The sequence below is a fragment of the Equus asinus genome, unplaced genomic scaffold (genome assembly GCF_041296235.1).
Source record: "Equus asinus isolate D_3611 breed Donkey unplaced genomic scaffold, EquAss-T2T_v2 contig_1, whole genome shotgun sequence".
Classification (NCBI taxonomy): Eukaryota; Metazoa; Chordata; class Mammalia; order Perissodactyla; family Equidae; genus Equus; species Equus asinus.
Genome location: NW_027224738.1, coordinates 1112598 through 1255994, shown reverse-complemented (window position 1 = coordinate 1255994; position 143397 = coordinate 1112598). Strand labels below are relative to the sequence as shown.

Here is a 143397-nt window from a genome sequence, read left to right as displayed (position 1 = left end):
CTATGGAAAACAGTATGGAGATTCCTCAAAAAATTAAAAATAGAACTACCATACAATCCAGCCATCCCACTACTGGGTATTTATCCAAAGAGCTTGAAGTCAGCAATCCCAAAAGTCCTATGCACCCCAATGTTTATTGCAGCACTATTTACAATAGCCAAGATGTGGAAGCAACCTAAGTGCCCAGCAACAGATGAATGGATAAAGAAGATGTGGTACATATATACAATGGAATACTACTCAGCTGTAAAACAGAACAAAATCATTCCATTTGCAATAACATGGATGGACCTTGAGGGAATTATGTTAAGTGAAATAAGCCAGCAAGAGAAGGATAATCTGTGTATGACCCCACTCATATGAGGAATTTAAAATTATGGACTAAGAACAGTTTAGCGGATACCAGGGGAAAGGTGGGGTGGGGGGTGGGCACAAAGGGTGAAGTGGTGCACCTACAACACGACTGACAAACATTAATGTACAACTGAAATTTCACAAGATTGTAACCTATCATTAACTCCATAAAAAAGTGTTAAATGTATATCTTTTTTTACTTATCAAATACTTAAGGGAAAAAAAGACTACCCATTGTAGGACAACTTACTCTGAAGTAGACACTCTCACATATGGACAGTGGTAATAAAAGGATTTAGAAAACAACTTGGCAATAAGCCTTTGATCTCTTGAGTAATTCTGCTTCTTTTTATCTATACAAAGAAAATAATTCTTAATAAATAACTTTACTCACAAAAGATACTGATCTATGAGTTATTTACAACAGCGAAAACACTGTAAATAATTAAAATGTATAATAATGGCTAAATAAACAGGTATGCATAAAAGTCATACAATATCATACCATCCATTAAAAATAATTCAAAAAAGTTCAATTATAATATGGAAAATAGTTCACACTACAATGCTAACCAAAAATAGCAGGCTATAAGTTGTAGACAAAATATGATCACAACTATGTTTAAAAGCACATGAGGTAAGCCCTGTGGGATAGTGGTTAAGTTCACGTGCTCCACTTTAGCGGCCCGGGGTTCATGGGTTCAGATCCCAGTCTCAGACCTACACACCACTTATCAAGCCATGCTGTGGCAGTGTTCCACATACAAAATAGAGGAAGACTGGCACAGACGTTAGCTCAGCAACAATCTTCCTCAAGCAAAAAGAAGAAGATAAGCAACAGATGTTAACTCAGGGCCAATCTTCCTCAACAAAAAAAAATACAATAGGGGGCCAGCCTGGTGGCATAGTGTCGTTAAGTTGGCAGCAGCCTGGGGTTCACAGGTTCAGATCCTGAGCACAGACCTAGCACCACTGTCAAACCACGCTGTGGCGGCATCTCACATAAAATAGATGAAGATTGACACAGATGTTAGCTCAGCAACAATCTTCCTCAAGCAAAAAGAGGAAGATTGGCAACAGATGTTAGCTAGGGCCAATCTTGCTCACACACACCAAAAAAAAAAGGAAATAAAATAAAATAAAATAAAACTATTACAGTAAAATACTGTCAGAAATATTAATAGTAGGTGTTATCTAGATGATAATATTATAGGTGATCTTTTTCTACCTTTTCATATTATAAATTTATCGCTTTTATGCTGTAAAAGTTCTGTTTTCTTTTTTAATTCATGTAATTTTCTTTTATAGTTCATAAATGAAGATTGGAGATGTATGAGGTAAACTAAACTTAAAAGTTGAAAAATTAATTTTCCTAAGATTTTGCAAGGTAATCCACTCCCATTCAAGAAATTACTCATATGTGCATGTGTTTTTAGTTTTAAAATTATAGTATCTATTTACAATGCATTATAAAATATACAGCTCATTTATTTGTTAGTATCCATAATAACTTCAGTTATAAATCAAACAGTATTTGATAGTTAGCTTTTCACACCTCCTTTATTTACAAGTTTACTCCTTGCTTTAGTGTTAGAAATCTTATGTCCTTATTCAAGTAAAATTATAAGAAATTCTATCAAAATCTTCCAAGTATTAATTACATAAGCATATAAAATAAAGTCTAATTGTCTATAAACTTTTTATGCCTTGATTTTAGTCGCAAATGTGATACAGGCCCATACAGGTTTCCACTACGCTGCTGAATACTTAACCACTGCTTCCGGTTGTTAGGGTAAATGGTGGAATTTTTCTCAGTGGGTCCACGTGTCTTGGGTTTCCTTACAAAAACTTACCAAATTTTAACATGTGCATTTTATGCACACTGACCTGATTTAAACCGCATGAGAACTTTATTACAGGAACCTGAGGCTCAGAAAGGCACTTATTTGCTGAATGCAATAAGGGAGTTAAATAATTTGCACTTACAGCTACTAAGTGGAAAATTAGGAATTCTATCTCCAACCAAAGCCTACGCTATACTGCACCCCTTAGGGGAACTCCAGGCACAGTGACAAATATAATTTAATGAATAGAAAAAGTAGTTACCCTAAAAGATAATCCTCAAAAAACTCAAAATCTGAAGTACAGTTTCTACTGAATGTGTATCGCTTTTGCACCATTGTAAAGTCAAAAAATCGTTAAGTTGAACCACCATTAAGTTGGGAACCGTCTGTACTTAAAAGGACTATGGACAAACTAAGACGTCCATGAAAGTGCTTTCAGTTACTAGAGCATACTTTTCCAAAGTTTTTCATCTTTGTTCATTGCTATCTTTATTGTTTTATATACGCTCATTGATTTAATTTACTTTTTTAATAAGACACTTTATGGACACATGAAATTACCCGAGTTCTCTGGCTTTACTGCTCATGCTTAAGCCACTGTGCTTACCACACTATTTTCACTTGGACATAGCAGCAACTAAAGATAAATCACTAACAATAAGAAAAGTAAATCATTTTAAAATCAATTCCTAAAACTTCCAACTAAAACTGGAACCGATCCTCACAAAGACCAAGACTTGACAGGCGTTACAAAAGTATTTCAAGCAAAGGACAGTACGAAAACTAAAGCCACAGACAGCTATGGCATTTCACATAGGACCATTTAAAAAAAAAACAAAAAACACTAACCAGTCAGCTACAGCCCATAAGGAGCTTATAAGTCCTCACTCCTATGCTCACAACAAGAAAAAAGATAAAGGAAACTGTAAATCAATAACATCTTAGAAAACTGAGGTCACAGGGCAAATCACCACTGAAAACACTGGAGACAGGCAGATACAGAGAATCACAGCTTATCTGGAGTGGGAACACTTCAACAGTAACTGACAAACTGTAGGAGACCAATTATGGATCAGCCTGAGAGTTAAAATATCTTGGGGTCCCAGTTTTGGGGGGGGCCCCACACTTTCCTGGGTTTTACGTCCAGGAACCCTAGGAGGTTTTCAGGTTTTCACAATGAAGATCTGAGGAAAATCCTCTTCTGCTTTGAGCAGGAGAAGGGGAAAGTAACCATACTGAAATATGCCCAGAACATTCTCTTCTTAACAAAGTCACACCCTGAAGATAAAGTACTTTAGCAGAGCATCATCTACCTGGAGGAAGAGCAATTAGGCAACCTCAGCCTCCACCAGCCTTCTTGTCTCACCGAAGCTGGGGGAGGGAGGGAGGGCTAAAAGACACTTTTGAAGGTCACAGTCCAGGGACTCAGGACCACTAGAAAAAAATGAGATTTAATCGTAAGATTACAGAACACTTTCCCTCCCCAACTGCTTATCACCCCATCAACAGGGATCCACCATAACAACAGTGAATTACAAGTGAGAATACAGCAAGATAACAGACTCTGTTTAAGAAGGAGTTTTTACTTAGGGAAATCCAAAGAAAACAGGAAGAAAAAAATTAAAACAAGGAAACTAGAAGAAAATGAAGCCTCTGTCACCTACGGGTACAGCAAATATTAAACACAACCCAGTTCCTAGTGAGATTAACATAAAAGCTCACACTAAAAGCCTGATTACCTCAGTTCCTATCACCAGAAATATCATATTTGGCTTTCAAAAAAAATTGCAAGTCATGCTAAAAGGCAAGAAAAAACACAATCTTAAGAGACAAAGACTGCATTAGAACCAGACTCAGATAAGACACAGGTTTTTGGAATTATAAGACAGGGGAATTAAAAATAACTGTGACTAGTATGATAAGGTCTCCAATAAAAAAAAGCAGGTAACGTGCAAGAATAGATGGGTAATATAAGCAGAGAGATGGAAACTCTATTAAATAAAACAAAAGGAAATGCTATAAATCTAAAACACTGTAAAAGAAATAAAGATGCTTTTGATGGGCTCATCAATAGACTGGACACAGGCAAGGAAAGAATCAATGAGCTCGAAGAGGAAAGAACCAGTCAGGTTGATGATACGTCAACAGAAATTTTCCAAACTGAAATGTAAAAGAGAAAAGAGAGAAAAAAAAGAAAACAGAAAAACTAGTAACTATAGGACAATTACAAAAGTTGTAACATACACATAATGGAATAAGAAAGAGAGAGAAAAGAGCAGAAGAAATGTTTGAAATAATGGTGGGTGGAAAATCTTCCAGAATTAATGATAGATACCACAGACGCAGGAAGCACAGAGAATATCAAGCAAGATAAATACCAAATATCTACACCGAGCTATATCATATGCAAACAGGAAAAAAAACAAAGACAGAGAAGAATTTTAAGAAGGCAGAAGAAAGACACCTTATCTAAAGAGAAACAAGGATAAGCATTCCATCTGACATGTGGTCAGAAACCATGCAAGCAGGAGGAGCACGGAATAAAATATTTAAAGTGTTTAAAGGAAATAAAAAAACCACCAAGCAAGAACAATGTATCCAGCAAAATGATCCTTTGAAAGCGAAAGAAAAATAAAGGCTTTCTCAAACAAATGAAAACTTAAAGAATCTGTTGCCAGGAGACTTGCCTTGCAAGAAATGTTAAAAGAAGTTTTTCAAAGAGAAAGAAAATTATATAGGTCAGAAACACACATCTGATAAAGAAAGGAAGAGCATTAGAGAAGGAATAAATGAAGGGAAAATAACATCTTTTATGTTTCTTATTCTTAACTTACCTAATAGCAAAAATGTATCGGGTGAGTGTGATCCCCTTACAGATAAGAGGAAGAATTGGGAACGCTCTATTATCAGGTACCTACACTATTTGTGAATGGTATGGTTTTATTTGAAAGTAGACTCAGACTAGTTATAAATGTATATTGCAAACTGTAAGACAACCAATAAAAATTGTTTTAAAGAAGTATAATTTATAAGTTAAAAGAGGAAAGAAAATGAAATCATATAAAATGTTTAAAACCAAAGGCAAAATGGGGAAGATAAAAAGAAAAAAGAAAACAAAGAACAAGTGCAATGAATAAACAACAGCTACAAACATGGCAGATATTAATCCAAATATATAAAAATTAACTTTAAATGTAAATGATCTAAATACATCAACTAAGAGTCAGAGTGTGTCAGAGTGTCAGTGTGGATACAATCAGGTGTCAGAATGAATTAAAAAACAAGACTCAATTATATGTTCTCTACAAGAAACCCACTTGAAACATAACAATATTGGGGCTGGCCAGCAGTTAAGTTCGCATGTTCCGTTTTGGTGGCCCAGGGTTCGCCAGTTTGGATCCCAGGTGCAGACACGGCACCGCTTGGCAAGCCATGCTGTGGTAGGCGTCCCACATATAAAGTAGAGGAAGATGGGCATGGATGTTAGCTCAGGGCCAGTCTTCCTCAGCAAAAAGAGGAGGATTGGCAGCAGTTACCTCAGAGCTAATCTTCCTCAATAAATAAATAAATGAATAAATAAGTAAATAAAAATAAACATAACCATAGTGATTTTAAGTAAAGGGATGATGGGGGAAATGGGGACTTGTTGTTTAATGGGTATAAAGTTTCAGTTTTGCAAGAAGAGAAAGTCCTGAAGATTGGTTGCACAACAATGTAAATGTACTTAACACTATTGAAATGTACATTTAAAGGTTAAAATGGGGGCCAGCCCAGGTGGCCCAGTGGTTAAGTTTGGCACGCTCCACTTCGGCAGCCCGGGTTCAGTTACCAGGCACAGACCTCTGTGGTCACGCTGTGGTGGTGGCGCACATACAAAAAGAGGAAGATTGGCAACAGATGTTGCCAGGGTGAATCTACTTCAACAACAACAACAACAACAACAAAAGGTTAAAATGGTAAATATTATGTTATGTATGGGTAGTTCACCACAATATTTTTTTAAAAAGTAAAGGGATGTATATTCAAGTCCTTTGCCATTTTTTAATTGAGTTGTTTGTCTTTTTGTCACTGAGTTGTAAGAGTTTTTTATATATTCTAGATAGTAAACCCTTATCAGATATATGATTTGCAAATATTTTTTCCCATTCTGTAGATTATCTTTACACTCTCTTAACAGTGCCCTTTGATGTGAAAAAAGGTTTTAATTTTAAGGAAATCCAAACTATTTTTTCTTTTGTTGTTTGTGTTTTGTGCATCTTATTTAAGACACCACTGGCAAATCCAAGGTCATGAAGATTAGCCCCTATGATTTCTCCTGAGAGTTTTATAGTTTTAGGTCTTTAATTTAGGTATTTGATCCATTGTGAGTTGTGGTATAAAGTATAAGGTAAGGATCCAATCTTCATTCTTTTGCATGTGGATATCCAGTTGACCCAGCACCATTCACTGAAGAGACTATCAAGAAAGGTATACAGTTTTTGTCAGGGATGATAAAAGAGCTCTGAGTATAGATGGTGGTGATTGTTACATACTGTGAATGCATTTAATGTCACTGAATTGCACATTTACAAATGGCTAAAATTATAAATATTGTGTTAGATATATTTTACCACAATAAAAATAAATGTGAGATACTACTTCACATCCACTAGAATGGGTATAATAAAAAAAGATGGACAATAGGATGTGTTGGTAAGGATGTGGAAAAATTGGAACCATGATACAATGCTGATATGAATGTCAAATAGTATCGTCACTTTGAAAAACAGTTCTGAAAGTTCCTCAAAAAGATAAACAGAGTTACCACATGACCCAGCAATTCCACTCCTAAGTATATACCAAAGAGAAGAGAAAATATATGCCCAGACAAAAATTTATACACACTCATAATTCGATTCATAATAACCAAAAAGTAGAAACAAACCAAATATCTGTCAAATGATGAATGGGATATTATTCAACAATAAAAAGAAATGAAGTTTTAAGTCATGCTACAACGTGGATGTACCTTGAAAACATTATGTTAAAATGAATGTAGCTGGTCACAAAAGAACACATGTTGTATGATTCCTTTTATATAAAATATTCAGAATACACAAATACATAGAGATAGAAAGTAAAAGAGTGGTTGTTAGGATCCAGGGTAGAAGTTGTGAGGGGCAATGAGGCATGCCCACTAATTGGTATGGGGATTCTTGTTGGAGTGATAAATATTGTGGTGACTATACTAAAACCACTGAAATGTACTCTTTAAATGGGTAAACTGTGTGGAATGTGATTTATTTTAATAAAGCTGTTATTTTAAAAAAATGACGCACATTAACTGAATTGCTGATAGATCTTTTGACAGTAATTGCACTGGAATTTTGTCCTTTAATACAATTTCTAGCCCAAAGAAGAACGAGGGAGGAAAAACCTAACTCAAACTAAAAGATTTAACATGATCTGAAAATATTATTTGAATCCTGAGCTTTAAAAGGAATAAATAGGAAGTAATCAATCTGTAATTGCTTGAATTTTTTGCTTCAGCAGAGATTATAAAATTATGGAATGGAAATAGAAATTAAAATAATCTGTTATAAATATACATATTTTTTAACTTATCTGTCAAGACAATTATTTTGTTGCCTTTTGAGGCCAAGCAGTAGTGAACATTGATTGACTATATTAAAAATGAGCAGAAGCAGCACAAGTTCCTTCCACCAAGGATCTCACCCTAGGATATCAACTCTTTAATGAAGCTCTGCTTTCTGAAAAATTCCACATTCAGTATTAAGAAAAAAACCAAGTGTCCACACTTTATGTTCATCAAGGGCACAAGGTTTTTACAATGTGATTTTACAATTTCTGTTCTCTATAATAAGATTTTTTGGCCTTCAACTCTACTTGAATCTTATTATTGTATTACTTTCTATTTAACATTAATTGCTTAATATTAATTTTGTACTGGGACACAGAAAGGACCAAAGTACCAGACAGTCTGGCAGGAAGCTTGTGCCACAAATAAGGGAAGTCAAATGGTATCTTCCCTTTTTAATTCTTCAGAGATCTCTCTAGAGATCCTCTAAAAGGCCTAGACTTTTTAAACCCACGTGCTTCTCTTGACCCTTGAGAAATATTAACATCTTAAACTTCAAAAATTTCTGGGCATATAACAAACTTTTGTTCCTTTTCAAAAAGAAAAAAAAGGAGGGGAAGAGAAAATACTGAAACAAGAAATAAACAAGACTGGTGTCTATTCTACATCATCTCAAAAAATCATTCAGGCCTCCCAGCCATCTAAGGATATAAAAATTAAGTATATGAGACAACAGGTCACACCAGCATGGGTAACACAGAATAGTCATCTTAGAAGATTAATTTTATTTTTCTAAAGACAGCGTCCAAAGTTTACCACAACCAACATGGCATTACTGAAACGTAAGACCTTCTCTTTGAGTCCTCACACAAGATACATTAAAAGGTAGTCCTTCATAAATAAGTATCCTGCATACAAAGAGCCACGGAAAAATCTCTTGAATACCACTGAAGATTTCTCTAAAAACAAAAAGGAGGCGATCCTTTTTTTCACAAAACCTTGGATCTAACTCATTTGAGTAAAAACTCAGAATAGCGGTTCTACATTTTGTAGAAGCCATCTTAAGACTGTGCAGAAGTAAACGGAAGAATTCATAAGGAGTTGATCAGAAGCAAACTAATTCTGTACGCCGTGCCTAACCATTAAAGTTACATGAAGATTAGCATAAAGAGAGGACTCAACTAAGAAGAAACAAGAGAAAATCAGTAAGTTCTGCAATTCTGATAGATGAGGAGTAGAATACAACCCAACAAACCTGTCCAACATCAGCTCTAATCCTCCTACCTCAAGACAACTAGAGTTCCTAGTCTGTGTGTACTCATTCTGATAGTTGAGCATCTTGCCCTGTACGTAAAACCTAATTCTCGTCTTACCACCCAAAACTACAACTCATTCCTTGTCACTCTGGTTAAACTTCCTCATTCATTTCTTTTCAGCTGATGGCACCGATCTCAGAAAACTAAAATTAATACCACTCCCAGAATGCAAATAGCCTATCTTCTTTAACTATTAAATGGTTTTCTTATAATTCCATTATGATTAATAAAAGAGATTCAGAAATGGCCAAAGATCCTGAGTTTCGAATTTTCCAGTCTGGTTTAACACATGAAAAAGTCATATGGGTCTGTTTTAGCAGGCTGATGCCTCAGGGGAAAGATGAGTCATAATCTAGGAGTAACAATATAATAAGGAAACAAGACTAATAGATATAACTTTCTAATGGTTGATGCTTTTTTGAAAATCCTTTAAAGTAACCGTGTAGCATTAAAATTACAAAGCAAAGGCAATTCAGGTCACCTTCACAAATATCTGTTGCCTGGAAAACTTCCATTTAAACTCTTCCCGAATTGATAAGGGTTTTAAACCCAGTTAACCAGTCAGATTTCACGTCTTATTCATGAGGAGTTAGATTCACTTAGTCATTTTACAATATTTACCAAATGCTGAATCTATTCTGGACACTTGGTATTGGAATAAAAAATATATTAAGACCTCACCTCAAGGAACTCACAATCTAATAGTGAAAAAAGGCTGTTAAGTAGCCCAGGAGTAATCTAGGGAAGAAAGGGGGGTCCGTCCCTATAACTATGAATTACCTAATGCTTTTTAAATCTTTGACTACACCTAATTTTTATACAGCTTCCTTTAGGGTTAAAACTCTTTACCTTATTTCCAACAACTGCTAACCTCCATTTTAAGAACCAAAATTTGCTAGAGGGTCAGGAATTTCCTGAAAGAATACCTTGGAAAAGCAAACACTGAACCACAAATGTTTCCTGTATTAAAAGAGAAAGGTGTAATGGTTTAACATAAAGTCAAGGGAAAACGTAGATCACTTGAAGGTGGTAAATATTTGCAAAGCTTAGATTTACCATTCCATTCAAGGCAAATCTACCCAAATTCAATACATTCTATTCACTTTAACACAAAAAGTAAACAAGTATTACTGCCTTTATTTTCTACAAAAGCATGCTAAATTCTTTCAAAAAAGGAAACCTTTAGGAGGTTTTTAACAGGATGAAGTTTATTTTAGCTCAAAGGGAATGAATTTAGATTTAAGTAAGTTAAAAGACAAACTACCCTCAAATGAAGCAGAAATACAATTTTACTTCTACTCATTGTAACAAAATCTATTTTCCTCTAGAACTTGATTCAGAGTGAATTTATATCCCTATATATTGTCATACAAAGAGTACTTAAACCCAGTTTAAATAAAAGCCTTATTTCTCTTTTGGTAAAGAAGAAAGTGGAGAAAACCAAAATCTAGATTTCCTGAGAGAAAACAAAAGTCACGTTCCTATTCTATAGCTAAATATTTAGTGTCATAACTAAGCCCATCCACAAGCTACTATGGTAACCATTTAATTTGTGGACTACTACTCAATTTTGAGAGAGTGCTAAAAAGCAAATCTCTCCAGATAAAAACAAAGCTTATTTCCCTAATCAATAAACACTGAATCAGATAAAATCTGCAACACAAGTGGCTAACTAAACAGAGTTTTGAAAAATATTAATTAAGCTCTGAAATAATATTAAGTTTTTTACACAAGCAATAAAACCATCATGCCAGAGGCAAAAGATATATAAACACATTAGATCATCTTCGAAAAAACAGTGTTTAGCTCATCTTTAGAATGTAGTGAACTCGATACTCCAGGTGATAGACACCTGAGAAGGAAGGTATGAAAAATCAGAATCAACTTATATGGTAACTTCCATACTTTGGGATATGTACATCACAGCTATTCATAGCTCTTTTCATAGAATTCATACCTAATCAATTCTCTCTCCAACTATTAAGTAAATCCACTCCAAAAAATAGAAAAGGAGCAAAAAAGGAAAGTCAAGGGGCTGGCCCCGTGGCCTAATGGTTAAGTTCACGGGCTCTGCTTTGGTGGCCCAGGGTTTTACTGGTTCGAATCTTGGGCACAGACATGGCACACTGCTCATCAAGCCATGCTGAGGCGGCATCCCACATGCCACGACTAGAAGGACCCACGAGTAAAAATACACAACTATGTACCAGGGAGCTTTGGGGAGAAAAAGGAAAAATAAAATCTTAAGAAAAAGAAAAGGGGGGGTGGCCCATTGGCACAGCAGTTGAGTGTGCACATTCTGCTTCAGAGGCCTGGGGTTCACCGATTCGGATCCCAGGTGTAGACATGGCACTGTTTGGCAAGACATGCTGTGGTAGACGTCCCACATACAAAGTAGAGGAAGATGGGCACGGATGTTAGCTCAGGGCTAATCTTCCTCAAAAAAAAGAAAAGAAAGCTAGTCAATTTTGTTAAGAGCTTACACTATGCTAAACATCTTATAAAGATTTTCATTTAGGTGTTATTGTTTCCATTGCACAGATGAAAAACCAACTTTCCAAAGTCACCCAAAGTTACAAAGCAAGAGAATTGGATTTGAACCCAAATCTATCGCTATATCATGTAATTCCAAATGAAAGCAAGTTGAGAGTAGAGCTCAAACTATTTGAATTGTATTCCAAAGGATTGGAGATTAATCGATTTTCCTCTACTTCCTTTCCCCGAGAAGAGAAAATACCAAATGCAAATAGACCTCTTACTTAAGTTAAATGACAATCCCTCAATAATTTATGAGATATTCTTTGAAATATTCCTCTAATAATGGAAAAACAACCGGTAAACAATAATATAGCTTGGTTCCATTTGCATCTTAAGGAAAGCCTGATATTTAATAAAAGAAAAGCACTAATTCGTCTTTGAAAATGAAAACAATTACAGCTCATTTACTCACTTATCTTTTCTATAACAATAGTCCAGGTGTGGAAGTTTTAGCATATGGTTACTAAGGACTCTCCTCCACATCCTTCTTCCCTGATGATAAATCCACTACTGAAAGTAAAATATAAAGAAAAGTGTGAAGTACAAAATAGAATGTCATCTAAAATCCCACCATCCAGAGATAATCGTAGGGGAAAATGTTAACACACATTTGGTTTTAACAAAACTGAATGGTTACTCTACTGGTTTGTAACCTTTCCTGTCCATTAATATACTGTAAATATTTTCCTGCATCATTAAATATTCTTCTAAAACATAATTTTTAGTGGCAGCATAGTATTCCATCATGTAAAGATGCCATAAGATTTTTTTCCAGCTAACAGCACTTAAAGAGGGATATGCTTTCATTGTAAGAATTGCAGCTGCATACTAATAGGATATATAGCACAGCTGGTAAATTTTAAAATCAATTTTTATTTATTCAGATCATAAGTACCACAAAAAAAAGGGCTACGTGTATTAACTATTACAAAAGATTCGCTGAGAAAAATATGGTGACACTTATTTTATCTTCACTTAAAGAATTACCAATGCTTGTCTGCGCTGTTAAAAACTTCAGTGTTAAGTTATAGGTGTCTACAAAAACACACTGGCCACAATAAAGAACTGCAGAACAAGAAAATTCTCAAACTGCCAGTGGAAGTGTAAATTAATAAAGTCATTATGGAGAGCAATTTGGCAATTCTAATAAGAAACAAAGGAGTGACATCAGCATCATGGCAGAGTGAGGTCTTGCCTTACACTCTCCCCCCCTAAGATACAATGAAAAGGACACTCATAAACCAACAGAGGAAACTGACACAATACAAGAGATGTCTGAGAGATCCACACAGCCATATGTCTGAAGATGAAGGTGCTGGACCACACAGGAGGCAGCGGAAGGAGGTAAGGGGATCTCCTGTCCCCCCTCGAACGGCAGCAATCTAGAGCATAACACCATGCATGGCTCTGAGAGAAGAGAGGGGGAAAGGGCAGCCCTCCAGGGGAACGCATTCAATCTCAGAGTTGTCTCCCAGCCTGTGGCAACACTCCACACAGAGGAGGCTTAGCAATCACGGGGGCGTCTTCCCCAAGCTGAGCAGCCCAGAAGGGCAGAGAGTGAGTACAGAGCAGGAGCACCCCCAGGATCACGCAGCAAAAGAAAGCAGCCTTCCCCTGCCTGGCACATCAGCTCATCCAGAGCAAGGGACTCTCACCAGAGCGCCTGCACACCTATGTGTGTAAAGCAGCGGTGGCCAGTGGGCAAATGCAGATGGGCCCTGTCAGCACAACTTCCAAAGGACAAGCACACCTGCCAGGGATTGCAGTGGGCTCAGAATACACAGGTTCTGCCCGGCCCTCCCGTGGTGGGAAGAGGCAGCTGTGACTAGATACTACCACTATGCAACAGCACAAATCCACCCCATCAAATAGTATGAAGAGATATATTAACACTACAGACCAGAAAGTAAATGACCCAGAAATGAATCCTGAAGCCACAGAAAATTACAATCTAACTGACGGACAATTCAAAATAACTATCACAAAAAAACTCAATGAGATATAGAAAAAAAAAATCAGAAATGCTGGCAATGAAAAACACAATGAATAAGATAAAGAAAAATTTGGAGTCTTTAAACAGAGGTGATATTATGGAGGACAAAATTAGCAATTTAGAAGAAAGAAATATGCAAATGCTTCAGAAGGATGAGGAGATAGAAGTAAGACTACAAACAAATGAAAAAATATCCAACTCAATTACAAAATGTAACATAAGGATAATCGGTATTCCAGAGGGAGAAAGGAGCAGAGAGCTTGTTCAAAGAAATAATAGCTGAGAACTTCCCAAAGCCAGGGAAGGAGCTGGAATTACAAGTAAATGAAGTCAATAGAACTCTTAATTACATCAACATAAAAAGACCTTCTCCAAGGCATGTATTAGTAAAACTGGCAAAAATCAAAGACCAAAAGTATTAAGGGCAGCAAGGCAGAAGAAAATAACCTACAACAGAACCCCTATCAGGCTTTCAGATTTCTCAGCAGAAACCTTAGAGGCTAGGAGAGAGCAGAATGATATATTCAAAATTCTGAAAGACAAAAACTTTCAGCCGAGAATACTCTACCCAGCAAAAATATCCTTCAGATATGCTGGAGAAATAAAAACTTTTCCAGATGAATAAAAGCTAAAGGAGTTCACTGCCACAAAACCTCCCATAAAAGAAATGATCACGAAGGCCCTCATACCTCAAAAAAAAAGGGTTAACCAAGCCTTGAGCGAGGAGATAGACAAAAACAGAATATTACAACTCTCTATCACAACAGGTTAGCAAACAATTATAACGTTAAAGAAAAAGGGAAGGAAAACATCAAAAATAACTATAATCACTTCATTTTAACCAAAACTCACAAAACGGATTAAGTTGTGACAACAATAACTCAGGGAAGAAGGAAGAGATGGAACCTGCTCAGACTAAGAAAATAAGAGGCTATCAGAAAATGGACTATTTCATCTACAAGATCTTTTATACAAACCTCACGATAACTACTGAACAAAAACTCAGAACAGAGACACAAATGATAAATAAAGACAAAACTGAGAAAACCCTCATAGAGAGTCGCCAAACTTAATTCACAGTCAGAAATACACCAGATTGAGAAACAAGGGAAATACAGAACAACCAGAAAACAAGTGATAAAATGGCAGCATTAAGCCCTCATATGTCAATAATCATTATAAATGCAAGTGGAGTGAATTCTCCAATCAAAAAACACAGAGTGGCTGGATGGATTAAAAAAACAAGACCCAACAATATGCTGCCTCCAGGAAACATCTCAGCTCTAAACACAAATACGGGCTTAGAAGGGATGGAAGACAATGCTCCAAGTTAAGGGAAAACAAAAGAAAGCAGGTCTTGCCATACCTGTATCAGACAAAGTAGACTTCAAGATAAAAAAGGCAATGAGAGACAACACAGGCAGTATATAATAATAAAAGGGACACTACACCAAGAGGATATAACACTTTTAAGTATATGCACCTAACACAGGAGCACCAAAGTACACAAAGTAACTACTGACTGACCTAAACAGAGATATTAACAGCAAAACAATAATAGTAGGGGCCCTTAACACCCCACTTACATCAATGGATAGATCATACAGAAAGTCACCAAGGAAACATGGGATATAAATGAAAAACTAGAGCAGAGGGACTTAACAGATATGTATAGAACATTCCATCCAAAAACTGCAGAATACACATTGTTCCCAAGTACACGTGGAACATTCTCAAAGACGGACCATATGTTGGGAAACAAGGCAAGCCTCAAGAACTTAAGACTGAAATCATATCAAGCATCTTTTTCAACTGTATTCTATGAAACTAGAAGTCAACTACAAGAAAAAAGCTGGGCAAGTCATGAATATGTGGACACTAAACAACATGCTACTGAACAACCAATGGATCACTGAAGAAATCAAAGGAAAAATCAAAAAATATCTGGAGACAAATGAAAATGAAAACACATCATACAAAGTCATATGGGATGCAGCAAAAGAGGTCCTGAGAGGGAAATTCACAGCAATCCAGGTCCACCATGGAAACAAGAAAAATCTCCAATAAGCAATCTTAAACTATGCCTAACAGAGAAAATGAAGAACAAAATCCAAAGTCAGCAGAAAGAAGAAAATAATAAAAACTAAGTTCAGAAAAAAATGAAACAAATCAAATAAACAGTAGAAAAGATCAATGAAACTAACAGCTGGTTCTTTGAGAAGATAAGCAAAATTCACAAACCCTTAGCCAGACTCACTAAGGAAAAAAGGAAAAAGGCTCAAGTAAATATAATTAGAAATGAAAGAAGAGAAATTACAACGAATACCACAGAAATGCAAAGGATTATAAGAGAAGACTGTGAAAAACAGTATGTCAACAAATGGGACAATCTAGAAGAAATGGATAAATTCTTAGACTCATACAACCTCCCAAAACTAAGTCAAGAAGAAACAGAGGATCTGAATAGACCAATCACAAGCAAAGAGACTAAAACAGTAATCAAAAGCCTCCCAGAAAACAAAAGTCCAGGACCAAATGGCTGCTCTGGAGAATTCTAGGAAACATTCAAAGAAGAGTCAGTGCCTATCCTTCTCAAACTTTTCCAAAAAATTCAAGAAGATGGAACACTTCCTAACACGTTCTACAAGGCCACTGTCACCCTGATCCCAAAGCCAGATGAGGAAAACACAAAGAAGGAAAATTAGAGGCCAGTATCACTGATGAACATACATGCAAAAGTCCTCGACAAAACAGTGGCAACCTGAATGCAGCAATACATTAAAAGCATCATACACCATGATCAAATGGGATTTATACAGGGATGCACGGATGCTTCAGCATCTGCGAATCAATCAATGTGATAAACCACATTAACAACATGAGGAATAAAAACTATATGATCATCTCAACAGACACAGAGAAAGCATTTGACAAGATCCAACAGCCATTTATGATAAAAACTCTCAACAAAATGGGTACAGAAGTAAAGTGCCTCAACATAATAAAGGCCATATATGACAAACTGACAGCCAACATCATACTCAACAAGGAAAAACTGAAAACCATCCCTCTAAGACAAACAGGAAGAAGACAATCTCCACTAATATTCAATGCAGTAGTGGATATTTTGGCAAGAGCAATTAAGCAAGAAAAAGAAATAAAAGCAATCCAAGCTGGCAATGAAGAAGTGAAACTCTCAGTGTTTACAGATGACATGATTTTATATATAGAAAATCCTAAAGAATCCACTGGAAAACTACTAGAAATAATGAAGAACTACAGCAAAGCTGCAGGGTACAAAATCAACTTATAAAAATCAGTTGCATTTCTATACTCTAATAATGAACTAACAGAAAGAGAACTCAAGAATACAATCCCATTTACAAGTGCAACAAAAAGAATAAAATATCTAGGAATAAATTTGACCAAGGAGGTAAGACCTATACAATGAAAATTATAAGACATTATTGAAAGAAATCAATAATGACATTATAAAACGGAAAAATATTCCAGGCATATGGATTGGGAAGATAAACATAGTTAAAATGTCCATACTACCTAAAGAAATCTACAGATCCAATGTAATCCCAATCAGAATCCCAATGATATTCTTCAGGGAAAGAGAACTAAGAAGGCTAAAATTCATATGGGGCAACCAAAGACCCCAAACAGTGAAACCAATCCTGAGAAAAAAGAATGAAGCTGGAGGCATCACAATCCCTGACTTCAAAATATACTACAAAGCTATGGTAATCAAAACAGCATGGTACTGGTACACAAACAGACACATAGATCAATGGAACAGAACTGAAAGCCAGAAAGAAAACCACACATCTATGGACAGCTAATCCTCGACAAAGGAGCTAAGAACATACGATGGAGAAAGCAAAGTCTCTTCAATAAATGGTGCTGGGGAAACTGGGCAGCTACATGCACAAGAATGAAAGTAGACCATTATCTTTCTCGCCATACACAAAAATCAACTCAAAAGAGATTAAAGACCTGCAGATAAGACGTGAAACTATAAAACTCCTAGATGAAAATATAGGCAGTATACTCTTTGACATCGGTCTTAGCAGTACCTTTTCAAATACCATGTCTACTCTTGCAAGGGAAACAACAGAAAAAATAAGCAAATGGGACTTCATCAGATTAAGGAGCTTCTGCAAGGCCAAGGAAACCAAGAACATAACAAAAAGACAACCCACCCACCAACTGGGAGAAAATATTTGCAAGTCATATATCCAACAAGGGGTTAATCTCCATACTATATAAAGAACTCATACAATTCAACAACAAAAAAACAAACAACCCAATCAAAAAATGGGCAGAGGAATGTGAGGACACAGGGAAAGGTGGCTGTCCACAAGGTAAGAAGAGAGGTCTCACCAGAAACCAATTCTGGTGGCACCTTCATCTCTGACTTACAGCCTCCTTATGAGAAAATAAACTTCTGCTGTTTGAGCCACCCAAAAAAAAAAAAAAGGGCAGAGGATATGAACAGACATTTCTCCAAAGCAGATGGCCAACAGGCACACGAAAAGATGTTCAACATCACTAATCATCAGGAGAATGCAAATCAAAACTACACTAAGTATCACCTTACACCTGTCAGAATGGCTATAATCACCAAGACAAAAAAGAACAAATGTTGGAGAGGGTGTGGAGAAAAGGGAACCCTCATACACTGCTGGTGGGAATGCAAATTGGTGCAGTCACTATGGAAAACAGCATGGAGATTTCTCAAGAAATTAAAAATAAAACTACCATATGATCCAGCTATGCCACTGCTGGGTATTTATCCAAAGAACTTGAAATCAACAATTTAAATAGACCCATGAACCCCTATGTTCTTTGCAGCATTATTCACAATAGTCAAGATGTGGAAGCAACTCAAGTGCCCATCGACTGATGATTGAATAAAGATGATGTGGTAGTTATATACAATGAAATACTACTCAGCCATAACAAAAGACAAAACCTTCCCATTTGCAACAACATGGATGGAACTTGAGGATATTATGTTAAGATAAATAAGCCAGACAGAAAAAGATGAACACCGTATGATTTCACTCATGTGGAAGATAAATACATGGACAGAGAACAGATTAGTGGTTACCTAAGGGTAGGAGGTTCGGGGGTGGGGATAAGGGCTAAAGGGGCACATATATATGGTGAGTGACAAATAATAATGTACAACTGGAATTTCACAATGTTATAAACTATTATGACCTAAGTAAAATTGATCTCCTGAAGAAACGCTAGCATATGTTCAAAGGAGACATGATGAAGAGTGTTTATGGAACCACATTTAATAGCACCAAATTAGAAAAAGATTCAAAAATCCACCAAGGGTAGATAAATTACAGTTTACTCATACAACTTAATACTAAACAGGAATGAAAAGTGAGCAATCTAGATTAGTGTTGTCCAAAAGAAATGTAATGTAAGCCACAAACATGAGCCACAAATATAATGTAAAATTTTCTAGAAGCCAAGTTAAGGAAATTGAAAAGGCAGGTGAAATTAATTTTAATATCTTATTTAACCCAATATATCCAAATTATCACTTCAATATACAATATAAAGGAATTCGTAATGAGATTTTACATAATTTTTTCATTTTGTCTTAACCCATTGTGCAAATACATTTCCAGCACATCTCAATTCACACTAGCTACATTTCAAATACTCAATAGCCAGAGATAGTGGCTATTGTTTTGGATAGTGCTGATCTGAGGCTACTTCATACTCCCCAAAACAACACTAAACAAAAAAGCAAGCTGTAAAATAATATGTACTGTAGGGTGCAACTTAAACTTAGGAAACCAAAAGAATTCTAAATAATGTTTATGACTACGTAAAAACGTGTCCATTATATGTTCATATATGTAGACAATATTTTAAAATCCATGAGACCTCATGTCTACCTGTAATGTTTTACTTCTCTAAAAGAAATCTGAAGCAAATGTGACATAAGATTTCATAAGGCTGGGTAGTAGGTGGAAAGGTATTTATATTGTGTTCTTGTCTGGAATATTTCACAATTAAATAAATTCAGAGTGTGCATGTTCTAGAACTCTCATTACCTCTACCTTACAATAACTTAAGTCTGAAAATATGCTAACGAAGTATTTAGAATATAAACAACTTACTTCACTTTGTTCTACAGAGAATAAAAGTAGCCTTCTTTCCTTCATGTAAGTTTTAAGGGAAACGAAAACTTCAAAAAACAAAATAAAGATAAGAATTGATACATTTGCCTTACTTATTTACTCAATAAGCATTTACTACATGGCTATCATTAGCATTCAAGAAGCTCATGGTGTGGAGAACAGCTTTTTCTGTCACAAGTTACACAGTCATGTGGAGATCAAAGTATATTTAGGCACTTTACAGAATACCAAGATCCAAGAAAAAGAGCTACACACCAAAACAGCGACTTTTGGCCCTCAAAATAATCGTTAAATGGAAAAATTTAAAGGAGATTCCTAAAATAGCATATTAGTTTGCTGTATCACCCTGGGACACACAAGGACTTCCTAGAATAGTGTTTTTTAAAAGACCAGTGAAAACACACATGCAAAACCCTCATTATTCATTCTATTTAGTGTTGGCTAAATATGAATTACTGGGACATAAGCTAAATACTCTAAGAAAGGTTCCCAGTGTATGAAAGCAAAGTTCAAAATGAGAAGCACTGAAACCACAGAGAATGAGTTGTCACAACTCAGAACTTCAGATATAAACCATCATTCACAACAACAAATTTTATGCAGAACAAGAAATCTGATAAAATCTAGTTGAAAAGGCAACTTTAAAAATTGAACTTCAATTATCCTGATCTCTTCAATTTACTTTGAAATGAATAAGAAAACAAGATGGATTGTTACATCAATGGAGAGTTGGATAGATAGATAAATATGTGATGAAATAAGTACAGTAAAATACTAAAGGTAGACTCCAGTAAGTATATGTAAAATTTTTTCAATCTAGCTGTAAGTTTGAAAATTTTTCATAATAAAATGTTGAAATATTTATACTTCAATAATATGAGAGTAGGGGCTGGCCCCATGGCCGAGTGGTTAAGTTTGCGCGCTCCACTGCAGGCAGCCCAGTGTTTCGTTGGTTCGAATCCTGGGCACAGACATGGCACTGCTCATCAGACCACGCTGAGGCAGCATCCCACATGCCACAACTAGAAGGACTCACAACGAAGAACGTACAACTCTGTACTGGGGGGCTTTGGGAAGAAAAAGGAAAAAAATAAAAAATCTTTAAAAAAATAACATGAAGAGTATAATAAACTCTAAACTACAATTATGATGGACGCCAAACACCAAAGATACTACCACTTAAAGGAAATCAAGAATGCTACCTGTTTCTTGTATTGGCACCAAAAGAAAATAAAAAAAAATCAACTTGTCTTTTTGCAAATAGTTCATTTTAGGCAAACCCTCTACAGCACAGTTTTTTTAAAAAACAAAAAAATTCAATATAATAATATGATGTCTGGAATTTGTTTCAAAATAATCCAGTGAGGGGGGACCTGGGTGGGTATATATGAAATTCAACTAACCATGAGATGGTAATTGTTGAAGCTTGGTGACAGGTACTTGGCAGGGTTCTATTTTCTTCTTTTTGAATACACTTGTGATTTTCCAGAATAAGAAAGTTAAATATATAAAGAATATTATTTTAACACCTAGCTCAGTGTTCTATACCCTAGAATAAGTGGCCTATAAACAGTAGGTACTCAAATTTGTATAGATAAGCATTTATATAAGTAAGGAAATCTAGAATTTAAACTCACACACTTCTGATTATATTCAGTTAAACATGGATTAATGCTTATTTGTGAATTCATGACATAAAAACATACAAGTCATTCATTTCAAGCGTCCCCTGCCCTTACACCTCACTGGGTGTTCCTAGAGAAGATTCAACCGCCATAGGTAACATTTACTGGGTTAAGCACTGTTCTAAGTGCTTAACACGCATTATCTCAGGTAATCCTCAGAACTACCCTATAAGATAGGTACTATTATTATCTCCATTGTACGGATGAGAAAACTGAGGCACAGGGAGGTTAGGTAACTTGCCCGAAGTCACAATGTAAATAAATTGTGGAGCCAGAATCTAAATGTAGTTGATAACTCCCAAATCATACCTTAGCCAGATCTGAATTACAAAGTACTTAAGAAGTAGAGGTTTGCTTTCATTTAATATAGCAAGTAAAAAATGGGGAGAGATTTTTAAAGTACTCAGGAAAAAAAGAAAAAAAAGAAAGTACTCAGGAAAAACAATTCTTAGCAATGTTTTAATTAGATGGGGGCTTTAAACAAGTGAGTCCAATGTCCTGAATTTACAGCAAATCAAACACAGCTATAATTAAACATATTCTACTTGATTACATAAAAATTCCACAAATACATATGACACTAGAAAGAAACAGCTCTCTAGAGCCACAGGATAGTATGGACGTCACGACTGTATCCCCTAGTAAATAAACAGCCATTTAATAAGTATTTGCTGAATAAGCTGAATGGTTAAAACAATCCTTATCTTATTTGTATGGTTGGATGTTTTTTACTTTGCAGATAAAATAAGCTGTTTCAACTATTTATAGTATTAAAGGTGTAACTAATCCTGGCTCCCCATTAAACGATAATCTTGTAGAAAGATACTGATCCTTGTTTTTATGGACAATTAAGTTCTAAATCTTCTGGGTACCTCCATATTTCTTGATCTATTATTATAGTGTGCATTTAGGAAAGTAGTAAGAGAGTTACCAGGACTTGACATGAGTTCCATAAATCTGATCCAAGCTTCTGGACTTTCCCCACTCTGATCAAAGAATGTAAGGGAAGGGTAACTGTTCTTTGGCCAACTTCTAACTTATTCCACATTTTTCACCATAATAAAATCACATAGGTAATAAAGAAATGGAATTCCAAGTTCTAATATAAGACATACGATGGAAAGGTCAAATAAGGAATATTTTTTCACAGCAGAAAGATTAGTTTAAATTACTCAAATTTTATAGAAGACTAGAATTGGTTTACTCTCACTTTTTTTCTCCTATTCCAGACTTCCTCCTGCTATAGGTAGGCATCAAGACCTTTCTACCTAGCAAATGGAATTTATTCTGACCTCTAAAGGTCATACTGTTAAACTGGTTGTGGAACTTAAAACAGAGTCAAAACTATGGAGCATGCAAATCCAAAGTAGAAACTGTACATCAGAACAAAGAACACATACAAACTACTTTGAGATTAGAAAAGGAAACTTTTCTGATCGAAAACAACTATGTCACTAATTGCACACTCCTAGAAAGTTCCCTTAGCTTCTGAGTTATGTTGTAGTGATTTCAGTAAATAATCACCTTATCTTAATTTAAATAGTAAGGAAACAACTCTGAAGCATATGAACAAAAACACAAGGAATCAAGAAGATTCTAAATAATCCACTGCCACAACAATAGAATTGTAGCTAATTTACTTCCTTGAGACTGTAGCAATGACACAAAACTGTAAAAATTACTTTAAGACATAACAAGTGTCCTTTGGTTTCTTGAACAAGAGTTCTGACATGACTTACAGAAAAATATTCTACATTCTTCATTGTTATAAAATACATACAAAAAATCCTAATGGGCTATTAAAAGCATAGTACTGCACCAAGAACCCTGATCTGGGAGTCAAATAATCTTGGTTCTAGTCCTAATTACTACTTAGAGTTATGACCTTAAGCAAACTGCAACCTCAGTAGAGCTCAATTTCCTCACTTGTAAAATGAGAGAACTTTACTAGATGACTGTTAAGATAACGTCCCAGCTATTAAATTTGCTTCTGAAAGGGATCATCAATCCAACTTTATATTTGACTTTCCAAGTGGTTAAGTTCACACACTCGCTTTGGCAGCATGGGTTTCCCCAGTTTGGATCCTGGGTGTAGACCTACACACTGCTCATCAAGCCACATTGTGGCAGCATCCCACATAACATAGAGGAAGGTTGGAACAGATGTTAGCTCAGCAACAATCTTCCTCAAGCAAAAGGAGGAAGATTGGCAACAGATGTCAGCTCAGGGCCAATCTTCCTCACACAAATAAAAAAGAAAGAAAGAAAGAATTGAGACCTAGGGACACACAAGTAATAGAAGACCCAGAACTAAGTTACAGAAAGCATGGTATTACTCCAGTGCTTTTTCAATATTTCATTCTATTAAAAACACTACCCATAACCTGATAATACCTTGACTTACTTTATATCACCCAAAGTTTCAAAGTTATTTCATTCCTTCACCAACTATTTAAGTCTAAGTGTAAATCAAGCTAGCTATCATCGCTGAACGGGAGCTGTGTCATATAATAAATCTACTTTGCCCATCATTCCACTGTTTATCATTGTTAACTAATTATCTTTTCAAAAGCAAGAGACTCAATAATCCTCACAGAGATCTGGCCCAAGAGTAAAGACAGACTTCCTCCCCCTACCATGTTTCCTAATTTTTAGAAAAGCACATGCAACAAATAACAAAGATTTATTATCTATCGTTACACAAATAAATGTTGGCTTTAACAATAACTTTGATGAAACAAATTTATGAATAAAAGGAAATGTTTTGAACTCCTCACTCTTTTATAACTGGATCACAACTAGGCCACACTACTCAAAACTAAGGAAATATGAACAATACCCTTGCTTCCTTAGAAGGATATCATTAAATATGTCTAGCGTCCACATGGAGGAAAAATCCTGTCCTCAGGTACTTTTCTTGAAAAACAGAAATACAGTAAATAAGAGGAAATAAATGTATCTACGCATATGGTCTTAGCCAGTTCTTAGAAAGCAAAAGACTAGCCATACCATTACAAGATTCAAAACCATGAAAATTTCACTTCTAAAATCGTTATTACATAAAAACTTGCAGAGCTCTCTTTTAGAGAAAGGAATAGCAAATTCAAATACAACACTAGAAATAAAACAAAAGTTAGAAAAATCCACTTAAATTATTAAAGATAAAGCAAACAGGAGCCAGACCGGTGGTGCAGCAGTTACGTTTGCACGTTCCTCTTTGGGGGCCCGGGGTTCACGGGCTCAGATCCTGGCTGCAGACATGGCACCGCTTGTCAAGCCATGCTGTGGCAGGCGTCCCACATATAAAGTAGAGGAAGAAGGGCACGGATGTGAGCTCAGGGCCAGTCTTCCTCAGCAAAAAGAGGACGACTGGCAGCAGATGTTAGCTCAGGGCTAATCTTCCTCAAAAAAAAAAAGGTAAAACAGTATAAACAGTATATTCTTAGACATGACTATGAACATGTTAAAAGAACATTTCCAGTCACATAAAAATTATTTCTGATTTTCACAGAATGCTATTCCCCATCCCTGCCAACTATAATCTGTTATGGTGAAAGACCTAAGCCAAGCCAAGTTATATTTGTAAGTTTCAAGACCGTAACAATTTAAATAAAAAGGAAAACAAGCCAAGAAAAATACCCCCAGAAATATGATGAAAAACTAACATCTATATTCTATTAAGATATCAAATACATTTTAAAAAATTTTGTCATCAAAGGAATAGACAAGGACATCAAGGACAAAGAATAGAACAATTCTCACAAAAGATGCAATTAGTAAAATGTGTTGAACTACCTTTAACCTCTTTATAGCAAGGTACCATTTTACACCCAACAACTGAAAATATAATGCCCAATGAAGGTACAGTGAAATGGGTACTCTCACACATTATGCTAACAGTGTAAATAAGTATAAACCCTTTAGAAAGCAATTGGTAAATTACAGAAGAATCATAAACGTCAGAACCTTTGATTCACTAATCCCTCTCTTAGGAATATAAACTAAAGAAATAACCTTTTAAAACGCCTTATAAGAATGAATGAAGCCATTGTCACAGAGAATAATAGAGTAAATTACGCTATAGCTAAATGGATTAAAAACAACTGAAAGAAACAGAAATCAGAACAGAAATTAACAGAGGATAGAGAGAGCAGGAACGGGGAATTACTGTTTAATGGATACACAGGTTCTCTTTGGGATGATGAAAAAGTTCTGCAAATAGACTGTGGCGATGGTTACACAATACTATGAATTTACTTAAAGACACTGAACTGTACACTTAAAAATGGTTAAAATGGTAAATTTTATGCTACGTATATTTTTACCACAATAAAAAAGATGGAAAAAATAACTACGTAAACTACATTTTTAAGTGAAAATACTGATTCTCAAATTTAATCAAAACTATTTCTAACTATGTGAACATTATACACGCACATGTCCAAGGAATTTTAAAGCACCACGGGAGCTGGAGCAAAACACCGCTGGAGGACAGCAGCTCTCTCCGGGGGCAATTTTGCCCCCAGGGTACATGTGACAATGTCTGGAGACTATTTTGGAGATCACAACAGCGGATGGGGTCATCACTGGCATATAGTGGGGAAGGGGCGAAGGATACTGCTAAACATCTTACGACGCACCCAAGAGTGCCCCCACGACAAACAATCATCTGGCCCAATACATCAACAGTGATCCTGCTGAGAAATCCTGCTTTAACAAGATTTTTGGAGAGTTCTCTTTTATTTAATGTGTCTATATTGTTTTTAACGACTGCAGGGTAAATAAAAATTCATTAAAGGCTCAGCAGTTGGGTCTCTTTTTCTTTCCCCTACAAATCTCCCCCACAATCCGTATTTTTTATTCTAGAGAAAGGTCGGGAACCAAAGGTCAAAAATGGGAAAAGCAGCAAATTGTTACACATGGGTTATTTTTCTGCAAACTGTTCTTAAACAAATTACAAGAAATAGAACAAATCTGGAATTGGCAGGCTTTTAACACAATTTCCATAGACCTATCCATATGTTGGCTTTGTATTATTTTCTATTATATTTTTTCTATGATTTTTCTTATTAAGATTATGATAGATTACAACCTTGTGAGATTTCAGTTGTACATTATCGTTAGTAATGATGTGAGTACACCACTTCACCCTGTGTGCCCTCCCCCCACCCCCCCTTTTCCCTGGTAACCACCGATCAGTTTTCCTTGTCTATATGTTAACTTCCACCTATAAGTGGGGTCATATAGAGTTCGTCTTTCTCTGTCTGGCTTATTTTGCTTACCATAATACCCTCAAGGTCCATCCATGTTGATGCGAATGGAACAATTTGGTCCTTTTTTATGGCTGAGTAGTATTCCATTGTGTATATATACCATATCTTCTTTATCCAGTCGTCAGTTTCTGGGCATTTAGGTTGGTTCCATGTCTTGGCTATTGTAAATAATGCTGCGATGAACATAGGGGTGCATGGGATTCTTAGGATTGCTGATCCAAAACCACAAAAAGTGACAAATGTTGGAGAGGTTGTGGAGAAAAGGGAACCCTCATACACTGTTGGTGAGAATGCAAACTAGTGCAGCCACTATGGAAAACAGTATGGAGATTTCTCAAAAAGTTAAAAATAGAAATACCCTATGACCCAGCTATGCCACTACTGGGTATCTATCCTAAGAACCTGAAATCAGCAATCCCAAGAATCCCATGCACCCCTATTTTCTATTATATTTTATGACTCCACATTCTCATTTGTTTCATCATAGCAATTTATTTTCAAATTTGAGACCTATTACTGTTTTACACCATCGTTTCTCCACGATAAAATAACTTTTAAAAATGTTGTTCTTCAAATGCATCTTTGTAAATGCCAGTAAGCGTAAAATAAATGAAATCAATCACCACATTTTTTAAAAGTCATAGTAATAAATTAATGCTAAAACTAGTAAGTGAAAGTTTATTAAGGAATAAGATATTTACACAGTCTCAGTATCTCCCCACAAATTATTTAGTGGTTAAAAATGGGGAATAATTAACTTTACATAGAAAAATCTGGTGGATACCACTTTAACCAAGCGATCGAAATTATCATCACTAGTCTTGGGATCAATTGACATCATGTGTCTCCTATCAAGATGCACTAAAAAGAACACAGTATCACTTCTGTTGTATTTCTACCAAAAATGCATAACCTTAATCTAATCATAAGGAGGTATCACACAGACCCAAACTGAGGGACCTTATAAAAACATAACTGGCCTGTGCTCCTCAAAAATATCAAAGTTAAGAAAGACAATGAGAGGCAGAAGAACTGTTCCAAATTAAAAGACATCAGGGCAAGTGGAAACTCTGAATATGGATTTTGCATTAGATAAGAGTATTATACATATTTAAAGTTTCTGATTTGTTATTTGCATAAAAGAATATTCTTGTCCTTCCAAAATACTGAAGAATTCAGGGGAAAGGGAGCATGATGTCTGCAACTCACTCTCAAATGGTTCAGAAAAAAAATGAATATAAGAAGAGAAAATGCAACTAATTAAGTAGTTGGGACAAAATGTTAACAATGGAACTCTAGATAAAGGGTAAACAGGAGTTCTTTGTACTAGTCTTGTAATGCTTACGTAAGTGTGAAATAATATCACAATAAAAGTCACCAGGTTCCATGATGAACAAAACTGGAAGAGTAATTAAACAATGGGGAAAAATTATCATTAAAAACGATTTCTATTCCACTTCCTTTTCATTTTTATTTTCATTTATTGACTTAGACCATTGTCCCTTCCCTAACCAAGACTTTTAACAATTCAAACATAGTATCACTTGGTACATTAGGTAAGTAAGTGTCTCAACAACTTAAGGTAAAAAATTCGTTATTTGAAAACAAGATCCTTCTTTTAAAAGAAGGCGGCAAGTGTCTGGAGCCCCCAAACATAAGAAGCTCTATACCAAATGCACAGGAAATATCAACGCCATTATAAACAACTGAGGACACTTGCCCCAGTGGACTCTGATTTCAAGAGCAGCAGTGCCCTCAGGTGGCAAGAACTTATCATTCTCAAGGGAAATCAAAGTTGCAGGGAAAACAAGTATCTCACCATCTCAGGGCAGCAAAGTAATATCGCTACTGTACAGTTCTGACATACTGAGTAAACAAAGCAGAACAAAATAAAACCCTCAAAATAGCCTTTGCTATTTTCCAAGTCACATTTCCTCAAGGAAGCTTTATAACAATGGGGTCCTAATTGATTTCACTGTCCCCTGGACCAAAATTATGTAATTACTTATAAAATATTGTCAGTTGTGATTCCCATGTACCACTGTACTTCCAGTTCAATCAAATGACAGCAAGAACCACATGCTATATTTCTATATCCCTTACTTTGCTGAAAATTTAATAGATGCTCAAAAAATAATTTTGCTAGTTGATTTTTTCATGGTTCTGAATATATTCTTCTATGAAAGATGAGCAGATTATTTATAAAATAGATAATCATAAATTGTTGCTTTAATTTCCATACATTGTAACACATGATAAACTATGAATAGACAGACTTTTTTCATACTGAAACATGATTAGGAAGAATCATAAAAATACATAAGAAGGCTCTAGGATTTTTCTATCAATGCCACAGTATAAACGTTAACACCACACAAGAAAAGTGGAACATCAGACTCTATCTACTTAGTCCTGCGTAAGCCTCAACTGTCCTCATCTCTACTGTCATGCCTGAAAAGGGAGAGTGAGCACAAGCACTAGCTGCTCCACATGGGGCTGCTCCAGCTCCAGTCTCTCATCCTTCAAGCATGGTTCAGCAAGTTTGGTACTACTCTATCAAGTTCAATTAAGCCATTCTCTTTGTGCTGTATATAAAGCAACAGAGTGAAACTTCTTTTGCTGGGATTAATTGTCCTAATAAGAAATGCTGCGCTTGGGAGGTAGAAAGAACTTGCCAGAATGTTGTGCCAACAAATGGGGAACATTCGCATTTCAATAAACTGAGTACTCAGTTTTTGGCAGATATACTTTGCCTTAAAGACACTCCTGGAAAACAGTTTTTAATTTTATTTTATAAGTCTTAGTGGAACATCAGTGACAAGTCCACTGGTGTGAGCCTGTCCCCAGCCTTAGGTAGATCAACAGCGTTGGATTGGTAGCAGTTGTCTTGAGTATCCTTAAGTGCCTTTAGGCCCCAAGCACATGTCAACTTCTATGGCTGTTTTACTTGCTGAATCTTACTTGTAACAAAAATTCTGTCCAAAATCCAGCTTTATTTCCTAAGGAATATATTAGGGTTCACAAAGAATAATTTGGCCATATTATCAAATTTCTTTTAATAAAAGACATAGAAAACTTTCTGTGAGGAGAATGAAATTAAAAAGTTATGAATTACCCAGCAACATTAAAGAGAATGTCAACTCTCTCAATTTCATTGGCAAACTCATCAATTTGTTTTTTTTTTTTGTGACATCCAGGACTCGAGTCTGAATACCTGAAACATAAAACAAGGGAAACTATTTACTTATACCCATAAAAAATGTTTAGTCTTGTAGATGTAGCTGCTTTGAAGTACAAAGATTACAGTATCTGTCCATTTTGCCTTCATAGGATTGTTGACCATTGGTAGGGTCTTAAGAATCTTAAGAATCTCATTAATAAAAATCTTAAAATCCTCCCCATCCTGAACTCCCAATAACACACCTCTCTTTCCCTCCCTTTCTCTTCACTCTCTAAATTGAATACTAAAGGCCTTTTCTGAGAAAAGACTTTACAGTGAAGTATGAATGATCTATATTAGATGCTTCTCAGTGAGCCAGCAGTAATAACAGAGCGCAGGCTTGCTCTTTCCCCAGAGGTGAGTCACTGCCCCAGGAACACTGAATCCTATCTGAGTGAGGGGTAGGGAAGGGCAGGGCAGTGAGACAGGAGACTGTTTCCATTTGTGCACTTTACCTTCATGTCAATTCCATTATTTATTGGAAACAACTTTGTCAGTCAAGGGTATAATCACTTATTTCTGCACTAAATTGCAAGGAGAAGAAATGAGGGGCCAGGAGAAGGGATGAAACACTTGAAAGCTAGACATGAGAGATCCAGCATTGGATCTCAGAGACACACTGTAATAGTTACTAAAAAACCCCAAACATTCTCTAATAAAAGAAAGTCACTATTTTAATGTTTTTAAAAAAAATATGGTTTATTATTCTTTTATAGATATAGAAAGAAAAGATTATAAACATAGAAAAGGAGAGAAAGGGGAGAAAGTTTTGGGAGGACTTTCTTCCCTTAGTACTTTTTCAATACTTTTTCAGTACAACAGCGTTTTTCTGACTTGGAGTTAAAATTCCCTATTATTAAAATTAAATAATTTTCCAATAATAAATAAACAATCCAATAATTAAAATAGCATAGTCTAATTCCGTTCATGAATTCAATGTGCTAATTTGCATTTGATTATATAACCTGTTCTATTTTGCTGGAAGAATTAACTTTCAAATGAGCTGTCTGTTCTGATTTCTTTCAGAGGAACTCTAGTTGAAGTCCTTTGATGCTGGAGTTGAGTTCAGTGTGGTGCAGTAAGGGGTGATACACAGCGAAATAATTTGCATAATCTCTTAGGGTTTCTGATCATATGTGACTTTAGGGCTGAGCTGTCTCCAATATGGTAGCCACCAGGCACATGTGGCTACTAAGCACTTGAAATGCAGCTAGTCAGAACTGAAATGCGCTGTAAGTGTACAACACACGTGAATTTAAAAGATTTAGTATGAAAAAAGAATGTAAAATATTCCATAAATTTTTTTTATATTGAGTATGTTAAAATGGTATTTTAGATATATTTAGTTAAATAAAATACATTACTAAAATTAATTTTCATCTGTTTCTTTTTACTTTTTAAATGTAGCCACAGGAAATTTAAATCACACACGTGGTTCACATCATTTTCCTACTGGACAGCACTGTGCTGAGTAGGGCACAGAAGTGAAAGTTGTCATTAAAAGTTAACGCAACAACTGTTAAATTTCACATACAACTTTGTAATTAGGTACTGAATCCTTCAACATGCTGGATAAAAAAAATTTTAAGTATACAACTTTTATATATTTAAGTATACAGATTTTTGTCTGTAGGTTCACAGAATATAGATTTGATATCAAAGAATCAGGCTCTAAGAAGAAGGCCGGTGGAGCTGACCAGCCAAGTAATTTTCTTTCAGCAGACGAGTACTGTTTTTTATAATACCTTATGGACTCTGAATCCCAAGTTCAAGCTGCTGAGTTGCTTACCCGGGTACTTTTCCAGTTCTTGAAGTTTGGACTCATTGATATCTGTGGCTATGACTTGGGCACCTTCTCTTGCAAAAGCCTGGAAGACAACACACAAATGAATCCTTTGTTTACTTGGTTAAGCTGCTCTCATGAATAGAAAATCCTTTAGCCTTTTCTCCCTTTATCTTATTTTCATTGTTTTCCTTATACATGGGTGGAATTTCAAACTATCTAGTCTCACTTAGCACTTCCCATTGTTATTTTTATCATTAATTAGTACAACATGACATACATTGTGCTTGTCATCTGACTTTGTCCCTTTTAGTAACATCAAATACAATCGTGTTTTTAAAAAACTAGGATTCTGTTATTAACACCTCTCAAAATACTACTATTCTGTGATTTGACAGCCTTTATTCCATTTCTGAGCAGGTGACTAAACCCCAAATAATGAGAAAAATGGGTTATTTCAACACTTTTCCTCCTAAGAGTATACTAGTGTTTTCACAAATATCAAACTAATCCTACCGTTACAGTTAAGCTGCATTATTAGCTCAAGTGAGGACTATAATGTGCAAGAAGCTGCTATAAATTACAAGGTAAAGGTAACCTGATAGTCTTAGAACTCTGGAGTCCTATGTCTGAACTGAGGTGATTTCAGAGGGCTATGTACTCCTTTAGGCCCGCTGTAACAAATTTATTACAGTGCAGAGAAACTGAGGCAAAGAAATAAGTTCTCAGCGTCAAAAGTTATGAGACATCACATAATAAATATGTGAGGTAAGCCTTGCTTCATCTGCCTGGGATCAAGAGTAGCAACTTTTATTTTTGTAACTTAAGACAACAGAAGCACAAAAGCCAATAAAAAAAAGAAGTAGAGCAGAATTAAACAGCCATGGGATCTGTCCACGTGATTCAACACCTCCAAAGGCAGGAAGCAAACAGAGATAGTAACTTACTATGGCAGTGGCCCGGCCGATCCCCTGAGCAGCAGCTGTCAGGACGATGACCTTCCCATCAAGTCGACCCATAACGGAACCTGCGGTTTAATCTACAGACACGTGTATTTAATGGCATGCACTGTAGACATGGTCCTATGCAGTAACATCTAGAATGAATGGTTCAATGTACTCCTTTAAGAACCTGAAGATGGCACCTCAGCACAAATATTCCCACCATGAGAATTCTCCAAGAGCGCCCACTCTAGATACCTAGCTTTGTACATCAAAACCATTTGGCACAGCCCACTCAACTGATACTCAGTAAGAGACAGACATTGGACTTGACCCACCTTTCGGTTTTTTGAGAACCCAATGCTGATCCAGAAGGGGTGGAGTCCTCCCCTCCCCATCCTCCCCGCTGTGCCCGCACGCACTTCTATGCCACTGGGCATGTCCTTCCTGCTTTCTGTCCTGTAAACTTCCGTTGGGTTTGCACCATCAATCATTTCTAGTTTGTTTATTTATATTCTTATTTTTGCAGGGGAAGATTCGCCCTAAGCTAACATTGAACCAGGAGGCTGAAGTGGAGTGCACCAAACTTTAACCACTAAGCCATCAGGGCTGGCTCTCATCTGTGGTTTTTCCTTGTCCCTTGGAAAGATTTCACCATCGGCCTCAGAAAGTCACTGAACAAAAGAACCGGAAAATCAAATCATGTCCAATACCCCCATTTTACAGATGAGGAAACTGATGTGGCCTGGTCCAGGTGAGAGAGACAGACGAAACGCAGGCCTCCCCATAACGCTGCCGATCCTCTTCTCAAGCTTAAGCCGGCGGGAGTTAACGCTTTAACAGCCACAGTCAGTCACTTCTGACAGGCAGGACTGAGACACAGTGACCGGGGGAAAGGTGGCGTGCATCAGGTCTGATCAGTGCCGACTGCAGGGCGCGCGGAACGGCTAGTGCTGAGGTCGGGGTGGCGAGGAGTCAAACGATGATCAAATGAGGTGGTCTTCAAGGAGCCAGGCTCTCTCCCCCATCCTGCTGTTCTCAACGTGTGCCTCTGACCTCGCGCCAAGTCACAACATGGCTGCTATGTCCCAAGGCACCATATCCGCATCCGCGTCAAAAAACACCAAGGGAAGGAGCAAAAGCCAAAGGTCTTTCTACCCAAGAAGGAAGGCCTGCTCAGAACCCCGGCCCACGTTTCACCCGCCAGCCCTAGCAGCCGCGGGGGCCGGCGTGTGGGGGCGCCGTCTTCCCCCCTCAGGATGGGAAAGGCAGGGAAGCGAGCTGGGAGGGCGTTGAGCGAACGCACTCAAGCAGCACGCGCGCACACACACCGCGCCCGAGAAGGCGCAGGCGGCTTCTCCAGCCTGGGCCCCGAAGCCCTTTCCTCCCGAGCCCCACTCCGTCCTCCTCAGCCACGCGCGGCTCCGCCCGCCGGGGGCGCTCACGCGGGCAGGCATCAGGCAAGCGGGGGCGGGAGGGCCGGGGGCGGGGGGGGGCGTCAGGAAGGCGTCGGCGGACGCGCCGGGGGGGGGTGTCAGGCAGGCGGGGGCGGGCGCGCCAGGGGGGCGGGGCGGGGGGCGTCAGGCAGGCGGGGGCGGGCGCGCCGGGGGAGGCGGGGCGCGGGGCGAAGGCCCGAGGTGCAGCTGGGTCCCGCGCGCTCCTTCCCGCGTCCCAGCCGGCGTCGCACCCGGGCCTCCCACCAGCCGGCCCAGCGGGCCTCGTGTCGCCCGGACGCCTGCCGTCCAGCCCTCGGCCGCCCGGGGCCCGCGGCGTCCACGCGCGGACAGGCGGCGGGCGTTCCAGGGGGTGCCCCGCCGTCCCCGCCCCTGCCCGGGCGCTCGCTCCCTCTGCTCCCAGCGCTGCCCCGAGCTGCCGGCGCCCGACTCCGGGACCAGCTCGCCGCTGCCAGAGGCGCTCCGACCGCGGCCGCCCTCGCCAGCCACCAAGAAGCCCAGCCACTCTGAGGCAACGAAATTTTCACTGGTTTTCCCCCTTCTTACACGAGAGGTTCATACTCACTTTAAACTTGGGGAGAGTTGAGATATTTTCAGTATGTACTTTAGGAATGAGAGACTCCAGGAACCTTTACCCACCCCCAGTCCTGAGCGTGCGGATCAAACGCTGTGACTTGAGACCGTGCGCCCCGCGGCTCTGGGCGCCGGGCTCCGGGCGGCCTCCCCGCCTTTCTGGGCCCGGAGTTTGGAGCCGAAGGTTTACTGTTAGGTCAACTGCACTGCCACGCTAAAACAGAGTTTTTGGGAAAATGAGTTGCAAACATAGACTGAAATGGTAAAATCCAATATGAAAAGCAAACTTGATGGCTTTCTTACTGTAAACACTGGAATCAAAGTGTTAATTTTTCATTATCAGAGACAGAGCATTTTCAGGAATTCTGTCTTCGTGAGCCCGGAAGAAAAATGTTCACTTAAAACACTGAAAAATCCTCTCTTCTTTGGTTATTTTGAAAAACTTAAGATACCAGACTTCCAAATGCATCCTTATCCTGATCTAACTGCTAAGATTTCCTGAAATAAGTAACGTGCAGAGCAAAGCAACATCTAAAAATTAAACATCTCCTTTTCCCAGTCCATTTAAAGTTTCATTGAAAAAATACCAGGAAATCTTACTTTAGAGTAGCAGCAGGTGGATGGCGTCCTCCAGGTCACTGCGCGAGCGGCAAACGGAGACCGACCTTCGTGCAGACAAGTCAGGCGCTTAATGATGAATGCTGGGATGTGTAGTTCAGGTTTCTTCCGAGTTTGCTGGTTCTGTTTCCTTGAGTTTTTAAGGATTCGCACATTGGTATACTCAATGTGTGTACGTGCTGCCGTCTAGTGGAGCTCAGGTCGAACTGCTAACTCCGAGTAAACGGTGAAAAGCGGAAAAAGCCCCCGCAGCATGCTCAGGACTGGAAACCACTCCCTTGGCTTTGACCCCTCTCAGTCCCTGTCGTTTGTGTCTACTACGTGCCGTTCTGCGGTGTTCAAGATGGAATGAGGCAGAAGTCGCACGTGGAAGACGGCAGAGCCGCGAAACAGAAGGAGCCCAGGTCACTGAAGATACTAGAGCCTTCTCTCCTGGCCCTTGACATGATTGCTGAGAGGGCAGCACACGTTCTCTCGCGTTGAAGGTATGGTTGTGGTTCTCTTGTGACGTCTCTTCTAACACTAATACACGCTTAGTGGCGGAATGCAGGCGTCCTGACTGCACTGGCGGTGGCGTCAGGGAGCAGGTTGAGCCTCAGTGGGAGTGTGGAGGCTTCAAGGAAAGAACATGCTGGGTAAGAGCAAAAAGCCAAGTCTGGCTGAAGAGAACAGATACACAAGAAGGAAAAGAAAGGACTGGGTCACGTGAGCCCTCTACACTAGGCTTCGTAACTCCAACTTTCTCAGGCAGGTAACTGAGCAGAGTGAGTGTGTAGGTTGTTTGTGCACGTGCTGTTTAAGTGGCTTCACTCAGCACCCACCCAACTCACTTTCACCTGCCTCCTACACTGTAAGGGTGATAAATAAATGACAAGCAGTAGGCTATATTGGAGGATATGAGGAAGCCATTTGGTTTGAAACTAATTTGACCTGACCTTGTTTTTCCAGAAAGGTCTGTTGAGCATGCATTGTACATCTGCTTTAAACGCTTACAATGTACCAAAGATAAGAACAATGCCCTTAAAGATAAGGAGGTAGCTTCCTCCCACATCGGCATCTCCTTTAATATGCATCTCTCCCTAAACTAAGGATTAATTATGGACCTGCTGTGCTCACCGTGTGACCACCCACCTTGTGACCACTGACCTCTGACCTGCTGGGCCAGCAAAGCATCTTGCGATAATTGTAAAAGGGATATTCCTGCCATATATGATGGATGCTCTTTGTTCCAAGACTGTGTATAACCACTCGGTACACCCCACTTCTTTGGTGCCCTTCCTTCCTTGGGGGAGGAAGGCCCCAGGCTAGTCCTCAGACCTGACTCATAATAAATTCACCCCAATTTTGATTTATAGATTGATGTGGATTATTTGTGTCAAGGGGCTGAAAACAAAACTCTCAAATTGCCAGCTTCCTTTGCTGCTAGGGTTGGCCAATGAAATGTGGGCTGGAGTTTCTGAGGAGGCCTTTCTTCTTGGATAGAAAGGCCTTTGGCTTTTGCTCCTTCCTTTTTTGGGGGGGGCGGTCCTGGAACGTGGATATGATGCCTTGGGACCTAGCAGCCATTTTGTGACTTGGTCTGAGGTCAGAGGCACACACTAAGGACAATAGGGAAGAAAAGGAACCTAGTTCCTTGAAGACAGGCTTAAGACAAAATCCCTAAACTAACTCCTCTGGACTTCTTATGTGAGAAAAATAAACTTTAGTCACTTTTCAGGTTTTTCGTTCTTGGAGCTAAGTGTATCCGTAACAGTCACAGTGGTTAAGAACAGACTGTGGAGTCAGAAAGATGCAGGTAAGTCCCACATCTTTCCCTCACCAGCTAAGTGAGTAAGTTACACAGCTGACCAAACCTGTTTCACGTCTGTAAAATGAAGGTAGGCATAGCACCTACCTCAGGGATGTTGTGAGGAGGAAGGACTTGGCATGTACAATATTTGTTACATTTGTACTTAAAAATGTGAATGATTATTAGAAATTCAATTATAATGGATGGTAAAAATTACCCTTAAAGATTTTTTAAAACCCTGCCCTAGTTTCTGCTTGTGTTCACATAAGGTCTTTGGTAAAACTGTCTCTCATTGCCCCACTGTAGCTTCTAACACTGGGTCTAATGACTGTAATCACACGCAGCTGTGCTCCTTGTGTTCCTAACAACATCTTTCCTTTCTTTTTTTTATGCTTTTTTTTTGGTGAGGAAGACTGGCCCTGAGTTAACATGTTACCAATCTTCCTCTTTTTTTTTTTTCTCCCCAAAGCTCCAGTACATAGGTGTATATCTTAGTTGTAGGTCATTCTAGCTCTTCTATGTGAGACACTGCTACAGCATGGCTTGATGAGCGGTGGTAGGTCCACGCTCAGGATCTGAACCAGTGAACCCCACGCCACCAAAGCAGAACATGCGAACTTAACCACTTGGCCATGGGGCCAGCGCCAATACCTTTCCTTTGACTTTTGAGGATTTTGGAATAGACTTTTTATGAATATGAGAGTTCCCTAATCAAGGCCAACTCAGGTACCTCTTTCTCGATGCAGCTGTCTTCAGCCTCCCTTTATTCACAGATCTTCAACAATTATGCTTACTCTACGACCGCCTAAGTCACATGGTATTGCAGATATTTGCTTACCCCTCTGTATAGTCAGTGGACTAAATTTGTTTAAGGTTAGGGACCATATCTTTTTCACCCTTACATTGTGATCAGCTCATATTAAAAGTATGAGTTATTTGTTTTCCAGCTACAACATGAGTCCCACAAAGGCAGTGCCTTTCGGTGCCTAGACCAGTGATCAGCACACAGTAGAAGGTAGTTAAATATTTGAGTATGAATGGCAGGCTCTCAATAAGTTTCCTGAACATGATTCTGCTAGGCTCTCAAGAAAATGTTTCCTATGAACAATACTGTATTTTGTCTTCTCTGGTCCTGACTTGACTTTTCAGATTTTAGTGTTGTCTGACCATCTTATTGCTTTTTAACATTCTCGCAAGTTTCCATTGCTAACTTTCATCATTGTTCCTTCACAATCTTTCATCATGACACTGAAACTCAGGTCATAAGAGTTAAGCAACATTCTGAGGGAGACATCAGCAAGACGGAGGAATACAAAGTCCCGGCTCTTTTTCCCTGACAGAGACACTGTCGTAACAGCAATACATGGACCAAAGTATCTTTGTGAGAACTTCAGAAGCCAGGTAAGAAGTTGCAGTCCCCTGGGTAAGGGCAAAGCTAACAACTTCCACCCTGAAACTAGGCAGAAGAGCCCTTTCATTTTCCCTGCGACCACCTCTCCCCCAAGCCAGCACAGCTCACCCCTGCTTACAGCTCCTCCATCGTGAGGAGCAGGGGAAAGAAAAGAGAGGAAAATTCAGTCACAGTTCCGTCTTTTTGGAGAGCTGCCTGAAGGACTGGTTTCTGTCTCACTTGACCCGAACTGCTGATGGAACTGGCATGGTCTGGCACCAGACAGAGCCTAGCGTGGCTCAGCACCATCAGGAGTAGGTGCCCAACTCGAAGCTTCATCCTCGGGAGGGAGGGAGGGAGGAGAGCAGAGCGTGTGTCTTATGTGCCAGCGTTTTGGAGGGCTGCCATTGGGACTGGTTTCTATCTCACCTGATTTGGGGTGCTGATGGGAGCTGACGTAATTTGGATGCCTGGGGGCCAATGAGAACAAAGGAGAGTGGGGTGGCTTCCTGCTGCAGCACCAAAGAAGCTGCAGTACTACAGACAGATATTAGAGGGAGCAAGAGATTATGAGCTCCTGAAAAAGAAACTGGCAAACCTCTCTAATTGGCAAATCACATACACAAGCCTAGAGAGTCACATCTGCCCAAAAGCTTTCAGAGGGCCCACAGTCTATAACTGGGCTGACTGATGAAGGTCTTCCCCTGTATGAAGCAGCCCACAAAGACTGGAAGAGGTGGCTATTTTTCAAATGCATAAAAGTCAGCAAAAAAATCAAAAGGCACACAAAGAAACAGAGAAACACGATGCAATCAAAGAAACAAACTAAATCTCCAGAAACCCACTCCAAAGAAATGGTGACCTATGAACAAATACCTGACAAACACTTGAAAATAATAGTTTTAAGGAAGCTCAATGATCTACAAGAGAACACCAATAGACAGCTAAATGAAATCAGGAAAATGATGCACAAACAAAATGAGAATATTAAAGAGATGGAAACTATAAAAAAGGACCAAACAGAAATTCTGGAGCTGAAGAATACAAATAACTAAAATGAAAAATTCACAGAGGGGTTCAATAGCAGACTTGATCAAGCAGAAGAATCAATAAGTTGAAACCAGGTCATATGAAATTACTCAGTTAGAGAAGAAAAAAGAAAAAAGAATAAAGAAAAGTGAAGAGAGCCTAAGGTACTTATGGGACATCAGCAAGTGGACCAATATATGCATCATGGAACTTCCAGAAGGAAAGAGAAAGGGACAAAAGATTTATTTGAGGAAATAATGGCCAAAAACTTCCCAAATCTGAGGAATGAAAGATATCCAAATTCAAGAGTTAAGCAACATTCTACTAGACTAGATATCTGAAGACTGATCTTATATATATATATAATTTCTATTGAGTTCATAAGAGTTGACATCATTGTGAAATTTCAGTTGTACATTGTTTCTTGTCTGTCACCACGTAAGTGTTCTCCTTCACCCCCTATGCCCACCCCTCACCCCCCTTCCCCTGGTAACCACTGAACTGTTTTCTTTGTCCATGTGTTTGTTTATATTCCACATGTGAGTGAAATCATCTGGTGTTTGTCTTTTTCAGTCTTACTTCCCTTAGCATAATTCCCTCCAGGTCCTTCCATGTTGTTGCAAATGGGATGGATCCGTCTTCTTTTAATGGCTGAGTAGTATTCCATTGTATATATACCGCATCATCTTTATCCAATCATTGGTCAATGGGCACTTGGGTTGCTTCCAGGTCTTGGCTATTGTGGATAGTGCTGCTATCAACACAGGGGTGCATATGTTCTTTGGATTATTGATTGCAAGTTGTTTAGGTAGATACCCAGTAATGGAATAACTGGATATGGTATTTCTATTTTTAGTTTTCTGAGGAACCTCCATCTTGTTTTCCATAGTGGCTATACCAGTTTGCAGTCCCACCAGCAGTGTATGAGGGTTCCCTTTTCTCCACACCCTCTCCAACTTTTGTTATTTTTAGTCTTAGTGATTATAGCCATTTAAACAGGTGTAAGGTGGTATCTTAGTGTAGTTTTGATTTGCATTTCCCTGATGATTAGTGATGTTGAACATCTTTTCATGTGTTTCTTGGCCATCTGTATATCTTCTTTGGAAAAATGTTCATATCCCCTGCTCATTTTTTGATTGTGCTGTCTTTTTGTTGTTCAGTTGTGTGAATTCCTTATATATTATGGAGATTAACTCCTTGTCAGATATATGATTTGCAAATATTTTCTCCCACTTGGTGGGCTGTCTTTTTGTTTTGATCCTAGTTTCTTTTGCCTTGCAGAAGCTCTTTAGTCTGATGAAGTCCCACTTATTTTTTTCTTCTGTTTCCCTTGTCTGAGAAGACCTGGTATTCAAAAAGATCCTTTTAAGTTTGATGTCAGTGAGTCTACTACCTATATTTTCTTCTAGGAGTTTTATGGTTTCAGGACTTATCTTCAAGTCTTTGATCCATTTTATTTTTGTGTATGGCATGAGATAATGGTGTACTTTCATTCTTTTGCATCTGGCTGTCCAGTTTTCCCAACACCATTTGTTGAAAATACTTTCCTTTCTCCATTGTATGTTCCCAGCTCCTTTGTCAAAGATTAGCTGTCCATAGATGTGTGGTTTTCCTTCTGGGCTTTCAGTTCTGTTCCACTGATCTGTGTGTCTGTTTTTGTACCAGTACCATGTCATTTTGATCACTATGGCTTTGTAGTACACTTTGAAGTCAGGGATGGTGGTACCTCCAGCTTTGTTCTTTTTTCTCAGGATTGCTTTAGCAATTTGGCGTCTTTGGTTGCCCCATACGAATTTTAGGATTCTCTGTTCTGTTTCCATGAAGAATGTCATTGGGATTCTGATTGGGATTGCATTACATCTGTAGATTGCTTTGGGTAGTATGGACATTTTAACCGTGTTTATTCTTCCAATCCATGTGCGTGGAATCTCTTTCCATCTCTTTATGTCATCATCTATTTTTAAGACTGATTATATTTTTAATGGCCTTAAAGTCGTTTTATTACCCAGGTGAACATACCTACTACTTTGCAATACTCTTATTCAGTGGAGGAGTGAACATCGTAGAGAATCAACCTGCAGCTCTGTAATCATGTCTGGTTTGGGTGCAGAGGAGAAACCAAACTCCCAAGGGACAGGCCTGAGGGACAGCGTTATAGGAAGGCACAGTTTCACTTCACCCTAGTGAACCTGTGACAGTGTGTTAAGGTAAGGGAAATAACCAATTCATAGACTTTAACAGTGATGGCTATGATACAATTAATAATCTCTCCCTTTGAATAAGTCTTCTTACCAAAGAGCCAAGAATGCCTTGAAATCACTAACTCTGTTCTAAACCTTATGCAACTTGCTGTTTTATATGGTTTTTCAAAGTCATATGATATAAAAGTACTATCAGATACTCTCTAAAACCACAGTTCTTAACCTCTTATAGAGTAACAGACCTCTCAGAGAGTATGTTATAAGAAAGTAGGGACCCTAGTATCCTAGAAAACTGAATCCACACACAAAAGATAAAATTTCAGAGGTTTTACAGATTGTGTGAAGCCCATCCATAGATGCTTTATGTGTTGCGGGGAGCCCAGGTTTAGGAATTTTGTTAATTAAATGATGCTTTAATTTATGTATTATCTAAGTCACATGTGGATTACGAGATTAATGAAAATGTATACATTTTATGTATACACGGAAAGACTGGAAATTTCCTTCAATAACTTTATTCTTCACAAAATATATAAATAAATAAAACAATTCAACTTCTAAAGTATTACCACATTCAGGAAGAAGGCAGTCTATCACCATTCTAAATGACTGGAATGCCTCAATTTCTAATGGCAAAGTGCAAACTGAATTGAAATTAAGTTGGACTGTGACATCATTGCCAGGGATAGAAAAATAAAGTAACAAATACAGTCATTTCTAAATAAGGAACACTAGGCCCCTAGAAAAGTGACAGCAGAGTTTACTGAGTCTTGCACTCGGGCACAGCTTGTCCTGAGGAGGCGTGCCAAGGGCCTGGCTGAGGATCCACACTCTCTGCTCCAGCAGTTTGTTCTTCTGAGAAAAAAATGGAAAGCAAAAGTCATCTTATTAAAAAACACGTTTGGTTGCAACACAACATACAGCTTATATACAGTTTACCTTACAGCTGAGGTAATGTTTTCAAATTGATAACCCATTATGTTCTCCTGCTGTTCTTTAACATCTTTCAACGGCTTCCTCTAGCATGCTCCCAGGATGAAGTAAAAATTCCTCTCCACAACCCACAAAGTCCTGCGCATCTGGCTCTTCTCTCTCTGGCTTCACCAACTTCACCCAGAGGAACCTGTGTGCACTGCGCTCTGGCCACACGTGGTTTTCCAACCCTTCCCCTGGTTACGGTCTCTCCCAGCTGGGCCGACCCTGTTCCCTCTGCCTGAATCGCCTTCCCCTCCCCTCTTTGTTAAGCTAACTCACCTTAACCTGTTAGATCTCAGTCCCCTTCTTCAAAGAAGACTTCCTTATGTTCCTAAAACAACCTATTAAAAACTCATAGGCTTTTGAACTCTAGAACTGTACCTCCTTTTTTGACTACTTGATCACCGTCTATACCCACTAGACTGTGAACTCCAGGAAGGCAGGGGCCATATCTGGTTTGGTTATCAATGTACCATCCGGGTGCAATATGTGACACATAGGTGGAGACCAAAAATTTCTGTTCATTGAATGAATAAGTAAATGATATAAGTCTATGATCTGGCTTGTGTAAAATGAATATAATGCTACTGGAAATACTGGCCCATTGAATTGATAAGAAGGTCTTTTGCAGTAAAAGTAGTTATGTTTGTAGGATGGTGTCTCTCTGTGTCCTCGAGAGCTGCTTGTCTATCTGAGGGAAAAGTTGAAGGTTCAGGAGGCAGAATAAGACTTCCCTCGGGGTAAAAAGTGATTTCACTTCAGTGCTGTGCTTTGGAGAAACTTCTCACAGAGACAGCAAATGACATCTCTGCAGTGCAGCTTCTCCATGACATCTTCTCTTGTCTAAACTTGCCCTTTGGGGCCACAGGTGACAAATGAGTTCCAACCGTTATCCCCGATCCCCAAGTAACCAGTATATTTACCCACCTGGGCGGAGGCCTAGACTTGAGTTATCAAAATAGCGAACTGGGTGAGGTGCTGGGAAAGACTTTGATCGGCCATCAAAAAACCAAGATTTTGGTGAGTCCTTTGGCACAGGATCTTGTAAATTCTGTTCCTTGCATTGAGAAGGCGTATGCTGTCTCTCTTGAGAAGCTGGTCCGGTCACTTTAGGAGACTTTGGAGAATTCTCACAAGTCACTTCTTTGTGAGCTTCTCTTTTAAGAGTTCTCTCCTTCCACATTTTGACCTCATTGGAAAGATGATGATTATTGCTTAAATGTGGGGAAAAATAAAAGAGACTGTAAGACTGCTCAATTCCAGAAATATATTCATATTTACATAAAATTTTTTTTCTTAATTGTGGTAAAATATATGTGACATATAATTTACCATTTTATCATATTTACATTTTAATTTCAAGCTAATGCTTCCTAGGTTTGGATTATTTCCACAGTTCAGAAAATGAAATCAGGTCAATATAAATTGAAAAATTGTACTAAATCTCCGTGATCACAGAATCTTGAAAAGTATGATATTAGGTTTCAAATGAATCAGTGATGTCGTCCAGCATGGTTTATCTACTGATACTCTGTGGCAATAATTTGATAAGTTAGTCTTCTGGATGGATGAATCTTTAATGTACCTTTGTTATTTTAAAAGATATATTACACTGTGCTTTTCTGGATTACTTATAGTGTTGCTTCCCACAGGAAATGCTGCCTGCATTTATTCACTCCTTCAGAGAAGCCTGGGAAGCAATCCTAGGCCCTGCTCTCCTTTCTTTGATCAGTCAGCCAAGTGTGTTGATACAACCTCACACTTTTGGGTTCCCCCCCATTCTGCTCTAGCAGCTAGAGACGCCGTATGAGCTCATTAGGCCCCAGCTTAAAATCCTCCAGTGGTGGTAATCCTCCCGTTACATTTAGGAGACCACCCCAGCTGCCTCAGAATGACCTGCAATGTGTAATCTGGACCAGTGGCCTCTGGCATCGCATCTTGCACTTACTCTGCCTCATTCTGTATGCTCTGGCCACACTGCATGTCTTTCTGTTCCACTTTCCTCTTTGACTCAAAGCCTGTGCACATGCTGTTCCCTCAGCCTAGAAGGCTTAGCCATCTCTCCTGTCATCAAGCCTAACTGCTACTCATTTTCAGATCTACTCTTACATATTAGTTTCTTGATCACCGCCCCTCCCCACATCTAGATAAGGTCTGATCCCTCTGTTGGACCCTTTCATAATGTCCTGTTTGCTTTTTTTGTTGTTTAATAGCCTCACACAGAACAGTAGCTATTTGCATATTTATTTAATGCCTATTTTTCTTCTATTGCATCATTAGTAAAGATTAGCACAAGATTCTAATCTTTGGTAGAAGCCAATTAATCAAATTTTTTACAACTGTTTATAAAGGTTAATGGGCTACAATAATGGACCTCAGGGATTCTCCTTTGAGTAAAGCCTCACTGACTTGGGCATATTTGTGGCATATTTAAGCTCCCCTCAAAGATCTTGGTTTACTTTTTGGTTCTTGGCTTAGTTAAAAACAGGCTTAGCTAAAATCAGTTGATGGGCCAGCCCTGTGGCCTAGTGGTTAAGTTCCGGGCACTCCACTTTGGCAGCCTGGGTTTGGTTCTCGAGTGTGGACCCACATCACTCTGTTAGTGGCCATGCTGTGCTGGCAGCCCACATACTAAAAATAGAGGAAGATTGGCATGTTAGCTCAGGGCGAATCTTCCTCAGGAAAAAAAAAAGGTCAGTTGATGGATAGCAAACCTCTGGAATGGTGCTACCATATTCTCATTCCTTTTAAAAAAGACACATTACATGAGCTCTAAAAATTACTTCCCCTATATGTGTGAGGGGTTGCCCACTGCAAAAAATATATATGCATGTGTAGGCATCATCCTCTCCCACACGTACCACCATAAGCATAATTCCTGTATCAGGTAAGCAGATCTTACCTTAACATTTCATTCCTTTGCTTTGTTAACTGTTCATTTTGCTGCTTTAACTTAGAAATTTCCTTTTCTAGCCGTATATATTCACTTTTCAAAATAAGAGCTCTTGTGCTTTGTACAATGCCGCTGCCACCCCCACAGGTTAAGGGTTTCCTTGAAGGCTGAGAATCAGTATGTTCTGATATCACTGTGGGAGGCAAACACACAGACAGGTGATAATTTTAATTATCTCCAAAGTTCACAATAAAGGAAACATTAGTAAGTTCAATAAATCACTATAAAAAACAAAACATCTCAGCACCATCTCCCTGAACGTCACCCTTGACTTCCTCCTCTTCCCTCACCTCCTATGCCAATTCCATCATGGATTCTAAGTATCTGTGGAACCCCTGCTTCTCTCCACCCACTACCTCCACCACCACCACCTGCTAGGATCACTCACGGTGACGGCAGCAGTCGGAGCTGCCCTTCACTGTCTACTCTCGACGCCAGTGGGGTCCCCTGGAGGGCTGCTTCCACCACACAGCGTGTGTGGGGTCCACCCCAAGGCAGTCAATGTGCTCCCAATACTCAACACGTATTTGTTAACTAAATAAACCTTAGACTGCTATTAAAGAATATACTATTCAGTATTTTACACCATATGTGTACAAGTAATGTAAAGAACTGTTTTGTAAATTTTAGGTAAAATTGCATAAAAGTGTGAGGTGCTTAGAAAGTGGAATGATCCACTGGGTCACTGACTGTTTACAAGGGAGGGGCAAGATGAGTGTGGGGAAGACACTCAATGTCCATTTCCTTTTGAATTATTCTGAATTCAGGTATAACACGTACCTGAAAGTCACAAATTAGAAGGAATCATCCTGACCCTTCTCTAACAACAAAAGTTCTATTTTTACCCCTTGAAGTTTTCCAGGTAGGAGCTGCAATTATCCTGCAATGGACACTAGGGCAGTTCAAACTAAACAAGCACCAGACAATGCGTGGACAATAATACACACAAACATCATCTTGCATTTGCCTGACATTTAGAATTTTCAGTGTGCTTTCACACACAACTTTTAGCCTGATCCTTACAAGTCTATATCCAATCTAGAAGGTCAGGCGTTCTCCTCATGATTTCACAGGCTGTTAAGTGAGGGCAGTCAGCTTAGAGAACTGTTCGTGACGTTATTTCGATGCTGGACCCACTACACAAAGCTGCCCCAAGTACTGTTCAGCATTCTCTCTTTTCAAATGAAACATAAGAGACAGAAATATGGGAAAAGATACAGTTTGAGGAATGTATATGCAGAAATTTGATGATTAGATTTGAAAACTGTATCTAAGATAAGTTTCAAAGAGTTTGCCAGTAAGCATCAAGTCTGTATTTTCAGTACCAACAACAAGTAGGATAATATTTACTGTATACTGACTATGTTTTTACAGTGCACATGGTTAAAATCTATTAAGATATGCTTGTGTTTTATTGGGAAGGGTACGTCTACCTTGACAGGTAAGTCATTCTTGTATACTACTGAAGGTATCTTCACTGATATGTAAAGATCTGATAGCGCACAGGTTACATTCATAGTTTTTAAGAATCTATAATGGATAAATAGTTGAGATTACAGGAAACTTAAGGAGGTATCACAGGATAAATATGATCTCAATGAATTCATTTTAAAAATAGTTCTTTATAAATTAGTGATTAACAGGTTTATTCTTGACTGTCATATATATAGTAGCAGTCTTCAAAATGTGTAAGTATACTGAGAAGTAAGATGGAAAAAGATCTGGAAATATCAGCATTTTCTACTTACTTGAAGTATCTTGGGCCTGCTGATTTCGTCTAAGATTTTCTCTCAATAGCCTTATAACTTCTTTTTGATGTTCTACAGTGGCTTTTGTACAAGTAATTCTATTAAGAATAACAACAGAAATATGTAAAAGGCCAGCAACTAATTTTTAATGGAAGAATAAACAGAACTGCTGTCAAGAATTTTCTGATAAGATACATCACATTGATATGATATGCATAAGCAGCAGTAGGTAAGCCCTCACGATACCCCCTGGTATCATGCACTTTATAGCCATAAATAACACCATCAAATTGGAAGTGTTCTGTTTGGCTGCAGGGGCAATTTTTTTTTAACATTGAGAAACCAATTCTTTTAAAATTTCTGAAAGCCCAATAGGTATCATTAACTGGATATTGAGCAAAATTACATTCAGGGGCACCATAAAACAAATAATTGGGTTGTTATCATGAGGTCCTAGAAACCTCTTGAAGGTACAACAATTACCAAAGCGTAAAACCAAAAGCACCTTCTGTATACACTGTAAGGAAAGCACACTCGACTGCAGCTCTGATCTGAGGTGACACAGTCAGAGGTCACAGTCTGCTCATTGCACCCAGGAGAAAAAGACATTCTGTTAATTATTTGCTTGAGTGTTAATTGGCAATGCTAAATTATGAGACTTTCTGCCTTTCTTAGAGACTGAAAGTATCTGCTGATTCTATTCTATATAAAATTGCTTTGCATTTATTTAAAAAAATTTTTTTCTTTTGAGGAAGATTAGCTAGCCCTGAGCTAACATCTGCCACCAATCCTCTTTTTGCTGAGGAGGACTGGCCCTGAGCTAACATCGGTGCCCATCTTCCTCTACTTTATATGTGGGATGCCTACCACAGCATGGCTTGACAGGTGATGTGTAGGTCCACACCTAGGATGGTGAACCCTGGGCCACCGAAGCGGAATGTGCAAACTTAACCACCGTGCCACTGGGCTGGCCACTAAAATTGCCTTTTTAATGATGCTCCACTAAAACCAACAGTCCTATCAATAGAAGGCTGGTTAGAATGCATGAAGATTCAGAGTGCGACTTTTTGGGCAAAATTAGATATCATCATTAAACATTTATTAAACATTTACAGGAAGAATAAAAAGTGTGAGGAGTCAGAGGTGACATATTAATAAGTGGCAACATTATATTTCTAATTCAGTTTCCTTGACTCTCTGTTTAATGTTCTTTTCATTATGCTATACCACAAAGAACTTTAGGCATGCTATTGTATATGGTACTATACATAAATAAATCAATAAAAAGGGAATATGCTCTTGGGCACTAAGTACTACAATTTAAAAGGAAATAAAACCTTACACAAAAATACAATAGGAAGAACAAATGAAATTAAGAGAACCAACAGAAACCTTAGACAAACTGCTAAAAACACACACACGTTCTTAATATTCACTTTCAAACAAAAAAGGCCATTTTTAAGCTGTTCCTATATGATTGAACAAGAAGTATCCAAAGACATAGTATGTCAGTAATTGATCAGAATTGTGCTTGTTTTCAAAACCTTTGCATACATAATGAGAATTTAATAACTTTAAAATCTGTAGATGTTTGTATTTATTTTATAAAAAGCAATAACAATATCTTAATATATTTTAAATTTATACAGTTTAGAAAGGAAGTTTAAGCTACTAAAGTCATATTCAATTAAGACAAAGACATACTCCTTTTCAAACTCCTTGGCATTTCTCATCTTCTCTAGGTCTATTTTCACCAGCTTTGTTTTGAGCTCTTCAATTTCTTCTTTATAGGGCTTAGCTCCTAAAGCAACTTTGTCCTAAAGGTTTTAGAGAAAAGAGAAATAAAGTAATTTTAGAGCAGTTTCAAAGACTTGTTAACTACCTAATATAGTAGGAACATTTTAAAACAGCAAACTCCAAACATATGAAAAGGAGGAAAGGCACAAATTTTAACCCTAAAATGAGTAACAAATAGATATTTGATGTGAAGTACATGTGAAGCTATTGGAAGCTAATGTGTAATTAGAAAACCTATGACTTCTATTTCTTAAAACAAATATTTTTCCCAATTAAAAAACAATATACTTAAACAAAATGAAACAGAAAGGTTGAAACGAATGAAATGGGTAGATAAAGGTAAATCAGGAAAATAAGACAAGAGATGAACAGTAATATAAATATCAAAGTAGAACTGAATTCAAGGCACAAAATATTATATAACATTATTGGGGATATTCTGTACTCAAGGTTGGTTCAATCTAGCCATACATCTACTTCGACTCAGAAAAAAAATCAGTCATATATACATACAAACATATACAAAAATCTTTTTTAATAAATAGGTTTAACTTTTTAGAGCAATTTTAGGTTTATAGACAAATTGAGCAGAGTACATAGAGTCCCGGTAATACCCGTGTCCTCCCCTAGTTTCTCCTATTATTAACATCTTAGTGTGGTATGATTGTTACAAATGATGAGCCAATATCGATACATTATTAACTGACGTTCACAGTTTACATTAGAGTCTATTGTTTGCATTGTATAGTCCATGGGTTTTGACAAATGTATGACACGTGTTCATCATCACTGTATCATGCAGAATAGTTTCACTGCCCTAAAAATCTCCTGTGCTCCACTTATCCATCCCTCCACCCTCCCCCAGAACCCTTAGTAATCATTGATCTTTTCCTGTTCGCCTAGTTTTGCCTCTTCCAGAATGTCATACAGTATGCAGTGTTTTTAGATGGGCTTTTTAAAATTAGCAATGTGCATTTAAGGTTCCTCCATGTCTTTTGTGGCTTGATGGCTCATTTCTTATTATTGCTGAATAAATCATTCATTTCTTTTATTGCTGTTACCACAGCCATACTATGGATTACTATTATATATTGAATACAAAAATAAACCCATCTAAATAGGGACCCAGAGAGCTCTTCATTCCTCTAGGCGTTACCCCCAGTGCCTATAAAAACATTTGCACACACACGTAGTTAGCAAAGACTAAAAAGATGCAAGCTTCCAAAGCTGAGATGCTCAGCTTAAGGAGGTTGCTGACTAGGTCAGATAAGCCCATTCTGGGAGGAGCCCAGTATTTGCTCAGTCATGGCACCAGTAAAATACCCTGGCTTTCTGGACCAGATGCTGATATCAGGGACTCCTTGAGCATATGACTGGCTGGAGTGGTGTCAGTTTTGTAAGAAACTGCCAAACTCTCTTCTAAAGTGGCTACTGTACCACTTGCATTCCCACCAGCAGTGAGCAAGAGCTCCTGGCCCCACTCCTTGCCAGCATTTAGTGTAGTCAGTGTTCCGGATTTTGGCCATTATATTTTGAGATACAGTGGATGTACAGTGGTATCTCATTGTTTTTTAATTTGCAATTTTCTAATGACATATGATGTGGAGCATCTTTTCATATGCTTATTTGCCATGTGTGTATCTTCTCTGGTGAAGTGTCTGTTCAGATCCATTGCCTATTTTTAAATCAGGCTGTTTGCTTTCTAATTATTGAGTTTTAAGAGTTCTTTGTATATTTTGGATAACAGTTCTTGAAAGATATGTGTTTTGCAAAGATTTTCTTCCAGTCTGTGGCTTGTCTTTCATAGGGCAAACATTTTTAATTTAAATGAAGTCCAGTTTATCAATTTTTTTCCTTCATAGATTATGCTTTTGGTGTTGTATGTAAAAAAAGTCAACGCCAAACCCAAGGTCACCTCGATTTTCTCCTACGTTATCTTCTAGGCATTTTCTAGTTTTGTGTTTTAGATTTAGGTTACAATCAATTGAGTTAATTTTTGTGAAAGGTGTCCAGTTGTTCAGCACCGCTAGTTGATAAGACTATCCTTTTCCATTGAATTGCCTTTGCTCTTTTGTCAAAGATGACCTGACTATATTTGTGTGTATATATTTCTGGGCTCTCTATTTTGTTCCATTGATCTACTTGTATACATTTTGATTTAAAAGTTCAAAGAACTCTAAAAATATTTATTCATTTATGACACCTAAAAGAAAATTTCAATATATTCTAAAAATGGAGAAATTGCAGTAATTTTTTTGCCACAATATAATGAAATAAATTAGTCATATATAACAGTTTTAAAACAATTCTTGAGTAAAAGAAATTGAAATTGGAAATACTCTCTTAGAAATGAAAGACAGTGAGAATTCCTTATTTCAAACACATGACGTGTGCCCAAGCTGCACTCAGAAGCGCTGACAGCCTTAAACATCCTCTAGCCGCCTGAGGAGTCTGAGCGCCTGTGTTCTCAGTGAACAGCACCTGCTCATCCTATTTTAGATGGAGTCTGCTGAGAAACTTTCTTTGCTCTACCAGAAAAAGAATTCCTTTGAGATTCTGATTTGAATTACATTAACTTTAGAAATTAATTTGGGAAAAACTGATGGTTGTACAGTATTTAGGTTACAACCTAGGAAATGGCATATTTCTTATTTTAAACCACATGCTCTCCTATATTTCCTTTTAGAGTTTTGTTGTTCTTTTCATATATGTTGTCTCATTTTTTGTTAAGGTTAGTCACTTGAGCATTTTATATTTTGTGCCAGTTATAAATAAGATCTTTTTTTCCCACTGTGCAGGATGTCCCTAAAGTACTAGCACAGTTTGAATTTTTAACAAATTTACTGCTACTTGATATAAATAATTTGTAAAGATACAACAGAGGAAATGTATCAAGATTTAAACAAAACTGTTAATGAGTCATTTGTTCAAATTACTTTCTTCTATATTCACTTAATAAACCCTACATTATATTGGACAGCTATATCCAGGTGAATTAAAATAGTGGTGAATAGGTTAAAAGTTAATATCTTTGCATTTTACTATGCCAAATCTCGAGTTAAATATACTGTTGCATTTTATAGAATATTTATATAAAATACAGAAACAGATTCTTAAAAATTCAAACTGTATAAAGATTTTATGGATACCCTATACTTTGTTTTCTTTCCTCATGGATGCTGTACAATGGCATACTCTATTATATTATCTAAATGGTTACTTTTAGTATGCAGGAAAGATATTCCTCTCTCCATAGACACCTGTACCAATCTATACTGAGTGTGGAGAAATTTGTCGCTTACTCCCTTTTTCTTGAAACACTAGCTTCACTTATATGAAGAAACTGGAACCACTCTGTTGCCCAGACCCCCTTTTCTTTTTCACTCACTGGCTGCTCCATCTCAGTATCATTTGGTTACTCCACATCTCCTCTCCATTATGCTTATGCCCTCGTCCAGTCTCATGATTTTTATACGCTGATGATTCCCCAAACTTAAACCTCTCGCCTATATCTTGCTCAGACTCAGATATTCAATTGCCTAAGTCATATCTCAACTTGGGTGTCCCCAGTGGGCATTTCCAATTCAGCATGTCCAAAACTGAACTTTCCTGGTTTCAAACTTCCTCTTCTGGCAGTCTTTCCCATTTCCGTATGTAGCAACTCTATCTTCTTGGCTGCTCAGGCCAAAAACTTTGGAATCATCTCTGACTCCAAGAAATACGAGAGGTACGTGTTTGGCTTTCTCTTTGATAAATTGAATCTAAATATTTTGCAAAAAAAAAGAAATATGAGAGGAAGAGACATGTGCCACTTCTGGGCCAGAGCCTTTATGAGTACAGATTTTAAGACAATTTTTAGCTTCTCCATCTTGTCCCTTTTCTGTGAGCCTGAGCACGGACAGCTTACAACTGGGCTTTAACCATGCAGATGAAAACAGCACCAAGGAAGTGCTGGAGAAACAAGATGGGAGAAACGGGGGCCTCTGAATGACCATGTGGAAAGGAGCCACTTGCCAAGCTGGAACCCACACTTTTACGTGTGAAATAAGCTTCTGTTTTGTTTGAGCCATTGCATTTTGTGGTTCCCTTTGTTGTAGGAGCTGGCACGTCACTAACAAACACGCCTTCCTGGATTCTATTTTCAAAGGGCAGCCTTTAAAAATTTAAGTCAGACTATATCATTTTGCCAAAATCCTCTGATGACTTCCCATCTCATCCAGAATAAAACCCAAAGTGCTTACAAATAGCTTTCAAGATGCTTTATGATTTGGCTCTCTGCTACTTCTCACCTATTTCCCCTTCTATCCTTGCCCACGCTGCTCAGGAGACGCTGGCTTTCTTGCTGTTTCCTTGAATACATCTCAACTACTTCTGTGTTGCGGCCTTCGCATTTGCTACTTCTTTTGCCTAGAAGGCCCTTCCCTACCAGACAGCTCACACCATCACTTCGTCATCTTAATTGTGCGGCTCTCCTCAACTCCCCTTACAAAATCACACTCCTACTCACACCCACTCTCACCCTGCACCTATATACCTCTGTCTGGCTTAATATTTTTCCATTGCACTTCTCACCGTTTAACAAACATATATACTTGTTTATTTTCTGACTTCATGAAGCAGAATGTAAGCCTCTTCAAGGAGGCTTTATTTTTTTTCCATTGCAGTACACATGGCATCTAGAACAATGACCAACACATAGTAGGTATTCAACAAATACTTGTTGAATGAATAAAAATGTGATCATTTAGTTATTTGAAGTATTAAAAAATTACTCTCAAAGATTTTAAAGCTTTACAGTTGATTTTCTTGGTTTTTAGCTATACTAACAATTTCTAAAAACAAAATTAAGATTATTTTCTCTTGCCTCTCTGTTTCATGTCTCATTGAAAGAACCAGAATTTTTAGAACAATGTTAAATAATGAAAAGAGTAGGCATTCTTGGCTTGTTTCTAATTTTGGAATGAAGAGAAGAGACACTGGAGCAGGAACAGTGAACAAAATGCCTATTAGGATCCGACCCAAGTAGCAGAAGAGTGAGAAGTAGCTGTGGCTCAGACGAGGAAGGAAGGCTGTGATGAAGGAGGGTGCGACTTGTGTAACGGCATTCAAGCTCAAAAACATTTCAACTCTGCTCTTTCTAGAGAAAACAGGTTAGATTAAGCCCATAGGCTACCAGGTGGGACTCAATAACAGGGGATTAAGTAGAAAAAAATATAATTTTAAAATGTACTTATCTAACAGAGTATTAAATATTTAGATAAGAAGCATATTTTTTTGAAAAATAAAAAGAAAGTCTCAACAAGAAAAAAACCAACAACTCAATTAAAAAGTGGGCAAAAGATCTGAACAGAGATTTCTGCAAAGAAGATATATGGGTGGCCAACAGGCTCATGAAAAGATGTTCAACATCATTAGCTATCAGGGAAATGCAAATCAAAACTACAAGGAGATATCACCTCACTCTGGTCAGAATGGCTATAATTAACAAGACAGGAAACAACAAGTGTTGGAGAGGATGTGGAGAGAAAGGAACCCTCAAACATTGCTGGTGGGAGTGCAAAGTGGTGAAGCCACTATGGAAAACAGTATGGAGACGCCTCAGAAAATTAAGAATAGATCTACCATATGATCCAGCTATCCCACTGCTGGGTATTTATCCAAAGAACTTGAAAACACAAAGGCATAAAAGATATATGCACCCCTATGTTCATCACATCATTATTCACAATAGCCAAGGCTTGTAAACAACCTAGGTGCCCATCAAGGGACGAATGGAAGATGTGGTATATATACACAATGGAATACTACTCAGCCATAAGCAATGATGAAATCTGGCCATTTGTGACAACATAGATGGACCTTGAAGGTATTATGCTAAGTGAAATAAGTCAGAGGGAGAAAGTCAAATACCATATGATCTCACTCATAAGTAGAAGATAAAAATGACAAACAAACACAGAGCAAGAGAGACTGGATTGGTGGTTACCAGAAGGGAAGGGAGGAGGGGGAAGGGCAAAAGGGGTGATTAGACACACGTGTGGTGATGGATAATTGGTCTTTGTGGGGTGAACATGATGTAATCTACACAGAATTCGAAATATATTATGATGTACACCTGAAAGTTATATAATGTTATAATCCAATGTTACTGCAATAATAAAAAATTAAAAAAAAACATATTTATGAAAAAATGTTTCAATATACTACTAGAGATATACAAACATACATCCTCTACATTTTTGGCATTCAGAAATTAAAGTGAAAATAAAAAATTTCCTTACTTTGAACAGTAAAAAAATTAAAAAAAATTAAAAAAATAAGATATATTTTAAACTGTCAAGAATATTTATGTTTTTTAAAAATAATTTTTACAGGAAGATGAAAACAATCATTATTTGGCATGAAAATAAATGTATGCATTTATTTATATTTATTATGCATAATTTATAAAATTATGCCTTTATTTATAAAATGAGTTTTAAGTTACCTGAAGTACTTGGATCATTTCTTTTGTTTTTTCAAGGCATTTATTTGATTCATTAACTTGTGATTGAAGTTTTGCTATTATATCATTAGTCATCTCAAGCTCTTTCTGCATCTTTATAATCTTGTCTTCCTTTTGCATGGCAGTTTCTTTAGCTTCACGTAGTGAAGTTTCCAGCTCTTGAATCTTCTATTAAAAAAAACACACATATATAAGGTGTGCCTTGAAGACAGAATCACAGTTTATATGAAACAAAGATCATATATAGGTATTAATCTTTCAGATTGCATCAACATAGGATAGATGGAGACTCCAAATGTCACTCAATTTATACATGTATTATTTTTTTCATTTAGAAGCTGATCATTTAGGACTAAAAGAGGCCCAGATTTTATATAAGGTTAGTACTTATTTTATTTACTAGTTAGCATGGTGCTAAGCATATTAAATAGGCACTTACATTTTAAATTAACACTACTTACAGAAAGTATATTTGTTAATTGACACTTTAGAGGAATACATGTAACATATCTTTCCCTTTATTTTTATTACCTAGTTTTTATGCTGAAAAATACAAGTATGTGGAAAAATCCAAAGGCATATAATTAAGATTAAGTTCCCCCATCTCAGAACCCCCACTGACTCTAAAGCGATGACTACTAAACTCTTTCAAGTGTATCCTTCTAGAAATTTTCTATATGTATCTACGCATGTGAATATACAGTTTACAAAAACAGTAAGTCACACACACAATAGTGTGTAAGAAGAAAGTTCACACAGAATAGCGTGAAAGAAGAAAGAGCCAAAGCAGGACTGCATTCGAACATGAAGAAGACAGATATGACTACAGAAGAACTATACAACTTTAATGTAGACCATGAAGACACTGAAATTGTTAAAGGTTTTGTTTCCCTTGGTTCAGTCATCAGTTTAAATGGAGACCGCAGCCAAGAAATCAAGAGAAGACTGTGACTCAGAAGGGCAGCGATGGAAGAATCAGGAAAGATCATCAACAGTAAGGGAGTATCATTAGAGACCAAGGCCAAGATTATCGACACCCTCGCATTCCCAATTACTATGTGTGGGTGCGAAAGCTGGACAGTGAAGAAGGCTGACAGGAAAAAATGGACTCATTTGAGATATGGTGTTGGAGGAGAGCTCTACAGATACCCTGGACTGCCAGAAAAATGAACAAGTGGGTCCAAGAGCAAATTAAGCCTGACCTATCTCTGGAGGCAAAAATTGTAAAACTGAGACTATCCTACCTTGGGGACATGATGAAAAGTAAAAGGCAGCAGGAAAAGAGGAAGACGAAATACGAGATGGCGTAATTCCAGAAAGGAAGCCATAGGCGTGAGTCTACAGGAGCTGAGTAGGGCTCTTGAGGACAGGATATTGGACATCACTCATTCATAGAGTTGCCAGGAATCAGAGCTGACTCTACAGCACATAACAACAATAAATATATACTTCTGGTTTTTTGTGGGTTTTTATTGCTGAGGAAGATGAGCCCTGAGCTAACTTCCTCTTTTTTTGCTTGAGGAAGATTAGCCCTGAGCTAATATCTATGTCAATCTTCCTCCATTTTATATGTGGATTGCTGCCACATCATGGCTGCCAATGAGTGGTGTAGGTCCGTGCCTGGGATCTGAACCATGAACTGGGCCGCCGAAGTAGAGCATGCAAACTTAACCACTATGCCATGGGGCTGGCCTCCTGCTTTTTAAAAAATTAAAAATTTTATTTTCACTTGATAATATATTTTCCAGATCTTTTCATTATCAACACATAGATCTCTCGCATTTTTGTTTTCATGGGTAAATATATCCTATTTCATGGAGGTACTATAAACTAGTTAACCTGTCACCTACTAATGAACATTTAGGTTATTTCCAGTTTTTTATAAGTACAAAAATATCTTAATTTGTTCATAATATAAGACTGTTCACATATACACACATGCAGGTTTTCCTGGAAAACGTTTCTTTTTGGTCCACCTGGAATTTACTTTTGTTTAATGAATGAGGTAGGAGTCCAGACTTATTCTTCTAAGATGGCTAGTTGGTTGTTCTGATTCAAACATTAAGCAGACTATCTTTCCCCCCTGAGTTGACTGCTCCTACTGTCATGCACTGAATTCTCCTACTTGTTTGGGTGGACTGCCCAACTCTCTGCCTGCCCCACTGCTCTACCTCCACATCACTGACCTGCTCTGTGCTACTCTGATTTGGCCTAATTATCAAACTAATAACATACGATTTATTATCTGATGGGGTATTTCCTGGGGTCATTGAAAATGGGATTTCCTTGTGCTTGTTTATCTTATTGCTTTGGAAGATGGGTTTCATATTTCCACTATTTTTACCTCTACAGCTGACTGAGGTCTGTAGTGATCAGCAAATCAATAAACTCTATATTAGTGATCTTCTAGTTTCCACTAGTAATAATTATTAAACTGGCAGTTGATGTTTTATTATAAATATTTATTTTGGTAAAAATGCTAAGTTGTAATTCACTCGGGTTCCCCACTAAGACGTGTGTGCTAACAAAATAAAACAGCGTGTTTGCTGTACAGATTCCCAAGTAAGGGCAGTTAATACAGTTATTGGATTATTCAAATAATGTACTGATTCTTGGGCACAGGTTAATCTGTATAAGAAATTTATTATACTTTTAGCCTCTTCCATTTTTGTTTTGATCACATTAACCAATATTAAAGACACTGATGATAATTAGAGAAAAGCTAAATTGCTCTTTCTCTCTAAACTAGTTTGGTACTATAGACATAGATTATAATTTAATAGAAAGTCACATGATTTAGAAAACTTATAATGTATGGTAATAACACCTTAAGTGGTATACATACCTATTAATCAAATTAAGGCATGAGTTACTTCTATTTTATAATTCAAAGGTAAGATCTTATGTAACATGTAGCTTTATAATTAGTTGAGTGAGCGCCCCAATAGAACTATATTTAAAAAACAAGTCCATCATGCATGTTCCCTAATACCTTCAATACTGTGATTTTGCTCTGAAATGTTACATATGATACATCTTTAACTCTACAATGAAGCTGCAAATTGAAAAACATCTTATAAGAAATCTCATACCTCTGTGGTTAGTTGTGTAGCTCTTGATGTGACATGAAGATTCTTATCGCCTTGTGTAGTAGGATTAACAAGGGCACCAGATGTTCGAGAGATCTTCAAAGTTTGATAGTTTTTCAACAGTTTTTCATTTTTCTCTTTCACTGATTTCAGGTCATGTTCCCATTCTTTGGTGATGGTCACATTTCTTTCCTCAAACTCTGTTGATTCATTTATTATAGCCTATTGAGTAGTAAAGACAACACTATAGCTTCTAAAATGAATTACGTATTAAAAAAACCACTATGGAAAATACTAGAGTTCTAGGACAAGGCATATGTTGAAATTCATTATTCAGAACATTCTAGAATAGTACTTTAAAAGAATGTGAACATTCTTTGTGGCTTGCACCAGTTCCTGACATTTCAGAAGACGCTGGATATTGATTATGAGAATAAAAGAAGAATAAGGACTAGAGAGGATTCATATTGATTTGCAAGATGATAATCTCATTCTATTAGATCAGCACTGACATATGAAGAGGAATCTGAAGAACTGGTCAGGTTAAAATCATTATGTATGTTATGACATATATAATGTCATATATAAACATTAACTGACATCTAATAGCAGAGCATACCCAGTAAACTTAATAACAATCTATTTTCCTCTTTCATTTCAAACCTCAGTGTTTATAAGGAAAAAAATTTACTGACTTTTCGTAATCTGAAAATCTTCTATTTCCGTGCAGGGAGTAACAGCCAATCCATACCCTCGTTACATCAAAGGCTGACTCACTCTGAAATTGCTTCTATCATCTTTTTACTTCCTATTCTTATGGGATGTACTTTTTGCTCTCATCATGAATGCCTTCTTGGCCTTACCTGTATCTTTCTTTGTGGCTTTATGGTAGTTCTGTGAGATGCGGATCCTAAATTAGTTGTGTTCTTGCTGGCACCCTGGACTCTCCTTGGTTCTGGACTACTGACCCCACACCACACCAAGTTATCAATTGCTATGCTCAGATGGTGGAAGAAGCCACATATCCATGCTGATCCACAGAGCAGAAATCTCTACTTTCTAACCACAAGTGAGCCCTCAATATTATGAGAAAAACACTGAATTATATGGAAATTATCTTATCCCAAACACTGGTTTTATGCTTTTCTTCATTGATTGTGGACCATTTTTTTTTATTTTAAAAGCTCATTTACTGTTTTGCTAGCTTGGGGTATTCGACAAATGGGATTCACTATCCACAGGAAAACCTTTTTTAAAAATGTTATCTACATTTCAATGTGATTTAAGTATAGTTTCCAGATGAAATTAAAGTGTCAGGAAAGAACTACCCAAACAAATGAAATATAAAACCAATCTTAGGAGCTATAATATTAATCTAGCTCCCTTTGCTCCAACTGCCTATATAACAAGCAACTTTCTGATTAATGACAATTTTACCAGGTGTATGAGGTAGAGATTACTTCAGAAAGCCGAATGAATCTTCTCATCAGTGGAAAGTAAAACAAATTAATAAAACTGATCTCAAGCAATCTTGGTTCATATGAATCTGTCCACAAGGGCTGGTCACCTTGGGAACAATGATACAAACCACATGTTTGAACCTCACAGTTGAAGGATCAGCACGTATGATAGCAACAGCACCGAGGTGAGAAGCACAAGGCCTCACTAATTAGTGGACTAGAGCTGTCTTTGGCTTGACCACAGGTGCTGCCCACAGCCCTGAAACAGGCTAGCATCTCACCTTGTTTGAGGATACTTGGGGGAAAAAGCTCAGGTCCTACGGAAGCGAGAAAGGACAGAGGAAAATGGCAAGATTTGAGGTTTCACCAGTGGAAATGGATTGTTATACTGCAACATTTTATTATCTTCTTTACAAGTTGATATATTTAATTACCTTAAGGAAGCAAAATGTGTTAGAGGAAGAACACATTTACAGTCACTCTTTTTCAAATAAAAAAATAAAGAAGCATATACAAATAAATGAAAGAAAATATACTTAAAATTAAGTTGCTCTAAGTCTTTTTAAGAATGAGGCAGAAAAATTAAAGCAAACAAAAAAAAAGAATGAGCACAAAAAAAGTACTACTTACAATTATCTTTTTATTATAAAAGATATTGACTTCACAAATCCTATCATTTTCTTTCTGGATGCCATTTTTAAGCTTTTCTATATCAAAATGAGTATTCAACCACTCTTCCAAAAACTGGGTCATTTCTTTCCTATTACTCAGTACTTGTTGAAATTCCATCTTTACGCTGTGGAAGTCACATTCCGAAAAATCTTTGAGAATTTCCTGTGTGAAAAATAAGCATTGAATCTCCTGAATCTTAGGAAAGTTTTTATCTAAATATCAGACAAATATCATAAAAAGGGGAAAATAACCTTACTGAACTTTCACTTCTAATATTTTGAAGTAAACATAATTCTAATTTATCCTCATTATATTAGAAATATAATTCTAATTTAAATAATAAAATTTTGGCAGTATAGGCTATGTAACAGAGGCACATCTACAAATTCTGCCTTTTGGCATTTTTAAAACCTGTTCGAAACTATGAATCTGTGACAGTGTCTGAAGTGCTTCTGGATGCAGCTTTTCTGTGCATACAGCAGGCCTTGCATGCATACTGGGAACTGCAGGGGCCTCACACTGCTGGGTGAGAGCAGGACACTCCATGTGGGGTTGCTACAATACAAATGTCTGTGACTCCCAGTCACAGATCTAGGAAGTTTTAGAAGGCATTTGGAAACTTATTCTGGCCTTCCAAGAAATCCTACTTGCTGATATTAAGTCTACTTTTCTATATCTGTGTAGTTCTGAAAGGAGGCTAGTCTATGACTTGGCACTCTTTACATCTGGCCAGCTGTCATCCTGCAACCTATTTTTTTTCTCCCCAAAGCCCCAGTAGTACATAGTTGTATATCCTAGTTCTAGGTCCTTCTGGTTCTTCTCTGTGGGACACTGCCACAGCATGGCCTGACGAGCAGTGCCAGGTCCACGCCTAGGATCTGAATCAGCGAACCCCAGGCTGCCAAAGCAGAGCACAGGAACCCACTTGCTACGCCACCAGGCTGGCCCCTCTGCAAGCTGTTTTTAATTTCATAAATGAAAATGACTCTAAGCACATGAAGAGGTACCTTTCTATTTGATAAAAAGACTTAAAATCTAATTAAATCCATTTTAAATAAATCATACCTCAATATGTAGATCCATTTTCTGGCTCAACTGGAGGTCCCCTAATTCTCTGGATGGTACATCATCATCTTGTTGAAGATGCTGCATTTTACTTAGCAGTTCATTTTGCTTTTCCACTTCATCAATAAAAACCATTTCAAGTTTACTGATGGATTCATGTTGTTCTTCCTTTATCTTTGTAACATGGCTTAACACATACTTGCAGGAAAACATGAAACAAATTGGGAAATGAAACTTTTATCACGTTTAGAGGAAGTTCTAAACTCTCAAGACTAAGAGGTGGGGCGGCTTGTCTTGTTTGTCTCTATCCTCTGAGGAGTGAGGAAGAAGGGAAGAACCTCTCTCTATTCCCAAGTTTCTACTCTCAGCGTCTTCGGAGAGTGACTTCCAGACCTCTAGTTTCTTATTTCTGACTTCCTTCTGGAGCTACCTCAGGGATGTCCTACAGTTACCTCAGATTCAATATGTTTATAATGTAACATGATGCCTTTCCCTATAAACCCACCTTTTTCTATTGCCTCCTTTTGGTTAATTATATCACGCAGTTTTCCCAGTGAGATTCATTTCAACATCCTCTCCTGCCTATGTCAGCTGGGTGGCCAACGTGAGTGTGCCCTGCCTCAGGACTTACCTGTCAAGTGTGGCTTAAAGGGGACAAGAATTTGAATGCCCTGGTTCTATGGACCTCATGAATAAGTTCTGGATATCTGATTGTTAGGCTTTTGAAGACTATTAGAGCCTGAGGGGCAATCTACCTAGGTAGGGAAGATACCGCTTCCTACTTCCTCAACTTCCACCATTCCTTAACAATTTACAATCTGGCCTCTTTCCTAACCACTCAACTAAAACTGCTCTGACAAAGGTCACCAGTAAGCTCTATTGTCAACAATTGAGGGGATCTCTTCATTCATGTTCTGGCTGTCTGAAGCATCTGACACTCTTGACCACTTCATCTTTGACACACTCTCCACCACTGACTTGACCAATGGCACTTTTGCTCAGTTCTCTCTTATCTCTCTGACTTTTCCAACCTCAAACTCATGTGTTGCTCTCTTTTCTGCTACTGCCTCTTGAGAACTGATCTTTTCCAGAGTTCTCTTTTATCTTCACTCTATTATGCTTCTGGGTGGCCTCATTCACACCTGTTGTACTATCTATCACCAAATGCTGATGGATCCCACATCTTTATCTGTGGTCCTGATTTTTCTCCTGACAAACCTCAGATTCACAACTAAAAGCCTACTTGGTTTCTCTTCCTGGATGTTCCATTATAGGTATTTCTATCTCAAAACATCTCAAATTAAACACCAGATCTCTCCTCCTGCCTCACCTGCCTTCTCCCTTTCGTTTTTTCTTTCTATCAGTTAATGGCACCACTATCCACAAACCCGGCTAAGCCCAAATCCTGGGGCTCAGTCTGAACTTCCCTCCCCTCCCTCCACTGTCAAGCACATGGACCTACTATTGTAAACTGCCAAATATTTCTTTAACTTCTTTCATCCTTTCCATCCCTATGAATCCTTCCCCCATAGTACTGTCACCCATCACATCTCATCAGGACAATTGTAACTGCCTCTTGTCTCTTCTTTCTGCCACCAGGCTTATCATCCCCTGCAGACTCATTTCTTCTTTGTCTGTAGTGAAGTCTCTACAATGGCAACCTGATCACATTACTGCCACCACTTAAAATAACTGTCCAGTGACCCCTCCTCATCTCTAAAATGAACTCTAAGCTTTACTGCTTGAGCCCAGCTTCCAGTCCAGTCTTGTCTTCAACTTGTTCTCCAGGACATTGTCCACTACTGCACTTCTCACCTGTTCAAATGTCTGCCTCACCCACTGGACTAGGAGAGATTTAGCGGTTGCTCATCTCTGTCTCCCCAGCACCCTGACACATTGTTAAGGCCAAAGGCAGAGCTCAGGTTTTGTTGAATGAGCAGGTCCTAGATGCACTGAGGATCCTGCACATGCTATTCTCAGACCCATGCCATCTTTAATTCAGTAGCAAATGTACTAATTAGCAAATACACCAACTCCCAAAGCAGGACTTAAATATACTGGTTTGTAACTGAAATTAATGGCAATATTTACAAAGATATTACTAAAACAGGTGGTACCTTGAGTTTCTTCATGACTCTGTGGAACTCCATGGAACATCTCTGGTTGACAGTGAGAAGTTTCTGAATCTGTCTGGTTTGTGGATGTGGAAGTGAGAGGTTTGCTTTTACTCTAATTGAAAGCTCTCTTTGGGTTTCAATTTCCCTCTCCAAGTCAAGACAGAGTCCATTTAAGCACTCATAATGACTATCCATCTCTGTGTATCTCTTCAGAAGCTCCTAAAGGCAGTGAGAATTCATTCAATTTAATAATTCATTCTACTTTAACAATAAGTAGTCCTAGCTCTGGAATTGTAACAAAATTTATGCTTTAACACTTTCTATAGGGCAGAAATAAATTGAGACTTTTGTGTATAAAAAACAAAGAGAAAATGTTATTGTCGATTTTGGATTATAGAAATAATTATAATCATTGTGGAAATTTAAGAAGTTTAAACTGTAGGGGAGGAAGATATTTCCTCTACACGCTCTAGGTCCTTCTGGCTGGACAGCGAATTAAATTCACATGAGACAGAATAACAGGAGAAAATTAAACAAAGCTTTATAACATGTATACATGGGAGAGACCCAGGAAAACTGAGCAACTCACCAAAATGGTGGAAGCTCTCACCTTAAATATCATCTTCAGCTAAAGACAAAGGAGGATGTTGTGGGTAGGGGGAGTCAGTATGGGAGGTTACCAGACAAGTACAGTAAACAAGAGTAAGGTTATTATGCAGATTTAAGTCCTTGCCTTCCGCATTGATAAGAGTTTCTAGAGGTAAGGTCATCCCCCTTCTTCCTGGTACAGAGAGGGAGACATCTTTACAGATGGAGATTTCCCTTACAAATGGAAATGTCTCTTACAAAGGGTAACTTCTACTTTTCAGAGTTTCTCTCATGTCTGCAGTTTTTGAAAGTAACCAGCCCAAAATAATCTTCATGCCAAAGAGATATATCTTGGGGTGGCCAATTCTAATCCTCTATAAAACAGCTATAACAAAGAAAACCAGAAACAACCATTGTTATCATTTTGATACATTTTCTTTTAGTCTTCTAAACATCCATGATTTGAATGAACATTTACAAAGTTGGAAGAGAAATTTGCATGAATTCAATCTAGTATGTATTGTAGCTCAAGGCTGAATGCTAGCTTCTGTTGACAATAGGTGGTGTGAGTGAGCAGATAAAACTGATGAGGATCAAGGATGCCTCAGGGAGAAAAGCCCAAGGCTTCCTGGCCTACATACCAATCTATATCATCCTCACAGAAGCATGGGACATCCTGACCTCATTCAATCTGATTCTTACCCAAAGTTATAAGACCACCTGATAACCAGACTCCACCTGCACTGATACTTTTTTTACCTAATTTTTCCTTTGTCTTGTAAAGAAGCAACTCACATACTTATGCCTTATAAATTTAGCCCTACCCTCAACCCATGTTTGCAGCTCTTCACTGCCCATAGGTCCTGTCCCCATGCTACTCCATGCTACTTCCTGAATAAAAGAGCACTACTGCCAGACCTTGAGAGTCCAAGAAATGTTTCTTTCGACTCCTCAGCTCACTGAGCCAGCATCAAAACGAGTGACAACAAATCACATGACCTACGTTCTATTATCTGCCTAGAATCTGAGATTTCTCACCTTTTATCAGAGTTAGAGTTCAGGTTCTAGCCCTGTCACTTCCTGACTGGGGAAATCCTTGAGCCATTCTCCCAACTACAAAATGAAGACTACAATAATTTCCACAAAGTTTTCTAGGGAATTAAGTAAAATGTTAGATAATATCTAAATATAACCTATAAAATACATACAGACACTATAAATTAAAGGAAATAAAATTACATTTGTAGAAATGCTTCTATACCCAAGTTTTAAACTTAGACTTGGTTTCAAATCCTAATTTTACCAATTTACCAGCTGTGTGACCTTGGGCAATGACTAAACTTCCTCCTGGGCCTCAATTTCTTTGTTTATAAATGGAACAATAAACTCTGTCTCATGAGGTAAAGCACCCAGTCTAGTGCCTTGTGTATGGCAGACACCCATTAGGCCTAGGCCCAGCAGCTCAACTTTCTAGAGACCAGACAGGTGACAAGCTGGTCAGGGCACAGGTGGAAGAACACTTTACATTCAATCGGGTATTAACATATTTAGTTCAGGGTGCTAAACAATAGAGTAAGGGGCTTCTGACAATAATGAGCTCTCCTTTTAATAATTTAAGGAAAACCTAGATAGATGTTCATTAATCTGGGATGTTGGAGAGGGGATTCTTGCCTTTGGTCTTAGGAGGAATCACCTTATGGTTGGAGCAGCACTGTCTAGTCATTCATTTGTACTTTTAATAAATACATATTGAAGGCTGACTTCTGTCAGGACTGTGCTAAGTGATGCAGCCATAAACAACACACAGAAGTCTTTAGGGATCTTGTGTTCTAATAGGGGTGACAGTAAATCCTGTTGGCTTTACCCTCACTACATGTTCAGAATCCACACACTTCTCACTGCTTCCACTACTACCTCTCTGGGCCAAGCCATCACCATCTTCGCATGATTACTGAAATTAGTCTTTCAAATAGTCTTCCTGCTATCACTTAATTTTCAACACAACAATCAGAGCTATCCCTTTAAAATGTAAGTCAGACCATGTCTCTCTTGTGGTCAAAACTCTCCAGTGGATCCACATCTCGTTCAGAGTAAAACCCAAAGTCTTTTAAAAGCCCCACAGCCTGCTTCCTCCTGTTAACTCTGACCTCGTTTCTCATTAGCTTTCCCCCTTGTTGATGTTGCTGGAGCCCACTAGGCAGCTTCTGCTTCAGGAGCTCTGTCCTTGCTGTTCTCCCTGCCTGTTCTGCTCTCCACCAGATACCTGTATGTCTCAACCATTGACTCCTTTCAGGTATCTGCTGAAATACCACCTTTCCAGTGAAGCCTCAAAGTCATAAACCCTACTGTTTTTTTTCAAAGATTGGCACCTGAGCTAACATCTGTTGCCAATCTTTTTTCTTCTTCTCCCCAAAGCCTCCCCAGTACATAATTGTATATTCTAGTTGTGAGTGCCTCTGGTTTTGCTATGTGGGATGCTGTCTCAGCGTGGCCTGACAAGCGGTGCCATGTCTGTGCCCAGGATCTGAACTGGGGAAACCCTGGGCTGCCGAAGCGGGAGCACAAACTTAACCACTTGGCCCCAGGGCCGGCCCCAAACCCCACTGTTTTGTTTGTGTATGTATGCATGTATGCACACACATATCTGTACTAGATTATGAAGTTTAGAAGAATACTGAGCATTATCTATTCATTCCATAGAGGTGCCTGTGACTCCACAGGCCTTTGGAAGGGCCCCAATATTTATTTGTAATTTGAACAGGGGCACTTACTTTTATCCTAAAGCACTTTTCTCTCAGGCTTTCTGTAAGGTGCTGTTTTCCATCACATAGCAACATTTTTTCATATTTTAATACCTCTTTGATGTTCTGTTGGTCCTGCTTGGATGGAAAGAAATAAACAAGGCTTCAGCTATAACTCCATTCATATATAATGTCTAATCATTTACTTTTTCAATTACACATTGTACATTATTTCAATAATGGAATCAAATATTATACTTGTAACACAAAAAATGTAAAAAATGGTCAGAAAATGAATAATAGTATCATGAAGTCTTTTAGTGAGTAACCTCAACTCATTGGGGAAAAAAGTGGGAGAACCACATATTTTTTGGAGACAGAATCTGTTCCTGTAACCTTCATAGCTGCAAATTAGGTTTTAGATTTATCTCTGGTTCCTACTCTTCCAGATCTCTGCAGTAGAATAATTATTGCCAACTAAACATGCTAGCATGACTGTCTGTACTGTCCATGGTGCTCCAAGCTCCATTCATATATTCTTCCCAGCACCTTGGACCAGAAAATTCATACCCTGCCTACATTTTGTATTTCTGACTACAAGTACAAAACAAAACATTTTCTCCCATTTGTTTATCTTATTTACTGCAGTACCCAGAAGACTAATTGTTCAATGATTATTGGTTGAATGAATTAAATCTCTTTATAAATTTAGTTAGGGTCCACATAAATATGATTCCCAAGTGTCTGATGTTTCTATTGAGATTGCAAATGATACTGTTTTCCACTTTATTCTTTCTTCACTATTGAAATATGAGAATGAAAAAGATTTTTATAGATTTCATAAACTTTCTTATTGATCTGAAGTTTACATTACTTTTTAGAGGATTCAGTTCAATTTCTTTTTTTGTATTCATCTTGCCTTCTTCCCTTCTAATGTCACTAACAAGAGCCCACGTCTAACCCTATCAGGTAGAGATAGAGAGATGGGCTATTTAATCTTTTGTAAATCGAATCCTTCAACTATTTCTCCATTGAGAATAATGCTATTTCTTGGTTTAAAAACTCTTTTAAAATTTCATTAAAGAAAATAGTCTGCTTATTTAACAAATTTTTTCTTAAAAATAAAGAATTAAAATGGTATTTTCTGAAATAGATTTTAGCTTCTTTTAAAACTGTACTTGCCTGTTTGTGTGAAAAGTTATAGTAATAGTTTTCCCATTATCCTCCGTTTGTAGAAATTTCCCGGAAAAAAAAAGTAAAAACATTGCTACCCTTTTCAAAAAAGCTTGTTTCTTATAAATAGTTACTAGATAGGGGTAGATTCTGAACTCGCTCTAGCTATCATTTCTCTTAAGGTTTCTCTGAATTGGTCTCTTTCCATTTTTGAGAGACTTTTATGCTCCTTAGCTCATCTCTCTCCTCAGCTACAATTCTTATTTCTTCAAGGCTTTCATAAAGTTTCTTAGTCAAGTGTAAGTTATCCATTTCCACATTTTGCATAGATAAATTTTGGGCCTCAAACTGCTTCTTCAATCCTTCCGTTTCATTCATTTTTTAATGAGTTTTACTGACATCTTCTTTCACTTTAAGAAGTTGAAGCTCTTTTTTCTGAAGTTCTCGGATCTTGAGATAATTATAAAACAAGTTAGAATGCAAACAGAACTCCTTCAAGGACGGAAAATAGTCTATTTGTTACATACAAGCACATATCTATGTCTATATATCTATTTCTATCTCCTTGCTGAGTCTACAAATAATTTTGGACACAACTACTCCCAAAAGAATAAAACAACAATACCTTTTCCTGTAATTCATCTTTTGCCTTATTTAAATCCTTTTGAATATTTGAAATCTGGGTTGTCTTTTCTGAAACTCTCTCTCTGAATTTATCAATAGTTTCCTGGTGTTCTTTCAAATGCATACGAGCAATTTTCAGTTCTTGTTGTGTTTCCAGATCCTTTATTATTAGAAGAAATTGAGAAATATGATAATATAAAGGCACATTATCTTTTCTTAATGATGAACTAGTTAAAGTAAAAAAATGCATTCTCACAGTTAAAAACCACCAACACACCACCCCCAAATCAGAACAGTATGGAAGGATAGAGAGTACAGACCCTGTCCCTCACCTCGCCCATCCTAGTCCTGCTCCTTGTTGAACTGGCTGCTTGCTCTTCTCCTTTCAGACCCCTTGGACACCCTTCTAGATCAACGTCACAGAAAAAGTGTCCCATTCTTATGCTTAGTGTTCCCTTATACAGACAAACCCCACTTAGCCAGTGCCTTATGGCGGACACTTGGATTGCTTTTAGCTTTTGTTTACCACAAACAATGCTGCAGTGAATGCTGTTGTATTTCTGCCCAAATGTGTGAATATATTGGTTGGATAAATTCCTAGGAATGGAATTGCTGTAACAAACGTATATGCTGATAAATTTTTAATAAGATATTGTCAAACTGTCTCCCTAAAAGGCTATAACATTTACTTTTTCACCAACAGTATCATTTATTTAAAAGAGAAGGAAGCTTCTTGTATTAAAAATATGTGTGCTGGACAGGAAGAAAGAGTATAACTCACTCTAGCTATGGTTTCTTGTAGGTTTGCCTTCAGTTGGTCTCTCTCCAGTTTGAGTGCCTCTTCCACTTTTCTTAGATTATCTCTTTCTTTCATTACAGATTTCATTTCTTCAAGATTTTCATGAAGTTTCTGAGCCAAGTTTAAGTTTTCCGTTTCTATTTTATCCAGAGTTAAACTTTGGGCCTTGAATTGTTTCTTCAATCGCTCTATCTCGGACATTTTTTTCTGTGTCTCACTGACATCTTCTTTTAACTTAAAAAGCTGATGTTCATTTGCCTTAAGTTCTTGGATCTTATCAAGATAATCATAAAATAACATGTCAGGATACAGATGGTTTTTAAGACAAGTATAAAGAATAGTTTCTAAATTGATTAAGACAATAGGCTTCTAATGTCACTCATTAATATTCTGCATAATTCCACACAGAATTTATTTTCTTTTGAGATTATATACGTAAGTGTATATATAATATACACACAAGTGTGTACATATGTACATATACACACAAGTGTACATATATATACATATATATACTTGTGCATATATACACATGTATATAGATGCACTCATGTACATATACACATAAGTGCACTAATCTTAAGTGTATAGTTCAATTATTCTTGACATATGTTTACATCTATGTAATAACAACCCAGATTAAAATATAGAACATTTCTAGCACCCCAAAAAGTTCCTGTGTGCCCCCTTACTACAGCCAACCACTATCATGACCTTGGTCATCTTAGGTGACTTTGCCTGTTTTTGAACTTATAAACCACAAGGTGTAAATCCATTCTCCCAGTGAAAGGCATCTGAGTTGTTTTCAGTTTTTCACTATTATGATTAGAGCTGCTATGAACATTCTTGTACATATCTTTATGTGGAAGTATGCGTTCTTTTCTCTCAGGTACATACCTATAATCGCTGGGCCACAGGCATGTACATGTTCAGTGTCAGTAAACACTGCCAACGTGTCTTCCAATGTGGCTAAACTATTTCATATCCCCAGAGGATTATAGGCACAAATAAGTCAGACAGCCAATCAAATAACCCTCCCCTCCCCCCATACCTTTTCTTGTAATTTAGTGTTTGAATTTTCTAAATCCATCTGCATATTTGATATTTCATCTGTCTTCTCAGAAACAATCCCTCTGAGTTTATCAATAATTTCCTGGTGCTCCTTCAGATGCATGTGAGCAATTCTTAGTTCCTCTTGTTTTTCCAGATTCTTCATCATTAGAGAAATTTTGAGAACAGTGACATATCTTAATGTTAAAATGTTAGTATTTTTTTAATGAAAATAACATATTTTCTTAGTAAAAATAATAAAACTATTACTTCTTACTCTGTATTTTTGTTGTTAGAAAGTGATAAGCTTTTCCTCCCTGTCCCCACCTCCCACAGCCTGCTTCCACTTTCCAGAGGCAAACATGTTATATGTGCACTATTCTACAGCTTGCTTTTCCTCCTAAGAGTCATTCTGGGCTTTCCATATTAGGACGGTCAAATCTATTCCATTCTTTTATTAGGTGTTGCATAGTATTCTGACATATTGCTCTTGTTTACCCAGTTTCCTTCTGATGGACATTCAGATTGTATCCCATTTTTTATTACAAATTGCTACAATGAACAACACTGTGGTGTATATATGTGTATGTATATATATATATTTCTTTATCTTAACAATTGATTAAGTATACATGTAGGATAAAGTCTATGAAGAAAATATTGCTTACAGAATTTACAATTTTCAAGAACAATACCAAGTTACGTGCCTAAAAGTTTCTATCAGTTCACTCACACCAGCAGCACCATCATGTGAAAGCAGGGCTCACTGCTGTCAGCAAAGCCCACGCTTCCTCACGAGGGAGGGAAGGAGTATCGCTTACTGTAGCTTCCGTCTCTCGCAGGCTTTCCCTGAGCTGCTCTCGCTCCGTTCTGAGGGTTTCCTCCACTCTTCTGAGGCCATCTCTTTCCTTAGCAACAAGTTTTATTTCTTCAAGGTTCTCAAGATGTTTCTGAGTCAATTTGAACTTCTCTGTTTCTATAGTTTCCAGAGTTGAATTCTGGGCCTCTAATTGCTTCTTCAATTGCTCTGTTTGATGCATATTTTCCTTGAGATCATTTTTTGCCTTAAGAAGTTGATGTTCTTTCTCCTGAAGTTCTTGGATCTTGAGATAAGCATACAATAAATTATGATATAGATAGATTTGATAAAAAGCTAAATAATAGTTTCTAAATTAATAGGCAAATCTTTACTTGTCTCCAATTTTAGGCTAACTCATATCTTGTTTCTTTACACAAAAGACCTGATTCAAACTCTCAGCTACTCAGATAACAACTTTAAAAAAATACCTGTGCTTTTAAGGCAGTATTTGTGTTTTCTAAATGTATTTGCATATTTAATATTTCATCTGTCTTCTCTGAAACAACTTCTCTGAGTTTATCAATAGTTTCTTGGTGTTCTTTCAGATGCATGTGAGCAATTTTGAGTTCTTCTTGTTTTTCCAGGTCCTTTATTTTAGAGACAGAAAAACAGTACATTCAGAGTAATACAATTCAAACAGTATGTAGAAAGCTACAGGGTAAGAAGATTACCCTCCCTCCCTACTCCTCCCAGTCCTTATCCTCTAAGTTACTTTTAGGAGTCAATACATGCTAAATACACCACTCCACAACTCACCCTTGTCCCCAACAGGATGCTGCCAGATCAGTGCCGTGCTGCACCGCACCCTCTATCTGTTCCCGGATTCTACGGTCCAAATGTGCTGCACTATTTAATTAGGTTGCTACTAATGCACAGTTAGAATTTTTCCTATTTTTTTGTTAGCTTTATTTTGTTATTGCAACTTGCTGCCATGACTATCCTTCTACAAATATCCTTGACAATTGTGCTAATGTGTGCAGGATAAATAGCTACAACTGTACTTTTTGGGTCAACGAATAAACTCACAGAAATATTTGGAAGATATTACCAAATGTGCCCCCTCCAGCTTTCCCCAACGTTGGACCAATTTTACACTCCCACCAACCCTACTGCCCACGGCTCTTGTAGGACAAAATGTCCTATTTACTATATGGGGAAAGATGGTAACTCACTCTGGTTATGGTCTCTCTGAGGTTTTCCTTGAGCTGGTCTCTCTCTACTTTGAGGGTCTCCTCCACACTCCTAAGGTCATCTCTTTCTTTTGTAACACATCTCATTTCTTCAAGGTTTTCTTGGAGTCTCTGAGTTAACCTTACGTTCTCCATTTCTATATTTTCCAGAGTTGACTTTTGAGCCTCAGATTGCTTCTTCAAGTATTCCATTTCACACATTTTTTCCTGAATCTCACTGACAACTTTCATCTTAAGAAGCTGATATTCTTCTTCCTGAAGTTCTTGAATCTGAGAAAATCATAAAACAAGTTAGGACACAGGCAGAGATCTTTAGGAAAAAGACAATTGTTACTACATTAAGGTAATCACTTTTGAGGCCGCCCCCATGGCTGAGTGGGTAAGTTTGCATGCTCTGCTTCGGCAGCCCAGGGTTGCAGCAGTTCGGATCCTGGGCCCAGACATGGCACCACTCACCAAGCCATGCTGAGGTGGTGTCCCACAGAGCACAACCAGAAGGACCTACTACAACTAGAATATACAACGGTGTACTGGGGGGCTTTGGGGAGAAGGAGGAGGGAAAAAAAAAGGAAAGAAGATTGACAATAGATGTTAGCTCAGGTGCCAATCTTTAAAAAAAAAAAAAAAGGTAATCACTTTTACATTTTAGTCCACTGTATGTACTGTTTTCTTCCACAGGGATCTGAGGTACACTACAATCAGACATCATTCCCCAACTTAACAAAACAAGACCTACCTTTTCCTGTAATTCAGCATCTGAATTTTCTAAATCTCTCTGAATATTTGCTCCTTGATCTGTCTTCTCTGAAACATTCCTTGTACTAATGGTTTCTTGGTACTCCTTCAGAAGAACATAAGTAATTTTCAGTTCCTCTTTCATTTTTTGTCCCTTTATCATCAGAAGAAAATTAGTAAAACTTAATAGTGAACATCTTTGTCAGCACCTTAACCCCATTTTTATATCCAAAAAACGTTAGAAGAAGGAAACTTACTTCAGCTACAATTTCTTTAATGTTTTCTTTGAGTTGGTCTCTCTCCATTTGAAGGGCCTCTTGTACCCTTTTCAGTTCATCCCTTTCCTTCATTATAACTTTTATTTCTTCTTGACTTTCCTGAAGTCTCTCAGTCAACTCAAGCCTCTCGCCTTCTATACTTCGTAGGGACAACTCTTCAGCTTTGAGTTGCTCCTTTAATTGTTCCAGTTCACTCATTTTTTCCTGAGTCTCACTGTTTTCTTCGATGCTAATAAACTGTTCCTGTTCCTCATGAAACTCTTGGATCTTAAAATAATGATAAAATAAGTTAAGTAGCCAAAATACACACATACATAAAACATGTGTGTTTATGTGTGTGTGTGTGTGTGTGTGTGTCTGTGTGTATATAATATATATATTTTTTTGGGGGGGTAGATTAGCCCTGAGCTAACATCTGCCACCAATCCTCCTCTTTTTGCTGAGGAACACTGGCCCTGAGCTAACATCCATGCCCATCTTCCTCTACTTTATATGTGGGACACATGCCACAGAACATAACCGCTGAACCACCAGGCTGGCCTCTGTATGCATATATATATATTTTTTTTTAAAGGAAAAAACCCAGGATGCTTTCCACAACAATTGAGAATGTACACAGTAACCTGTGCAATTCAGTTAGGTACCTTCCTCAGGTTTTCTCCCACTGTTCCTTCACCCCCAATTTACCTTTTTCTGTAATTCTTCATTGTTTGTTTCTAATTCCTTTTGAGAGGTCGACAGTTCGGTTCCTCTCTCTGAAAGATTCTCTCTCAGCTTAGCAATAGTTTCCTCCTGTTCTTTCAGGTGACCACGAGCAAATCCAAGTTCCTCTTCACTTTCTAGGTGCTTTATTATTAAAGGAAATTGTAAGAAATGTATAGAAACACTATAACCACGACATTTTAACTCCTTTTTCCAAAGGTTTAGTTTTTAGGAAAATATTTGCTCCCAAACTATTTAAAAACCACACACATGGGGAAAAGGGTGAGACTTACTTTAGCCATTATTTCTCTGTTTCCTTTGAGTTGGTCACTTTCTGACAGAATAACTTCTTGCAGCCTCTGTTGGTCATCTCTCTCCTTGGCTACAGAGTTCATGTCATCGCGACTGTCCTGAAGTCTCTCAGACCACCTGAGCTTTTCCACCTCTGTTCTTAGTAGTGCTGACTCTCGGGCTTGGAGTTGCTCCTTCAATTGCTCCATCTCACTCACTATTTTCTTAGTCTCATTGTCTTCTTCTTTCATATTGCAGGACTCTTCTTGTTTGTCTTGAGCCTCTTGGATCTTAAGAGAATCACAACACAATTGATATCCAAAGATACTTTATTTTATTTTAGAGGAAAAGAAATCAGGATATTTTCTAAAACAATTAAGTCAGGATTCAATGGCTCATTTATAGAGCAATCTTTCTACTCTTCCATCATTCAGATATTTAACATTTATTTATTGAGGGCTCACTGTGTTATCAGTACCCTACTAGAGGCTGGAGATAAAATAGTAAATGAGACTTATACGATCTCTGCTTTTTTGAGACTTATACTTTAGGGAGAAAGACATTATGCCAAATCTTACCAAACAGATGTGCTGGGTTCTCCCAGGGTATTAAGAACAAACCTAACCCACTGTGAGTGGTGAGGAAGGACTTCCTAGGGGATGGAAATCTTCAGCTGAGATCTGAAGGATGAGAGCCATGGTTAGGCAAAGGAGGGTATGGAAATACTGCACGTAGGGAGACCAGAACATGTGAAAGCCATGAGATGAGGAAGAGCAGTAGACTGGAGTTGCAGGAATCTGAGCAGGAGGAGAGGGAGCTGAAATAAGGCCAGAGACCAGCCAGGTCTGTGATCCAGGGCCTCACAGGCCATATGAGGGATTCTGGTCTTCGTTTCAAGAGTAACAATAAGCTATTAAACGGCTTTAAGAAGAAAAGATCACTTGGGTTCCGAATGGGGAATGAATTAGAGAAGAATAAGAATGAATGTGGGGAACCAGTTAGGAGGAGATTGCAGAAAGCCAGGGAAAGAAAGAATAGTGGCTCAGATTCGGGTGTTGGCCATGTGGAGAGGAAAGAGGATTTCACACAAACACACCTTAAAATCAACAAGGTTTGGTCTTGGATTAGAGAGTGAGCAAGGAGGAACGGACACTAGTAGGGATGACAGCCAGACTTCTGACTGAAGCCTTGAGGAAGAAGGTAGCGCTTTACGAGATGTGGAGGAATAGATTTAAAGAAGGGTTGAAAATAGCTTTGTTCGCTTTATCCTTTCCTATAATTTAGCCTTGCTTTTTCTAAAAAATTTTGAATATTTAAGAAAATAGCTGTCTTCTCTGAAACATTTTCTCTCAGTTTCAATAGTTTCTTAGCATTTATGAGCAATTTTTAGTTGCTTTGTTTCCAATCACTTCATAATTAAGAGACATTTAAACAAAATTGGTAGTAACATAACTATAACACAAATGCCCCCTTTCCCAAAGACTTGATTCTTATAAAACACTTAAATAGGAGGAAAGGATGAAACTTACTTTAGCCAAAGCTTCTCTAAAGTCTTCTTTCAGCTGTTCCTGTTCAACTTGAAGAGCTTCTTTTACCATTTTAAGGTTATCTCTTTCCTCAGTTAGAGATTTTATTTCTTCAGGACTTTTGACGAGTTTCTCAGTCAGCCTGAGCCTTTCCGTTTCCGTGCTTGCCAGTGTTGTTGAATCCTTGGTTTTGGACTCATCTTTCACTAGCTTCAGTTCATCCATCGTTTCCTGAGTATCACTGACTTCTTCCACATTAAGAAGTAGCTCCTGTTCCTCATGAAGCACTGGGATCTTTTGAGATTCATAAAATACCAAAGTTATTATCTGGAGAGTATTATCATAACTTTTCTTTCCAGAGCAATGAAAGTGATCTTGAACCCTCATGGCCTATTACAATTACAAACTCCTATTTATTCATTTTCCTTTGATTCCTACTAAAGCTACTCATGACTGTTCTGCCAGTCATATTGTCATAGTTTTCTTTTTCTCCAGCTTACATCCAAAGTGAACTAATCCTTGCACTTTCCCAACAAATTGTTAATTCGGTCAGTTGCATGCTTCTCCATTTTTCTATACTAGTTTCCAAATGCTACAGGAGAAAAAAAGTCATAGTTGAACAGATTATATACCAATAAATGACTGGTTCTCATTCTCAAATGAGCTCCAATGCTACTTCTCAATTTTTTTATGCATAGATTGGTTCCCCTTTCCCATGATCATTAGTGATACCACATAAGTTTGCATGTCATATTTCTGCATTTAACATACTGGAATTGAAGGATTTTTTTTACTAGGGGAGAAAGAACAATGTCTTATTCAGAGCCATAGTCTCAATGTCTGGCACATAGGCTTTTAACAGGTTGGTCCAGTTATCCCAGTGTTTCATTTTCTCCATAGTATTTGTCATCATCTCAAGTGATCTCATTCAGTTGGTTGCTTATTTATCAGTTACCTCTTTCCACTACAGAGTAAGCTCCATGATCACAGAGATTTTGTCCACCTTGTTGCCATTTTACTTGTATAACCCAGGGATGTGTCTGCCACAGCAGATACTCAACAAATAATATCCAGTAAATCAATAAACCAGACTTCAGTCACTACTTACTGCTTATCTTTCCTTCAAAGGAGAAAGAAAGGAAGAAAAGACAAACCTCTTCTTCTAATTCAGTACTGGATTTTTCCAGGTTCTTCTGAATATTTATTATTTGAGCTGTCTTCTCAGAAACATTTCTTCTTAGTTCATCAATAGTTTCTTGGTGTTCTTTTAGATGCATGTGAGCAATTTTGAGTTCTTCTTTTGTTTCCAGACCCTTTATTAGCATGTGAAGTTTAAAGAATATTTTAACAACATCATCTCAACACTGCCCCCCTTCCCAATTGGCTCAGTTTTAAGGAAACACAACAGATGAAGAAAAGGGTCTAACTGACCTTAACTTCAATTCTTCTTATGTATTCTTTAAGTTTCTCTCTCTCTACTTCAAAGGACTCTTGTAATTTCTGTAGATCATTTCTTTCTTTGGTTATGGATTTTATGTCCTCATAATTTTCACGGAGTTTCTGAGCCAACTCTAGCCTCTCCATTTTCATACGTTCCAACGTTAATTCTCGGTTCCTTAATTCATTCTTTATATTCTCCACGTCATTCATCTTTTCCTGCATCTTACTCATCTCTTCTTGTACACTAAGAAGTTGTTGCTGTTTTTCTTGGAGTTGTTGGCTCTTAAGAAATAAAGTTTTTATTATTACCATTTTGCCATATTATCTTAAAATTCTTATGTAAAATGTACTTTGCCAAACTGAGAGAATCATTATCACAGCTCTGCACACTACCCTAGTGGAAACAGACAAGCAGCACTGAAAGTAAAGCAGCTTCTAGGCATAGTGTCTGTACTGGGCTGAAGAGGGTCCCACCCAAAATTCAAGTCTACCCAGAACCTCAATGTGATCCGATTTGGAAAGAGGGTTTTTGCAGATGTAATTAGTTAAGGATTGAGAAGATACCCTACTGGACTAGGGTTGGGCCCTAAATCCAATGAGAATGTCCTCATAAGAGACGGGAAAGGACGCACAGAGACACAGAGAAGATCCTGTGAAGATGGAGACAGAGATTGAAGTGATGCAGCTACAGAACAAGGACTATCGAAGACAGCGGGAGCCAAGGATAGCACGAGGCAAGGAAGGACTCTTCTCTAGAGCCTTCAGAAGAAGCATGGTCCTCCGACACCATGATTTTGGAATTCGAGAATCTAGAAATGTGACAGAATAAATTTCCATTGTTTTTATGCCAGCAAGTTTATGATAATTTGACACAGAAGTCCTAAGAAACTAACATAGTGTCACTTGGTTAATCAAGGAGGCAAAGTAAAAATGCGAAAAATTTAAAAAGAAAAGAGACTGACTAAATATATAGATGTACCTGGCAAATAAACTGTAATTCCTCATCTCTTAAAACCTTTTTGGATAATTTATTTTTAGTTCCAATAAGGTCTTTAGGGGATGGCCCACACAAACACTGAGGCATTAACTTTTACATAAGCCTATTGATATCACCTCTTTGGGAGGAGTATGAAATAGACAGGAGGTTTTAGTAAATTCAATTAGGTTATAGTGAAAGGGATGAGAATTAAGAGAACATATATTAGGAAAAAAACATTCCACAGAAGCACAATGGAAACACTACGCTATTTATAATGCATGTAGCACTGTTCTTAGGATAAACAGAAAGATATCAGTGGGTCCATTTTAGAATTACTAGAGCAGTACAATTGTTCTAACAGTCTTAGCTCTTACACAATTATATTACAACAGCACCTTACTTCTAAAAAAGAAATAATTCAGGAACTTGCAAACATCTAAGAGATGGTAATAGTGACAAATCTTAGAGTTTAGAGAATGACTAATATAGCTCTATATAAGGGCAGGAGCTTTGTTTTACTGACTAATGTATATCAAGTGCCCAGAACAGTGCCTGGCCCACGGTAATGCTCAATAAATATTTGATGAATGAATGAATACATCATGAGTAGTTTAGATGAACCAAGGCCCCCTCTCATTGAAAGACTCTAGGATAATATAATACACACAAAAGAGGTTAGCTAAGATCCTAGTGTGAGTTCAAACTGTCCAAAATATTAGCATTGAGAGCTGTTCATTTGGGAGGTACATTCTATTTCTGGAATTTAGGTCTATTAGAACCAAAATTTACCACCAAAAAAAAAAGTTTAGTCAGGAAATATGGCCAGGAAGATAACTTTAAAAATTCACCTTTTCCTTTAGCTTTTCTTCAACTTCTGCCAGTTTCTCACAGGTCCTAGAAAGCTCTTTCTCTTTCTTTATGGTACAGTTCTTTTCTTGTGCAACTATCTCTTGTTGCTTTTTAAGTTCACCTCTAAGAATTCTTAATTCTTCCTGGTTTTCAATGGTCTAGAATTTTTATAAAGTTGAGATTAAATGACACTAGCTTACATTTAGGAAATCAGGTAAAAATCAGCATTTACCTCAGCCTGAAAATGGAGAAATCATGGCAAACTATATTGGAAAAGACTAACTTAAAAAGAAAGTGAGTCTATTTTGATCATGTAAATGCCAAGAATCTGCTTTCTTATGCTGTTTCTTTATTGCTCAACTTACATTCCTACCACGAGAATTAGAACTGGATTTAGTATTCCATCATAAGAGGTTTGCTTGTTTTCTACCCTGAAGCCAAAAGAGACTGTTTCTAAGCTTTCATCGATAGACGATGAGACTGCAGGTTATAGGCTTTTCATATGCTGGGATGGCTTTGATTTTGAGCAAGCTCAAAACAGCAGCCGTCCTTTGCTAGCATGAATTGGACTAATCTTAGTTATTATGCTTAAAGAGTGACATTCTCAAGTATCAAGACCAAAAAACATTACAAGACAGATACCGAGAAGAAAATACAACTTTTGTCTGTACTCTTATTTACATTCAGCTCTTTGACCAAACAGACAATCCTAAGAAACATGGAAAATTACACAAAAGGTCAGGGTCTACTGTGATCCATAGCAAACTTCTGAAAATATTAATTTCAATCTATTACACATTAGATTGCCCCCACATATAGAAACAAAAACTAAAGTAGGTTTGAAAATATTGGCAAACATTAACAACAATTAAACATGAAATTTAAGAAAAATTACAACAGCATAAATAAAATAGAAACACTTAGGAACCAATTAACAAAATATGTCCAAGATCTGTACATTGAAATCTATACAACACATCACTGAGAGAACAGTTTATAGAAAGATACACAATAAGCACATAAAAAGATGCTCAACATCTTTAGTCATTAGGGAAAGGCAAATCAAAACAAGGTTACACCCAATAGAAATGGCTAAAATTAAAAACACCAATAATATGAAGTGTTGGTGGGGATGTGGAGCCATCAGAATTCTCTTAATGTGCTGATGAGAATGTAAAACGGTGCAACTATACTTTGGAAATCAGCCTAGTAAATTCTTACCAAGCTAAACATACATCTCCCTATGACCCAGCTATTTCACTTAGATCCATACTCTAGAGAAATAAAAAATATATGTTCATAAAAACATTTGTATGAGAATGTTTATAGCAGCTTTATTCAAAATACCCAAATAGTAGAGATAACTCAAATTTCCATCAATATAGGAGAAAGGCTAAACAAATTGTGGCCTATTCATACACTGGAAGACTACCAAGCAGTAAAAAGGAGTGTAGAAAGAAGTGAGACAAAAGAGCACATGCAGTGTGATTCTATTTGTGTGAAGTTCTAGAAGAGACAGTGAGCTGAGGTGGAAAACATCAGGACAGTGACTATGTGGGGCAGAGGATGAGATCAGGATTGCCTGGGTGGAGGTGGGAGGGAACTTGCTGGGGTGGAGAGAACACAAGTAGAGACATTTGTCAAAAGTCATCACACTGGACACTCACATCAGATACATTTATTGCATGTAAATTATACCTCAATAAAGTTGTAAAAATCTAAAACATACAAAGACAAAAACACATTGCTGAATCTCACCATTCCAATACTGTCCCTCAGGTCAGTCTTCAGTTGCTCCTTTTCTGCAGTAACCCTCTCTAACATTTGTCGCAGTGCTGTTTTCTCCTGTATTAAAGAAAATATCTTTCTCTGTTGTTCAGTTAGCTCATTATCAACATCTGCAATCAGCACTTGGGTTTTTTTGGCTTCCAAACTCTGCTTTTTATCTATGCCAACCATCTAAAATATTAATACATTAGAGAAGAATTTCTTAGTAACAGTTTTAATAATAAAAATAGCCAAACTTCTATTACTTATTATGTACCAGGCACTATTTTCACATAGTGACACATTTAATCTTCCCCATAACCTTACAAGGTAGGCACTATTACTATCTCCATTTGACAGGCAAGGAAACTGAATCCCAGAGAGTGTAGGTCACTTGCCCAAGGTCACTCAGAGAAGTTATCAGGCTTTGAATCCAAGTGGTCTGGTTCCAGAGCTCGTGCTCTTGTGCCTGTTCACTGGTAAGAGCTATGTGGACAGCTATAGATAATTCACAACTATCTTCATGTATGATGGGTTAACCTGACTTTATGAAGGAGTAAGCCAGCTTAAACTCTCCCTCTTTATTTCTTTCCTTCAAAAGCTGGAAACCATAACTTATGCCCTACTACTAACAAATCTTTATTTTCAGAGTTTTATTATAGATAAGAGGGCAAAAGAGTTTTGTTAGAAACATATTTCATATTATAGTAGCATAATTCACCTTTTCATATTTTTCATATACTGCTTGAGAAAAGCATGTTATATAAATCCATTTATCCATAAATAAGTCTTAACCAAAGGTAACCTGATACATGGACTCCTTGGTAAAAGGAGACAAAGATTGATGTTACCAGTATGAAATTAGGGTATCACCATATAATCCTATACTAGCCCAGTAAAAACACTCAGCTGAATATTGGTCACAGATGTTTAAAAAGTTTTTGTAATAATCTATATTTAATTAGAAAAAAAAGAACAAGAAAAAAAATCATCCAATGACACCAACTTCACACAACCACTATTAGAATTTGGGAATATTTCCTTCCAGAGTTTCTTCTATTAAAAGAATTTTTTTAACATTGCAATTATGACTACTTTACATATAAGATCCTTTTTAGTTTTTCTTTCCCACTTAGATTAGATGATATGCATTTTCCCATGCTGTTACATAATCTCCAAATTATAATTTTTAGTAGTTGCTCAATTCTCTAGAGTGGATACAGACAAACCATATTTCATTTGGTTAGCCCCTTCTTTTTGGCAATCTGCATGAGCTTCTACAAGGATGAGCAGAGAGCTAACTACAACTACAGGAGAAATTAAGGCAGGAACACAGAGTCTTTGGGATTAGTCAGTCAGCTACTATAATTCAGAATCTTGCATCTTTACTCCTAAATATGGAAATGTACACAAAACAAAGCAGATTGAGACAAAGTGCAAAACTGAACTCAGCCTAGAAAGTATTCCAGCTACCATGGTTATGAGCAAATCTAATAGGTCTAATTATTAAATAAGGAAAAAAATTGTGTCCTTTATATGAGAATAAGCCTACTAATCACAAAGTTTAAAATTTCTGTTGAGACACACTAGAGAAACTCATTTCCAGAGAGAGACACATCAAGCAGGATTGAAAACGGGCACTCCTAGAGGCTTCATGATAGACCTACTAGGCTATCATAGGCTGCCCTCTGGTGCTCTGATAAACAGATTTATCTGGAAATCCCTAGACCCACTGCTTTATCCTCATGGGTGATTCCAGCATGAACACGATTTCACAAGACCAAGCTCACCTCAGCATTGCATCCCAGATTTCAGAAACCCTGATGAACAGAATGGCCCAGGAGAATTTCCAGTTAGACCCTTTTATCAACACAGATGATTCCAGCATGAACTTAATACCACAGACTGGCTGGTCCGGTGAGTGTAACTCTCCTTTTCCCTCACTCCGCCTCTACTGCTCCTTCTCATGGGGCCCTGTGACTGCATTTTGCATTTGTTTAAAAGCGGCTACTGACTGTGCATTTATTTTCAAAAAACTATTGAAAAACCTTTCCCCTTATAAAAGTGGAAGTCATAAATTTTAAATCAAGGTCAAGTGCCTTTGGCCCATAGTTGACCCAAAATATAGATAAACTGAGAATACAAGATACAGAGCAAGTGAAAATGCTTTCTAGGAAAGAATGACTGAAGCATAGGGAGAGAGGAAGAGAAAGCTCCTTTTCCAAGGCAGGAATATTGTACCCCAGAGTAAATGGGAAAAAAGAAGCTCATTATATAGAGTAATAGTATATAAAGGTATATAGAGGTTTCTTTACATAAGTTGGATCTTACTGAATTGTTCTTTAGTATGTATCTGTTTTTATTTAATAATGTATCCTGGAAATTTTCCAATTGTAGATAATGTCTACTTTAAAGAAATTCCATGACTATACAAAACTCTATTACATTTCTATACATTAACAATAAACAATTAAAAAAGGAAATAGAGAAAACAATCCATTTACAAAAGCATCAAAAAGAATAAAATATTAAGGAATAAACTTAACCAAGATGGCAAAGGCTTGTACAATGAAAACTACAAAATGTATCTGAAATACATTAAAGACACAAATAAATGGAAAGACGTCTCATGTTCACAGATTGGAAGACTTAATATTGTTAAGAAGTCAATGCTACCCAAAGCGATCTACAAATTTAATGCAATCCCTATAAAATCCTAATAGTGTTTTGCAGAAATAGAAAAATCCACCCTGAAATTCATATGGAATCTCAAGGGACTCCAAACAGGCAAAACAATCTTGAAAAAAGAACAGAGCTGAGGGTCTCACACACCCTGATTTCAAAACTTACTACAAAGTTATAGTAATCAAAACAGCTCAGTACTGGCATAAAGACAGATATATAGACCAATGAAATAGAAAACAGAGCCCAGAAATAAACCTTTGCATATGGTCAAATGATCTTTAACAAGGATGTCAAGACCATTCAATCATAAAGGATGGTATCTTCAACAAATGGTGTTGGGAAAACTGGATATCTCATGCAGAAGAAAGAAGTTGGGCCCTTACTTTACATCATATAGAAAAGTTAACTCAAAGTAGATCAAAGACCTAACCATAAGAACTAAAACTGTAAGATGCTTAGAAGAAAACATGGGAGAAAAACTTCATAAAGTGGATCTTGCCAATGATTTCTTGGATATGACACCAAAAGCACAGACAACAAAAGCAAAAAGAGATAAACTGGACTACATAAAAACTACAAATTTCTGTGCACCAAAGGACACAATCAACAGAGTGAAAAGGCAACCTAGGAATGGGAGAAAATATATGCAAGTCACACAATTGATAAAGGGTTAATATCCAGACTATATAAAGAATGTCTAAAATTCAACAACAAAAACCAAACAATCCAATTTAAAAATGAGTAAAGACTTGAACAGACATTTCTGTAAAGATATACAAATAGCCTACAAGCACATGAAAAGATGCTCAACATTACTAGTCATTAGGGAAATGCAAATAAAAACCACAATGAGATATCATCTCACACTTATTAGGATAGCTACTGTGAAAAAAGGAGAAAATAATACGTGTTGGTGAGAACTTGGAGAAATTGGAACCCTTATGCACTGCTGGTGGGAATGTAAAATGGTACAGCCATGATGGAAAACAGTATGACAGTTCCTCAAAAGATAAAAAATATGATCCAGTAAATCTGACATCCAAAAGAATTGAAAGCAGGGTCTCAGAGAGATATTTGTACACCATGTTCATAGCAGCATTATTCCCAACAGCAAAAAGGTGAAAGCAATCTTCAGTGCCCATTAATGGGTGAATGGTTAAACAAAATGTAGTATATACATACAATGGAATATTATTCAGCCCTAAAAAGGAAGGAATTTCTGATGTATGCTGCAACATAGAGGAACCTTGAGGACGCTATGCTAAATGAAATAAGCCAGTCAAAAAAAGACAACATACTGCATGATTCCGCTTATGTGAGGTACCTAGAGTAGCCAAATTAAGAGAGATAGAAAGTGGAAAAGTGGTTGCTAGGGGCTAGAGGAGGGAGGGAATGAGGAATTGTTTAGTGGGTATAGAGTTTCAGCTTCACAAGATAAAAAGAATTCTGGAGATTGGTGGCACAACAACGTGAACGTACCTAACACTACTGAACTGTTTGCTTAAAAATGATAAAGATGGTAAATTTTATGCTATGTATATTTTACCACAATTAAAGATACAAAACAAACAAAAATAAATTTATACATATATATATATATATATATATGAATGACTACTACTCCAAGCTATGGATGTATGAAAGATTATTTCACCATTCTCCTATTGGTGAACGTTTTAAATTCCCAGTAGTAATTATTCTGGATTAAATAGTATTAAGTATAATAACAATGAAAAATAGTATAAAAAATTCTGACATATAAAAGGCATTTTTGAAAAGTAGAAATGCATTGTAAATAAATCAGTTATATAAAATTACAGGCAATCCCGTTATGGACTGAATTATGTCCTCCCAAAATCCACATGTTGAAGCTCTAAGCCCCAAAATGACTGTATTTGGAGAGAGGGCCTTTAAGGAGAGTAATTAGGGTTAAATGAGATCATATGGCTGGGGCCCTAACCCCATAGAACTGGTGTCCACTCCAGAAGCAGAAGAGAACCAGAGCTCTCTCGGCTCACACACAGAAGGGCCATGTGAGGAGAGGTGCCATCTGCATGATAGGAAGAGGGCTCACAAGAAACTGAATTTTCTAGCTCCTTAACCTTGGACCTCTAGCTTCTACAACTGGGAAAAAGTAAATTTCTGTTGTTTAAGCTACTTAGTCTATGATATTTTGTGATGGCAGACTAATATACCTCCCTTTTAAAAAATCATCATTAGCATCCTAGCCTTTCTTGTATATAATTAAATAACAAAGCAGCTCTTCTCCCCAGGTTTCAGGACAAAACGAACCATGCTGCCTAGAATAAGCTGAGATTTAAGCACAGCACAGCTCTAGAAACAGACATGAACACGACACACACATCGATAGTGAACTCTCAACTAGTACACAAAATCTGATATAAAACAAATATTTTACCCATAAGTAATAATAAGCACTCAATCTTTCTTACATTCTTAGAATTCAGAGGGGCTTTTAAAGATGTTTAAAATACACCAGGCCTCGGAAAATATCAGCTCAAAGTTTGAACTAACATTTTTGCCTTTTCCTTTTCCAACTGATTGTAAGCAGTTATATCTGAAGTTATTTCAAAGACACTAGGGCTAATCTTGTAAACTGTTGTTAGTTATTCACTGTGAATAATCAATAGGATTGAGGTCACCATTATGTACTTAAGTGTCTGAAGTTAAGGAGAAAGCTCACATATAGTATATGAAAACTCGAACAGAAATACCCTTTACCTTTTCCTGAAATTCATCCGAATTTTCTCCTATGTTTTCCTCTATACGCAAATTCCTGGAAGTTTCCTCAGAAATTTTCATTTTCAGTGTGTTAACTGTTTCTTGGTGTTGTTTTAAAGACTCAAGAGCATTTTGTAATTGTTCTTGGGTATCTATGTTCTTTGTCAGAGAAAGGGAACACAATTTCAATTAGAATAATGTGAAACAATGAAAATAACTTTATAGTTACTGCTTGATCATAAATAATAACTGATGGCTCCTGAACGTCTTGAAGAGGCTCTGAGTTTTCAGTTTACTCTGTCAAAGCCTCACCATGGTCACGGTGTCCTGAATGTCACTTCTGAGCTGGTCCCTCTCAATCTGCAGGCTCTCTTGGAGCTGTTTCAGGCCATCTTTTTCTTGGGTTAAGGTTCTTACTTCTGCTAAGGTTTGTTGAAGTTTCTCAGTAATCAGTGCTTTCTCCCTTTCGACAGTTTGCAGCCTAGAATCTCTACTTTCTAATTGTTGCTTCAGCTCTTTCACTTCATTTAACCTTTCTTGACTCTCAGCTGTTTTCTGCTGAAGTTCCTGGGTTTTGTAAGAAAGCTTTAAAATAAGAAAAAGTTACTGTGAGAAGCAGAGCATTCTGTGGCATCTATATAGAAGCCAAACCCCAGAAAACTAAAGACCATTTCCATAGAGGGTGTGTTGTACCAACCTCCATGTTCAAAGCATCCAAGCTTAAACCAAGTGTTTGAGCTTCTTTAGAGAGATTTCCTATGTTCTGACTCATTCTTGCATTCTCCTCAAGGACCATCTTATACTTTTGCTCAGTTTCAACATGTTGATTTTTAAAATCTTGGAATTCTTGATCAGTTCTTTTATAATTCAACTGGCTAGCTGCTAGGTCACTTTTAGTTTTCCCAACTTCTTCAAGTAAATCTTGAATTCTACTCTCTTTATGAACTACTTCAGAAAACAATTTGTCTTTTTCTGATGTTATCTTACAGAGCTCTTCAGATTTGTCATTTATCTACGGAAAAGAAATAAAATTTAGCTATGTTAGCAATATAAGATCCACTACAGCAGTTATCAGGAAAAGAAAAGCTTTATCTGCAAAAAAGAAAAAAGACATTGAAATTAAGCACAGATTTGACTGAGGAAAGGTAATATTTTTATTGTCACATCTTTATAACAATATATTATCCTGCTTAACTTTACCATCAAAGTTTTGTTTGGGTTCTAGTAAGGATTGAGTGGAGAAGAAACACTTAATTAGGATGTCTTTATTTCCTTATCTATCATTCTAAAGTGTTTTCTAACTTTATGGTGTTTCAGGCATCTTATGGTTTTTCTTAGAATTTGACTTATTATTTTCTTTCTAAAGGCTTTGAATGCAGCTCAGATTTCCAAAAACTTAATCCATGAATAATTTAAATTTTAAATAACTTAAATTTAAACTATTATTTAAGTAATTAATTTAAACCAACAATATCCAGCTTATAAATAGTTTAATCATTGTGAAAGATAAAGGAGAAGGAAGTGGGAAAAAGAGAGGAGAGCCAAAGTTGAGACAAAGGAGAGGGAGCGAGACAGTAGAGCTCTTGTAACCACAGGCTCAGGGTAGGAGGCAGGTCTGTGTAACTCAGCTTTTAGATCCATAACTATGTGTTGGGCTAAAAAACAGCATGTACTTTAAAGAGTTTTTAGGATGACTAAATAACGTTGCTAAAGTTGTTTAGCATGATGCTCACCATGTAGTAAGTACTCAAATTCTTGTCCTTTTTATTTCTTTCAGAAAGGCAGAAAAAGGAAAGGCTGGCAGAAGGTTTCCGGAATTGCTCACTAGGCTGCAATATTTACGTCAACCTCTAAAACTTCATCAATGCCACCCTCTTTACCTCCTTACTCTCCTTTATTCAACATAGTGATATGACCACAGCAACAGCACCAAAAAAGATAAAGACTAAGGGTGGGCCATCAATCTCTGTTGAAAAGCACTACATCTGAGGACTATAGAAATGGCCCCTACATGGATCTCATTACTAAGTATACTGTTACATATTCTTTGAAAATGTTCCTAACAAGCAGGGTCAAATGTTTACAGTCTCTTCACTGTTACTTTAAAACAAACTATGGCAAAATATTTAAGGCAATATTGCAAGGGTTTTTATTTCAAAGTAAGAGTTATTTGCTTAAAAACATATTTACCTCTTTCCTTAGCATTTCTACTTCTGAGGGTAAAGATTTCAACTCTGAGAGCAAATTAACTTCTTTATGCAAAGCTTCATTTTCTTCAACTTCTTTATTCAGTTCTTTCTGGAGATCAGTAATCTTTCTTCCTGATTCCAAATTACAGAGCAAATCTAGGATATTTTTGGTAAATTAAACAGTTTGCAGTTATTGGGACAATTTAAATTACATACAAACTTAGATTACTTAATCAGATTATATAAAATTTATTAAAGAAAGAACCAGTGTTGGTCAACAGGTAATCCAATTGTTAAAAGTTCTTGAATCGCCTTTTTCAAGATCGGGTCCAATTCATTTGAAAAATAATTCTTAAACCTTTATAATTTGAAGTCCATGGAAACACTTATAAATACTGACACCAAATGATATTGAAATTTAATATTAGGCTACTTACAAACATCAGAGAACAATGGACTTTTAATCATTGGAATGGAGGTGCAAAATCCTTTAGGCAGTTGGATTTGCAAAGAGGTAAGTCTGAAATTATAAAATACCTTTTGGAACTTTTCCATCTATAAGGCAGGTGAGTTTTGCTATTTCATTAAAAGAAGATTGTAATTCTTTCTCCAGATCAACTTGCATTTTCTTCTTTGCCTCCAACTGCCTTTGATATAACTGAATATCATTTTCCATTTGCTTGCATGCACTTGCAAGTTCTTTCTATGAGAGAAACAATACAAATTCACAAAAATGTAGTGATCATTACAACTGCTTTATTATAAATATAACAAAAATCACTTACCATTTTCTCTTTCAGCTCCAGATTTTCACTCCTGAGACAGGCTGCTTCTCTCTTGGCATCGAGGGCTACAGCCTCAGCATCGAACAGAGTCTGTTTCATCTGTTTGAGGTCTTGAATGTTTTCCTATACACACAACAAAAAGGATTTCCTGAAAGCTAACTTTCTTAGAGTTGGAAAAGACTTTAGAGAACACACACACAGATGTCATTCCTAACAAATCAAAAATGGTGAAAATACGTTAATCACCAAATTTTTTTTAGGATAGATGAAAAGAAATGACATTTTCGAAAATAAAAATATTTTTAAAAATTCTGGTTATCTTTTTCCAAATTATAAAAGCACTATATATATAGAAGTACTGTAATTTAAGAAATCTGTTATTGTTTAAAAAAGATTAACACAATTGTTGCTCAGCTAGCCTGTTAAAGTTTCCTACGTATTTTTAAATTATTCTCTCCAAAACATGACAGGTGAGCAATTAATAGTTAAAATTAAGAATATTAAATCACAAACTGAAAAAAAAAAGACAAACAATCCAAAAGCAAAAGAGAGAAAAGATACGAACAGGCAACTCACAGAAGAGAAAATATAACTGATAAATACATAAAAAGATCCACTGTGTCATTTTTAAAGAGAAGCAGCATTTTAACATGACTTTAGCTGACATGAATTCAACCATATGTCCTTGGGAAAACATTAATGCATGAATGAATGAATGAATGAATAAAGAGAAAGAAATAAAGAACAACTTTTAAAAAGTGGGCAATTCTGCTTGCCACTCTGTCAGTAGACACTCGAAGATTATATGAAAGTACCTTTCTTCCCAGGGCCTCCAAACAGTAACAACACTTTTAAAAAGAATCATTTGTGATTAATAGAAGGTAACAAAAAGTACTCTGACAAGTTCAAATGAAAACAAAAGAACAACAGAAACTAAGATTAAAAAAATTCTAGCTAGTGGACAGCCCCGTGGCCGAGTGGTTAAGTTCACGAGCTCCACTTCAGTGGCCCGGGGTTTTGCTGGTTCGGACCCTGGGTGCGGACATGGCATCACTCATCAGGCCATGCTGAGGCAGCATCACACATGCCACAGACAGAAGGACCCACAACTAGAACATACAACTATGTACTGGGGGGCTTTGGGGAGAAGAAGAAGAAAAAAAAAATGATGACGACGAGTGGCAACAGATGTGAGCTCAAGTGCCAATCTTTAAAAAAAGAAAAAAATTCTAGCTAGAAACTGTTGCCTTTTAAAAAAGGGTGTTAAAAACTAGAATCAAACAGATACTTTCTTGAAGTAATCAGGTGGATTGAAAGCAAATAAAAAAATTTAACAATTTCACCATGAGATTCAAATGTTACTTAATGCCAAGATCTGATATCTTGGCTGAGATCAACTACATACTTCTTCATGCATTTGTATAAAACAATTGAAAAAATTAAAATGTTTTTTGAATTACTGGTTTTTAATGGAAGCTCACTCCTAACTTACTTACATGCACTCAAAGAATGATGTCCTCAACTCTCTGAGCGATTCTTTATCTGTAGAATGGCAATGATACCAACAGTCCCTTTCCCATAGGGTTACTGATAGGATTAAATAAAATACTAAATGTAAAACAACTACAACAATGCTCGGCACACAGTAGGCTCAACGTAAGCATTTGCTATGATGATGGTGATGGTACACTATAAATGCCAACATGATTACACAACAAAATAAACCTGATTTTTACCGATGAGTATGACAAGTCCATGTTCACATTTTCTGATTTTTGAGTGTCTATGTATTTCTGTAGCTTTTTAATCTGGTCTTCCTTTTCTCTAAGCAGCTCTACTTTTGAACTTAGTTCATTCTAAAAGAATCAAAGGAGAGTGAAACACAATTTAATTGGATCTAAATTCTAAGGGATTAAAAAGAATTTACATTTAATAGTTTAGACAGTAAAATTTAAAAGTTGATACTTAAAAAATATAATTCCTTCTCTTTTCTGAAATCATGTTCAATTACATATGATGTATATTTTATAGCTCTAGTCCCTTATCAACAGAAATATCAACATAAAAGCTCACCTCAAGATCTTGATTATACACTTCTGCATGCTTAACTAAATTCTTTATTTAAGTTGGAAATTTCATGAATTAGTTGCATCTGTAAGAGCATGTGAACAGGCAACAGAGCAAACCAATAGTTAAACAGAGCAAAAAAAAAAAAAAGACAGCATTCATTCACTGCTTCAGAATCACCTAACACAGTAAGAAGGGCTGAGAGATAACTGTTCAAGCTACTGCAGCAGAGCACCTCATTATTTAAAAATACAAAAACTCTCCCAAAAGACCAAACCCAACTAACCAAACGAAAAATCCCAAAACCCCACAAAACAAAGAAGAAAACCTCAGCATAACCCAAATAACAGTTACATCATCTGTTAATAAAGTTACAATAACATCAAAAGTACATTAGTAGGCATCACTTGGAGGAGATGAACTGTAATCAAACTTTTAAAAAACATTCTCTGAATAGATTTTTGTTTTGGGTAAGTTAAATGCATAAATGTATTTACCCCGTAAGATTTTTTCTTCCCATGAATTAGCCATTTAGCTTTACACTGGCGTGCTTGTTAATGCGTTGTGATCTGGAATGCAGGTTTGGATTAGGCTGGTTCCATGTGGTGCTCACCAAAGCTACAGAGGTATGCACAGCATTACCAACTATCTACCCTGTTGGTTTATTCCACAGGGAATATTGGAAAGATGATGTTATCGCTTTACATTGTCCAACTGTCTAAAAGTATAAAGAATACTTAAAGATATAAGTATTTCTATTAAAGTTTCCTTTCTATCAAAATAGCTATAGCATTAACTATCTCAGTACCATAAACTTTTGTGTTCAAAACAAGTAAACTACAATTTCCTAAGATAAACATATTTTTCCTTAGAATTATTTAATCTTAATAATCAGATGAGTCCTTAAAGAGTAAAAGCAAATTCTAGTAGAATGCAAGCGACTGGCTGTTTCCATCCTAAACTAGTTTCAGATTTCAGACTAGTGTTGACGTTCTTATTTTAGGGCAGTATCATCCAACAGAAATATAATGTGAGCCAAATTTGTAATTTAAAATTTACTAGTAGCCACATTAAAAAATAAAACAGGTAGAATTAATTTTAATAATACATTTTATTTAACCTAATATATCCAAAATATTGTCATTTCTTCATGTAATCAATATAAAAAAAATGAAATATTTTACATTCTTTTTTCATACTGAAGTCAATTCAGACTGGCCCCAATTCAAGTGCCCAGCTGCCACATGTGGTGAGTGGCTGCCCAATTGTTTGGCAAAGTTTTAGACATTTGTATAGGTTGTAATTTAAACTGGCTTCATCTTTTACCTCTTCTTCTCTGTTTCTAACTTTCGTGCAAGAAAGCTGCCTATTTCTAATTTTTGTGCAAGAAAAGCACATTTACCAAAAAGAAAGAACTAAATGATCATTCTTAATTTTGGAAAATATTTAGAAAATAAAGATTTAGAAGGAAAAATTCTCCCACTTCTCATTTGAAATAGCACTTCATTTGAAGTATTGGTTCTCATAAACAGAAAAAGATGAAGCAACTTTTGTAAAGATCTGAGTGTAACCTTCCAATAACATATTGTTTAAGATGCTGAGCATAAAGTGTACAATACGATCAAAAGTTAATCTGTTGCTGCTTAAGAAAACAATGTAGATTTCAGCTGTAATTTTCCGCAGGTGAAATGAAATACTTAAGTTCTTAAGACAAAAATCTCCAAGTTGTGAAAATTATAAAATTAAATAAATCAAGTTTTTGTCTTAAGAACTTAAGTATTTCATTTCACCTGCTGAAACTTAGAGCTGAAATCTGCATTGTTTTCTTAAGCAGCAGGACTGAAATTTCTCTTGTTCCCTGAGCTTGATGATACTGACCTTATTTCTCCCTCTAAAATCACTATTTAAACATCCTATATTATGATATTCCCACTTGAGAATTATCCACAGCTTTGGTGATTTTTGGTGAAACCCTTTGGCAAACCAGAGCAATGACATAGGTCCTAAAGCCATAATTTGACTTTTACTCTTTTTTGGTTAAACTTTTCCCCAAAATATATGTTTTGGAACATATTTTACTGCATACACATAAACTTACAATATTTTCAGTTTAAAATGGAATGGATATTGTAAAACTGTCTTTGAAAAGAATAAGTTTTTATTACTTAATCTTTTATGTTACCTTACAGAACCTAGAATTTCAATTTATGTCCAAGAAAAACTGAAGAGAATAGGATTATTTTCCCCTTTGACTGTGGTTAAAAAAGAAAAAACAATCCAGATGTGAGATTCAAGTCATACATTCTGTTATTTTGTAATCTTTTTGAGTGTGACAATTCAGTGAGCTTCAGTTTTTACTAATTGAACATATAAATGACGTAATAAAAAATTAGAGAAATTACTGCTACACTTATGCCCGAAGTTAATTTTACATCATATTATTTATAATAAGAAATACACAAAAACTTAGATGAAATTTTGGAGTTCGAAGGGGCCTTGGCAAGCACCTGATCTAACCTCAGGGGTGGAGACGCGCAGGAAGGAAGCCCTATGAAATTCGGTGCTTGCTCAAGGCCTTGTCAATAATGCGTGCCAGGCTTGAATCCGCAGTGAGGTCGGGAGCAGCAAAACTGGGGCTTAAATCCATGGAGTCTGGCCCCAGAGAACCTGTTCTTAACCACGACGCCAGACCACCTCCTCTCAATAAAATCCAGTTTTACTGACTGAAGTCCACTGTTTTTTTCATGACATTTTGCATTTTGTCAATATGAGAATATTAAAAAAGGTAAATGAAACTCTGGAGAACTTACAAACTTTTGCGTCTTAGGATATAATACCTATGAAATGTAGGATTAACTAATTTGTAGGTAGAATGGAAATAACATATTTGGCACAGGATTCTTTTTTTCCTTTTAAAAAGGAAAAGAGGGTGAGAAACTAAACAATGACACAGAGGAAAAATGATTGTGTCCCTTTGGGCTATTCATACAGAAATCTGAGAAGCAGCTGCAAATTAACTCATACTTTAACCACACCAAACACTGGCTCTTAATTTTGGAGGGAATCACAGATCACTTCACAAGTATGATAACAGCTATGGATTCTCGTTCCCCAAAAATGAGTGAGTTCAAAACTTCTGCAAAATAATTTCATCGTGTCTATAAACTCTAAGTAAACGACTCTCTGCACTAAGAAATCTCTTGAATCTTTTGGACAATTTCTGTCTCCAAAGTCTGATGATTTGGGGATTAGGTTCTCTTAACATGTAGCCTAACATTATACACTGAGAAAATTTAACTAATCTGTTTCATTTCTAAAAATTCCATTAAAACTACTTCATATTAGTTATACTAATTTTTACAATAACTCTCTTATGGAAAAAGAAACATGCAAAATCAGCTTTCCCAGCTATTCTAATAATGTTCTAACTACTTAGGTACATACTTTCTAAAGAAAATGAAGTCCATTAATATGTAGTATCCATACATAAAACATTCACTAGATATTAAAATTCATATTGGTCTCAGAAGGAAACAGCTATGCTCTAGGCAGCAATTCTGGTATACTCAATAAATTATTGATAACATACAAATTATCAGGAAATAATTTCTTCAAGATTAATTCATCAATAGGCAGATTCACCAAACCTGCTCAAAGATGTTTTTGATTCCTTCCTCTTCTTGCACACAAGCACAAGTGAAACAATTATGATTTAACTATTTTTAAAGCAATATAAATGAACTGATTATTTCTTAAATTCTCTAAATTGTGTGTACAAATGGAAAATGGTTGGGTTTTCAATATATCAACCTTAGAAATAAACATCTTTAAGAAAATGATACTTTTAAAAGTGTGGTTTTAGGGTCCAGCCTGGTGGTGTAGTGGTTAAGTTTGTGCACTCCATGGGTTTGGATGCCAGGTGCAGACCTACATAGCACTCGTCAAGCCATGCTGTGATGGTGTCCCACATACAAAATAGAGGGAGACCAGCACAGATGTTAGCTCAGGGACAATCTTCCTCAAGCAAAAAAAAGAGGAAGATTAGCAGCAGATGTTAGCTCAGGGCCAATCTTCCTCACGCACACACAAAGTGTAGTTTTAGTTTAGTTTTGTGTTTCCACATCTTTTCATCTTTTACCTCTTGATCTTTTTCCGCTTTTCTTTCTAGAGCCTCAAATTCATGCAAACCATTCTTTTCTTTTAATTTCGATTCCATTTCTTCATTTTCTCTTCTTAGTTGTTCATAGTCTAGTACCAGACTATCATAGTTAGCACGAAGTGAATTCAACTCACTTTCTAAGTTTTCCTATTATAAACAAAACCAGATTTTCAAGTCAGAGAGGATTCAAGTTCTTTGTTTTGTTAACTAAAATCTGGATTAGTCAAATAATTCATTTAACCTTGAATCATTTGGTAGTTTGGGCCATTCTCCAATATCTTCCCAATGGTCTAGCTTGATCCACAGCATAACAGAAGGTCTGCCTTTTGGTAAACTAGCTAACATAGAATAGAGGAAGACTATTTTCAAAGAGATAGAATTAAAAAAGAAAGAAAGAAAGAAAGAAAGAAAGATCATATAAACAAATGCTCTGCCTGTGCCTGACTTAAAATTCAGTCGGGAGTAGGAGTAGGGCACATAATGGGAAGTCATCTGACCACAGATCCTTAAGCTCCTTGGTAATAAAGCTAATAATGTAATTCTCTACCTGCTTGACTCCTGTTTAATTTCTCAGACAGCTCTGAATTTAGGAAGTGACACGGAGCCATTATTTATTGACTTCTAAAACTCCAACGGCTGCCAGGCCTCACCGTGCTGAGCAGAGGCCTGTTTCTGCTTTCTGTTCCATCATGAGGAAGAGTAAGCCATGAGTTAAAAGAAACTAAACCAACACTAGGGATTTGAAAAAAACAACAAACCTTCCAGAGTGTTTTAGGGACACAAAAGCATATAATTCCCCATAATAATTAATTATAAGAACCATTACAACTAATTATAATGGTTAGCTAATGATAATAACAATTCCCAAGAATCACTGCAATTTTATTTCAAAATTAAAATGAAATTTTCTTTAACAAATACATTTATATGACTATGTTATATTTCTTTGAATATTAGCAGCCTAGAAAGCAAACATGGAATCTAAACTTACTAAAGTATTCACTACAGTATTCCTTATTTCTTAAAGTTTTCATAAGACTATATAATTTTATTTACTTTCATTTTTCAGCATTATTTGGCAATATTACCCTTCCCTGATACACCATTCTACTTTATGCCTGAGAATTTTGATACTTTTAAAATCAGCCCTTTTTACCTTCAAGGGATGGCCCAAGGCAAAACAGAAACTTACCAAAAAATCATAGATACCAAGATCTGCTGGTAAAAACTAGAAGCAAAGGTTTACCTATTACCATACTTTAGGAAATGTTTAGCCTCTCTCTGTATGCCACAGTTACCAACGAGGAGTGTAACAAGTTGGGGAAGCCTTAATAAGAACCTCAACTACTACTGAAACAGTCAGAGCTAGAAATGTGCCACAACAGCAAACATCAATAACAAATGAATTTAAAGAAGAGTAAAAGGATAATGTTCTGTAAAATACATTTAAGTTACCTGACTTAGTAGTTTTGTTGCTGGATTCCACTCTGTCTCAGTTAATGTATCAAGAGTGTTACTGAAAATATCAGACTCTGAATAGAGAGCTATAATTAGGGGGAAAAGAAATTTATCCATAAACATGTTATTAAGTTTCCTAAAACTCAAATTAAAGATTAAAAAAATTCTGATCTGAGGTAATAAGCTCAAATTAGTTAATATGTGCTCACAGTATGAATGCCAAGAATATATAAACAGATGTGATCATTTATATACTCGTGTGAATTAAGATCACTGGTTAGAATTAGTGATAAAATGTAGGATCCTTAGTACAACACATTCATGCACGGCATAAGGACGTTTCAGTCAAGGACGGACTGCATATACAACAGGCGTCCCACAAGATTAGTACCACAGAGCCCAGGTGTGTAGCAGGCTGTACCACCTAGGTTTGTGTAAGCGCACTCTGTGATGTTCACACAACAACAAAATTGCCTAAAGATGCACTTCTCAGAACACGTCCCATCATTAATCAACGTGCGACTGTATAGGTTAAAAGGACAAATTCTAAATTTGAGATTTAATCATTGTAAGCATATTTTTAAATGCCCCTAAAAAATACTTATAATGTTAGAGACAAACTTTGCAACAGATTCCTGTGTAAATGCTACCCTTTCAAGATTAGCAAAGTTTAAGCCAGACATTATATGGGTACTAACTTAATGAGCAGTGATTAAAACAAAAACAAAAAATAAAAATATCTGTCTCAAATGTTTCAACTACAGCACATCATTCTTAAGAGATCTGGAAAAAATAGAGAACTTCATCAATGTTCACTTTCTTAAAATTACTTATTTTTATCATCGTAATCACATCTAAAATACATACATTTTATTTAACTGTGTTTATCACATTAACTGAGTTATAAATAAAGTCTCTCTTTATAGGGATACTTTTATAATTAAAAGTAGTTGAAGAAGAACTCACATTCATCAATTTCTCCTCCTAAAGTTAGAGCAGACTTATGTGTCTTTGTTGTTACATTCTCTGGTACATTAAACTCATTTACATAGTTTGAATGCTTCATTTTGTTAATTTTGCCAACACACCAAGTGACTCTTCGTTTTTTTTTAGCCTAAAGAAGAAGAAATCAAAATTACCTCACACACATCTGGCTCAAACATCATAAAACAAGGGAACTAGTTTCCATTTTTAACAACCATTGACTTGGTAGAATTCTTATTCAGCCTAGTTTAATATCTTATCAGTCTAAGGACATCCTGAGATAAGAAAACATATTCAAACTTTTCAAATTAGTGTTAACTTCATAATAAATTTGATGAAACTATTATTTAAATTTCATTTTGTATTTGAAGGCTTACTTACAAGAATTTCTGCAAATTTACTGAAAGGAATTAGTTAAGTATCAATCCTTCAAGTAATCTGGTGTTACAGAAGACAGCACAGCCACCAACATAGTGACCAAAAGCACTTCTGGGAACCCAGCCTTAACTGGGAAGGAACAGACAGGCAGCCCATTTGAACTTCCCTCAGCAAGTAAATCTTCCACAGGGCCATTCCCATGCCAATTCTTTTCCAGTTTATAAAGCTCACGATCCAACCAGCGCTCCTAATCTTGTTCCTTCCGTTCTCCCTTGGGACTCTGTTCCCTCAGGTATCTGTTCATCTGTCGTCTTCACTACCTTCTTCCACTGGGCTTTAAGAATGCTCAAGCCTCTGTTTTCTGCTTTTGATTTTTTCAAAAACAAACCCTTCACTCCTTCCTTCTCTCTAGCCAACATTTTCTTTTAGTTTCTATGTTCTCTTCTTCCTCGTCTCTCTACTTCTTCCTCATCCCTCCTGGGATACCTCTGTCTCCTGGTTCTTGTCCCACCCAGCTAGCTGTCCTCATCACTCACTTGGCTTTACTGCTTTCTCTTTCTCTGACCACCGCCTAAGTGTTTTTCCATATTTTACAGGTATATTCCTCTCTTGTCCCTTTACTAGAACAAGCATTATCTCATCTTTTTTGATCCTCTCAACAATCCTCTCTTACTACATCCACTTTATAGATGCCTGAGTGTCCAAAAAGTTTACATGAGTTGTGTACAGTCATACAGCCAATTGGTGGCTGAGCCCATGCTTGTAACTTCAGACCTTATCCACCACCCATTCCACTGCGTTGCCTGTCAAGATTATCTGTTGTCCCCAGAATATATGGCTTCTGCTTGAAATGGCCAGCCCTTTCCACAGCCTGCTCTGCAAAAGCACATTCATATATAAATCCTTGATTCCCATGACCTTCAGCTCAACTCCATTCGCTCCCAAAGCCACTGGACCCTGTCATCTGAAACTCATAAACCTAGAACTCCTTCCACCCCAGTGATTCAGTTAATCCCATTATAGCTAGTTAGCTTAAGAGGGACATCTAGTCTCTTGATCCACTGTTTTCTTTCTGCCAGCTACCTTTGGGCTCTCATCCCATCATCTTAGATTCTATAGATCACCAGTTCAATCACATTTTTGGGTCAATGGTCTCAAACTATTAGACCCATTCTGTGTTCCCCACACCTATCCTATCACAATGTACACTCAGATGAATTACACTGCCATCTGAGCTTTTATTAGCCTCCTGAACACTGTGTGGACAGCCAGAAGACTGGCTACCAACATCACCTGGGCCCTTAAGGCTGCCTGGCAAGACTCCTTGCCCCCTCGTTGGCTTTCTTTTCCATTCCCTACAAAGGCGAGACTATTTCAAACCCTTAGCAGGTCTACAAACTGTGTCTCTACCATCTCCAGCCACCACAGAAGAAAAATTAAACCTCCTATTTCACAAAGAAAATACAAGCCTAAACTTACAAAAGCATTACTTGCATTGATTCCTACCCTTTTCCTCTGTCCTTGTTATAATGAAGGAGTGTTTCTCCTTCTATCTAAGGCCAGACCCTTCTACTGGCCATCTCAGCCTACTGCAAGGTGGCTTTCATTCCCAATACATAACTCAAATTGTTTTTGCGAAGGAGCTTCTTGTTTCTAAATCCAAAAAGTTTTAGTCTATATTTGTCTTATTTAACTTCTCAGCAGAACGTGACATCACTGACATAGAATGTGACCTCTCTATGCAACATTCTCTTCTTTTAGTTTACCACGTTCACCTGGTTTCTTTCTTAACTCTAGAGCTAAACCTGGGCTCCTTTAGGCATTCCTCTTTTTTGCTTTTACCTAAAAAGTTGTTTGGGAGGATCTTATCTTTGGCCCTCTGTTCTTTTCATTCTCAACATGCTCCCAGAGCAAGCTCATCCATTCTCACGACTTTAATTTGGATTTGCAGTAGTTAATGCCCAAATTGATATCTCCATCCCAGATCTTTCACTTGATTTTCATATATTTGCATTTTCAACTGCCTGACACCTTAAACTAGAGCTGACCCAAATAAAACACTGGACAGCTCCACTGCTCTTCACTCAATGTTCCTTAACTCAACAAATACTGCTACCAGCTATCCAGCAAGCCCAGTAATGTGTGTATGTCATTCTAGATGCTTCCTTCTCCCTTTCCATGTCCCCATGTTGAAACAATCACAAAGTTCTGTCGAGTCTGTCTCCCAAATAGCTCTCCAATTTACCCATGTTTTTTCCATCTCCAGAGCCACAAGCCTTGTGGAGGCCCAATCAATTGTAGGTACACAGTAGCCACATCTTTCTAAACAGCAATTCCAATCATGTTACCTACAAGGCTTTCCCATATCCTTAGCATAATGCAATGTTCGAATCCTACAATGTGGTTTAAATGCCCCTGCCACCAGAATATTTTAAGTCCAAGAAATATGTTTTCTCACGACTCCAAGCTTTTGTACATGTAGATGTCTAACCGGCATACTTTTCCCTACCCCTTTCCTTGGGCTGTTTCCTACTCATGGCTGAGCCAACAGATGGTTTTGATGCCTTCCATTTACCTGGTATGGTGGACTTAAAGGTAGCGTCTATTAATAATAATCTTAACAGCATACACTTATTGAGGATTTGCTGTATGGAGAGTATAGTGTTAAGCACATTCTATATATCACTTCACTTAATTGTCACATCAGTCCTATGAGGTGGGGATCAAGCTTTCTCACAGATAAGGAAACTGCAGCAAAAAGTATTTAAGAAAGGGCCCAAGGTCGAGAGTTAGGAATTGACAGAACTGGGATTCAAATCCAGAAAGTCCAGCACCAGAGGCCATTCTCTTAACCATGACACTATCACTCCCCAAAACATCTGCTGGATAAATAAACCCCTACTCTGGTAAAAACAAAAGCACACAGACTGGAAGCCAGAATTTTGATTACTATGTTGATTTATAGTCTAGATAAATTTTCCTGAGATTACTATTTCTGTTTCATTAAATAGAAAATATTACCACATACTCTAGACACCTGTGGTTTCCAATCACCTAATCAATTTCATTAGAATTTCATAAGAAGTATAGTGCAAATAGATTCCTTGACTACATCCCAGACTTTCTGAATTAGGATCTCTTCATATGGGAATCAGGGTTAAGTATTTTTAATGAACGTTCTAGGTGTTGTTGAGGTATAGGCAAATACACAAAAGGTTCTTTCCTAAAATATACTGTATCAAAGGATAAGAAACACATAGCTATATAATAAGCATATAAGAATACCAATTCTATTCCCTATATATCAAGTTTAAGCTGTCATCTTTCATAAAAAAAATAAGACCCATATATGTGCTGCATACAAGAGATGCATTTCAGACTTCAAGACACTCACAAACTGAAAGAGAAGGAATGGAAAAAGATACTCCATGAAAATGGCAATGAAAAGAAAGCTGAGGTAGCAATATTCATATCAGAAAACATAGACTTTAAAATAAAAACTGTAACAACAGACAAAGGGCACTACATAATGATAAAGGGAATGATCCAACAAGAATACTTAACATTTACAAATATCTATGCACCCAACATAACAGCACCTCGACATATAAAGCAATTATTAACAGACATAAAAGGAGAAATAGCAACACAATAATAGTAGAGGACTTTAACAATCCACTTACACCAAAGGAGAGATCATCAAAACAAAAGATCAATAAGGAAATGGCCTTAAATGACATATTAGACCAGATGGACTTAGTACACATGTATAGAACATTCCATCCCAAACCTGCAGAATACACATTCTTTTCAAACGGACATGGAACATTCTCCAGGACAGATCACATATTAGACCACAAAACAAGTCTCAATAAATTTAAGAAGACTGAAATAATACCCAGCATCTTTTCTGACCACAGTGGTATGAAACTAGAAATCAACTACAGGAAGAAAATCAGAAAAGCCACAAATGGATGGAGCTTAAACAAAATGCTATTGAACAACAATTGAGTCAAAGAAGAAATCAAATGAGAAATCAAGAATATCTGGAGACAAATGAAAATGAAACTACGACAGGCCAAAGTCTATGTGATACAGCAAAAGCGGTTTTAAGAGGGAAGTTTATATCAATACAGGCCTACCTCAACAAAGAAGAAAAATCCCAAATAAACAGTCTAACAGTGCACCTAAAGGAACTGGAAAAAGAAGAACAAAGCCCAAAATCAGTAGAAGGAAGGAAGTAATAAAAATCAGAGCAGAAATAAATGAAATAGAGACTAAAAAAAACCAGGAAAAAAAATCAATGAAACTCAGCGCTGATTCTTTGAAAAGATAAACAACATCGACGAACCTTTAGCTAGACTCACCAAGAAAAAAAGAGAAGGCTCAGATAAATAAAATCAGAAATCAAAGAGGAGAAATTACAACAGATACCTCAGAAATACAAAAGATTATAAAAGAATACTATGAAAAGCTATACGCTAACAAACTGGATAATCTAGAAGAAATGGATAAATTCTTAGACTAATACAACCTTCCAAAACTGAATCAAGAAGAAGTAGAGAATGTGAATAGACCGATCACCAGTAAGGAGATTGAAACAGTTATCAAAAACCTCCCAAAAGATAAAAGTCCAGGACCAGACGGCTTCCCTGGTGAATTATACCAAACATTCAAAGACTTAATCCTATCCTTCTCAAACTCTTCCAAAAAATTGAAGAAGAGAGGAAGCTTCCAAATTCATTTTACGAAGTCAACATCATCCTGATACCAAAAGCAGACAAGGACAACACAAAAGAAGAAAATTACAGGCTCATATCACTGATGAACATCGATGCAAAAATCCTCAACAAAATACTAGCAAATCAACTACAACAATACATTAACAATTTCATACACCATGATCAAGTGGGATTTATTCCAGGGATGCAGGGATGGTTCAACATCTGCAAATCTATTAACGTGATACACCACATTAACAAAAATGAAAAATACAAATCCCATGATCATCTCAATAGATGCAGAGACAGCGTTTGACAAGATATAGCATCCATTTATGATAAAAACTCTAAATAAATTGGGTATAGAAGGAAAGTACCTCAACATAATAAAGCAGATTCAGTGCAATCCCAATCAAATTTCCAACAACATTTTACACAGAAATAGAACAAAGAATCCTACAATTTACATGGAACAACAAAAGACGCAGAATAGCCAAAGGAACCCTGAGAAAAAAGAACAAAGCTGGAGGCGTCACACTCCCTGATTTCAAAATATACTTCAAAGCTATAGTAACCAAAACAGCATGGTATGGCATAAAAACAGACACACAGATCAATGGAACAGAATCAGGAGTCCAGAAATCAACCCACACATCTATGGACAGCTAATTTTTGACAGGGGAGCCAAGAGCATACAATGGAGAAAGTAGAGTCTCTTCAATAAATGGTGTTGGGAAACCTGGACAGCCACATGCCCAAGAATGAAAGTAGACCATTACCTTACACCATGCACAAAAATCAACTCAAAATGGATTTAAGACTTGAATGTAAGACCTGAAACCACGAAACTTCTAGTAGAAAACATAGGCAGTACACTCTTTGACATTGGTCTTAGCAGCATATTTTCAAATACCATGCCTGACTGGGCAAGAGAAACAATATAAAAAATAAACAAATGGGACTACATCAAACTAAAAAGCTTCTGCACAGCAAAGGAAGCCATCAAGAAAAGGAAAAGACAGCCTAACAATTGGGAGAAGATGTTTGTAAACCATATATCAAAAAAGGGGTGAATATCCAAAATATACAAAGAACTCATACATCTCAACAACAAAAAAACCAAAAACCCAGTTCAAAAATGTGCAAAAGATCTGAATGGAGATTTCTCCAAAGAAGATATACGGATGGCCAACAGGCACATGAAAAGATGTTCAACATCACTATCAGAGAAATGCAAATCAAAGCTATAATGAGATATCACCTCACTCTTGTCAGAATGGCTATAATTAACAAGACTGGAAACAATAAGTGTTGGAGAGGATGTAGAGAGAAGGGAACCCTCATACACTGCTGGTGGGAGTGCAAACTGGTGCAGTCACTATGGAAAACAGTATGGAGATGGCTCAAAAAATTAAGACTAGACCTACCATATGATCCAGCTATTCCACTCTTGGGTATTTATCCAAAGAACGTCAAAACGTGAATGCGTAAAGATACATGCACTCCTATGTTCACTGTAGGCTTATTCACAATAGCCAAGACTTGGAAGCAACTTAGGTGCCCGTCAAGGGATGAATGGATGAAGAAGATGTGGTATATATACACAAGGGAATACTACTCAGCCATAAAAAAGGATGAAATCTGGCTAATTGTGACAACAAGGATGGACCTTGAGGGTATTGCTGCTGAGAGTAAAAAGTCAGAGGGAGAAAGTCAAACATTGTATGATCTCACTCACAAATAGAAGATAAAAACAACAAAAGACAATCCCATAGCAACAGAGATTGGATTGGTGGTTACCAGAGGGGAAAGGGGGAGAGAAGAGGTTGAAAGGCATGATTAGGCACATGTGTGGTGATGGATGGTAATTAGTCTTTTGGTGGTCAGCATGATATAATCTACATAGGAATTGAAATATAACGATATACACCTGAAATTTATATACTGTTATAAACCAAAGTTACTGCAATTAAAAAAAACAATAATAGAAGAAGAAAAGAAGCTGTTGTCTTTTAAATTTTACCTTTAATTCCTGTTGTGATGTGAGGGAAGAAGAGGTCACTAGCATTCGTGTTAAGTTTTGAATTTTCTCAATCTGCACTTTTTGAAGCAAATCTTTTTCTTCCAAAAGTTGGGCCAATTGGTCTTTTTCCATTGCCTGGGCCCGAGTCTCTAAAGAAACCTAAAGAATGTAATATTGGGTTACGTTAATAAATGTAGGTAGGTTTTAAAACCTTGAAAGTATTGTTTAAAAAAATATAAATTTGTATGTGAGTTTTGAGAATTTTTCTTTTTTTTTTTGCTGAGGAAGATTCACCTTGAGCTAACATCTGTACCTATCTTTCTCTTTCTGCTTGAAAGGGATTTGCCCTGAGCTAACATCTGTGCCTATCTTCCTCCATTTTGTACATGGGACAACAGGACAGCATGGCCGCCAAGTGGTGTAGGTCTGCGGACAGCAACTGAACCCGGGCTGCCAAAGTGGAGTGCAACAAACTTAACCACTAGGCCACAGGGCTGGCCTGAGAATTTTATTGAAATAAAATATGCCCTACCTGCAGAACACCAATATGCAGTTACCATAATCAATAATTTCTCAAACTTATAATAGGGTAAAATATACATTTCTCCTCATGTCACTATTCTATATGCCATGTATAAGATTATATCAATGCTGTTAAAGCAATTCTATTAATTGACTAAAAATATATAAATAGGCAGAGAAATCATAAAGCAGAGACTTGAATACCTATAGCAAAGGAAGAGAGATCCTTCTAAGACCGCCATTTGACATTTTAGGTCATTTTTAAAAAGATCAGTAAAATGTAAGTTTTTTACAGACTGGGGACCATGATGGTTTAAACAAACAAATGGTAATGACAAGCAATTATGCTATCTTATTAGATTGCTATCTTAGGGCTAGAAGAGGAATTCAAGATAATGTAAAATGAAACAAAGTAGTTTTAAACACTATTCATGGTCTCTCTTTTTAACCTAATTCTCTGTATTTGTGACAGTTTTTATCTCTAAAAAAAAACGTATCTCTACTTGGCCCATTTGAAAATCTCAAATTTTGCCCTTTGGAAATGAAAAACAAAATCTAAAATAATTTCAAGAAACCAAATCTTGCAGTTTATAGTAAAGTTTTTACGGGTTGATTTCTCCTTAGTTAAAAACTATTTGTTTTAAATTTAGATTGTAGAACTCAGATATTGAGGATTTAAGAGTCTCTGGGCATGTAGGCAGATCTCAATTCTAAATCCATCTCTATTCTTTACTGAAATACACAGTTCATACATACCTCCTCTAATTGTTTTTTAAGATCCATTATTTCTTTTCTATATCTTTTCAGGAGAGCTTCATCACTAGACACCTCATTGACATAAGGAGTATTCTTCATATATTTAGCAGTGCTGGCAAACTGGGAAAAAATACAAGAGTGTTAAACGTTGACACCAAAAGATTAGTTTAATTAATATTTAGGTTTCTTGTAATTTTCTTTTGTAAAGAAACATCAGTAAAAGCTTCCCAGGTGGCTTACAGCTTCTGAACACACAGCATTCTACGTCCCTGTAACAATGTCCATAACTTACCTTTGCCACTAGTCTTCAGGAGGGTCAGAGAAATATCTTGAAGACAGATGCCAACAGAGAGCCTACACACCCTGGCTCACTGGAATCCATCTACTCCTCAAAGTCCAGGGCAAATGCTCCCTCTGCGCTGAAGCTTCACTTCCAGTCAAAAGCACCTCTCCTTCCTTTGAACTCTGTCCTACTTATTAGCCACTTAACTTTTAATCCAAGGAAATCACGCTGGAAGACAGGTCTTATCTTCACTATAAGACTATAAATTCTGTGAAGCCAGGAACGCTATCTCCTACCTTTGTTTCTCTGACAGAACCTTGATCCAGCGCTCAATAGCTACTTAAAGTGATGTTTCTTAGAGCATGAGTGTCAAAAGTAACTTTAACTGGGTACGTGAGGGTGCCCATTAAATAACACTGAACCCTTCATTGAGACAGCTATTCTACTGACAGTTCTCATTCTTCTTTTCTTTTGAAAACAGAAAATACAGGCCTTAGGCTCAGAGCAAAGGCAGGCAACAATTTGTTAGCAGGAACTTAAGAATTATTTTGTTATAAACACACACACCCATTTTTTGGGTCACCTTCTGTTTGTTCCAAGTGATAACCAGTTTTTCATTTATGGGACTGATAGAAAGTTTCCTTTTATAATAAGTTAAATTTAAAAAGTGAGTTATTTAAGAAAAAATCAAGTCAATTTCAATAAAATATTGTTGGATGTGGCAAAAATTGGGGAGGCAGGATATGAATGATTGAAGTTTGGGAAGATTAAGGAATGCTATTTAGTAGACACACCAATTTTATTTTAACAGGTATGTTATGTCAATTACAAAAAATTACACCTAATTTTAGTAGCTAATTTTTCCTTCTGAAAGATGATTTCCCCCATATTGATTCGAGATAAAAATCAAACTCACCTGGAGAGTAGTCAGGGTTTCATCCAAAGACACTGGAGTAATTGTGCAGATAATGCGTGTTTTTGCATTTCCTCCCAAGGAATTCTGGAGAATTCGTGTTAATTTGCTATCTCGATAATTTATGAAACCACTTAGTGAGAGATGAGTTTGGGGAGAAAAAGAGTAAAACTTTTTATATAACAAAAGTGGTTTATTTTTAACGCAGAACCTTAAATTTGCTACAGTTTAAAAAATTCATTCTTTACTGGTTACTTGAGGCAGAGCAAAACTACTAACTAGAAAATATTTAAAATATAAAGTAAATTTAGTAGGTCACGGTCATACATATAAGAAGCAACGCATGCTCATAGAATCACAGAAGCTTTTGAACATACAGGGGTATCAGTACATTTATTTGAGTGTCACTGAAATATCATAATTTTCAACCTAATGAAAAACGTAAGCATTAATAGGTAAATGTACAATGGGACAAACTTACCCAACTTGTCCATCACTAAGTTTCTTGATCACTTGTCCCAAAATAAATAAGCTACGATTTATATTACAGCCTTCCTTGAGTCGCACACCTGCATTTATTAAATAAATAAGAAAACAAATTGGCCCCTGTACTAGATGATGAACTTATTTATCAGTAATTTATGGGAGAAATTAGAAATTGCAGGGTCAGATGCTACAGTCTGTGCTTCAAATTAGATCTGCGCCCACCTTTCCTCCCACTGCTGACAGGCGCCCTTCCCTTCCTCCCACCCATCACGTGAAGCAGAAAGGCTCTCACCCAAGAGAAACAGCTCGAAAAAGACGACTAAGAAAAGAATAAGAATGCAGGAAAGCCCATGTCTGCACCACGTCCTAAAAGAGCTCCTCGAACTCCTCAATTCAAATCTATTTTTCCAAACCTCCAATACAGGCAACTAATGACGTGCAACCAAGTTAGTTCCTAGAGGTTCACAACCAAAAGTCCTTATTTTTAAACTGTTAATATGCTCACATGTCTTAAACGGAAGTCTACTGAAAAAGGTTTCTCTCACTTTATTCTCCTTTCAACCAGTTCCTATCGCTCTAACCAAGAACTATTATTAGTTTATTCTTCTAGAGATTTTTAGAAATACAAGTTCATACGTATTAATTTTTCCCCTTTCTTCTTTACATAAATAGTAACATACTATACACACTATTTTGCACTTTGCTTTTTTCACTTGGCAATATATCATCTATCTTATTGGTAAACATTGGTCTTTTTCACTCTTTTTTACAGCATAGAATTCCATTGTATGGATGTATCAGAATTTATTTACCTAGCACCCTGCTGAGGGACATGCAGGTGTTCAATCTGCCATGTACACAAAAAATACTGCAACAAATCCTTCTGAACAGCAGTTATTGCACAGGTGCGTTATTCAGCTATTGCTGGAATACTGCTGTTTAACAAGCCAGCTTAAAGCAACAGGCATTTATTTCTTGTTCACAGGTCTGAGGATCCACTGGTGTGGTGGGTACAGGCCACACTCAGCTGAGTGTCTCTATGTCAGGCTGCAGGAAACTAACACAGAGAGAGGCCTGACATCTTTATGGTTCTGAAACTTCCCATCTAAGTATGCGTTTTCATTTGTCTCAGTGTTTGGTTACTTCTTTCAGGTCTGTTTTAAGGTTTTCCTTATTTTGGTCTTATACAATTTTTGTTGAGTTTCTTCCTAGGTATTATGCCTTTTAAGTCATTACTGCAAAGGGGGTCTTTTCGTACATTAAATATTCCAACCGGCTGTTGTGTTAGGAGGTGCTCATGTCTATAGATTAATTTTGTATCCTGCCACTTTTCTGAATTTCCTTACTGATTATGGTGTTCATGGGACTCTCAGGAGCTTTCCAACTATAAATCCTGTCAACGACAGAGTTTCATCTTTTTAACTAACGCTACAGCAGCACAAAGCAGATAATAAGCCAGATAAGGAAGCTGCTTTTTCTGTTAAAGACTTTTATCACAAAATTATCATTACTTTATTAGTCTCTAAAATGCATGGTGGCACTTTTACTCTGTTAAAGAACAGGAGGACTTTCAGACCAAAATATTTCATGAGTTTTCATTACCTTCAGCACCTGTTTGAGCAGCTCTTTCACTGCCTGCAAGATCAACCAAATTCTGCAGGAGATGAAAATAAACCTTTAGGAAGTGTAACTTGAAATAATAAAATCCAAAGTACTGGAAGAACATTTTTAACCCATGGTTTATCTGAACACCCCATCTGTTTCCTTGTTTCTCACCTCACTATTTAAGCCTTCCCTTGTCTGAGTCAAACTGAGCTCAACATCTTGTTCCTTCTTTATAATACCTCCTCTATAATGCTGCCAGAATAGGTTCACTTTCCTACACAAAGTTCGAAATCTTACCATGGTGAATACGATTCTTTATAATCCGGCACTTGTGTTGCTCTAGCCTCATTTCTGTCCATCAGTTACTCTTAACTCTGGCTGAACTACGGACTATGCCCTCCACACCATGCACAGCTACCCTTTGCCATTCCCTGTGTTTCGCTGATTCTGATGTTCTAGTCTGCCCCTACTCTTCCTTCACGACCAAAGGCAACTGCCACCTTCCCAGTGTAGCTTTGTCAACTTGATCCTTCCTTCCCTATACCGTGAATGAATTGACCTTTCAACGGTGTACCCAGAGGTCTTTATAGATATGACTGGTTATTATAGCACTTACTGTGTTGAGCTAGTTATTTGCGTCTCTGACCACACTGTAGCATCTTTAAAACCATGGGCTTTTCTTCCATTTCACAAATATTGTTGGAAAGAACTGACTGCCTGTCGTGCTGCAGGCAGCACGTTAGGTGCTAGGGATATGGCAGCGCAACAGGCAAATGAGGACCCTGCTCTCAGCTTATGTTCTGCACAGGGTGGGACTCGGGGAGGAGGAAGTTAGTGAGAGGAGAGAAAAAGACAAACAAATAAGAAACATAGCATGTTAAGCGTAATACAGACAATTTAAACAGAGTGTTAGAAGTGGGAAGAGGAAAGGACAGGACAGGCTCTTTGGGCAGGATGGCAGGGGAAGTCCCCCAATTCAGCTAAGATCTGGAAGGACGGAGAAGAGGGAGCCAGCCCTGCAAAGACCAAGGGAACCATACTCCAGATTAAAGAACAACCAGCACACCAGTCACAAAGCAGAAATGAGCTTGGTGTGTTCAAGAAATGGAAAGGGCAGTGTGGCAGAGTTGGTGAAGGAGAGATGGGACAAGATAGGGTACAGAAGCGGGTTTTTGGGATGCAATGGGAAGCCATTGGACGGCTTTGACAAGAGTGACATGCTTGACTGAACTTCCTCAAGGGTCACCTGGGCCCCTGGGGGGCAAACAGATTGGAGAGGGGCAAGACCGTAGCCAGGAGTCCAGTTAGGAGGCTGGGGCAGGAATGTGAATGGAGACAAGGCGGCCTGGACTAGGGAGGTTGCCATGGAGACAGTAAGTATGGAGGGATGTCTTCTTTACTCTTTTAATCTCAGAGCCCAGTCCTGGGCTCAGAACACTGTAAAGCCTCCGCAAATATTCTTAATGCATTAAAAGAAAGTCAAAGATTTAAATTATTTGTCTCTGTGGAGACCTCCAGTGATGAGCAGGTGATTACACACTTCTGCTTTGGAGTCCTGTCTCAGATACTTCTTTCTTTAAAACATTCAAAGAAGTCTCACCTTTCCTGTGTAGTATCTACCACAGATGGCCTAGATACATAATAAAGGGGTGAAGTGGTGGTGAAGGCAGCATGAACTTAGGTATAAAGATGGGAATAAGCATTAGTGTTCAAAGATACCAAGTGGCCCAACCTATCCTTAAGAGAGGAGTGCACATGGAACAGAAGGACATCAAGTTAGACTGGTTAAGAGTGGCCAGATCTTGTCCAAGGAAGTGACACGACACAAGCTTAGTGACATCAGAAATCTGCATAACAGACTGAAGAAGCAAAACCAGGTCATGGGGGCCAGGTCCAGGGGAATGATACAGTAATTCAAGAGATGAGGACTTGAGTATGACACCCATGGAATGCTAAAGGGTAGCATCAATAAAAAACGGGGATGACGGGACAAAAGAGAAGGCAGAAAAAGATGAGGTGAAACTGACTTGGGTTTCCAGCCTAGGTGACCAGGATAACACTGATAATACTGGAAAAAAGGAATATTCACCATGGTAGGAAGAAATAACTTGGTTTTAGACACACTAAAATTTGAGATATCAGTGAGACACACCATTATAACAATCTTTAGGAAGATATGAATTAGAACTCAGAGCTCTAGACAAAATAAATATATGGCTGTCATCAAAAGACAAATGTGAACCAAATGTCAGAGGGCAACGGGGAAGTAAGAAAGGCCACAGAACACGCCTGAGTTTTTGTTAGAAAGGTAGGGAAAAGAAGCCACAGAAGGGAACAGAGACGGAGCAGAGCTAAGAGAACCTGGATATTATTCTCCCAGAAAGGCCAGGAGACACTCAGAGACTCCCTCCAAAGAGCCAGAAAATGACTCTGGGGAAGACTTCTTTCCAAGAAGATACTTAGAGTGAGCGGGAGGCTGGAGGGCTGGACTTGATGATATCTAAGGTCGCCAGATAATAGAACATCAAAGAACACAAGAAAAGTCACCAAATGGATCACTGAATATGTCAAGAGTATTAAAGCTACATTATTAAGAGAAAAGTTAAAAATTGCAGTGAAATATCACAGGCCAGGTTTGGAAAACAAAACAGAAGTTAGGTTTTGTGGGGTTTTTTATTGTTAAACTGAAGAAAGAATAGGCTATTATAATAGACATTATACTGTGTAGTAAAATAACTGGGGTGAACTAGAATTAGATACTTGAGTGATTTTTCAAAATCTCAAAGTGAATAAACATATTATAGATTTACTCGTTTTTTCCCTGAAGTTTTCAAATAAAATAATCTTTATTTTTTAAAGATTGGCATCTGAGCTAACATCTGTTACCAATCTTCCCCCCCACTTCTTCTTTTCCCCAAAGCCCCCCAGCACACAGTTGTATATTCTAGTTGTAGTAGGTCCTTCTGGCTGTGCTATGTGGGACACCACCTCAGCGTGGCCTGATGAGCGGTGCTGGGTCCGCACCCAGGATCCAAAGTGGCGAAACCCCAGGCCTCCAAAGCAGCATGTGAACTCAACCTCTTGGCCACGGGGCCAGCTCCCAAACAGAATAATCTTAAATCGTATCCCACATCAAGCTAAAGAATTTAGGTCCTGAAGACAGAGAATAAAGTAATAATGGTAAGGAATAGGAAGGAAGCACAAAAACAGAGAGAATTGATACAGCGCAGCAAGAAGGAAATGGGAGGTTTACTTATGTGGTAAGGAGTGTTTGCATAATGCTTATGTTCACTCATTCAACAAACAGGTATTGAATATAAACTACATACGATGTGTTGGGGCTATAAAGATGAATTAGACATTACTCTTCCCTTCAAGCGATTTACAGTCTAAAACATTGTGCTCATGGACGGGGTGGGTGGAGCAAAATGGCGGGGTGAGGTGACCTGGGACTCGCTCCCCTCCAAACTACAACAAAGGACTGAAAAAAAACTGAATTTCAGCTAATAAACCTAATGCCAGGAGATCAGAGACCTAGAGTATCAAAAAGACGGAGGACAGAGACCCTGCTGCTGGCCTCAGAGGAGCTGGAACAGGGTAGGAGAGAACTTCGCTCCCTCCCCTAGAGTCTGGGATCACTGCCGCAGGTGAGGGAAGGAGTGGGGGAGGGGCCACGTGACCGGGGGATTGCCCAGGACTCCTGCCGCCGGTATAGTGGAAACCCGCTGATGGGGGAAAGCTTCCGTGTGTGGGGACCCCATAAACCCAGGGCCTCAGGAGACCAGAAAACAGAACTGATCCAAATCCAGATCGGCGAGCCAGAAAAACAGCCCCTCCCCCTGGCAAACAATGCTGGGTGCTGCCATCTTGTCCGAAGGCGGAGAGCTCAAAACACGCGGCTCTCAACCCCCATATAGTGGCAACAGGCTGTAACTGCAACTCAATTCTACCACCATGTGAAAAAACCGCTCCTCTACCATCCAGCAATTTATAAAAGCTCCAGACCAGAAGGAAAACAATAAAAACACAGAATTAAGTCCTGAGAACTTAGAAATAGGTAAACTAAGTGAAAATGAGTTCAGAGCAGCTATAATCAAAAAACCCAATGAGATAGAGAGAAAGATAGAGAAACAAGCCAACGAGTTCTGGAGTTACTTCACAAAAGAGATTGAAATTATAAAGAAGAATCAAACAGAATAACTAGAGATGAAAAACACAATGGACCAGATAAAACAGAATACGGACTCCCTGAATGCCTGTGTAGACACCAGAGAGGAGCAAATTAGCATAATTGAAGATATACAGGCCGAATGGCTCCAGACAGAGGAAGAAAGAGAACTAAGAGTTAAAAAAAATGAGGAAAATCTCTGAGAGATAGCGGATTCAATGAGAAGAAAGAATTTATGGATAATAGGAATTCCCAAGAACGTGGAAAAGGAAAATGGAGCAGAAAGTGTTCTTAATGAAATTATAGAAGAGAACTACCCAAATCTAGGGATTGAGGGAGAAATGTGTGTAGAGGAAGCTTTCAGATCTCCTAGATTTGTCAATGTGAAAAGACCTACTGCAAGGCATATAGTAGTACAAATGGCAAAAATGAAAGACAAAGAAAGAATACTCAGGGCAGCAAGACAGAAGTAAATAACCTACAAAGGAACTCCTATCAGACTTTCAGCAGATTTCTCTGCAGAAACTTTACAAGCTAGGAGAGAATGGAGTGACATATTCAAAACTTTAAAAGATAAAAATCTTTAGCCAAGAATACTCTATCCAGCAAGAATATCCTTCAGATGTGAGGGAGAAATTAAATCTTTTCCAGACAAACAAAAGTTAAGGGAATTTGTAACCAAAAGTCCTCCACTACAAGAAATCCTCAAGAAGGCTCTCATACCTGAAAAAAGAAAAAAGGGAGAAAGGGGACACAATCCACAGAGTAGGGAGACAGATAAATAGAACCAGAATAGGATAGCAAATATTCACCTATAGCATTAGGACAAAGGTAAGGAAACTACCAAAGCAAAGTGGATCTTATCACTCTAACTACAAACTCATAACACGAGTTGGAATAAGAAATGAAAATAACGGGGCTGGCCCTATGGCCAAGTGGTTAAGTTCACGCGCTCTGCTGCAGGCAGCCCAGTGTTTTGTTGGTTCAAATTCTGGGCGCAGACATGGCACTGCTCATCAAATCACGCTGAGGCAGCGTCCCACATGCCACAACTAGAAGGACCCACAACGAAGAATATACAACTATGTACTGGGGGGCTTTGGGGAGAAAAAGGAAAAAAATAAAATCTTAAAAAAAAAAGAAATGAAAATAATAATTTAGGAGGGGAAGAGCAAAGGGACTAAATTAGTCTAGGCCAAGTAAGTAAGAGACCACCAGAGAATAGACTATATTATACACGAGATTCAAAATACAAACTTCAGGGTAGACACTAAACTAAAAAACACAACAAAGCCACAAAACATAAATAAGGAAAAAGCTAAGAAACCCAGCATAAGAAAGTGCAGTATTAAATGGGTAGGCTAAAGCACACAGGAAGACAAACACAGGAAAACCAGATAACGAGCAACAGATTGACAGCATTAAGTCCACATGAATCAATAATCACTCTCAATGTAAATGGACTGAACTCTCCAATAAAAAGACACAGAGTGGCAAAATGAATTAAAGAACAAGATCCAACAATTTGTTGCCTCCAGGAAACACACCTCAGCCTCAAGGACAAACACAGGTTCAGAGTGAAAGGGTGGAGGACAATACTTCAAGCTAATAGCAAGCAAAAAAAAACCAGGTGTTGCAATTCCTATATCAGACAAAGCAGATTTCAAAATAAGACAGGTAAAGAGAGACACAGAGGGACAATATATAATGATCAAAGGGACACTTCATGAAGAAGAAATAACACTTATAAATATCTATGCACCCAACACAGGAGCACCAAGATTCATAAAGCAACTATTAACAGACCTAAAGGAAGATGTTAAAAACAACACAATAATAGTAGGGGACCTCAACACCCCACTCACATCAATGGACAGATCATCCAGACAGAAAATCAACAAGGAAATAGTGGAGCTAAATGAAAAAACAATTGGGCTTAATAGACATATATAGATCACTTCATCCTAAAACAGCAGAATACACATTCTTCTCAAGTGCAAATGGAATATTCTCAAGGATAGACCATATGTTGCCAAACAAGGCAAGCCTCTACAAATTTAAAAAAAATTGAAATAATAACAAGCATCTTCTCCGATCATAATGCTATAAGGCTAGAAATTAATTAGAAGAAAAAAGCTGAGAAAGGCACAAAGATGTGGAGCCTAAACAATACACTACTGAACAAGCAATGGATCGTTGAAGAAATTAAAGAAGAAAAAATACCTAGAAACAAATGAAAATGATAACATGCCATACAAACTCATATGGGATACAGCAAAAGCTGTGTTAAGAGGAAAATTGACTGCAATACAGGCACATCTTAACAAACAAGAAAAATCCCAAATAAGCAATCTTAAACTACACCTAACTGAACTAGAGAAAGAAGAACAAAGCCCAAAGTCAGCAGAAGGAGAGAAATAATAAAAATCAGAGCAGAAATAAATACTATTGAAACAAAAAAAGCAGTAGAAAGGATCAACGAAACAAAGAGTTGGTTCTTTGAGAAGATAAATAAAATTGACAAACCCCTAGCCAGACTTACAAATAAAAAACGGGAGAAAGCTCAAATAAACAAAAGCAGAAATGAAAGAGGAGAAATAACAACAGACTCTGCAGAAATACAACGGATTATAAGAGAATACTATGAAAAACTCTATGCTAACAGAATGGATAACCTAGAGGAAATGGATAAATTCTTAGACTCCTACAATCTCCCAAAGCTCACTCAAGAAGAGGCAGGCAATTTGAACAGACCAATCACAAGGCAAGAGATTGAAACAGCAATCAAAAACATCCCAAAGAATAAAACCCCAGGACCAGATGGCTTTCCTGGGGAATTCTACCAAACTTTCAGAGAGGATTTAATACCTATCCTTTTCAAGCTATTCCAAAAAATTAGGGAGGATGGAACACTTCCTAACACATTCTATGAGGCCAATATCACGCTGATACCAAAGCCTGACAAGGACACCATGAAAAAAGAGAACTGCAGGCCAATATCACTGATGAACATAGATGCAAAAATTCTAAACAAAATTTTGGCAACCCGAATTCAGCAATTCATCAAAAGGATCATACATCATGATCAGGTGGGATTCATACCAGGGACACAGGGATGGTTCAACATCCGCAAATCAATCAACGTGATACACCACATCAACAAACTGAGGAATAAAAACCACATGATCATCTCAATAGATGCAGAGAAGGCATTTGACAAGATCCAACAGCCATTTATGATAAAAACTCTGAACAAAATGGGCATAGAAGGGAACTATCTCAACATAATAAAGGCCATATATGACAAACCCACAGCCAACATCATACTCAATGGGCAAAAACTGAGCACCATCCCCATGAAAACAGGACGAGACATGTATCATCACTTATTTAACACAGTACTGTACACACTTATTTAACACAGTACTGGAAGTCCTGGCCAGAGCAATCAGGCAAGACAAAGGAATAAAAGGAATCCAAATAGGGAGGGAAGAAGTGAAACTCTCGCTGTTTGCAGATGACATGATCTTATATATAGAAAACCCCAAAGAATCCATTGGAAAACTCTTAGAATTAATCAACAACTACAGCAAAGTTGCAGGGTATAAAACCAATTTGCATAAATCAGTAGCATTTCCATATTCTAACAACGAACTAACAGAAAAAGAACTCAAGAACACAATACCATTCACAAAAGCAACAAAAAGAATAAAATACCTTAGGGTAAATTTAACTAAGGAAGTGAAGGACCTATATAATGAAAATTACAAGGCCTTTTTGAGAGAATTGGATGACGACATAAGGAGATGGAAAGACATTCCATGTACATGGATTGGAAGAATAAACATCGTTAGAATGTCCGTTCTACCTAAAGCAATCTACAGATTCAACACCATCCCAATCAGAATCCCAATGACATTCTTTACAGAATTAGAACAAAGAATCCTAAAATTTATATGGGGCAACAAAAGACCCCAAATTGCTCAAGCAATCCTGAGAAAAAAGAACAAAACGGGAGGCATTACAATCCCTGACTTCAAAACTTACCACAAAGCTACAGTAATCAAAACAGCATGGTACTGGTACAAAAACAGGTGCACAGATCAATGGAACAGAATTGAAAGCCCAGAAATAAAACCATACACCTATGGACAGCTTATCTTCGACAAAGGAGCAGAGTGCATACAATGGAGAAAAGAAAGTCTTTTCAACAAATGGTGCTGGGAAAACTGGAAAGCCATATGTAGAAGAATGAAAATTGACCATTCTTTTTCACCATTCACCAAAATAAACTCAAAATGGATCAAAGACCTAAAGGTGACACCTGAAACCAGAAGGCTTCTGGAAGAAAACGTAGGCAGTACGCTCTTTGACATCAGTATTAAAAGGATCTTTTCGGACACCGTGTCTACTCAGAGAAGGGAAACAATAGAAAGAATAAACAAATGGGACTTCATTAGACTAAAGAGCTTCTTCAAGGCAAATGAAAACAGGATTGAAACAAAAAAACAACCCACTAACTGGGAAAAAATATTTGCAAGTCATATACCTGACAAAGGCTTAATATCCATAATATATAAAGAACTCTCACAACTCAACAACAAAAAATCAAACAACCCGATCAAAAAATGGGCTGGAGACATGAACAGACATTTCTCCAAAGAAGATATACGGATGGCCAATAGGCACATGAAAAGATGCTCATCATCACTGATCATCAGGGAAATGCAAATCAAAACTACACTAAGATATCACCTTACACCCATTAGAATGACAAAAATATCTAAATCTAATATTAACAAATGTTGGAGAGGTTGTGGAGAGAATGGAACCCTCATACACTGCTGGTGGGAATGCAAACTAGGGCAGCCACTATGGAAAACAGTATGGAGATTCCTCAAAAAATTAAAAATGGAACTACCATACGATCCAGCCATTCCACTACTGGATATCTATCCAAAGAGCTTGAAGTCAGCAATTCCAAAAGTCCTATGCACCCCAATGTTCACTGCAGCATTATTTACAATAGCCAAGATATGGAAGCAACCTAAGTGCCCATCAACAGATGAATGGATAAAGAAGATGTGGTATATATATATACAATGGAATACTACTCAGATGCAAAACAGAACAAAATCATTCCATTTGCAACAACATGGATGGACCTTGAGGGAATTATGTTAAGTGAAATAAGCCAGTTAGAGAAGGATAATCTCTGATTCACTCCACTCACATGAGGAATTTAAAAATGTAGACAAAGAGACCAGATTAGTGGCCACCAGGGGAAAGGGGGGGTGGGGGGTGGGCACAAAGGGTGAAGTGGTGCACCTACAACACGAATGACAAACAGTAATGTACAACTGAAATTTCACAAGATTGTAACCTATCATTAACTCAATAAAAAATAAATAAATAAATTCAACCCACCATTTGGGAGAAAAATTGCAATTAAGGGGGAACAAAAAGTCCCAGTATCTACGGACTGTTAAAATTAAATGATAAGAAAGACCACAATGGTTTCTCCTGTTGCAATAAATTCTTCAGATCTGTAGAATGCCGCAAACCCCCTCAATTCATTTTAATTTGCTTTCACTGACACGCATGTCCAACAGAACAGTAAGAAAAAAGAAAAAGAAAGAAAGAAACTACCTTGGGGGAAAAATAAAGTTTATTGGAAGAAACACTCCATTTGAAAACAAAAAGAAACTCTGGGTGAATCAGCATATGATCCAACACAACTTGGAGGATGCATGGGAAGGCCTGTGCTGTAAACCAAAGAGAGTGCCATCTACAGAATGCATACTTTGAATACATCGTCAACAGTGGCAACATTTCCATCGGTTAAATAAATGTAATTTTTTTTCATTAAAAAAAATAAAAACCATAAAACATTGTGCTCATAATATAAAACGTATTTTTTTATTGTACTTAAGAACGAACTTGAATATGTGATTTATTTTTTAACCATCCCATCTAGGTTTCTGTTGATCTCACAAGTCTCAATTCTACTGGCTGAGACTAAGTTAAAAAAAAATCACCAAATTCCAAGATTACTTTAAGTTTTAAATGTAGATTGGAAAAAAAAACCCAAATCCTCTTTCGTTACTGGTTAGGAAAGGCATCAACTCCTACAACCATTACATCTAAATTTTAGGAGATGGCAGCCATAACATAACAGGAAGAAAGACCCCCGAATTTTTCCTATATTTTAACTAGTTATCTCATGCTACCGATAAGAATAAACTACCAATTTATAGATGTTTTTCCCTATTTAGTTAACAGTTCTTATGAAACCAAACATCCAGCAGCTGAATTAAATTTTGCTTTGGCCCATAGAGTACATTAGCAGGGTTTACCAATACTCACCAAATGGGACACCTTGACAGATCCTTCACAATTAGAGGGTTCACCTTTCTCTCTACTTTCCAAAATCTAGACAGAAAAGGCAACTTGTAGAAAAATTAGTGTCTTCTTAATTGGAAAGACCAAGTAGAGAGAGAATTACCCACCATCCTAAAAATGGTATGAGAACGACTGCTCCTTTGATTCATCTTTGTGATTCCATAGTGTCTGTTCTCTGTAAAAATGAGTCATATTTCAGCGGCATATATTAAAATCCAAAGAAAAACATTAACTTTTACTGTAGCTTAAAAGTGAAAAGTGTGATTTGAAGCCTAAATACATTCAAGTGAATAGTTTTTACTATTCTACAAGTGTTTTGAGGAAATACAGCATAAAGTCTTACTTTCTCCCTTTGTGATCCACTTCAAAGCCATTTCTGGTGTATAAACAACTTCTTCTGTGAGATCAGCCACATATACATTCCTCTGAAACAAGGTTAATGATGGGAAGAGTAGAGAAATAGAAGTCACTTAAAAGTGTGCATCTCAAGAGAAGGTGCAAACTATTACAGAATTAATTTGTAGAAGTTAAAAGTAGAAAATGGAGAATATTACTCTGTATAAAAATAAGAAGTAAATCTATGATATTTACAATTTATATCCTATACCAAAGCACACCAAATTCTAACCTGATACTTCCATCTTGTTCTTTTGAGGCCCTTACACAAAAATATTACAACTGTCAATATTTCAAAATGATACACATCACTTAAAAGATGATCTCATAAACATTTAAGAAAGAAAACAAAAAACAAATCACAGAAACAGGAGACATTTTAAAAAATAATGGAAAGTAAAGGTTAATGTTCATGAACTATAATCCCAATAAGTAACTGTATTGTTTGAGCCACTGTTACTCACATTGAAGTCTTCCCGAATTATCAAAGGCTTCATTTTTTGAGTGTCACAGAGTAAGTCTGTAATGGTTTCATTGTATATCTCCATGTAAGACACACGTAAGAGAAATTCCCTATCAGGAAACTAGGGGAAAACATATGTAAAAACATCAGAGATCACCCAGTTATGAAAACCTAATACTGAATGTTGATGTGCTCATAATAAACATTAAAATATTCTTTGAGAAGTTATCTTTGTAAAACAAACAAAAAAAATCCTATGGTTCTATATTGACAAAAGTAAACACAAAAATATAAAAGCATTGGGGCTGGCCCCGTGGCCGAGTGGTTAAGTTCGCGTGCTCCGCTGCAGGCGGCCCAGTGTTTCGTTAGTTCGAATCCTGGGCGCAGACATGGCACTGCTCATCAGACCACGCTGAGGCAGCATCCCACATGCCACAACTAGAAGAACCCACAACGAAGAATACACAACTATGTACTGGGGGGCTTTGGGGAGAAAAAGGAAAAAATAAAATCTTTAAAAAAAAAAAAAGAAATATAAAAGCATTGTTTCAGAAATAATGAAAAGTATGGCATCATAAAATTCGAAGAAGAGGGTGCCCAGTCCAACTCTCTAAGCTTAAAATAAAACCCTACAAACAGATGTTCAAATAAGAACATTAAAAATCATTAAAACAGTAAGGAAAAAACAAATTGAAAACCCGCCTTAACTGATTAGGTTGCCTATCCTGGTCTTCTCACCACATCTACCCTCTCCTGCTCCTGAACGATCACGGACAGCTCCTCAAAGGCAGGGTTAAGATTTCTTGTTCCTCAATGCCTGCTTTGTGACAGGAGCAGCACTGCTTCAGGATTCAAGGGAAAGAATGAAAGGACTCTAAGCTCTAAAGCAAGGCTGTGGGGAAAGCAAATGTACGCTATGCCTTTCTTCCTTCCCCGTGGATAATCGAAAGAGAACTGTAAACCTGCTTCCTTCCACCATGACAAGAGGTGACTGCTTTTACCCGTATGTACCGGAAATTTGGCTATTTACCTTCTTAATTTTTTGGAAAATGTCATGAATTGCCCTGGGTATTACTCCCAAATAATCTTTTGAACCCATCATGGTATATGTTTTTCCTGAAGCAGTCTGCCCATAGGCAAATACAGTACCTGGGGACACAAAAACACACACACACAAAGATTGAAAAAGCATCGAGAGTATGTAAAACTATCAATACCGTTGAACACACACCCAAGACTAAATAAAACGTTTCTGCAGTGGATACAAACCATTGTAGCCTTGTATGGCAGAATCTATGATTGGTACTGTGATTTCCTCATACACATTTTTAGTAGATTCATCACTGTCAAAGACACGATCTAAAAAAAAAACCACACAAGTTAAACTAAACAAATCAACTGTGTTTTCACTTTGAATTAGTAGCTGCCCAAAGAAATAAAATTGTCAGGATATGGTATGATAAAATATTTAACTCACAATATTTTCTTCAACTTATTGGTCCTCTGAAAATACACTTCTCTATAAAGTAAAATGTGCTGGTTCTCACACAAAAAAACACAAGTCAGCTATCTTATGTGCTTTCAAGAGGCAGTGAGGCATAGTGGCTGAACCTGGGGATCTGGAATCAGACTGCCTGCAAATCCTGGTTCTGTCACTTACAAGGTATGTGACCTCGGGCAACGTGGATGATGTCTCTGTGCCTCACTTCCCTAACCTGTAAAGTGAATATATATTATCTTCCTTAAGAGAATTACTGTGAACATATGGTTAATACTTAGGAAATGCAAACTATTACTATTCTTTGAGAAATTTTAGTGTTTATAACATATCTAGCAAGAAGGCCTGGCTCAAACTAAACCAAGAAACACAGACAATTGGAAGAAAAGCACCGAGCCAAGCTGAAGTGTTACAGAGAACAGCTGGTTGGCTGGCTGCTGAGGGCTGGGGGTAGGTAGCATTTGCCATGATGAATCCACCAGTCCAGGATGTGGTCTCTCCTTTGTTGGTGCATCAAAAATGGACCACTCTCTCAGTGGTGGGCTCACATTAGAAAGCCCCCAAGAAATGGATTTGTCAGTCAGGAGGGAAATGTATCAACTGTCTTGAGAAATTCAGTGCTCACACGGCTTGCACCATGACCAACATCTGCACTTGCAGGTAGAACCCTATGGAAAACCAAAGTGCCATCTGAATGCTGCCAGGGGTCAGGAGTTCAGGGCAAGGAGAGATGGCAGGATGATTCAAATCTTAATACCAGCTGCTTTAGACAGGTAGGTGAGTCCAAACCCCTTGTGAGCATACACAGCTACTGAGAACCTGCAGCACTTGAGTCAGAATGCCTGTGTATCCCTTGTTCTTGGTTTTATCATCTCTGGAACATACTGTTCTACCTTTTAAAAATTTATGTTGATACTATCAAATAGTCCTTTACCAGGAATCATTTTCTATTCTATACATCTTTACTCTAAAGGCTTAGATATTGGCTTTCTAGCATAACACTAAGTCAACAACCTAATCACTCTCACTCCTAAGGTTGTTGAGGGGACCTTACTGTGCTTTGTGGTGCCTACGTGGCAGCATGGCAGTGTGGCTGGAACACAGATCTGACTCCTCCATTTGCTGGCTGTGTGATTTGCATTTCAGTTCCTCATTAAAATGGGAAGGTACCTATCACATGGGCTTGTTAGGAGGATTAAATGAGTTAATATATATGAGGTGCTTAGAACAGTGTCCGGCACATGGTCAGCACTATACAGAATGTGCTAAATCAATACACAAATCAGCCTGGCCAACCTTGAGGGCCTCCAAGTCCTTTTGCCCTAGCTAGCTCTCGCTCATCCTACAGGTGCCGGGTACCTAAGCTAGTTAGATCCCCTGCTAGAAACTCCCACAAAGCCATGTCATCATAAGTGTAATTAGTAGTCTAAAGTCTTTCTTCCCACCATATGACAAGCTCCACAAAAGGGGCAGTAGGTACCCGCTGTATTCTAGCCAAGAAGGAATATCTTCACTATTTATTCTTTAAAGAGTTTTCTTGAAAATAATTGTGGAAAGAATATACCTAACTGAAAGATCTTAAAGATGACTTGACATTAAGCAACATATTTTGGGCTTACGGAGTCTTAGGCCACAAATACACTAATGAATAAGAGGAAAAATGTTAGTTTCAGTCATAAGGCATTATGACTATAACTGTGTTTTAAACATCAATTCATTATCTTACTTATCATAAAGGATGGATGAGCAATTTTTCAAATCTTCCACTGAAGCAGTTTACAGACGGCTTAGTCTTATCTTTAATGTCAAATCCAGTATTCTGGATAAGCCTTTTGTACTCTTAAAAGGAAAAGGATAATATGTTTACTTTTGATGCTATTATAAGCTTACCAAAATTGAAGGATTTACTTCCATCAACTTGATAAATAGCATTATTGTCAGTTTTCCAGTAAACTTGCGTATCTTCTCCAAGAGCTTCTTCTCTAAAAGAATAAAAACAGTGCATTTTATAACTAGTTTTGAAGTCTGTTATATGAAAGATAATTTAAAAGATTTCGTCTTCTGAAGAATATTTTAAAGGATGGTAATGACCTATACTATAATTGGGAGAAATGTGGAAAGTCCACCTTTAAGGGGTCACCACTTTTCAATGGGGCTTCCCTGACCTCCTGCCCTCTCACCGGAGCGTCCCTGGGAAGGTCTTCACGCCCTTCCCCCACCCAGCACTGTATGCTGAAAAGATACATTCAAACGCAACTCCGATTATCCTTCTTGCTTAACATCTTTCAAAACCATCCGAAATCCTCAACACACGGCACGTGAGACTTCGATCATGTTTATTTCTCTCTTCAACCTTTGCTTCCTCTGACTTCCTATATACACCCTAACTCAAGACAAATCAACTATCTGAAGGTTCCCCCAAGAGAAGAGATTTAATCCCTCTGTGCCTGGAATACCCCGACTTCCGTTTCCATCAAGTAACGTAACTATTCTTTCTCCCTGAAAAGTGTCAGGACTTTCCTGACACCAGCCCTGCCCGTCTCCCACGCCGTCATCTCGCTGTGGGGCTAATGACCCCTCCGGCACACTCCCCACCTGCCCGTCACAGCACCTGTCACAGTGTCGTGATGGTTTTGTTCCGGAGCTGTCTTCTAACGCATTAGATAATGAGCTCCTAGACAAGAGGGAAGTCCTCGTCTTGATATTCCCCTTTATTTAACACAGTAACATTTAACACATATTTCTCAAATGCAAAAATGTGTTAGTATTCTGAGGGAGGAGCAGAGACTAGAGAAGCAAACAGACATCATTTCTTGCCCTTCCTGCTCTCTCTATAGGGTTCATGACCTCTGTGTCTCCTCCTCTAGAATGTAAGATCCACGGAGCAACGACGGTAGTGTCTACACTGTACCAAAAGGAAAGAATTCCAAATGGGCGAATATCAGGCTCGCAGCGTCCTGAACGCTGAGCCAGCCGCCGCCGAAGCGAAGCCTGGGCGCAGCGAGCAGCCTGGGCCTCGCGCCCCGGGACACCGGGCGGCAGGGCCAGCGGCCAGCACGCAGGGAGCCGGCTGCGCAGCGTCGAGAGAAGCCCCGGCCGGCCCGTCTCTCGCCCGGGCCGGGACCGCGCACCAAGGGCGAGCGGCCGAGCTGCCGACGGCCTACCTGCTGTTGAGCGGCCGCAGGCGCACGCACACGGCCACCGCCGCCTCCTCCGCCATCCCGCCGAGCGCCGGCCGGCTAGACGCCCGCGCCGCCTTAAAGGTCAAAATTTCCGCGACGCCGCGTCTGATTGGGCGGCGGCCCCGTGGCGTCACGCGTCGTCCCCTGCGTCCCCGGACGCTCGCCGCGGGGGAGGCGCGTTTCCAGCGTCTGGAGCAGAGGCGGCCACGGGGCGCGGAGGGCGGCTGTCCTGGCGGCAGCGGGGACGACGGCCGTCTGCTGGAAGCCTCTGGAGGGCGGGCAGCCGGTACGAACGCCGTCCTTCGCCCACCCTTGAAGACTTCGCAATCGGTGGGAAAACACGGCAGAGAAATTTTTTCCACAATCAAAAGAGAATTACCACCTTTAAACAGTCATACTTTTTCCTGTTTTAATCTAAAAGCCTTTAAAACGACAAGAGTTGAAAGTTACTACCCAGCCCAGAAACAAAAGAATCTTGTGCTCCTTAGAAACTGTGAGTTTTAGGTTTTTCCTCTTTCTTTTTGTTTGAACTCCTGTTCCCATTGGCTGTAAGTTCCTAAAAGGTTGACTTAGGAAAAGAATTATTGAAGAGTGGAAAAACTCACTTAGTAATGAGCTCAAACTTTTATTAGCGAAAGTGGAAAAGTGATTCTGAATTCTTTCCCAGAAATAGTGCTTGGTTTTCCTTTGTTTTAAATATGTATCCCAGTAAAGTATTAACATTTTCTTTAGGCAATTTCATTTCCTTTCAGTCCTTTTCTTAGTTGATTTAAGAAGCATCAAGAATTATCTCCTTTCTCTCACCAAAAACATGACCTGCAGTTGCTAATAATTGTTCGTTGTTTAGGAGTAGAAAACACTATTGATTTAATAAAACTATTTTGGAAGGTAATTCGGCAATATCAAAAAATGGAAGGCGCATGTACCCTTTATGCGAGCAATTCTGCTTTTAAGAATGTATACATATATTTGAATGACTGTGCAAGGACATGTATATCAGGCTATCAGTTGCGGCATTGTTGACAGTAGCAAATGACTGAAAACACATTAAATGCCAATAAATATGTTAAGTGGTTGACATTGTCAAGGAAAATAATCCATAATCAATCTATAAATGAAAATTTGGGTGAGTTTATTCTGAGCTTAAATCTGAGGATTATAACCCAGGGCCTTTCTTCCCAAAGGAAGAAAGGGCACCAAAGAAGTGGGGTGCACAGAGTGGTTATATACCCCCAGAGAGGATGTTTCACATAGGATTGAAATGTCCCTTTTACAGTAGTCGCGAGACTGCTCTGTCCGCACAGCGATTGATGGAAACAGCAGGTAGGTCTTCTGTCTCAGTGAACGCAGCAGGGTGGCAGTCTGTTGTCTCCAGCTGAGTGGTCACAGGTGAGCTGGGTGGTCAAAGGTGAGTGCAGCAATCAGTTCCTAGCCTAAGGAAAGATGCTTATCCCTAAGGAAATGCCAATGTGGGGGGAAGTTGCACCTTTATCTCGAGGGCCTTTGTTCTTGCCACAGGAAATGTCTAAGCAGATATGCAATGCGTGCTCAACAGCCACAGTCAGGCCCTTTTGGAAAAAACAAGGTCAGGCCGAATTAGGTTTATACCAAATGGCTTGCTCATATACTCCAATATATCCTATTGCTTGCCATTTTTATTTGTCAAACACAAGCTGGGAATGTAGTCTCGCTTTCTGGTTGGAAAGAGGAGAGTGGATTTTGGTGGACTGCCATCAGCCTCTGCAACACTCTGACTACCTTAGATTTTCTCTGTAACCTAGGTTGCTTTTCCCTTCCTCTCATACATCTGTATTCTATTTGACACTCATCCATACTCAATTTTAGCAAGTTTCTTTTTTTATGAAGATGTCATAGACTTATTGAAGCTGAAAGGAACCTTAGAAATATTCTCATACAATTTTCTCATTTTGTGGATGGGACAATGGTGAATTACAAGATAAATGATTTTCTAGTGTGGCATAGCTTATAAATGGTGGAGTTGGACTGACCCAAGCCAGTACAGTTTCCATCTGCCACTGAACTCCTGTGTAACCATGACTAAAAGGAAAGGGACACTATGTCTGTAATCATTGCAGATAATTGTTGCAAGATTAAAGACTTGTGCTTTTGAAATTAAACACTGTTTATCTATTAAACAAAAATTACTCCTGTTGAAGGGGATGGAATGATATAAATATACATTGCAATTAATTTTATATGAAATTCATAAAGTAAGTGAGCACAGGTAAGTATTTCAAATTCATGTATATTTGTAATACCAGGAGCTCTCTGACCCCTAAAATTTGCACCATAATCAAGAACTGCCAAACACTATGTGAGGCCATGCCTCCCTCTGGAAGGACCACGGTGCCCTCTGCAGCTTTAGCAGAAATGAATACAGTTTGGGGGAAAAAATAATGAGAACACCAACATGCAAGTATGTGCAATTAACATGCCTCAGAAATTCACTTTACCTTCTTGAATTGAATGAAGATATTTATGTAAAGATCATATTTTAAGCAAAGTATACTACAGCCTGTATAGCAGGTACCTATTTATATAAAAAGATATGCAATACAGAAAAAGATACATATAGGTCCATATCTACAGATTAATTTGAGGGTAACACTCTAGGAAATGGCACAGTTGCCTTTGGCGAGACAAACTGGCACTCAGGGATCAGATGTGGGAATATTTACTTTTCACTGTGCTTCTTCTTGTACTACTTAAATTTTTTATCATATGCATGTATTAATCTTTCAGGCAAGAAAAAAGTTAATCAACAAAAATTTTAATTACCACTTAGAGCAATAGCTTGCATCCAAATTTCAAGCCTCCCTCTCCAGAAGTTCCATAACTGAAGTTCTTTAATCTGTTCAAAACAAGACAACAGGCCCAAAATGGAGTCACTTATACTAAGCCCCACGTCATCAAACCAAGACTTAACTTAATTACAGGTTCAGCTTTCCCAGAGAAGGAACTTTACACCAGTCAACCAGGAATCACCCCACCAGCACTAGTTAGGTAATCTGCCTGATAGGCCCCTTCCATCCTCTAAAGGAAAGTGACTTTTCAATAACTAATTTGCTTGCCTAGTATAACTTCCTTGTCCCCACTCCCTTCAGCCTATAAAGGTTTTTCATCTTGTACAGCCCCTCGGGGCTCCTTTCTACGTGCTACATTGGATGCTGCCCAATTCAAATTGATTTTTGCTCAAATAAACTCTTAAAATTTTTAAGTATCCCTAAGTTTGTCTTTTAACAGTTCTGTACCTGTTGACAGTCCTGGTGTTAAATGAGGGAACTGAGGGAGACCCTGAAGGTGCCTGCCCCCGAGAAATGAGCAACCAGGTGGGTGTGTGTGGAGCCCCTTGAGCTCACTGCTTTCTCGCTGCCTCTGGAGGTGGTTGTTAAGTCCTTCTGGGATCCTAGCTCTGCAGCTCTTGCTTTATGAGTTTTCAAACTTTATTTGAACATTTCTTTTTCCAGACTGGGTCTGGAAACTGACGGGAGTCAGATTGGGTCCGACTTACAAGCTGGGCGGTACAGGGGCGGGGGAGGGGGTGGCTGGCCCTGTTGTCCAGTGGTTGGGTTCACGCCTCCGCTTTGGCAGCCCAGGGTTTCTCGGTTCTGATCCTGGGCACGGCGGTGGCACTGCTGGTAGGGCCATGCTGAGGCGGCGTCCCACATGCCACAGCTGGGGGGACCTGCAGCTGAAGGTATACAAGTATGTACCGGGGGGCTTTGGGAAGAAAAAGGGAAAATAAAATCTAAAAAAAAAAAAAACATGGGCTGGGTCTGGGTCTGGACTGGACGTGACTTAAGCTGGACTGGGTCCAGTGTGAGACCTTGAGTGGATAAAATTTTCTTTCAAGGATGGGCAAGTAAGTTAACCTTACCAAAGACAGTCTTGAATTATAGTGGCCATGGTGGAGAACTTTTAACCTAGCTAAGATTATCCATTTAGAAGATGCCCTGGTGAAAAAGGGGTCTCAGCCAAACACAAAACACGAAGAGGGAAAATTATTTTTCCTCCTCTACTGTGTCTGGTACCAGGATGAAGCCTGCTGGGACACCCCACTCGCTCCAGAGCCTGCAGACAGGATCCAGGAAAACTGGTAGAAGCTGCCAAAGGGTGAGAATTCTTACCAAAGTCACCCTCCAGATCTCTATCTGTGGTGCCTGGTTGAGAGAGGAAGGTAAAATTTCACATTATTCCTTCTATTCCAAACTCAGATTGGCAGGACAAAACATTTGTAAGAATTAGATCTTGACTGAAAGTATGAATCTGCTTTCAGGTACCCATTGGTTGTTGATCCTTTCCCTCCTAGGAATAACTATTGCCTTATTGTTTGTCTCCTTTAGTGGCCAGAGAAATTGGCCTGGCAATCATCGGGTTGTGGACCCCTACAATAAGGCAAGACAGAAATGTAGGTTGCACTCCATCTGCAGCTAGATATGGCTGGATAGAAATATGGGTTGCACCCCATCTGCAGCTAGATATGGCTGGACAGAAATGTGGGTTGCACCCCATCTGCAGCTGGACATGGCTGGACAGAAATGTGGGTTGCACTCCACTTGCAGCTGGGATTCTACCCACTGTTGCCAGCTCTCAGGGGAATTATTTCTTTCTTGCTTTGATTATCTTGGAGAGTGGCTCTGGATCCTGAGAAGGTAGTATCTTTTTTTCCTCTTTGAGGACACCTCTTGTGTCCATGGAGTTGTTCAGTACTGCCAGGAATATTCACTATTTGCCCTGGCTGAAATCTGACAAGATATTCAAAAGGATTTTTTTAAGTATCTCTATGGTCAAAAGTTGGCCCAATAAGAAGCTGATATTTAGAGCCTGATAGAAAACAATTTTTTAGGCCTTCTCCCCTAAGCTAGAATGAAACTATATACCCAGAGGGAAAGAAGAACATTCTGAAATCTTTGTGGAAGAATTTACTAAAATATTCCAAAGGCACACAGCTCTAACTCTAGAACATAGGGATCTTTTGTTTTCCATCTTAGTTGATGATCTTCTCCCTGATATAAAGAAGCAAACTTAGGATAATGTGCTTGGTAGATGGGGTCCCTCCTTGATATTAATCTGGTTGCAATCCCATTCTCTGAGAAATTAAAAACAACCATACTTGTCTTACAAATTGAGTCTTTACAAGAACAGAAATGTGGATCTAGAAACAATTCAAAGCCCATCTCTCTTTTTTACCAATCCAAAACCTCCGATATTCATCTCAGAAGACTTGCAGATATTCTAAAGGATCTGTGCTTCAGAAACAAAAGTCCTTCTAAGTGGAACTTGTATTCTTTCTCTGTGCCTTTTGAAATGTAAATATTCTACCTGGTCTTCTCTAGGAACCAAGGTCATTCATATCAGAAGAAAGAAAAAGAAAAGGCAATTTTGAAAACTAGGCTTATTGAAAATCTCTTCCACAAATAATAGTAAAAAGCTTTAGCCATCTGAGCAGTTAATTTACTCCCTCTGCCAGAAACACAACTTGGATGAAACTGATTTTTTATAAACTAGTGAGTCTTGCATTACCATACCTGTCTCTCAGCTAAAATTTTAAAATAAAAGCTAGGAGATCTTTGTTTGATCTGTTTGCGTGTTTATGTTTGTCTATGTATGTATGTTATAAATCTGTATTTTTTCTACCTCCAGATGGTATTAATGAGGGTTTTAGGCTGGTTAATTTTAAAACTGAAGATGAGAAGCAGGCTCCGAGGAGCAGGAGAGGAGTTTGCTTGCTCTTTGTTGGGAAACATTTACATTTGTAAGGGAAACCTCCATCTGTAAAGATGCCTCCTCTCTGTGTCAGGAAGAAGGCAGGATGGCCTTATCTCTGGGAACTCTTAATGGGGAAGGCAAGGACTTAAGTTGGTTACTGTTTGGCAACCTCATGTAACTGATTTAGGGTGGTGGCTTCTGGCCTTTACTGAATCCGATTTGATTCTTATCTAAAAGTTGTGGGACCACCCAATGGCCAGACCCCACCTGCACTGATAACATTTTAACTTTTTTACATGTTCTTTCCTTTGTCTTGTAAAGAGATGGCTCACATACCTATGCCTTAAATTTAGCCTTACTCTCCACCCATGTTTGTAGCAGAAGTGGCAGCAGCAGCTCCTCTTGCCCATGGGTCCTGTCCCCACACAGCAGCTCTGACTGCCCATGGATCCTGTCCCCATGCTATTCCACACTATTCTCTAAATAAAAGAACACTACTGCCAGACCTTGAGAATCCAAGAAATCTTTCTTTCGACTCCTCGGCTCACCAACCCCGCATCGGTATTGCCAAAATTAATTTGTAAAGAGCTCTATTTAGTTGGCTTAAAGGCAAACAAGAGTTTATATAAATCAAGTGTACTCTCAAAAATATAGAAACTAACCCAAATGTTTTTCAATTTCATGTGATCTAGAATAATCTTCAGTAAATAAAAGCTAGTTTAAGTTTTTTGGTTTAATTAAAACAGGCATGTCTTGAGAGTTATCAGCATTAAATATAAAACTTTTATTCTACCTAGGTTTAGCAAAAGTCAAATAAGCTCATGTTCTCTCTGTTACAGAATTTGTCAGCAGGAAAGATAACTTAAGATGATGATTAGCTGTGTAATATCTTGTGATGTTTTAATGACTAATCTAAGCATAATTTTTAGGGAGCAAATGAATTAAATAAATGTAATAGATAAAAGTTTATAAGTGAACTTTTCAACAATAATTATTCTTTATAGTATATCTATTTAAAAATAGTTTCCAAAATCTTTTTTGGTAACTTGAAACCTTAAAGTTATACTGAAATATGTTAAATAATGGGTATTAATTGAACGTCTAGATCATTTCCAAATGAAATAAAATACTGAAACATTAATTACTGAACATAGGTTTATCCACTTTTGGCTTCCTTTTACAAAGTAACTAAAGATATTGTGGTCTATTAGCAAGGAATGTGTCACAATGTTTTGTGCCACATTGAAAAATTCATTGTGAGGAAGATAAACTTCCAGAAATTATGAAATGTGTTTACAAATTTGCCGACTCACAGAATGCTTGTGTAATAGTCCACAATTGCTTACTTCTTAGTTATCACTAGGAATAAAGGATTCTAAGGGCCAAGAATTCTAATAAATACATTTAATTAAAACTATTTAGAAATAACAAGAGTGGAAGAAAACAATGCATATGAAAAGTAGGTAAGGAAAGCAAAATGACTGATTGTTCCAGAACGAGAAAGAGGAAACAGCATAGGATAAAATCTGAATGGATATCAAAAGCTATAGGTTTGTAGAAAAAGGAATCTTGGGAAAGAAATTTTATGTGTTCGGCATGGATTTATTTAAGTTTTTTAACAATGAATTTTAATATCAAAAGTGCACTGGTGCAAAACTAGAATTTGGTTTCACTCTGTTAAGAGAACAAAGTTTTCTTAGACTATGGTCTGCCCTTGATAAGAGGTTGTGAAAGTTTTTGTTTTTTGGGGTTTTTTTGTTTGTTTGTTTGTTTTACCTTTTGGTTAAATCTAACTGGAAAGCTTGAAAGCAAAGATTTTGTGTCTTACCAAAATGATTTACTGTGCTTCACATTGTCTTTATTAGGTTTTTGATTACTTAAGAAAACCCAATCTTCTCAATATTAAAAAAGCTAAGTTTTGTTTACAACTATGTAACCTTCTGTATTAGACTTTAAATTTTTCTATTGTCACTTTGGTTAAATGGATAATGAAGTGTTATTTCATAATGGTTTGTGATCCCAAGTCAATGGTTCAAACTTTTAGATGTTTTGACAACTTCCCCAAATCAGACTCTAAGTGGAATCTTTTTGAATGCAACATAACTTTAAAATTTCTCAGATGGCCCCTGGAAAAATCTCAAAAGATTTGTCTTTCACTTTGTAAAAGAGAGATATTAAACTAATAGGCTTATTTGGTATGTTAAATTACAGCAGAAGAGGGGCTGGCCCCGTGGCCGAGTGGTTAAGTTCGCGCGCTCTGCTGCAGGCAGCCCAGTGTTTCGTTGGTTCGAATCCTGGGCACGGACATGGCACTGCTCATCAGACCATGCTGAGGCAGCGTCCCACATGCCACAACTAGAAGAACCCACAACAAAGAATATACAACTATGTACCGGGGGGCTTTGGGGAGAAAAAGGAAATAATAAAATCTTTAAAAAAAAAAAATTACAGCAGAAGCATTGTCAAATAACTGATGATAAACACTCTTAGATTATATTCGTATGACACATGTTATTAATATGTGTTCTAGAAGCCATATGAAATTCCTAAAAATCTGATATGTCCTGGTATAATGTTATTAGTTGTAATTCCACTAATTGTCTTAAAATGTCGTAGGTCACAGACATAACAAAATTTCCTTGTCAATTCCATTATAATGAACTCTGATCAGATCTTTAACCATGGGGATTTTTAAGTCTTTTGTCATTTCCAAACAGATATTATTTTACTCTAATGCTTTTGCAAAAGGAAGATTCATGGAAAGGACCCTACCAAGTACTCTTGGACCATGACTCTGCTGCCAAATTACAAAGTGTCAAAACTTGGGTGCACATTTCACAACCGAAGAAAGCTCCACCTGACATCTGGTCCTGTGCAAATGCTGGAGACATCGAAATCAAATTAAGTAGGAAGAGCAGTGGCCAACATCGAGGTAGATGCTTCCTCCCAAGATGTCAGATCGAGAACGTCTCTTTCCAGTCCTCCTCCCCTCTCTGACCTTCCTTTTCCTAATTTTTACACCATGAATGTCTTTATTTTTGTTGTTGCGGTTGTTCACGTTTTGTCTTGCTCTGGCCTGGAAAGATAATATCATTGTTCACACATCTCAGGCCACTGCAGAGGAGGGTACTCCCACCTCAACATGGCTGTTGGATTTGCCACAGTGGTGTTGACCCTGCCCTCACAAACTTCTCCCTGATTTCCAATGCCTCCATTTCTCGGGACAATCTGACTCCTTTCTCTATCATGCCAGACTCTCCAAACCTGGGGGTCCATTTGCCCGCTTCTGGTTAACAGCTCCAAACCCAGGGGACCTTGCTTCTAGGCTCTGTACAAAGAAAGGGACACAAGATAAAGGCAACCAGAATAAAACCACCCATGCAGTCTACAGTCCCTTAAGTTTTACTCACCTCCATGGCTGTCAACTTTCTAGTCCTGAGCCACAGACAAAAATTGGAATTGCCAGGAGGCATCCATGATTTAAAAAGTTCACTTCCTTCAGCAGATCTCTACTCCCCTGGCTAGGAGTAAGTGCAAATGAGGCTATGTTCAGGAAGCTCTCCTTAACTCTTGAAGATATTGCAATCCAGTCTAAATTAGATGATGCTTGATTCAAATCAATTTTTGCTCAAATAAACTAAAAAATGTTAATGTGCCTCAGTTTATCTTTTAACAAATATCTTTGCCTTCCCTGACCACTCAATTTAAATTAAAGTATAGCTTCCTGAACTCTGTATTATCTCATTAGATACAGCATAGTATCTTCGCAATTTAGCTATGAAAAATTTGTCTATATTAGCCCACAGCTGATTAACCAAAACAAAACAAACGACACAGAAACAAACTCTTAGAAGCAGACAACAGATTAGTGATTATCAGAGGGGAAGGATGTGGGGGCAAAATGGGCAAAGGGGGTCAATTATATGGTGATGAATGTAAACTACACTTTTGGTGGTGAGCACGCTGTAGTATATACAGATGTGAAATTATTATGTTGTACACCTGAAACCTATACAATGTTATAAACCAATGTTATCGCAATAAAAAAGAATAAAAGTGGTGAGAGTGGGCATCCTTGTCTTGTTCCTTTTCTTAAAAGGATATCTTTCAGTTTTCACCATTGGGTATGATGTTAGCTGTGGGTTTGTCATATATGGTCTTTATTATGTTGAGGTACTTCCTTCTGTACCCATTTTATTCAGAATTTTTTTTATCATAAATGGATGCTGAATCTTGTCAAATGTTTTCTCTGCATCTGTTGAGATGATCAAGGACTTTTATCCCTTAATTTATTAATGTGGTCTTTCATGTTGATTGATCTGCAGATTTTGAACCATCCCTGCATTCCTGGAATAAATCCCACTTGATTGAGCTGTATGATCCTTTTAATGTATTGTTGTATTCAGTTTGCTAATATTTTGGTAAGAATTTTTGCATGTATGTTCATCAGAGATACTGGCCTGTAATATTCTTTTTTGGTGGTGTCCCTGTCTGGTTTTGGTTTCAGGGTAATGTTGGCCTTTAAAATGAGTTAGGAAGCATTCCCTCCTCCTCAATTTTTTGGAAGAGTTTGAGAAGGATAAGCATTAAATCTTCCATGAATGTTTGGTAGAATTTACCAGTGAAGCCATCTGGTCCTGGACTTTTATTTTTTGTGAAGTTTTTCATTACCGTTTCAGTTTCCTTACTGGTGTTCTGTTTATTCAGATTTTCTATTTTTTTCATAGTTCAGTCACAGAAGGTTGTATGGTCCAAGAATTTATCCATTTCTTCTAGATTTTCTAATTTGTTGGTGTATAGCCATTTGTAGTAGTCTCTTATGATCACTTCTATTTCTGTGGTATCAGTTACGGCTTCTCTTATTTCTGTTTTTATGTATTTGAGTCTTCTTTTCTTCTTAGTGAGTCTAGCTAAAAGTTTGTCAGTTTAGTTTATATTTTCAGAGAACCAACTCTTAATTTCACTGATTTTTTTAGTCTCTATTTCATTTATTTCCCCTGTGATTGTTATTATTTCCTTCCTTCTGCTGATTTTGGACTTGACTTGTTCTTCTTTTTCTACTTCCTTTAGGTGTAAGGTTAGACTGTTTATTTGAGATTTTTCTTGTTTCTTGAGGTAGGTCCCTTTTTGCTGTAACCTACCCTCTTAGTACTGCTTTTGCTGCATCCCATAAATTTGGTATGTCTTATTTTCATTTTCACTTGTCTCTCTGTATTTTTTTATTTCTCCTTTGATTTCATCATTGACCCAATAGTTGTTCAGTAGGATGTTTGGTCTCCTCATTTTTGTGATTTTTTTCAGTTTTCTTCTTGTAGTTGATTTCTAGTTTCATACTGTTGTGGTCAGAAAAACTGTGGCTTGGTATTATTTCAATCTTTTAAAATTTATTGAGACTTGTTTTGTCTCCCAACATATGTTTTATCCTTGAGAATTTTCCATGTGCACTTGAGAAGGATGCATATTCTGTTCCTTTTGGATGCAATGTTCTGTATATATTTATTAAGTCTATCTGGTCCAATGTGTCATTTAAGGCCAATGTTTCCTTGTTGACTCGCTACCTGGATGACCTATCCATTGATGCTAGTGGGGTATTAAAGAACCCTACTATTATATTGCTTTCAATTTCTCCCTTTAGTTCTGTCAATAGTTGTTTTATATATTTTGGTGCTCTCCCATTGAGTGCATAAATATTAATTAACGTTATATCTTCTTGAAGGAGTCTCCTTTATCACTATGTAATGTCCATCTTTGTCTCTTGTTACCTTTTTTAGCTTCAAGTCTATTTTGTCTGAAATAAGTATGGCTACACCTGCTTTCTTTTGGTTGCAATTTGCTTGGAGTATCTTCTTCCATTCCTTCATTTTGAGTTTATGCTTGTCTTTAGAGCTGAGATGGGTCTCCTGGAGGCAGCATATTGTTGGGTCTTGTTTTTTAATCCATCTAGCCACTCTTTGCCTTTTGATTGTGAATTCAATCTATTTACATTTAGGGTGATTATTGTTATATGAGGACTTACTACTGCTATTTTATCTTTTGTGTTCTGGTTGTTCTATATTTCCATTGTTTCTTTTCCCTTATGTTTCTGCTTGCCATTTTAGTTTGGTGGTTTTTTTGTGATGTGTTTCTCAGTTTCTCCTTTTGTTTGTATTTGTGTGTCTGCTCTAGATTTTTGTTTTGTGGTTACCATGAGGTTGTATACAATGTCTCAGAGATAAAATAGTCTTTTATCTGTTGATAACATCATATCTTGATTTGCCTATACAGGTTTTCCTCCTCCCCTTTTATGTTTTTGTTGTCTCAAATTATCTCTTTTTATGTTGTGAGTTCATTACCATATTGAAGTAGCTTTAGTTATTTTTAATGGTTTTTTCTCCTTTAACTTTTATGCTACAATTAAGTGTTTAACACCCTATTCTGTAATAGCTTTGAAATTACCTGGTTCTCTCTATTTATCACCTTACTCAAAGTTTTACCTTTGCCTTTTCATTTCTGGTAGTAAAGCTCCTTTCAACAGTTCTTGTAAGGCAGGTCTAGTGGTGGTGAACTCTTTCAGCTTTCATTTGTCTGGGAAAGTCTTTATTTCTTCTTTATACCTGAAGGATAATTTTTCTGGATAGAGTATTCTTAGCTGACAGTTTTTATCTTTCAATATTTTGAATATATTGTTCCACTCTTTCTTGGCCTGTAGAGTTTCTGCTGAGAAATCTGATAGCCTAATGGGGGTTCCTCTGTAGGTTACTGTCTTTTCCTTGGCTGTCTTTAAAATTCTTTCTTTGTCCCTGTCTTTTGATAGTTTTAATATAACATGTCTTGGAGACAGTCCTTTTGTGTTGAGATATTTAAGTGTTCTATTAGCTTCACATACTTATATATCCAGTTCTTTCCCTAGGTTTGGGAAGTTCTCAGCTATTACTTCTTTTTTTTTTTCCAAAGGTTTTACTTTTTTCCTTTTTCTCTCCAAAGCCACGTGGTACATAGTTGTGTATTTCTAGTTGTAGGTCCTTCCAGCTGTGGCATGTGGGATGTCGCCCCAGCGTGGCCCAATGAGTGGCACAATGTCCGTGCCCAGGATCCGAACCAGCGAAACCCCAGGTTGCTGAAGCAGAGTGCGTGAACACAACCACTCAGCCATGGGGCTGGCCCTTCAGCTATTATTTCTTTAAGTAGGCTTTCTGCTCCCTTCTCCCTCTCTTCTCCTTCTGGGATACCCCTTATCCTTATGTTGCTTTTTCTAATAGAGTTGGATATTTCTCATAGAATTTCTTCACTTTTAAAAAATCTTAGTTCTCTCTCCTCTTCTACCTGCATCATTTCTAAGTTCTATTTTCAACGTCTCTAATTTTCCCTTCCACATGGTCTGCTCTATTTCCAGTGTTGTCTACTGTCTTTTTCATCTCATTTTTTGAGTTCTTCCACTCCAGAATTTCTGCTTGGTTCTTTTTTAGAATTTCAATCTCTTTGATGAAGTACTCCTTCTGTTTATTAATTTTATTTCTGAGTTCATTGAACTGTCTTTCTGAGTTTTCTTCTAGTTCATTGAGTTTCTTTATGACAGCTATTCAGAATTCTCTGTTGGTTAAATTACAATCTTCCATAACTTCAAGTTTGCTTTCTGAAGAATTGTCATTTTCTTTTTGTAATAACATGTCACCATAATTTTTCATGGTGCTTGAGGAGTTTTTCCTCTGCTGGTGCATTTGTAATAGTGAGTATCTTGCTTATTCAGGTAATGCTTTGTTCACTTTGATTCTGAGCTGCTTCTGGTTGTATTTGAGAACCGGTACTTTCACCCTCCACTGCCTCTGTTAGCAGTGTCCTTGGTGCCCTTGTTGTGCTGCTTGTGCCTCCGATGTTGCTGGTGGCTTGCTGCTGCTGGTGTCTTAGCAGTAGCAGGCATCACCACCAAGGTCCAGGCTGGCGTGTCCCTCTGCTGCTTCCAGTGTTACCTGGTTTGTGGGTTCTCCCCTGCAATGGGGGCAGGGAGAGAATGAGGCAGGAGCTGGGGACCACTTCTGCCACATCTGAAGTTGTTGGGTCCAGAGGTGCTACTGCCACAGGTGAGGGGCCAGGGTTCAGGCACTGCTCTAGCTGGAGGGGACTGGAGTCACAGGCTCCACTGCCATTTCTACCTGGCTCTTTGCAGATTCATGTGCCACTGTGACTAGGGGGGCTGGAGTCACTCGTGCTGCCTCTACTGCTGTTCCTGGGTTTTCTAGGGGTGCTGGCACCACCACTACTGGGGGTTCTGGCTTTGCAGGCATCATCGCCACTTCAAGTGGGCTGGGGTCACAGGTGCCACCACCAAGGGTAGGTCTATTTTCTAACTCAGTCCTCCTCTCCAAAGGAAACTAGGTGTATTCTATGTATCTTTCCAGAAATTACATCAATACAAATTTATTGAGTGATTGAATAAGCAAAATTTTTAATTGAATGTTTACCATACCCCAAGAGTCTTTCTAAGTGCATGGAATAAGGAGTAAACAAAAACTATGTCTTTAACCTCATACAGGTGACACTCTAGTGGGAGGAGACAGATAATATATACACAAATAAATACATAGATATTATGTCTGAAAGTTATAATTTTTTAAAAGAAAAAGAAGAGTAAAAAAACAGAAGTGGCAGACAAGAGAGTTGCTATTTTGTACTGAGTTCTGAGAAGGTGACATCTGAGTAGATACCAGAATTAAGTGGAAGAAAAAAATTATGGCTATCTCAGGTAAGGGCCTAACAGGCAGAGAATAGCCAGTGCAAATCCTTTAATTAAGAGGGAGCCTGTCGGGCCAGCCCTGATGGCCTAGTGGTTAAAGTTCAGCATGCTCCACTTCAGCAGCCTGGGTTCGGTTCCTACGTGTGGAACCACACCAGTCATCTGTCAGTGGCCATGCTTGGTGGTGGCTCATATAAAAAAAGAGGAAGATTGGCAACAGATGTTAGTTCAGGGTTAATCTTCCTCAGCAAAAAGAGAAGGAGACTGACTAGTATTCAAGAAAGTGCCAAGAGACCTGATGTGGCTGGAGTGGAGAGAAAAAAAGGGAGAGTGGAGGTAAGGCCAGGGGGTAACAAGGGGCAGGGTTATGGTGAGGCTCGGGCGACAGTGAGACTGTGGGTTTATTCTGAGAAAAATTGGGATGGGTGGTCCTGGGCATCTTGAGAGAGGATTAACATGACCTAACTTTCATTGTTAAAGGATCATTCAAACTGGTGTGGTGAGAATAGACTGGCAGTGGGGGTGGGCAAAGATGGAAACATGGAGGTGAGTTCAGAGAGAGATGATGCTGTTTGAGATCAGATGGATAGCAGAAGTTGTGATAACTGGTCATATTCTGGAATATTCTCAAGGTAGCCACAACAGAATTCTCAGGTGCTTTGAAGGTGAACTTGGAGAGAAAGAAGTTAAGCAACAGGACTCCATCGTTTGTGGCCTGGGTAACCAGAAGGTTGGACTTGCCATCAATTAAGATGTAGAGAACTGTGGATTGAGCAGGGGAAAACTGTGGATTTGAGGGGAAGATCATGAATTTAGTATCAGACATTTTTAGTTCGCAGTATCTATTAGGTATCCAAGAAGGGAGAAATTAAGACCTATTTGCTGATGTGACTGGTTTATTTGAACAGGGGAAATGATGATGCAAGAGAGAGAAGAGTATGCAGGAAGGGGTAGGATCCAGTGCACCGGTGGGGAGACTGTTAGAGTGGAAGACGGCTGTTCAACTTATTGCAAGCTAGAAGATGAGGGAAATGGGCACAGACAAGTGGGTGGGTAGACAGGCTGACAGGAGTCAGTGCAAAGTTTCTTCTGGCTGCTTCTACTTTCATAGTGAAATAGAAAGGAAAATCTTGTTGGAAGGAATTAGTGAATCCATTTTCACTCCCTTGCTTAAAATCTTCCATAGGCTTCCCTTCACCAATAGAATAACATACAAACATTTCATCATGGCCCACAAGGCCCCACAGGACCTGGCGCCATCTACCTCTCTCCACTGCCCAAAATGTTCCAGCTATGGGGGCCTTCTTCCTTCAGTGCCTCAGACACATGGCAAACTTACAAGCTTGGGTTCTTTGACTTACTTGTCCCTCTGTCTGGTAAGCCCTCTCTCCCACCTGCTAAGTTTGGCTAATTCTTATCATATAGGTCTCACCTCAAAGGTCCCCTCCCTCAGCCTTTCTTGAATACCCCATCTAAAGTGGCCTCTCTTCTCATCATGTTATTTTACTTACATGTTTATTCTGTATTGTCTGCTTCTTCCCACAAGAATGTGTTTCATAAGAAACTATCACCCTCACCCCACCTCCACCTTATCACTCTCTCTCTCCTCTGATCTGGCTTTTCCTCTTCTCACCACCACCTGATAGAGACAGAGATAGAGATAGGACTAGAGAGAGAGATTTGTGCACTATCCATCGCCCTCAGAGAATCATAGTTCTATGAGAGCAGGTGCTTTTCTATTCTATTGACCAGGTGCCTCCTGAGCCTAAAATCACATCTGGCACATAGTACGTGCTCATTAAATATTTCTTGATGAACATAATTGGAAAATTAAGTGAAAAAACATATGTAGAGCATATAACAGAGTGCCTGGCACATAGTAAATCTTCAGTAAACGTGAGTGGCTACAATGACAACATAGACAACCATGTCAACAACCATGAGCACAGTTGTGGAAGGCTGATCCTCCTCTGTGCTCTTGAACAGATTCCTTTCGGGTCATCAGAGACTTTCTTTCATTAACTGCACATCCCTTCCTCCTCTTCTCAGGCTGCTTCCTTTCAGCTAAGTATGTGCAAAGTTTTCCCACTATTTTTAAAAAACCAGTTAAAACACACTTTTTTTAACCTTATATTCTATTAGACATAGCCAAATATTTTCACAGTTTAGCAACTAAAATTGTAGTCCATACTAGCTCACAGTTTGTTAACCAAAACACTTCTTGAACAAGCAAACTCGTTTATATTTACTGTTTTTTTCTATTAACTAGTTTCTTTAAGTTGAATGAAACTACTTAATATTTGCATAGTTAAAATATTAATCATTATAAAATAGTATACTGTAGTCCCTCCTTATCTGCAGGGGA

At 37.7% G+C, this 143397-nt stretch overlaps 1 long non-coding RNA gene and 1 pseudogene across 1 annotated transcript; one reads left to right on the top strand and one right to left on the bottom strand.

Moving 5' to 3' along the window:
• Positions 1-35643: 35643 nt before the first annotated feature.
• LOC139042829 (uncharacterized) lies at positions 35644-90281 on the top strand. The gene is made up of 4 exons (XR_011499978.1): positions 35644-35831; positions 88144-88299; positions 88932-89105; positions 90144-90281. It is a non-coding gene; the product is annotated as an uncharacterized lncRNA (long non-coding RNA).
• Positions 42255-126718, bottom strand: LOC139042828 (centromere-associated protein E-like; annotated as a pseudogene).
• Positions 126719-143397: the final 16679 nt, after the last annotated feature.